At 36.6% G+C, this 121,896-nt stretch overlaps 4 protein-coding genes across 4 annotated transcripts; 2 read left to right on the forward strand and 2 right to left on the reverse strand.

Moving 5' to 3' along the window:
- Positions 1 to 36,047: 36,047 nt before the first annotated feature.
- On the forward strand, positions 36,048 to 49,353 carry LOC138335030 (polycomb group RING finger protein 3-like). The gene is made up of 8 exons (XM_069283930.1): positions 36,048 to 36,197; positions 38,003 to 38,128; positions 40,577 to 40,673; positions 41,145 to 41,200; positions 43,445 to 43,504; positions 44,040 to 44,266; positions 44,870 to 44,950; positions 45,264 to 49,353. The coding sequence occupies exons 2-8, from the start codon at positions 38,020 to 38,022 to the stop codon at positions 45,309 to 45,311; spliced, it is 678 nt and encodes a 225-aa protein (XP_069140031.1). The 5' UTR covers positions 36,048 to 36,197; positions 38,003 to 38,019; the 3' UTR covers positions 45,312 to 49,353.
- A 4,301-nt stretch (positions 49,354 to 53,654) lies between these two features.
- On the reverse strand, positions 53,655 to 65,604 carry LOC138335033 (polycomb group RING finger protein 1-like). Its single transcript, XM_069283932.1, has 8 exons — positions 65,453 to 65,604; positions 64,357 to 64,459; positions 63,175 to 63,327; positions 62,675 to 62,734; positions 62,091 to 62,202; positions 61,365 to 61,506; positions 57,874 to 57,954; positions 53,655 to 57,224 (listed from the first exon to the last, which is right to left on the reverse strand). Exons 1-8 carry the CDS (start codon positions 65,471 to 65,473, stop codon positions 57,180 to 57,182), a joined length of 717 nt encoding a protein of 238 aa, XP_069140033.1. The 5' UTR covers positions 65,474 to 65,604; the 3' UTR covers positions 53,655 to 57,179.
- A 104-nt stretch (positions 65,605 to 65,708) lies between these two features.
- On the forward strand, positions 65,709 to 84,961 carry LOC138335031 (BLOC-3 complex member HPS1-like). The gene is made up of 16 exons (XM_069283931.1): positions 65,709 to 65,874; positions 67,623 to 67,772; positions 69,394 to 69,515; positions 70,157 to 70,265; positions 70,873 to 71,024; positions 75,551 to 75,797; positions 76,235 to 76,298; positions 77,137 to 77,204; positions 77,736 to 77,901; positions 78,189 to 78,388; positions 80,798 to 80,962; positions 81,237 to 81,349; positions 81,579 to 81,767; positions 82,242 to 82,383; positions 82,667 to 82,780; positions 83,379 to 84,961. The coding sequence occupies exons 1-16, from the start codon at positions 65,764 to 65,766 to the stop codon at positions 83,640 to 83,642; spliced, it is 2,376 nt and encodes a 791-aa protein (XP_069140032.1). The 5' UTR covers positions 65,709 to 65,763; the 3' UTR covers positions 83,643 to 84,961.
- A 917-nt stretch (positions 84,962 to 85,878) lies between these two features.
- Positions 85,879 to 111,259, reverse strand: LOC138335034 (protein FAM193A-like). Its single transcript, XM_069283933.1, is given in 21 exon segments — positions 85,879 to 88,141; positions 88,542 to 88,626; positions 88,878 to 88,950; positions 89,287 to 90,483; positions 91,961 to 92,203; positions 92,691 to 92,762; positions 93,076 to 94,371; positions 94,739 to 94,906; positions 94,908 to 95,106; positions 95,644 to 95,874; positions 101,184 to 101,300; positions 101,619 to 101,734; positions 102,223 to 102,370; positions 103,997 to 104,121; positions 104,396 to 104,606; positions 105,169 to 105,381; positions 105,939 to 106,060; positions 106,320 to 106,400; positions 106,798 to 106,838; positions 107,376 to 107,538; positions 110,939 to 111,259. Coding segments are annotated over 21 exon segments (5,175 nt in total). The 5' UTR covers positions 111,110 to 111,259; the 3' UTR covers positions 85,879 to 88,038.
- Positions 111,260 to 121,896: the final 10,637 nt, after the last annotated feature.

Consider the following 121,896-nt stretch of genomic DNA (forward strand, 5'->3'; position numbering starts at 1 on the left):
TTTTAAAAGGGACCCAAAGAGCCTGAATTTTTTCGTATTAATTTTCATTAATTTTCATGCCGCCGAAGACACCAAGCAACACACCCCACCCGGTCACATTATACTGACAGCGTGCAGGGTCGAGAAGTTTAACAAAGTAAAAATATTAAATACGTTTAACAACGTGTAACTGATGTAAATGCGAATCTAAATTTACCTTAAATGTAGGACGTTAGAATTGTACTTTGCATGAAAGGCGACTCGATTTAATTTTTCTCTCATTCCTACGTGACTTTCTTCTTTCTAACGTCTTCCTTGACACCTCCTCACTGTTGGCCTTCAGTATAGCGTTCGCCCCTGTGAGGAAGGATCTCGGTTATGTCCCCTGTCCGAGACACATCATAGTGTATAAAAGTTTCTGCTCCTGTGTTCAGCATTTAGGGAGTGGGACGAGTGGTACTCCCGTTGTCAGTATAATGTGACCGGGTGGGATGTGGTATGTACGATTAGCTCCAGTGAATGTACCCTACACCTTGTGCCGTTTTTGCATAGCCGTAAATGGTGACTGAATGCCTATGTATGGTTTGGGCTGTTTTGCCCCTAAAATCCGTCATTTTTAAGCCATTCTGATAAGCGTATAAAATCGTCTTACTGTTGGACCCATATCCTGTCGATGTGCGCGCATCATTTGAGATCGACCCGAAAAATAACAACACTTGGTCAGGATTGTGTCAGAATGATTTCGGGCAATATCAGCCAAATCGCACTTGTAGCACTTGAGAAGTTCAAAACTTGTTTGACGTCTGTGACGGCCATCTTGGATTTCAGATCGACTAAAAAATAACGCCACTTGGTCGGGACTATTTCATGCAAGTTTCAAATCGCACCAGTAAAACTGAAGGGTAGAAGCAAAATGACGAAGACAATGGTGAAGTTTGTTACCGATGACATGAAAGATTACTCATTGATTATTGTTAACAAACTGTCTTTCGCGGCTATTAAGCTATTAAAATGAACGATTTCCATTCCAAAACAATTTCACGAAGAAAACTATTCAAAGATTCAGTAATTGAATGGTTATTCCTATCAAAATAGATTATGTAGATATTCATGGAAAATTCGCGATAGTGAAATGCATGCGAATGGATTTTGGTTTACTGTACATGTATCTAGAAAAATGGATGTTAAAATGTTAAAGATTATTTATATATAGATCGAAATCTTATTAAGCACCATCTTCAGGTATTTTGTTAACAAATGTTACGGTTAAGATAAAAAAAAAACTTTCGGCTCCATCAAAAATTATTCCCATTTTATGCTATTTTACACAATTAAGATATATGTGAAAATATATAGAAGCGTATACGTCCTGTGTATCTTTGTATTCATTTCATTAACTTTGTCTACAGTTCGTCTAATGTACTTATCTCTCTTCGAATGTTCTCAGGAAAATTTCTTTTAACCAAGCACTCTCGTTGATTGATTTCCGTCGCCTTCTGGATTATTACCAAACATAGCGTTTAAAGTCTTTAAGTTGCTAATGGTTTCTCTAAACTTCGTCATTTTCTTTATTTATCTAATCTTCCAAATCATTGGCTCTCGGCTCAAGTACAGTACTTACGTCTAGTGTTGTTTAATCGCGTTTCAAATCCAATCGGAATACCCGCTCATACCTAATATGTTCAGGCAAGGAAGCTGTGTGTCCATATCTATACTGGTGATAATCGCGATCCTCCTTTAATATTTTCCATAAATGTGTATAGTATATTAAGTGATTATTTATTTCATCATGGTGTTTGCCTCGTTTTACACAGAATTAGCCCCGGGTTCAATATTTTTGTGATCGTTTTTAGTATTATGCATCACCTGTCAAAGAAATTGAACCGTTCCTTTTTATTAATTGAAACTAATATGCTATTTTTGTGATATTATTGTACAAATTGATTTTGTTCAGACTTTTATAGTGCTTTTTAGGTTATTATCTTGTTCTTGCTCAACCAAAACATTCTAATAATACGTTAAACAAACCATATGTTTAATAATTTTAGACATACAACATCTTTGTTATAAGTTCGCTAGCAAAAGTGATAAAAAAGCATTGTTTGGTCTGTGTATTTACAATAATTTCTGCGGGACGAATGATTATTAACTTTTAACAATAAATGACATGATTATTTTTATTTTGTTTACGCTTCAAAAACTATAGAGGCACTATTTCTCCTACTTAAACGCAAGTGGAATGTATTTATCAGGGATCTTAACTTTCAATATTTTTGCCATGTAGATTAGTTATTATAAGGTTTCCTCAGGTTGTACAAGCCTGTAGCTAATCAATTATCATGATACTACCCTATTAGCTGGGCTCTAAACACAACTATATATCAGGAGTCTAGACTTGTCCTATTTACATCCCCAATTCTTCGTTTGCGTCACCATGATAATCATACGGTTGTTATTTTCTTTAGTTCCTATGGTGTTTACAGCATGCTTCTACTGAGAGCGTGCTCAGGGAGTCTGTGGTATGTTAGCATTTTGTCTGCAAACTTGTGACAGTTTGTAGCGCTACTCAACAGACGCAAATATCGTTACCTCTGTATTGTGCATTCTTGTCTTGAACATCTTTCATGTTTTATAACATAAGTTACAGTTGTTTCACGATTGTTTGTACCACCAATATCAGGAGAAGACTAATCTAGTCTAATTATATTGACATTTTAACATCTTTTTGTCAATAAAATATTTGGAAATTGAAAGTTCGTTTCCTTTACTTTGACCAATTAAATTCATAAGATTGTATGCGTTGTTTCGAATAAAGAGGAAAAAATCCGTGTTCGAATAATACAGAGATACCTCACTTGCGGGTATGTATCCATTGTGACGTCATTATTTTGCAAGCGTAATTCACGTAGTTATCTCTCAAATATATGCTCACAAAAACACGACTGTCATAATCAATAGCTTCCCACATGGAAATATAACTTTATTAAGCAAATTCAGGCTACTTATAGGCTTTATGACCTGAACTTATAAGTTGATCAAATTATTAATAAATTCACTTTTTTCTCTGATCAATTATACAAATAAATATATATATATTATTTTTGTGAAACCTAATCATCTAAACATATTTTTTCTGTAAACGAAAATGTGTCTAATATCAACAACAAAAGTTTCACTGTTTCTATGAACAATTGCATGAAATTACAAAAAAAAACCTGGATATTACATTCAGTCATAATTTAGCTTCTAATAGTTAATAATACCTTGAAATGATCGTAAAGATGCTTAAGGAGATGATTTTGGAAATAAATAAACAAACAAATCTAATGTAATGTATTTAACATCAATATTACTTGTGATATTCTCCACATGAAATGAAATGTGAAACTCAGTAATAATTCCTTTAGATTACGACTTCTGTTGGCCGTGAGGTGGCGTGATTTGATCAGATCTGCCGCCAAATACCTCTCGCCATCTTGTGATTCCTCTAGAGATATGACCATGCTAAGTGCGTCGTTTCCTATAGCCCCGGATTCCATTAAGACGTTAGCGTTATATTGCTATATGGCTCGAGCATGAAATACAATCCTGAGCTCGATTGATCAAGAGGGGAGAAATTATCAGACCACAAGTAAATCACACAAGAAATGCCATTTACCAGTATTAATGTGATTTTGAAGGACTTCCGCCAGTAATCCGACTTTACTTCAGTAAATACCATCGGCTGCGACTCAACACAAATGCTTCACCAATGATTGTAATGGCGACAAATTGGAGTCCTTATTCAAGCCGGGTTGTTGAAATTAGCGAATCCCTTATCAAGTAGACGACTGAACAACGCCTATTTGTGAAGTTTACCAGGCATAAACTATTGATGATCATAATGGAACTTAACTATTGTTGTTGTATGGTTATTTTATTATGATAAATCCTTTTACTTCCTGTAAATAGCCATTTTGCATGTGGTACTATATTGGTAGTGGTAGAAATGGGCCTATTCCAACAGGGCAAAATATCAATATATATTCACGTAGATTCGAACTTAGAGCTGAAGGACTATACTGTATAGTTGCTTATATCCGCGGGGGTTTTAATGTCGCTAAATTCGCGGATCCATCCAAAATTGCAAAAGTTATTACCTCGTGATATTTATCAAAATCATGATAGCACTATAAAAAGGGCAACAGTTCCACTATACAAGAAGACACAACACGAATATACCGCAGTCTCCCAGTACACTCACCTCACACAACATACACGCAAAACACCGCATACATGGGAGGCCGTCCTTAGATGACCATAGCTGTTAATAGAACGATAATAAATCAAACAAACAAGGTTTCACGCAAAATAATGACGTCACAATGGATACATACCCGCAAGTGAGGTATAGTCTTTCATAAGAATTGGAGTTTAAAAAGACTAGAAAGATAATTCGCGAAAAGAAACCCCCGCGAATAAGTTCAAAACAGTATCTGCCCTGCAGGTAGGGCGTTAGAATTGTACCTGCTGCCCCTATTGCATTATCGTAAAAGGCGACTAAATTTAGGATCTTATCTTTTCTTTCTTTCTAACTGACTTTATTTTTCCTAACGTCTCCCTTGAAATCACCTCACTTTTGGCTTTTGGTTGAGCACTCGCCCCTGTGAGGAAGGCTCTGGGTTCTGTCCCCTGGCCAAGACACACCAAAGTATATAAAAGTGGTAGTTTCTGCTCCTGCTTAGCCCTCAGCATAACGGGAGTGGGACGACTGGTTCACCCGTTGTCAATATAATGTGACTGGGTGGAGTGTGTTGCTTGGTGTCTTCGGCGGTATTCTTCAGTATTATAGCACTATAAAAAGGGCAATAGTTCCACTATACAAAAAGACACAACATGAATACATGAAGTCTCCCAAAACACGCACCTCTCACAACATACACGAAACACATCGCATACATGGAAGGCCGTCCTTATATGACCATAGCTGTAAATAGGACGTTAAAATAAACAAACAAACAAATCAAAACAGTAAATCTCGAAATTTTACACCCGCGAAATTTAACATCTATACAGTCGACCAACCTTTGGGATGCAGTAACATGTTCTACCTTTGGAATGTAGTATCATGTCCTACCTTTAGGACGCAGTTGTCTTACATGATAATCGGTTTTTCTCCTTTAACTCCTATTTCAGAAAGGTCATTATCATCTTTGTAAGTAGGATTAGAATTGTACCTGTTGCCCTATTGTATGTTTACTACCTAAAGTCTCCTTTAACACCACCTCACTTTTGGCCTTAAGTTGAGCGTTCGTCACTGCGAGGTAGGCTCTGGGTTCTGCCCTTCACCGAGACACACCAAATTCTTTTAAAATGGTAGTTTCTGCTCCTGCTTTACGCTCAGCATTAAGGGAATGGGACGACTGGTTCGCCCGTTGTCAGTATAATGTGACTTGGTGGGATGTGTTGCTTGGTGTCTTCGGCGGCATGCCTTAGTGCTATAGCACTATAGCAAGAATTGCACTATACAAGAAGACACAACACAAATATACTGCTGGCTCTCAAACATGTACCACGCATTTCATACACGCAACACACCGCATACATGGGAGGCCGTCCTTGTATGACCCTGGCTTGTAATAGGACGTGAATTAATAAAGCGTTCAGCATACCGGGAGTAAGACAACTGGTTCGCGCGTTGTCCGTATAATGACCGGGTGGGATGTGTTGCTTGGTGTCTTCGGCAGCATGCTTCATTGATATAGCACTATAAAAAGGCCAAGAGTTCCACTAAACAAGACGACACAACACGAATATACCGCAGTCTCTCAAAACACCTACCCCACACTTCATACATGTAACACGAGATACATGGGAAGCCGTCCTTACATGACCATGGCTGCTGATAGGACGTTAACTGAATCAATAAACAAACAAAATCATATTTACTTAGTGTGGTAACCACGTTGTTTACACATTGCGTTGTATTGAAAAGTCAACTTCATTTTTCCAAGCGACTACTTCGCTCATGCAATAGATTTGTGTAAAGGAGGAAGACTCCGCAACAGGAATCTTACTGCATTACTTATTCCCATCCCACTATGTTATTACACGAAATAGCTTTAACAGCTTCAATACAACTCACTCCTTCCCTTTTCTATTGGCTTCGACAGAGCTACTTTAGAGAGGGTTATTTCAATCTGCTTTCGTTTTATTGTCAAGGGACTGGTGCTTTGTCCAGATTTTTATAATCTCATCGCAAGTCTACCAATCTTTGTAAAGAAATGTAAAATATGGCATTATCGCTGGATGTTCATTGGGCTTTTGTGATGTCGTCTCGTAGATATTTTAAGCATCTTTTCATCTTTTGCAACGCTTCAATTTAAAAGTAATGAGTCCATCCGTCTAGATATTAAGTGCGTAAATTTGTTGTGAGCGGGAATGGTTTCGGCTTATACCCATCGTAAATGTGTAAGCCTCGACGTACTTAATTCCATTTTCAATTCCCCCGGCACCATTACGCATGCGCCCTTTTTAAGAAATATAGAACACTCGGTACTAATGAATGGCATGCATGAATATTTAAACGTACCAAGAGAGACTTGAAACGTATGTCATATATACAGAAGGCACTAAATCGATAAAGTGCAAAAAGGAATTTATTATTTGGTAACCTTAGTCATTAAAAAGGCTAAAAGCAACCTAGATCTACCTTTGAAAGATTATATCAAAAACCTTGAGAATAATACATGTGCATGCTTTAAAGTAAGATTAAGCTTTTAGCGTTTGCTTTTAAATACTGAATTTACTTTGCTAAAACAGATAATTCAAAGGAATTTCGCAATAAAATATGTAGCAATAATATCGAAATAAAAAAACGCTCTCTTGAAAACAATACATAAAACCACTTTCTATCGTGCAGGTAGCCTGCTCTCGTTTCCGTTCTAACATACAGGCTCATTTTCTGAGTGACATTTTTATACCTACCGAAACGAAGTACCTGGCACCAGGCCCGTTTTCTCTATTAAACATCTTATAGCTGATTGCCAACCTATGTCGTTAAATGTACGTTTTTTATTGTTACCTTTTGTAAACACAACAGAGCTGGTAACACTTTCTTGTAATAAAACACTACATTTGTTTGTACATGTGTTTTTTCTTAATATGTCATATGCTTTTGTGGCATAATGTAGATTATAATAAAAACTATTCGACAAAGGGTAAATATCCTACGAAGGGAGACAACAATAAGGCAAAGATAAGGGTTTTTTTCAGAGACTTTTCTTTCTGCTTTGCCGTCAATGAATCTGACTTTGAAGATGGATTATCTTCATGGATTTTTCTTTCACATTGCACAACAGACACAATAATCTCAAAATATACAGGCATTCACATACCGTAACACAATGCACACACGAGATCGGTTTTATTTGGTTTATATTATTTACGTTCTATTAACAGCCAGGGTCATGTAAGGACGGCCTTCCGTGTATGTGGTATCTTGCGTGTGTCAAGTGCGAGGTGCGTGTTTTGGAAGACTGCGGTATATTCATGTAGTGTCTTCTTGTATACTGGAACTCTTGTCCTTTTCATAGTGCTACATCGCTGAAGCATTACCGCCGAAGACATCAAGCAACACAACCCACCAGGTCACATTATACTGACAACGGGCAAACCAGTCGTCCCCCCTTACCAAATCAATCTTAATTCATCATCAACATTGGCCCTACTGGTAGAGCGTTAGAATTGTACCTGCTGCCCATATTGCATGATCGTAAAAGGCGACTAAATTTAGGATCTTATCTTTTCTCTTTTTCCTAACTGACTTTATCTTTCCTAATGCCTCCCTTGGCACCGCCTCACTTTTGGCCTTGAGTTGACCGTTCACCCCTGTTAGGAATGCTCTGGGTTCTGTCCCCTAGTCGAGACACACCAAAGTCTAATAGTGGTAGTTTCTGCTCCTGCTTAGTGCTCAACATACAGGGAGTGGGACGACTGGTTCGCCCGTTGTCAGTATTATGTGACCGTATGGGGTGTGTTGCTTGGTGTCTTCGGCATGCTTCAGTGATATAGCATTATAAAAAGGGCAACAGTTCCACTATACAAGAAGACACAACATGAATATACCGCAGTCTCCCAAAACACGCACCTCGCACAACATACACGCAACACACAGCATACATGGGAAGCCGTCCTTACATGACCATAGCTGTTAATAGGACGTTAATTAATCAAACAAACAAACAAACAAACAAACAAATCATTAACATCTTATGTAAAGTCAATGGATTGTAATTTGGTAGATTAAGTTCTACAAATACGGTAATTGTACTTATGGCGAAATCAAATTTTAGCGAAAAAAATGATGAATCCATCATTCGAATTATTTGATATGCTACCATTATACAGAAAACACCACTAGCACAATCATATTTTGGCCCGAATCTTCCTGTACAAAAAGCGTTAAAATATGAATCATCGATAAAATGTGTATGTTTATTGTTGTTGTTGTTCAAAATATGTTTTCTTAAGACTTAAAAATAATGTCGTTATTAATTACAATAACTGCAAAAGTACATTTAACACAGTTGACAGCGAAATATTACGCATGATCTTAGCATGGGGGTTTTAGCACATTTAAATGACTATGACCTTTAAATCGCACAATCCGGCGAGCCTATTTAATTACAGGTATGATCCCTAATTAGCCTTGACATAACACGGACGATACGAATGTAATCAATTTTGTTTACCAAACATTATTTGATTTCCCTCATGTAGGTCGAGTTGTCCAAACATCGTTTGTACTGACAGAAGACGAGTATATTACAGCCTCCATATTATTGCACCTTTATCCTGATTTTTTATTAATAACCAGTACCATTTACGGAACGCTTCTCCTATATGCAAAGTGTAGAAATTTATTATTTTTTAGTTTATGTTATGGAGATAAGCCGAAAACTGTACAATATGGCCCTGCAGGTAGGGCGTTAGAATTGTACCTGCTGCCCCTATTGCATGATCGTAAAAGGCGACTAAATTTAGGATCTTATCTTTTCTCTTCTTCCTAACTGACTTTATCTTTCCTAATGCCTTCCTTGGCATCGCCTCATATTTGGCCTTGAGTTGAGCGTTCGCCCCTGTGAGGAAGGCTCTGGGTTCTGTCCCCTGGCCGAGACACACCAAAGTCTATAAAAGTGGTAGTTTCTGCTCCTGCTTAGCGCTCAGCATACAGGGAGTGGGACGACTGGTTCGCCCGTTGTCAGTATAATGTGACCGGGTGGGGTGTGTTGCTTGGTGTCTTCGGCGGCATGCTTCAGTGATATGACACTATAAAACAGGCAAGAGTTTCACTATAGGAGATTTCAGAAAAGATGGCGTGACGTCACAGAAAGTTTACATCCGGGTCCTCAAAGGTACAAACACAGTATGGCGACTAATAAAAACAATAACAGATACGTACATCCCTGCAACACAATCGATATGTTGGCAAAAGTATACACTTTCATACTTGCAAATTCTGATTTTAAAATAGTTTCTTATTGTTTCAGAGGTTACAGACATTTATATTTACAATTGTTCATTGCTAAATATATTTGTGTAGATTTAGTGTTGAAGCCAGCTTGCGAAGCGGTGCCGGGCCGTCACACGTACCCGCTTTTTGTTCACACGTAGAAATCCATGTTGTGAAAAAGTTATGAATATATAATTGATTTTAATGTATCATATTTCTGTTATACACGAAAAATCTGTTCATAACACTAATTAATATAAATATAACGAAATGTGAACCACCTGGCCAGACCACGGCCGCTCGTGCATGGCTTCGCTGGTAGATCACCTCGGGTAACAGCCAATAATTGGGAAATTAATACTATTAATACGTAATTACCAACACATATCTCAATAAGTACTTGTAAAAGATATATATTTCGTTATTTCCCATGTATATATTATTTTAAATGAATGGTATAAACCACTGTTACACATAAATGAAGATGTATGTGTACATGTACGCACACGTACAGTATGGCTGCCGATATCTCGAAAAATAAAATAGTGAAATCGTTCAATTTCATGAGTTTACTTTTTATTTTTAGCCACTTTTATTCCATGTGCCGTTATGTCCCAAATTGAGATGATATTACTTTTAAATAATTTGAATACATGTTAGATAGACTACATTTACATTTATGAATATAGCTAGATGGTAATTACTATAAATGCCGACCAGGACACATTGCGCACGGCTTCGAGAATCCTTAAATACTCGAAGTTTTGTTTTCAAATGTGATAAAAAGTAACTATAAAATGAACTAAATTCCAAAATTTCTGACGAAAAAAGTTAACCAGAACACATAATTTTGTGACTCTGAAAAATGACGAAATTCGGGATCTCGGCAGTACCGTACGTTATGGCTGCCGTGCGCTTGGGGTGATCTACGAAGGCAAATTTTGGTCATAATCACACATCGTAAGGTGTTTTAACAAGTTAGACTTAGAAAACAGTAATCGCATATTAAAATGTCAGTATAATATTTGGGGAAACTTGGAATTTAATTTGTAGTTTCTGTCAATTTTGTAACTTCTGTCAATGTATACGTCAGTCTAATGGCGACCGTGTTTTTTTCTCGCGGCGGTCGAAAATGGAGTATAAACAAAGTAAAATATATGCATACCAGATGTTTATATCTAAATATTTTTGATAAATATATTTATTTACCCTTTTTATTAATTAAAATAACGCAAGAGTTCTCGGATTGTCGTACTATTTATTGCAATAAAATGTAAACAAACATCCCAAGCGGCTGTGTTCCCTCTATGTTTATGTGTAGATATACGGAGTTGTACCTTTGAGCGCCCGGATGTACCTTTGTGTGACGTCATCGCCATCTTTTCTGAAATCTCCTATACAAGAAGACACAACATGAATATACCGCAGTCTCCCAAAACACGCACCTCGCACAACATACACGCAACACACCGCATACATGGGAGGCCGTCCTTGCATGACCATAGCTGTTAATAGGACGTTGATAAATCAAACAAAATCCGAAAACTGTACAATATGTGGAATAGAGAACTGTATCGAGGCCCGTCAGAGCCGAGATCTGTTCTCTATCCCACATGTTGTACAGTTTGAGGCTTATCTCTAACTTAAAACATAGCAAGTCTTTGTATTAATAAAGTACACTTTTATTTCTAATATAAGCCAGTTTTTTTTGCCTTTGTGAGCTAAGGTAACTCTACCAATGTGCATTCAACCATGACAAATCCGATATAGACAATTGCAACATAGAATTACCTTTGCCTGTGTTACTGTACATGTGATGAATAGCATTCATGAACGGAATGCATGAAGCGTGCTTTTGGGTTGGACAACTATCTGTAAATTCATTTTCATCATGTCCACCGACAGTGATGGTCATGTCCACCGACAGTGATGGAGGGATATTATTTTCTCAATTTTAGCGATATATTAAAGGCCCACTACCTTTCCGGAGCAAAATATATAGATTTCTTAAAAACATTAATAACCTCAGAAAATATATACCGATGGCCTAAGATGAGGTTACAACACCAAACATATGCAAGATTTCCTGCGTAATATATGATAACAATGGAGAGTCATTTCGCTGTTTTACCGTCTGTCGCAGTGATAGCCAACTACCGCGCGGTATTTAGGACGACGGGGGAAACATAAGACGACCCGCGTTATGAAAATTAACATTTCATTTATTTTAATTAAATTGTTTAGGAGGTGATAATAAGTGTAGTATTAACGTTAAGTTGATAACTTTTGCAACTCTACAAAATTATTAATTTCGTTTTACATTCCCATTTTAAAAATCAAAAACCGTTTCGGAAAGGTAGTGGGCCTTTAAGGTGGTTTATACTAAAATGACATTTCTTTCCATTGTCTGATGTGACATATGAAACAAGACTTGTAATTGAGGCGTTTGTTTGAAAGCGTCTTGCTAAAATGATCGCATATAAAAGTGATTTCCAGGCCAGTTCAAAACAATCGGTGCTCCCAGAACTTTCATTGAATTCAGGGGATTTGAAATTTCGACCTCTCTAGGGACAGTTTTGGATTTATTTATACCATGTGCAATTTCATTCAACAAGTCAATGGGATTAAGATAAAATTCTGAAATATTGTTGAAACAATATCAAAATAAGTGTAAAACTACGGTGTAGATGATTTGGATATTTAAAATCAAAAGTGGTGTACAAAAACAACATGGTTTCAGAATGTGGAAATTGGAGTTAATGTTGTAGATAAGTGTTAAATGGTGAATTCATAATAAGGAGGAAAACTCTATCTGGGATATATACAGAAATTATGTGGATGTGTTTAATTCCGCATCAATACAGGATTAAATTCTCTTCATATTCATTGTGTGGGATTTTTTCTTAATTTGGATTTAAAAATAATGGTATAATTATGGGATGATGCATGGAGACATGTACTCACCCGTATTGTGTAACTCTCCTATATACTACCTTTTACTGTCTTATAAGTAACTGTCTTATATTAGAGTCACATATAACACAGTAAAAGGTAACATATAGGACAGTTTCAGGTAATGGTCCGATAATCCGGGAGTTGAAAGTACAGAAACAACAATAGATGACATCACAACTATGTTTTAATTGTAACTAATGAGCTATAAATCAATATTCTGTATTAAAAAAATTGATTAATTTCCAAATCGTTCAAATTGTAAAAAGCAAACACAAGACAAATTAATAAAACAGAAAAGAAAAATATAAATCCTAGATAACAAAAACATCGAATATAAATAAGAATATATATCAATATTCAACTGTATTATATGAATATATTTTAGAAAATGATGCAAAGATACGATTTTTTTTGCAATTGTTTATTTCTTAAGGATTTTTTTAAGATGTAAAGATAATGAAATGTTGATAAAATAAAGATTTAATACTTTCAGTATAAATATGCACAAATATTGACGCTGTATTACCAAAAGATTCAATCTTTAAGTGCAAATGAACGGGGAAAACAAACACGAAAAATTAGTTTTCACAGATACCAAAACAAAACACATCAATTTCCATAGGGCTTTTATTGAATGTCTTGTTGACTTAATTAAAGAGTGACATTTTAAAAATCAATGAACAAATTGGAAAAGCTGTGTCGGATACAAGAGCGAGCGAATATCGTGCCAAAAGTTCCTGAAAGATTGTTAAGCATCAACAACTTCTGTGACTATCGACGGGATCTTTGACGGCTCGCGCCTCAAAATGCCAAGCAGCCAAAACTTGAGCCGACATCCTTATAACGTGTTTACACCAGCCGGATAATGGGTTACCGAATTTCCATCGCTACAAGACGATTGCCTAAATGCATTGTCTGAAAGAATCAATTCTGAATTGCTCCTCCGCAGTCGAATCGTTTCACTAATCGTCAATTCTGAAGCCGATCTCGTCAAAAACGACACTTTTGATTATTCATAATTTGTAAGTTTGAAATCGGGAATGGCATATTTCACGGCGCCTGAGCGTGTAGCAGGGTTTCCACCCTAGAGAGTATGCGTCCATCAAAAACTCAATTCGATTGACTCTGGAGAATTATCCAATATCAGGCGAATTAAAGCAAACGAATAGACTAAAGCAGACTATTAAATCTTTGATTTGGTCTTTTATAGGTCTTCACGCACTTTGCAGTCCGTGCATTAGAGCGGTGATTTCCCGTCACCCCAGAAACGCCACGGCTTGCGTGACGTAAATAACAGCGACACCAACATTGAAAGACTTCTGCTATTGCGGGAAAATGACAGAAATTGACACTCTGAAAACGTAACAAAACCCCGCGGGAGCCGCCCATTTTAGCAAGGGAGAGGGAAGCAAAGGGGTTACTATAGTGGGATGATATCTTGCCAACAGCGTAGATTCAAACAGGACTTTTTTGTATTAAGTCTGACAGAACAATATAATATTATGGATATTCCATCAATAAAAAAAACAGAAATGTTACCGAAAAAGGAGGGGGGAGGGGGTTAAAATCCGCTCCGATTTCTTTTAAATTTTGCAGTGCTAAATGTAGAGGTGCATTACTACATATGCTTTTTACCTCTTTTGCTTCTTTAAAATGGTATAAAGAACCTAAAATGCTGTTTTCAAGGGTAACCCTCCTGGTGTCCACTTTTTAGGTCATCTGACCGAAGGTCAGGATGACCTATTGTCATCGTGTTTCGTCCGTCGTCGTGCGCCTTCCGCCGTGCGTAAGACTATTTATACAAAAGCCTACTCCTCCTTAACCCTCGAGAGGATTACATCCATATTTGGTGGGAAACATCATTGGGGAAGGACAATCATATTTTATATAAATGAGCCTGGTCCGACCCCTAGGGGCTGAGGGGTGGGGCCCCAAAAGGGCAAATTATCTTACTTTTAGCTTTAAAATCCTACTCCTTCATCCTTAGATGAATTTCATCCATATTTGGTGTGAAACATCATTGGGGAAGGACAATCATATTTTATATGAATGAGCTTTGTCCGACCCTAGGGGCTGAGGGGTGGGGCCCCAAAAGGGCAAATTTTCTTGATTTAAGCTTTAAAATCCTACTACTCTTTCATCCTTGGATGGATTTCATCCATATTTGGTGTGAAACATCATTTGGGATGGACAATCAAATTTTATATCAATGTGCCTGGTCCGACCCCTAGGGGCTGAGGGGTGAGGCCCCAAGAGGGCAAATTTTCTTAATTTTAGCTTTAAAATCCTACTCCTCCTTCATCCTTGTATGGATTTCATCAATTATAGCAACAACCCAAAAGGCTACAATCATTATGTTGAGCAATTATTTCCAGGTTATTCAGCATACCTTATAATCCTATATGCTAATTTTTTACTAAAATCTGACAAAATCTAGATTTTAACTAATATGGGGCCTCCATTTCGTTCATACATTTAGCATACCGCATAACTCATATTTTGGTTTAGCTCGGGTTCGCAAAGAATACAAACAGCAAAGGTCCAAGAACCGTTCTTTGCGGGAACTAAGCACGAGCAGGAGCGGAAACTGCCGATTAACGGACTGAAAAAGCGTGTATATGCGTTTTATATGGCGTACCTCTTTGTACGATTAGACCCGTCGGTATATACATAAACTCATGGCCAAAAGTGAGGTGGTGTCTAGGCGAATTTAATGAAGAAGAAAGTATTTTATGATGAATAGTAAAAAAATCTTTTTTAGTTACCTTTTATGGGCAGCAGGTACCAATTCATGCAGGTAAGGCGTAACAATCGTACCTGCTGCCTCTGTTGCATTAATTAACGTCCTATTAACAGCTATGGTCATGTAAGGACGGCCTCCCATGTATGTGGTGTGTTGCGTGTATGTTGGGCGAGGTGCATGTTTTGGGAGACTGCGGTATATTCATGTTGTGTCTTCTTGTATAGTGGAACTGTTGCCCTTTTTATAGTGCTATATCACTGAAGCATGCCGCCGAAGACACCAAGCAACACACCCCACCCGGTCACATTATACTAAGGCGTAACAATCGTACCTGCTGCCTCTGTTGCATGATATGGTAAAGGCGACAAGTCATTTTGTCTTCTTTCTAACATCTTCCTTGATACCACCTCTTTCACTCCCACAATATACAGATCTCCCGCACATAGCAGCACATAGTATACAGGGTGACCGTCCTTAAATGACCATGACTATTAATAGGACGTTTAACCTAATACAAAATATTTTAACGACCTACCTTCAAGGCTGGGTCACTAGTATTAAGATGTATTATGTTATGGAAACAGCAGGACTGAAACCAGCTGCTGTCAAGTTTTTGTTTTTTTTTCTAACAAGGCGAACGCACATCTCAAAGTCAGAAGTGTACCGGTGGACAATGCAGTCTCGCCCAAAAAATCATAAAAACGCTATGTCTAGTTTTCGGGGATGATTGCTGACCATAATGTCCGAAAGATTAGCGTGCCAAGGAAAGGCAAACATTATAAGCAGTATGAAAATCGGTTTGATTTAGATCCTAAATTTAGTCGCCTTTCACGACATGCGATAGGTGGAAAAGACACACATATATGTCTCACATATATAGTACAGTTTTTGGCGTATCACTAACTTAAAACACATATCATTTTGTGTTAATGAAACCCTACGCTATAAACCATTATCCAGCTTAACTTATGTATGTAGGCTTGGATACAGAGTCAAGATGTCTCTGCCACTCAGCTAACGTAACGCCGGTAGACCCGTTGCTATTCACGCCGGTCCCCAAGATCGACACACTCGACAGGAATGTGTATTTCTCCCTAATATTTAGCAAACCAGGAAAAGGTCAATTTAATAACAAAAATGTAAGTAAATTGCTCGACTAGGCTCGTTTTCGTTTATTTCGAACAACCGATTCGACTGTTTGCAAAAGTAAATAATTCGAATATAAATCCTGACGGACCTGCAGTTTTTGATTCAAGGCTCGTCTGAAAGCAATATATAATCGCCAGATCCGCCTTTAATTCATAAACTAACATTTAGGTTCAACCAGTCGAACCGTATAATCCAAAACTTCCCAGGTAATAGAAACAATAGGCCTGCCAGTAGTGTGCCAAGGGAGACAATCATTATAAGGAATAAGACAATACATACAGATAGCCGCAATGGGTCTCCTTGAAAAACGCTATGCATAAAGCTGGTGTAATTTGATATTAACCATGACATATTCATGCTGTAAACAAGTTGGTATGATTAAAGATGCTCCACCACTGCCAAATAGTATTCGTTCACTATCAAAATCAGAAGCAGACGATTTAGTATTTTTCTTCAGTTACAAAAGTTACTTTACACCATTACCACCACTGAAAAGTTTGAGCTTCTAATTTTACTTCAAGTTAAAAATATGAAAAATAATTAATTGCATCCTGAAACAAGAGGCCCAAAGGGCCTTAACGGTCATCTGACTACCTTGGCAATAGTAAAATTAATTTCATATGGTGTCACTTTGTCAGGACCATGTCAGGATCATTTTCCATTTCCTTCAACAAATTTTATTTCAAACAAGAGGCCCAAGGGCCTTAACATGTAGGAAATTAATTAGATATAGTGTCATAGTAGCCTTCTTCAATTTGGGATCAACCAGAGATGTAACAATACTTTGTCGATCCATGTCAGGATCATCTCAGGCAAGTTTCAGCCAAATCACATAGGCAGAACTTGAGAAGAAGTTCAAAATGTGTTTTCAAGATGGCGGCTGTGGCGGCCATCTTGGATTTCGGATTGACCCGAAAAATAACAACACTTTGTCGGGACCATGTCAGGATCATTTCATGCAAGTTTCAGCCAAATCGCACGAGTAGAACTTGAGAAGAAGTTCAAAATGTGTTTTCAAGATGGCGGCTGTGGCGGCCATCTTGGATTTCGGATCGACCCGAAAAATAACAACACTTTGTCGGGACCATGTCAGGATCATTTCATGCAAGTTTCAGCCAAATCGCACGAGTTGAACTTGAGAATAATTTCAAAATGTGTTTTCAAGATGGCGGCTGTGGCGGCCATCTTGGATTTCGGATCGACCCGAAAAATAACAACACTTTGTCGGGACCATGTCAGGATCATTTCATGCAAGTTTCAGCCAAATCGCACGAGTTGAACTTGAGAATAATTTCAAAATGTGTTTTCAAGATGGCGGCTGTGGCGGCCATCTTGGATTTCGGATCGACCCGAAAAATAACAACACTTTGTCGGGACCATGTCAGGATCATTTCATGCAAGTTTCAGCCAAATCGCACCGGTAGAACTTGAGAAGAAGTTCAAAATGTGTTTTCAAGATGGCGGCTGTGGCGGCCATCTTGGATTTCGGATCGACCCGAAAAATAACAACACTTTGTCGGGACTATGTCAGGATCATTTCATGCAAGTTTCAGCCAAATCGCACCAGTAGAACTTGAGAAAGTTCAAAACGTGTTTTCAAGATGGCGCCTGTGGCGGCCATCTTGGATTTCGGATCGACCCGAATAATAACAACACTTTGTCGGGACCATGTCAGGATCATTTCATGCAAGTTTCAGCCAAATCGCACTGGTAGAACTTGAGAAGAAGTTCAAAATGTGTTTTCAAGATGGCGGCTGTGGCGGCCATCTTGGATTTCGGATCGACCCGAAAAATAACAACACTTTGTCGGGACCATGTCAGGATCATTTCATGCAAGTTTCAGCCAAATCGCACCGGTAGAACTTGAGAAGACGTTCAAAATGTGTTTTCATGATGGCGGCTGAAGCGGCCATCTTGGATTTCGGATCGACCCGTAAAAATAACAACACTTTGTCGGGACCATGTCAGGATCATTTCATGCAAGTTTCAGCCAAATCGCACCGGTAGAACTTGAGAAGAAGTTCAAAATGTGTTTTCAAGATGGCGCCTGTGGCGGCCATCTTGGATTTCGGATCGACCCGAAAAATAACAACACTTTGTCGGGACCATGTCAGGATCATTTCATGCAAGTTTCAGCCAAATCGCACCGGTAGAACTTGAGAAGAAGTTCAAAATGTGTTTTCAAGATGGCGGCTGTGGCGGCCATCTTGGATTTCGGATTGACCCGAAAAATAACAACACTTTGTCGGGACCATCTCAGGATCATTTCAGGTAAGTTTCAGCTCAATCCCACTGGTCAAACTTGAGAAGAAGTTCAAAATGTGAAAAGTTAACGCACGGCGGACGGCGCACGGCGCACGGCGCACGGCGCACGGCGCACGGCGGACGGCGCACGACGACGGACGAAACATGATGACTATAGGTCATCCTGACCCTTCGGGTCAGATGACCCGAAAAAATCCCGTGGCACTATATCCTACATGGAATGAAGTACTGATTTCGCATGCACCAAAGGCGAAATGAATTGTTTTAAATATTTTTTTGTGTTAATTAGGCATATATTCACGATTAGACACCAATTAATGTTCAAATGACGATAATCATTTTTGCTCTTACATGACCCTGGCTGTTAATAGGACGTTAATTAATCAAACAAAGAAACAAACAAAAAAGCTCTGTCAGCGGTGGAGCATCTTTAATCAAAACCACGATCTTTATTTCATTATTTAAATCATGTACAAAACTGATTTTCCGCTAAGTGCACACAAGGTGATTTCATAAGCAGCGGTCGTTAGGGAGCTCCTTGAATAAAACCATGTGTTTGAGTTTTACAAAATAGTTCATAATTGACATAACACTGAGTGCAAATATATTAATTAAAACAATAATTCGTAAAATTGAATACATTTTCAAATATTCATATATCAATAATAGAGTTTTCGTCATGTGTACAACAGTCGTAACGGAACTCCTTGAATAACATCATAAGTTCGGGGTTTATTAATGTCTATTGATAATATAACTGGTAGGAATTCTATTCGTTTCTTTAACAAGTCGTTTCGGTAGTCCCGAAAAGTCTCGCAGACGTTTCGGTACATATGCGAGACTTTTCGGGACTTTGATATAATGTTTCGGTACGTACGTTTTATAACGGTTTGATGGTATTTTCGTACCATTTTTTTTGCCAATTACGCTTAATATTAACTACAGGTATCATTGAAGGACCAATATTCGTCAGGGTAACCATACAGGTTCTGGGATTCTGTTCCCTGGCCAAGACACACCAAGGTCTACAAAAGTGTTGTAGTTTCTGCTCCCGATTCGCTTTCAGCATCCATGGAGAAGAACGACTAATTCGTCCGTTGTAATATAATGTGGGCTGGTAGGGTGTGCTGCTTGGTGTCTTAGCCGGCATGCTTCAGTGATATAGCCCTATCAAAAGGCGAGAGTTCCACTATACAAGAAGACACAACACAAACATACCGCAGTCTCAAAGAACATGTTTTTTTGTTTGATTAATTAACGTCCTATTAACAGCCAGGGTCATCCCCTCGCAATTCACACACGGTACACATACATGGCAGGCCGTCCTTACATGACCCTGGTTGTTGATATTTGTTTAGAAAATAATTCAACAAACATACCCCATACAACCACATACTACTACCTACTACCACATACATACGCAAAATGAACACGTTATTAAATTATATTCAATTTTGTGATTTAATGAAGATAAAATTATTTATATAACATTTGGTTTAAAGTGAGGCCCTGCAGGTAGGGCGTTAGAATTGTACTTGCTGCCCCAATAACATGATCGTATAAGGCGACTTAATTTAGGATCTGATCTTTTATCTTCTTCCTAACTGACTTTATCTTTCCTAATGCCTCCCTTGGCACCGCCTCACTTTTGGCCTTGAGTTGAGCGTTCGCCCCTGTGAGGAAGGCTTTGGGTTTTATCCCCGGGCGGAGAAACACCAAAGTCTATAAAAGTGGTAGTTTCTGCTCCTGCTTAGCGCTCAGCATACAGGAAGAGGGACGACTGGTTCGCCTGTTGTCAGTATGTGACCGTGTGGGGTGTGTTGCTTGGTATCTTCGGCGGCATGTTTCAGTGATATAACACTTTAAAAAGGGCAACAGTACCACTACAAGAAGTCACAACATGAATATACCAGCCTCTCAAAACACGCACCTCGCACGACATATACGCAGCACACGGCTTACATGACCATAGCTGTTAATAGGACGTTAATCAATCAAACAAACAAAGGTTTTAAATGAAATGTCATTCTATCGATGCAAATCTGAACTTTATGTAATAAATGATATCTTAATGGCCTTGAAAAGAGCCGTTTGGTGTGTATTTTCGAGCTTATAAATTTCTGTAATAAAAATAGTTTAATTGCCCTGAAAAGGGTCGTTTGGTGCGTATTTTCGAGCGTTTTATGTGTTTTTAGATTATTTGTGGCTTTAAAATTGGCCTTTGCAGTAAGTGATGTGGGGTGACCGGGTCTTCAGGACAGGCTCTTGATAATTCTGAGGATGATCTACATGTACTTTTCATAGCTTGTCCAGCTGGTCGAAATGATAATTTCGGGGACATTTGATGTCTTCCTCAAACTTCACAAACTGCGGGCGAAATCTTTTCTCGAGTAGTTGATTAATTATTTTTCTTTGGTGGTGGAACTGGTCTTGGTAAGGCCTGGAACTTGGGAAAAATCTTCTCTTGTCATGATTTGAGATATGTAGACTCCTTGAACGCCGGCGTTGTCATGTGATACTATTGTAAATGACCAGGGATGAAGTTGGGAGATGGCATTGCCGCCAAGATGTATAACGACATACTCTCTTCTGCATCCATAGCTCTCGGGAAGGGCGTTAGAATTGTACCTGCTGCCCCTATTGATCGTAAAAGGTGACTAAATTTAGGATCTCATCTTTTCTCTTCTTCCTAACTGACTTTGTTTCCTAATGCCTTCCTTTGTACCGCCTCACTTTTGGCCTTGAGTTGAGCGTTCGCCCCTGTGAGGAAGGCTCTGGGTTTTGTCCCCTGTCCGAGATACACCAAAGTCTTTAATAGTGATAGTTTCTGCTCATGCTTAGCGCTCAGCAAACAGGGAGTGGGACGACTGGTCCACCCGTTGTCAGCCCTATAAAAAGGGCAACAGTTCCACTATACAGGAAGACAGATGAATATACCGCAGTCTCCAAAAACAAGCACCTCGCACAACATACACTCAACACACCACATACACGGGAGGCCGTCCTTACATGACCATAGCTGTTAAAAGGACGTTAATGAATTGAACAAACAAACACGCACGCCGTACACACTGCATGCCTAGAAGGACGTCCTCTAGCTCTTAATAGGACGTTAATTACTCAATCAGACACAGTCGTCCTTTCCCGCGAACATACCGCAGTCTCCCAAAACACGCACACTGTACACACTGCATGCATGGAAGGCCGTCCTTGCATGAACCTGGCTGTTAATAGGACGTCAATTAATTAAGCAACGTCCTCCTTTGTCCGTCCTCGATATAGCTGCTGCCGAAGAAAAGAATTGTCAAAGTCCTGTTGAAAACTTGTAACTGCTGCCCCTATTGCATGATCGTAAAAGGCGACTAAATTTATTATCTTACTTTTTCTCTTCTTCCTAACTGACTTTATCTTTCCTAGTGCCTCACTTGGCACCGCCTCACTGTTGGCCTTGAGTTGAGCGTTCGCCCCCAAGAAAAGATCACAGGAAAAATATAAATAATAAAATTGTCAACTTAGTGACAATTTAGGGGCTTATCCAGGACTCGAACCTCGGACCTCTCACAAATTGTGATGTTGACAATAGTGGAGGTTGTATTGATAGTTTCATGCTTTGAACATGCTTATTCAAACGTTTCTTCATCTCGGAACCTTTCATCACACCTATATATACATTTATGTTTTAGTTTCACCAGCATAAACGAATATAACATGAATATAATTGAATTGTGTGTTAATATTGTAATCAAATGATGGCTTCAAGAAGGTTTGCATGACGTTTATACTTAATCTTTTCATTACTTACGTGTAACAATCTAAATCTATTGCACCAATTGCTATCTTAACTGGATTGTAAAGATTACTAAACACTACTTACCATCTTCAACTGAAGTGTGGATGTGATGAATTAAGTTCTTTTGGCGTCTGTTGCTGACTGGTTCGTCCGTTGTCAGTATAATGCCAAGTGTGTTGCTTGGTGTCTTCGGCGGCATGCTTCAGTGATCTATTGCACTATAAAAAGGACAACAATTCCACTATACAAGAAAACACTACATGAATATACCGCTGGCTCCCAAAACATGCACCTCGCACAACATACATGCAAACCACTGCACACATGGGAGGAAGTCCTTGCATTACCATGGCTGTTTATAGGACGTTAATTAATCAAACAAACAAACCAGGATAATTTCCGCAGACTGTAAATAAAAATATAACCAGCAATCAAAATTAATCACGATCTGAATTGTCATAAATCCAATAGAGATATATCGTATAACTTTAATATTATTGTAAACCTTGGTTTACAACGTTACATATTCATCTACAGTGCATGTCATCTACAACAATAATCAACAACCACAGTGATTGACTCACCGAAAAAAATATACGTCCGTTCGGTTCGACAGCAAGGTAAGAAGAGAGCACGCACATGCCACACGTGACCCTTGTCCGCAGGACTCGCTGACGTCACAGGTTTTGTGGTTCACAACCTCCTCCTCGTTTTATGGAGCTCCCCTCCTAAGATTGTTGAGTGGGCTGGTGTCTCCGTTGGGAATCATCCGTTGACGTTGATGGGCGTCCGGCGGAGGGATGTTAAGGAGAGGGGACTGTGACTTGGGTAACCCCCCTTTACAACCGCTTTGTCTTAAAAAATGTTGTAATTTGTAAACTTGATTTATGTACATATGGCCCTGTCCTACTGAGGGGAGGATGGGCTTCCTAAGAACTGTCTGTTCTGATTGAAACAAAACTAAGTCGCCTCCCTTTTCTATTGGGTTGATCATGACCCTATCTAGCTTGATGGGTCAGACCTGACTATTTACATTCTTAAATGATACCAACTTACTGTTTTCTACCTCTTATACTTGGGCGGCTAGCAGAATGCCTTTGCGTAGACCAGCCCTGTATATACAGAAACCCTATTCTGGAGCTTATTTTACTAGTTTATAATTTTTGATAATAGTTTATCTTACCCTGGTAGCAACTTATTATGGGCGGTCCACCAGCCTGACTGCTGTATGGTCCAGCCCTCCCCTCCCTGTTACTTAAAGGACTCATAACGGGATATTGTTCCTGGCCGGATTTTTTTCCCAGGTTCTTCCTGGGCTTACCTAAGGGGGTAGACCCTCCTGGCGTTGGCATTTAGCTGTGCCGCCAACGCCGGTGGCTCCACTCCCCTGAGGGAGGCCAGATCTCGGAAGGTGGGCCCGAGATCCCAGGGAGTACTCCCGGGACTCGTTCCCGCCCCCGCATTGGTCGTAAGGTTTGGTTTGTTTAGTTTTACGTCCTAGTAACAGCCAGGGTCATGTAAGGACGTGCCAGGTTTGTTGGTGGAGGAAAGCCGGAGTACCCCGAGATAAACCAGCGGTCAGTACCTGGCAACTGCCCCACATGGGATTCGAACCCGCATCCCAGAGGTGGAGGGCTTGTGGTAATATGTCGGGACATCTTAACCACTCGGCCACCGCGGCCCCGTGGTCGTAAGGTAGGATGCGTCCGATTCTAGTAGGAGGCGCCCGGGGTCGGCCTGTCTAAGAACCGATCTCGGTCGCTAGGGAGCGATCGGTGACCCCCAGATACAGCCCAGGGACGGCCACCCTCCAAGACATGTAGGTTGCCTGTGATCCGGTGAAGCAATGTAGATGCACCACCAGATCACAGGCACCCCTGTGCCGTGATGTAGGCACGCTCATTCCCCCCACTGTGTAGGACGCGGGGAAGTGAACTGGTTTAGAGGCATACCTACTGGTTGGACGGGCAACGACTGTTGACCCTGTCACCCTTGTTCAGGGTTATTCCCAATAGTGTTATTAGTATGCAGAGCCTGCCCCTCCAGCTGATTACCAGTGTTACCTTCTTTTGACGTCTGTTGCTGACTGGTTCGTCCGTTGTTAGTATAATGCGACCGAGTGAAGTGTGTTGCTTGGTGTCTTCGGTGGTATGTTCAGTGATATATAGCACGATAAGGGGAGGCCGTCCTTACATGACCATAGCTGTTAATAGAACGTTAATCAATCAAACAAACAAACAAGGCTAATTTCCGCAGTCTGTAAATAAAAATATAACCAGCAATCAAAGTTAATCACGATCTGAGTTGTCATAAATCCAATAGAGATATATGGTATAACTTGAATATCACTGCAATTACTGTAAAATGCTTCAAAACGCACATGATTTAACTACTTGGAGTGTCAGTGATAATAAACACACTATTCAGTATTAGTGATAATGCATCATTAATACACTAACACGATATCGTCAGACATTGAAACTTTATCAATTTACTCATGAAAAACTCATGATTATGTTAATTCAAATATCAATAATGGTAATATATAGTTTACCTTTTCAAACTGATGCTGGGTATGGCTGGATCCTTCTTCAGATAGGATAAAATGCCTGGTTGTATTTCCCAGATCACTTTCTCGTTTTATCTCCTTTGAAATTTCTGTTCGGGATTTCCTGCTGTTGTCCTAACAGAAGTTTAAGTTTCACAGTTGACATACATAGTGTTTTCACAGTTGACATACATAGTTGCTGTTAAGTAAATATCAAATCATATCGAATAATTGATTAACGTTAGTTATTTTAGGTTGGCAAGGATTATTATGTTTCGATAGTAACATTCATTGAAATTGTTTTTGCTATCGGATCGATTTTACAAATAAATTAAGGCTTACAATTCAGAGCACTCTATAATGTATACTATTTTCAATTTATTTTACATACAAATATGTGATAGCAACAGAAACATTCAATGACCATTGATATTTCTTATTAATTGCAATTTTTTAATAAACGTCCGTCGCATATCAACAGCAATATTTTTACGAGCAGTCATATTGCAATACCGTTAATTGAAGACAATAGCTACGTATAAAAGCATGTACGACATCTCGTTTTAAAATTTGTATACTTGCCTCCTTTTGCCCTTTTGATTTTCTGGGAGTGCATACGAAAGCAAATTTTAAATGGATTTGGAGATGATGAGAAATGGCGAATGCGGAGATAAATCAACTGGAATTCCATTAATTCCGCAACTTTCGCTGTACCACAGTCTCTTTACACGATCAGGATAGTTTGGATTTTGGTTTGGTTTGTTTATTTTTACGTCCTATTAACAGCCAGGGTCACGTAAGGACGTGCCAGGTTTGTTGGTGGAGGAAAGCCGGAGTACCCGGAGAAAAACCACCGACCAGCGGTCAGTACCTGGCAACTACCTCACATGGGATTCGAACCCGCTTCCCAGAGGTGGAGGGTTTGTGGCAATATGTCAGGACATCTTAACCACTCGGCCACCGCGGCCCCTGATCAGGATAGTCTGCATTAAAAGTATAAGTAAGTTTAAATAAATGAAAATAACAGAAAGAATCAACAATATAACAATACAAACGAAAACAACGATACAAACGGCATTTTAATTTGTGTAAGTCAAAGTTTATGCTGCCCGTATTGCTTGATCGTAAAGGCGACTAAATTTAGGATCCTATCTCTTTTCTTCCTAACTGACTATCTTTCCTAATGCCTCCCTTAGCTTTTCTCTTTTTCCTAATAACTTTATCTTCCCTAATGCCTCCCTTGACATCGCCTAACTTTTGGCCTTGAGTTGAGCGTTCCCCCCTATGAGGAAGGCTCTGGGTTCTGTTCCCTGGCCGAGACATGCCAAAGTCTATAAAAGTGGTAGTTTCTGCTCCTGCTTAACGCTCGGTAAACAGGGAGTGGGACGACTGGTTCGCCCGTTGTCAGTATAATGTGACCGGGTGGTGTGTGTTGCTTGGTGTCTTCGGCGGCATGCTTCAGTGATATAGCACTATAAAAAGGGCATCAGTTCCACTATACAAGAAGACACAACATGAATATACCGCAGTCTCCCAAAACACGCACCTCGCACAACATACACGCAACACACCGCATACATGGGAGGCCGTCCTTACATGACCATAGTTGTTGATAAACAAATCTGTCTAGTGTCTCCCTTGACACCAAAGGCTCAGGGTTTTGTCCCCTGGTCGAGACGCACCATAGTCTAAGTGGTAGTTATGTCCCCCAAACGAAGTGGGGGGCATATTGTCTTTGCTCCGTTTCTTCTTCTTATTATTCTTATTATTTTTATTACAAGCTAACCGATACTTACATTATATTATTGGCTTCTTAGGTAAAATATGTGTTCTCGTTTAAATATCACATACAGTGTATATAACAATAATGACAATAAAAAAGCTAACATAATTCTATAACAGATATGTATAATTCATTTTTCACAAAAAAATAATATGGGCAGCCACTTGAAATATAATGATACACACGTGCATATCAAAAGGTCTCCAATACTTTAAAATGACATTCGTATCAAATTACTAGTAAACGTTTCTGTCATAATTTGCGTGACCCTGTGTTTTGGCTGAGGTGACCAAGATTGCATTTTACGAATTCGGAATAGCAGTTGAAACTGCTTGTTTTACACATGTTCATAGAAATTTAACTGCCAAAAACAGATATATATAGATTTAATATCCCATGAAAAGTTACATAATATAAGACCACGATCAAGAGCATCGTGGGTAGCGTTAGGCCAAGGACGTCTCCTTGTAGGCGGTGTATGGAATTTGCAAATTATGTAGTCTAGATGAAATAAATGATAATTCTTGGTACTGGTGTATGTAAATAATGAATGTACTTGCAATATTTCCAACGTTGGACATTTTTATTTTGCTATAATTAATATCGATGCCGCCACCGTTTGTGCGTTGAGATGAGGAGTTGTTGCCGAGTCATCTTGGTTTTCACTGTCGACACCAAAATACCACTTGTATTGTAAGATAGTGACTGTGTATTCTGTTTATCCTGCAACTTTTTCATTATATATACAAAAGATGGTATTCAAAACGAAAGCAAATTTCTTGTTATTTACACGATTTCATTCAAAGCGAAACGCTTCTTTGATGATCAAGAAAAGATGCATTCACTAAACCGAATGAGTGTGTACTCCTTTTGACTACCGTGGGAAATATGTAAGCGACGTCATTCTGGTGATTGTGACGTCACTGTTTGGCGGGACTGACTGCCGATTTATTCACTCCTACTAAAAGTGACGTCACTGGAATGTTCGGGATCAAGTCATCAAATTTAGAAATTGAATCAAACGAAAGAAATTAAACATTTATTTACTGACATCATAAGATTTTCCTATTGCATATATTACAGGAAATTCTTATTATCCGGTATCGAGTTCTATGCCCGACTAATGTCGATATTAGTGCTGAAAATGCATTGTTTCTTGATATTGTTCCGCTTCTTTTGTTGACTTTAAATTCGTAAAATGAACTTAACCCGAGAAGGGCGTCAGAACGCTTGTTTTCAACGGGAATAAACACCGTAGTGATAAAGACCTTCCAAGTATGGCAAAAGTGAATATCTGGATCGGGGAAATAGGGACACAAAAAGTCGATTTTCTCCAAAAGTAAGTAAGTTACACTACATTAAATTTGCTGGAACACTTAAAAAATCGTTCTAATTTCAGAACAATTGGAATTATGAAGAAACCTCTTACAGTATTTTTATTATTATTATTATATATAATGTTTATTAATTATTACAAGCTAACCGATACTTACATTATATATATCATTGACTTCTTAGGTAAAATATGTGTTTTCGTTTAAATATCACATACAGTGTATAACAATAATGACAATAAAAAAGCTATTTGCTATAATTAATATCGATGCTGCTATCGTTTATGCGAGGAGATGAGATGAAGAGGTTTTGCCGAGTCATCTCGGTTTTCCCTGTCGACACCAAAATAAGACTTGTATTGTAAGATAGTGACCGTGTATTCTGTTTATCCTGCAACTTTTTCATAATATATACAGAAGATGGTATTCAAAACGAAAGCAAATTGCCTGTTATTTACACGATTTCACTCAAAGCGAAACGCTTCTTTGATGATCAAGAAAAGATGCATTCACTAAACCGAATGAGTGTGTACTCCTTTTGACTACCGTGGGAAATATTTAAGCGACGTCATTCCGGTGATTGTGACGTCACTGTTTGGCGGGACTGACTGCTGTTTCATTCACTCCTACTTAAAATGACGTCACTGGAATGTTCGAGATCAAGTCATCAAATTTAGAACTTGAATCAAACGAAAGAAATTAAACATTTATTTACTAACATCGAAATATTTTCCTATTGCAACTATTTCAGGAAATTCTTATTATCCGGTATCGAGTTCTGTGCCCGACTATTGTCGATATTAATGCTGAAAATGCATTGTCTTTTTGTTATTGTTCTGCTTCTTTTGTTGACATTAAATTCGTAAAATGAACTTAACCCGCGAAGGGCGTCAGAACGCTTGTTTTCAACGGGAATAAACACCGTAGTGATAAAGACCGTCCAAGTATGGCAAAAGTGAATATCTGCATCAGGGAAATAGGGACACAAAAAGTCGATTTTCTCCAAAAGTAAGTAAGTTACACTACATTAATTTTGCTTGGAACACTTAAAAAATCGTTCTGATTTCAGAACAATTGCAATTATGAAGAAACCTCTTACAGTATTATTATTATTTATTATTATTATTATATAATTATAATTTAATTAGATGGAAATTTTTATTTTTATAAATTAATTTGCTGACTATGTGTCATCAACACTATCCCACCCACTTGTAAATGATTTAATTACCAATTTTCCACCACTTGCAAAAACATCCGTTATGATTTCAGATCCCTATGACTGTCAATGCTTCAACCCCAACCATTATTTGTCCTAGAAAAATGAACGAAAGTGGAACACCCCAACACACTCTGAACAAAGAAAAAAAACGACTCTTTGTATCTTTCCTTATTTTTTTTTTATTATTAGGTTTTGTAGAGTCTTATAGGTTATTATATATAAATTTAGAAAAATTTGAACAAGCTAACGATACTTTTCATTTTGAACATAACATTCAGTTCACATCACGTTTTCAGTAAGCGATGTTGGACATGACGTATTTTTTCCCTACCATGTACATAGCAGTTTGTTTTGGTACTTATATAACATTTCACATTTCAGTTGAGATGTGCAGTTTTTTTATCTTGTACACACGTTCCTTCCACATATTCATGATTTTAAATATAACTGTCGAAGACAGGTACATGTATATCTGGATCAAATTATCGATGAAAAGTTACATAATGATAAGACCACGATCGAGTGCATTGTGGGTAGCGATAGGCCCAGGATTATATATTTTGTAGTAATAGCTACATGTACATGAAGCCCTCACCAGATTTTGTAAATAGTTTGAATAGGCATGTTTGCATGAAAAAAAAAGAAAAAATTGCCGCCGGTGGTGAGAATCGAAAGATCAGAAGATCTGCACGTTCACACTAAGACATATTCCTGCTTAGTTATATATACAGTGATTTTTTTATAAGAAGCGGATAACACTGTTATTTTAATCTCCTATCTTTTATAGCAAATATTTGATGATGCATGATTTAGTATTTCCTAATAGGAAAAAAACTTTTGTAAATGCAATGTGCATGTAGCTGTTGTTTCAACACGAAGAAATGTGAAAAATGATAATAACACATTGATCACAAATCACAAAGTTTTTTTATTGTTCTTTAATATACCTGGTATACGATAATCTTTGTTTGTTTGTTATTTTATTGTTTTTTTTTTTCTAAATGCTCGAACGTCGGTGAAGGCACCTCTGAGAGGAATGAGTTAGATTTCGCCGAGACAAGCACGGGCTCGTGATACGGAGGGCTCTATGTTCTGTCCCCTGGCCGAGACACACCAAAGTCTATAAAAGTGGTAGTTTCTGCTCCTGCTTAGCGCTCAGCATACAGGGAGTGGGACGACTGGTTCGCCCGTTGTCAGTATAATGTGACCGGGTGGGGTGTGTTGCTTGGTGTCTTCGGCGGCATGCTTCAGTGATATAGCACTATAAAAAGGGCAAAAGTTCCACTATACAAGAAGACACTACATGAATATACCGCAGTCTCTCAAAACACCTACCCCACACTTCATACATGTAACACGAGATACATGGGAGACCGTCCTTACATGACCCAGGCTGTTAATAGGACGTTAACTAATCAAACAAATAAACAAATTTTCCTTTTATAATATTACCACGGAATATCACAGATATATGCAGTGAGAAACTGTACAATACTATCTTTTTAAGATTATATCTTTCGATCTAGCCTACTGCGTATGCATCGTAAAATTCTACTAAGTTGCATGAAAAATAACGATAACTGCATGGTAGGCCTACCGTCGATGTCGGGAACAGGTCCGAGATGATGCATTCAACTCAAGTATAAAAAATGAATGCTATTTCCGGAACTTTTTGGACTAAAGATAGTCCATGTGTCTTCAAAGATCGCTTTTTTTAATGAATAAGAAAAAAAAACACGAAAAAATCACGATAACTGCTCGCGACCCAGTAGGTACCGCGGTTTCATCAGTTTTCGACGGCGAAAAACCAAAATAGATTTAGATTTTTTACACACAATGTCAAACATATTCAATGAATTTCAAATCATTAATTATATGTTGCAGAAGCATGTTAATGATGTTTTTGTGCAATATTTCATGAATTTCATCTACCAAACAAAGCATTGTATCCACAAACGCTTTAAGATAGCCTAGGCCTACTGTTTCCTTTTCTTTTTGTCAAAGTGACGTTTAAATGATAAAATGGTTCAAGATAAACTAACACTATTATTTTAAACTATGTTATGCCGTATATGAGTGCAAATTGCCACTATAATACCACAAATGAATGCTTATTCCTTCAAAACGCCAGTTTGCAATGTTGAATCACCCGGGCTCATAGGACTAAAAAGTGACGTCACTGGAATGTTCGGGATCAAATCATCAAATTTAGAAATAGTAATCAAAATAAAGAAATTAAACATTTATTTACTCACATCGCAATACTTTCCAATCGCAACTGTTACAGAAAATTCTTATTACCTGGCATCGAGTTCTGTGCCTGATTAATCTCAATATTTGTGCTGAAAATATATTGTTTATTGATATTGTTCCGCAACTTTTGTTGAGCTTGAATTTGCTAATTTGAAGGGTGTCAAAACGCTTGTTTTCAACCGGAATCAACACCGTAGTAATAAAGACCTTCTAAGTGAATATTTGCATCGTGGGAACAGGGCCATAAAAAGTTAATTTTCTCAAAAAGTAAGAAAAATAAAATGCATTAATTTTGCCGGAACACTAAAAAATCATTCTGATTTCGGAACACTTGGAATTATGAAGATACCTCTAACAGTATTTTTATTATTATTATTTTATATTATGTAAGTTAATTATTATTATTTTTATTCTTATTTCTTCCACTTTCTTCCGCCGCGCGGATTTCCGCAGCTTTTCTCAGAAACTACTGGGCCGATTATCACGAAACTTCACATACATACTCAGTAGGGTGTGGGATTGTGCATAAAGGTTTTTTCCCCAACCGGAAGTTCAAGATGGCCGCCAGGGCCCATTTCCTGTTTTCAGGTTTCAGTCTCCGATCTTAATGAAAATTGGTCTATGGGGGTTTTAAGGGATGGCGAACATCATGAAAACATTTTCGTGAAGATTTTTGGTATTCCAAAATGGCTGCTGGCCCACTTCCTGTTTTCAGGTTTCGGTCTCCGATCTCAAAGAAAATTGGTATGTAGGGGTTTTAAGGGATGGCGAACAGCATGCAAACATTTTCGTAAAGATTGTAGTATTCCAAGATGGCCGCTGGCCCACTTTCTGTTTTCAGTTTTCGGTCTTCTATCTCAATGAAAATTGGTATATAGGGGTTTTAAGGGATGGTGAACAACATGCAAAGATTTTGGTATTCCAAGATGGCCGCTGTCCCACTTCCTGTTTTCAGGTTTCGGTCCCCGATGTCAATGAAAATTGGTCTATAGGATTATTTAGGGATAGCGAACAACTTGCAAACGTTTTCATAAAGATTTTGCTATTCCATGATGGCCACTGGCTCACTTCCTGTTCATCAGGTTTCGATCTCCGATCTCAATGAAAATTGGTCAACAGGGGTTTTAAGGGATGGCGATCAACATAAAAACATTTTCGTAAATATTTTTGATATTCCAAGATGGCCGCTGGGCTAACTTCCTGTTTTTATATTTTGGTCTGATTTCAATAAAAATAGAATATAGGGGTATTAAGGGATAGTGATCAATATGATAAAAAATTTAAAATATTGTCGCTGGGCCAACTTCCTGTTTTCAATTTTTCGTTAGCAATTCATTGAAAATTGGTAAATGGGGGTTTTAACTTAAAATTTTAAGGGATGCCATACAGTCACGATAACTGCCAAATCAATTCCTCTGAAAATAGCCTTGTATTACCGTATTTTTGCGCGTATAGTGCGCACTTTTTTTCCATAAATTATTAAGTGAAAAGTTGGGGTGCGCAATATACGCAGGTACAAGGCATGGCCAGGTCCTGGGTCATGCTCACCGGGTTATGTAGTTATGTACATTTTAGGAGAACCTGAATTCCTATACAAAAGTACATCAAAATTCTCCCAAGATGTTCATATACACTGTGCAACTGCATTCTTGATTTGTTGCAATTCATGATGCGTTTGGGGGACTATGTAATGGTGTCCATTACAATGAGTACTTGTTTATGTTGGTATTTAGCTTCCAGCATAAAGGCAGTTAGACGACTGGTTCGACCATTGTTAGTGTAATGTGATGGGGTGTACTTGTTCGATGCTTCTGTGAGATAGCACTATAAAAAGGACGAGTGCAGATGTCAAAGACACTTATGTAAACCTATTACATTTTAATTTACAGCAAATAGTAACTGCACATGATAACACTAAATCTTACACAATCACTCACTAGCATGTACATTTAGTATTGAGCAATGATTAACAGAAAAATAATCAACAAAAATTTAAATATTTAAAGGGTGAAGTATACATTTCATAATAAGTAAATTGAAGAAAATTTGCGAATTATAATAACATAAGCACTAGTATAATTTAACAAAAATCACAAAAATGGCGTTAGTGCTGCGCATAGAAATTCAGAAAAGATCAACAGTACAAGAGTTTAAAACAGACAATATGGTAATTACAAAAGAAAAGTTACAAATATGAGCATCTGTATATATCGCACAGACCTTGCACTGTACACATAAAAAGGTGACATAACATTTTTGCAAATAAATGACTATTCAATGGTCTACACTCCATTCGTAATCGTACATTATATATATGTTGTCCTTGTGTCTGCTAAAAATCGATATGCATGCGTTTTCCGTGAGTGTTGATGAAGATATGTTTTTAAGCAGAAGAAGTATTTGAAAAACACATTATTTTTCAAAGTTAAAGTAAAATTGCTGAGTGAATTTGCGACCCGCATTTTGTTCTTATTCTTATTACAAATTGAACTGAATATATTCTCATTAATGAAAAGATATTCAGCGAAATGTGTAGCAAGAATAGCACCGAAATTTGGGTCGCAAATTCACTCAGTAATTTTACATAGACAGGATAATTTACTTTTATGTGTGTATGAGCTAATACTTTGTGGTAGACTATTCCATTGGTGTTTAACAGAAGGAAGAAAAAGTTGCTTATAAAAGGAAGTTTTAAATAATATATGTGTATAGAAATTATGGTCCAAGTTTCTGGTTTCACAGGGATGACCTTCAGATACGGTATCTAGAATCGGGCTATAAATATATATCGGATGTATAACGATAGAACATTTTATGGAACAGTATAATTCTGTTGCGCCTGTAATCATTCTAGTTATATAATATCTAAATGAGGGGTATAATTTCTACTCCTAATTTTAGTTAATTAGGACTTGAACAATGGAAACATCAATTTTCATCCTTTGACATTTGAATATACTAGTGTGGAAAAAGGGGACGTTCTGAATAGCAAACAATATGAATATGTTAATCATTCTTTGGTGGGCGCCAAGATCCCTTTGAGATCTCTTGTTATGTTTTCTGTATGTCTTTTAGATCACTATTGCGTTGTCCCATTATAATCCGTACAAAACCTTAATCTGGCGCACATTCAATACCACGTATATCGAGGACAATATAGTCATGAATTTGTCTCTTAAAAGAAGGAGTGGTATGACGCTGTGTCAAAATATGTCTTATGGTGTCCGTTCGTCCTTTACCACATTTGGTACACAATTCATGGCTAATCTGAGGTGAATAGGTCAACATCCAAGCGCGCACATGCTAGATCTGATGGGGGTTTTCTGCGCTTATATGTAAAAGGCCAATCATACTCTCAGATACGTTCGACCGTGTGCGTGCTGTGAAATCTTGAATTTTCCGAACCGCTAAATGTTGAAGCTGTCACATATTTTGATATTGTTCTCCATTTCGCAGCCGTTTAATACAGATGGTAACGTAGCTTTCTTGTATAATCAAATGAATGTAAGGGGTGTTCGTATTAAGTTTGATATCCATAAATCGCATAAGGTTTGGGGAGACTTTAGAAATAATGTAGTTGACATGATCTGCCTAACTACCATGTGGCCTAACTACCATTAATATAACAAAAATAATAGACACCGAAGTGCTGATGCTAAGTATATGGTTCATGAGAAGGATGGGTAATTTTGGGGATTTCGTTTCCTACTTTATACAGTTTCAGATTGAATTGGATTAAAAGTTACAAGCCATTTGCTTGCCCATGTATAATTTTTTCCAGATCCGATTGTAATATATAAGATTTTCTATATGTACCAAGAAAAGCAGAGGACCTAAAACAGAACCCTAGAATACCCCAGCATCAAAAGATACAGAAATTTACTTTCTGTTTCCTGCCCAATAGATAAAGCGGTACGAAAGTTAAAGGTGTTTTTTTTTATTTATTTTTAAAAACTTGAGCAGCCCTGCAGACTTTAACAATTCTGCTTTTAAACACGTCACTATCAACAAAAAGTCAAGTTAGATTCGACCCCGATATTGTTAGTATTTGTAGATGTACACTGTACATGTAGTTAAAATTAAGTTATACCAAAGAATATTTATAATGAATTCTTACTAAATCTGGTACAGTAGTTGTTGAAAGCGGATACATGTAAACATGCCTTCATTTCAAATTGGTCGCCATAGAAGTTACAATTCTTCGACTCCACCATCATTATCATTATCGCTCATCTTTGCTTGACTTCGATTTAGTCTTGCCTCTGCAAGATTTACAACAACCTGGATATTTTTCAACATTCTTCTAAATCACGAAGAAAAATAAGACAAATTCGGATATTGGGACTATACGTCCTTGGATTTAACAATGAAGAGCCGATAAATCTAACAATTTGTTGAATTGGGCCGTTAGCTTGTGTGAAATATTTATCATAATTTGTGTAAGTAGATCACTTTCCTAACTTTTGGGTGGGTTCGATCTTTGAAGTATTCTCAACGTTCATTGGTCAGTTTTGACCAATCCGAACTCTCGTTGTATCTCTCATTTAGGAAACGGTCCAAGATGGCGTCGATTGCTACGAGGCTTCAGAGAAAATATTTAATTTTCCTGAATCCTTCTAACATGAGGAACTTAAAGTATTAACAACTTCACTGAAGATATATTTTTATTTCATTGTTAAAAAGGTAAATATTTGCTGCAGCTTAAGGTTATATTTACGCGAAAACTGGCCTTTACGTGTGTATTGCTTTGTTCGGCGACGACTTCAAAGGCGACATACGGATGACATGTATTTCAGGAATGCCTGGTATGCGGAGCTTCTGCTACCACTAGTCACCAATTCTATGTCGAACTATCATGTGAAATATTGAAAATGGCACCGATCTAACTGTTGTAACAAAATATTGCGATTTATAGTGTTGAATTAGGAGTAGTATCACTTTTCTCACCCCGATTTACACATCTTCAAACAAATCACCAAACAATAATTCTAGTTTTAAATTGGTTGGTATACATAAGGATGTTCCCAATTTGATTTATAGGTGTAGGAAAATTGGAAAGAAAAAAAACTCTACCCAGTAGTTTGTGTTTACATTGCCACTGTCTTATATTAATTACAATACATAAATGTAAATCAATATGGGGGTTTGTTGTAAAATACATGGTCATTTAACCACTCAGCCCATCGAATGAAAACATCATATAGACTTATATGACTAGGCAAGACTATAAAGGGTGCAGCCAGATAAATCAATAAGTCAAGTTAAAGAAATGTGTCTCTTCCAAATCACTTGTTTGTTTGTGAATTAGAGCGATATAACATTGAGCTTCTGTCCGATAAAGATTATATTCGTCAGAAAAACCAGAGCGTTTCACCGCTTGGTATTATAATGAGCCTTTTTCAAAGCATCCGAAAACTTCAGTTGTCAGTGTGTAGGCCTGAATGTTGAAGATAATGCATTTTCTTCTATTTTCGCGTTTGTGTTGCCTAAGAAGTGCTTTGGGCACAAAGGACAGTGCCCTTGTAACTGTAATTAACAGGAGATGAGAAAATATAACGGCCAGACCCAGATTTGAACTTGGGACCTCCAACCATGTACATGTATATACTAGCTGGATATTCTACCACTTGAACTACCAAGCCAATCCTGCTACACTATAACTACCATTGTGCAAAAATATATTTGTTAACTTGAATCAACAGTTAAATTGTTAAATAAAAACAAACTAGATAGAAGTTGCCTCTTTCTTATAAAACCTTGTATTTAAAATTATCATTATACAGAGGTACAAAAACAATGAAGTGAAATGTAAGTTTATATACTTGTAATATGTGGATGTGTAAGGAAGTTAACAATATAATAACAGTAGATATGTATTCTAATTCTTAAAACCTTATACAGTATAGACAGATGTAACAAGAGTTGAGATATACACAATACTATAATTATTATAATGGCAGGTGTACACTTTCAATATTGTACATTTATACTCATTGACAAATAATTTTACTATTTCTCTGTTTGCCATTATGATCATTACCGGTAGATGAAAAAAAACTTACCTTAGTATGGATTAGTCACATTCAATATAACTGCACAGTCATGTGAAAAGATGTACGCTACATACCTATATCATACATATAACAAATTCTATCTGTAAAATATTGAAAAGTCATTTGCTAGTTCTTACGCATACTCATGCAGTACTTGCAAACCATACTAGTTCCAGTAAACACTTTTTGTCTATTAATTTTTGTATCAATTCATTTTATCTTTAAATATACTATCAATTAATTGTATAAGATCATTTTATCTTTAAAATCTGTTTTTTGTTTTCAGTACTTAAAACCAGTCAGATATTAATAATGGACACCCTATAACCATATTGATACAGAAAATTTTCCTACCCGCGTATATTTCTCTATAACCATTTTATGAAGCTTTGAGCCTCTCCAGATTTTAATATCAATTCTTACTTTTAACCACAGAAAAATTCTAATTCATCATGATGGAAAAGAAGGTAAAGCTGAGGACAGTGAACTCTTGTATCACATGTACATTGTGTCGAGGATATCTGATAGAGGCCACAACTATCACTGAATGTTTACACACATGTAAGTATCTTATAGAGGCCACAACTATCACTGAATGTTTACACACATGTAAGTATCTTATAGAGGCCACAACTATCACTGAATGTTTACACACATGTAAGTATCTTATAGAGGCCACAACTATCACTGAATGTTTATCACACATGTAAGTATCTTATAGAGGCCACAACTATCACTGAATGTTTACACACATGTAAGTATCTTATAGAGGCCACAACTATCACTGAATGTTTACACACATGTAAGTATCTTATAGAGGCCACAACTATCACTGAATGTTTACACACATGTAAGTATCTTATAGAGGCCACAACTATCACTGAATGTTTACACACATGTAAGTATCTTATAGAGGCCACAACTATCACTGAATGTTTACACACATGTAAGTATCTTATAGAGGCCACAACTATCACTGAATGTTTATATACATGTAAGTATCTCATAGAGGCCACAACTACCACTGAATGTTTACACAAATGTAAGTATCTTATAGAGGCCACAACTTTCACTGAATGTTTACACACATGTAAGTATCTAATAGAGGCCACAACTATCACTGAATGTTTACACACATGTAAGTATCTTATAGAGGCCACAACTATCACTGAATGTTTACACACATGTAAGTATCTTATAGAGGCCACAACTATCACTGAATGTTTATATACATGTAAGTATCTTATAGAGGCCACAACTACCACTGAATGTTTACACACATGTAAGTATCTTATAGGGCCACAACTATCACTGAATGTTTACACAAATGTAAGTATCTTATAGAGGCCACAACTATCACTGAATGTTTACACACATGTAAGTATCTTATAGAGGCACAACTATCAAGGCCACAACTATCACTGAATGTTTATATACATGTAAGTATCTCATAGAGGCCACAACTACCACTGAATGTTTACACAAATGTAAGTATCTTATAGAGGCCACAACTTTCACTGAATGTTTACACACATGTAAGTATCTAATAGAGGCCACAACTATCACTGAATGTTTATATACATGTAAGTATCTTATAGAGATAGAGACTATAACCTTAGCCATCACTGATCAATAAACGTTTACACACATCTAAATATTTCATATAGATGCCATGGGATATAAAGACAAAGCATATATATATGAAACCCACAAAAGTTTGATGAGTTTCAATACACTGAAAGATATTATATATATAGTAGAGATTTCTATTAGTCTGGCATAAAAACCTAAGTCAATAATTCACTGTACAGGATATAGTTTACAACATGATAGAATATGTAATGTATGATATAGAATATACCATGTATGAGAGAATATATAATGTATGATAGATATACAATGTAAGATAAGATATACAATGTATGATAGAATATACATTGTATGAATAGAATATACAATGTGTGATAGAATATGCAATGTATGATAAAGAATATGCAATGTATGATAGAATATACAATGTGTGATAGAATATGCAATGTATGATAGAATATACAATGTAAGATAAGATATACAATGTATGATATAATATACAATGTATGATAGAATATACAATGTATGATAGAATATACATTGTATGATATAATATACAATGCATGATAGAATATGCAATGTATGATAGAATATACATTGTTATGATAGAATCTGCATTGTATGATAGAATATGCAATGTATGATAGAATATACAAGGTATGATAGAATATACAATGTATGATATGATATAATATGCAATGTATGATAGAATAGAATATACAATGTATGATAGACTTAGTTATGTAAAATAGAATATACAATGTATGATAGAACATACAATGTATATATAGAATATACATTGTATCATTCAGTGTACATTCTATATAATACATTGTTCAATCTATAGCCTTTGATACTGATTACTGTCGATTACTTGAGAAAATGTAATTAATTACAATTGATTATGATTACACAATTACGATTGCCCTGCCTGATTGTATGATATATATGCAATGTATGATAGAATAAACAATGTATGATATAGAATATGCAATGTATGATAGAATATGCAATATATGATAGAATAAACAATGTATGACAGAATATGCAATGTATGATATAGAAATATGCAATGTATGCAATAAGATAGAATATGCAATGTAAGATGAATATACATGTAAGATAGAATATACAATGTAAGATAGAATATACAATGTAAGATAGAATATACAATGTTTGATATAGAATATACAAGGTATGCTAGAATATTCAACATATGATAAGATATACAATGAATGTATGATAAAATATACAATGTGATAGAATATACAATGTAAGATAGAATATGCAATGTAAGATAGAATATGCAATGTAAGATAGAATATGCAATATTATATATGATAGAATATACAATGTATGATGAGTTCTAATGTTTGCAAAATGGATAATTTAACTTTTGTTTAAATGGTTCTGTTCTAGTCTGTAAGAGCTGCCTTGTAAGGTACTTAGAGGACCACAATTCCTGTCCAAAATGCCAAACACTTATTCACCAAAGTCATCCAATGAACTATATCAGGTAAATAATTTATAGTTCCTACAATATTAATTACAAAAACTGGTGAGATGTACCAATTTGTACACTTTAAATTTTTGTGAATTATTTGCGTGATTAAATTGATACTGACCAACTTATTATGTTGTCTACATACAATGTAACCTTCCTAAATTAGTGGCCACCTCTATATAAAGACCACCTGATTATTTAGACCTCTTTCTCGGGCAGTCTGGGTGTCAAGTGGCATACAGAATTAAACCTATGCATACAGGCCACTTGTATATAAAGACAAAGTCACATTTATTTTATTTTTCACTTGCTTTGGGTGGTCTTTATAGACAGGTTTGTCAGAATGTATAACCAGATGTTATATTGTTAAATGTTACAATAATGAATATTCCTTCTTTTTGACTGAAAGAGTAATCAATCAGATACTAAACCAATTAAGAAAGTGCTGATTAATTTATGTTTGACTTTTCTGTTACATTACAGCCATGACAGGACTATGCAGGATATAGTGTATAAACTGGTGCCAAACCTCCAGCAAAGTAAGTCTGTGGGGATATAAATATGTGACAAACAATTAAACAGGCTAAGCAGAAGATTGAAGGATATTTTAAAAATTGTACATAGTATTGACTTTGAGATATATATTGTATATTGACTTACGAAAGTTTAAATTTGTCATTGGTAGTTCTCTATGCTAATTATCTTAATCAGATTGCCCTTTAATTTTTAGGTCACCTGAGACGAAGTCTCAAGTGACCAATTCTAATCGCCTTTTGTCCGTCGTCGTGCGGTGTGCGTCGTCCGCCGTGTGTTCGTAAACAATTTACATTTTCGACTTCTTCTCAAAAACAGCTGAAGCAATTTCAATGAAATTTTGCACAAACCTTCTAAGGCATAAGGCCAATCAAAATTGTGAATTATATGACCCCCACCACCCAGGGGGCTGTGGTAGGGGCCAAAAGGGGTAAAATTGACTAAAATTTCAAAAATCTTCTCCTCCACTCACAGATGTGGTAGAATCAAATACTCTTCATAGATAGAAAGGTCTCAAGTCCCTCTACAAAAATTGTGAATTATATGACCCTGGGGTCTCAGGTTTCCCCCTGGGGAGGGGGTTAAGTTTACTATAGTTTATATAGTGAAAACACATTTTGGAGCATTACTTGGTCATTTTTTATAATAGAAAATTAGTCAAATGTTGTCAGAATTATCCCTATGAAATGGCCATTGAATTCTATTAACAAATTTTCCATGACTGACTCCCAGGGGCCTTAGAGGCGGGGCCAAAAGGGGTCAAATAGGCTAAAACTTCAAAAATCTTCTTATAAAATTCTGGAACTGGTAGAATCAAATACTCTTCATAGATGGAAAGGTCTTAGGTCCTTTACAAAAATTGTGAATTATATGACCCTGGGGTCTCATGTTTCTCCCTGGGGAGGGGGTCAAGTTAACTATAGTTTATATAGGAAAAACACATATATGAATGTTTTTTGCTTATTTTTCATAGGAAATTAGTCAAACAGGGTAAGAATGTTTAGCCTGAGATAGCATTTTATCGCCATAACGATATTGGTCCTGGTTGACCTCCAGGGGCCTTAGGGGCGGGCCAAAAAAGGGTCAAATAGGCTAAAACTTGACAAAAATCTTCTTCTGAATTTACAGATTTAATGGAACCTGATACTCTTCAGAGATTGGAAGGTCTTAAGGCCCTTTACAAAAATTGTGAATTTCATCGCCCTGGGATATCAGATTTTCCCCTGGGTAGGGCGTCAAATTTACTATAGTTTATATAGGAAAAACACATTTACGATAACATTATTTGCTTTGTTTTCATAGGAAATTAGTCAAACTGGGTTAGAATTATTAGCCTGAAATAGAATTTAACACCATATCCATATTTGTCCAGGCCTGGCTGACCCCCAGGGGCCAGAGGGGCGGGGCCAAAAGGGGTCAAATAGGCTAAAACTTCAAAAAACTTATTCTGAATTCACAGATTTGATGGAACCAAATAATCTTCATAGATTAAAAAGTGAAATTTATGAAATCACTGACATTGACTGACTTCTTGTTTGGTTTTGTTGTTTAACATTGGCAAAGCAAATTGTGATTTTAAGCATAAGGTTTGGTAATATAATACACTATCAAAATGAAAACAAAAAATAAAAATTCTAAAAGGTTCAACTTTAAAGTTTATTCTGATTCGTTAATACTTTTTACAGATTTGAACCAACTTTGCAATGCTTTTCTGTAGCAGCACACAGGTGACCGTCAAGGCCTCTTGGGCCTCTTGTTTTTTTTAATTTTCTTTTTTGTTGGAGTGGGGATAAAGCATTCATTAGAAGACATTAACATGACTTTTGTCAGCAGGCTGTAAATATGGCCTGAACTGGCAGGCGACAAATTCTCACCAAGTACCAATTGACGCCATTACATGTGTATTTGTATGATTACACACAAATTTTCAAACAATCTTTTATAAAAATCTGCATACCAGCATCTTCTATCAGACAATTAAATCATTAAACTTCATGGGTAATCATACAAATACATATAAGATGGTGAGAATAGATACTTGGTAAGAATTGGTCACCCGCCAGTAATATCTTTGGTTCCATATTGATTATGATATGCCCTTGCCAATTATGACAGTATGGCTAATTGATGAGAATATGACATATATAATTATTACATACTTGTAATGAATATAGATAGGGTTGATGATAGGGTCCCAGAAATAATATATTTTAAGATAAATTTGAATGAATTTCTGTTTTACTTTTCAGAGGAATTGAGACGCCAGCAAGAATTTTACAGGAAACATGCTTCACAGGGAATTAAACCAGGTACATCAGTTGTATTATGCACAAATAATGTTTAATATAAATTGATAAAATCTCTCTGGTTTTCATACAACCATAGATCTCAAAACTCATCTTTTGATATTAGAAATCTGTGCTTGCCTGACAAGTATGACAAATTATCTTTTATACTGGGTATTCTATCCTTCAATGTAATAATTAAATGGTAACTACCATATTTAAAGCTAGTGTGATAATTTCACTATTAAAAGTACAGTAAACATGTTTATAACAAAAATGCATCAAATTCATGGTTACAGTATACTGTTTAATACTTTTTATTCCTCGACAAGTTTAACATAAAGTATTTGTAATATGTGTTTAAGAAACTACTTTGTGACAAAAGTGATTTCTTTTTCTCCGAGTTTTGTCATAACCATGTTTTAGTGTACTATGATGTCTATGTTGAAAGAAATATTACATTTGTAGTCTTATATCTCCCAATAACAATTATTAAATTTTATTTCATCTGTATTTACTTTATTTAGTCATCACCTCCCATGTTATTGTCCACTTTCAGAATGTGAGGATTTGAACGATAACCACACAGAGAATGCTGTGGCAGCGAAGGACGAGAACAAGGACTTTCATCGTAATGATGAACAGCTTAATGTGTGTTTAGAGTGTCAAGGAACAATGAAAAATTTAAAACGAAAATTCCTACGAATCTCATCACAGGCAACTGTCAGTCATCTCAAGAAGTTTGTGGCATTAAAGTTATATAGTGATCAAACAAAGTATACAAATGTAAGTAAAAGGTCGAAAATATCTGAGGACACCATTCATAGCTCCAACTTTATGTTTATGGAAAGACTAGTATAGGCCTAGTTTGTTGCCTAAATCAATACGAGAGTTTCGAGATCCCAAAACAATGTGAGTAAAGTACAATTTACGGTCGATTAGCCCCACATTTTGGTGATTGTGACATCACAAAATTCACGTCAAAATATGGCATCACATTCACTAATCAACGGTAAATTGTACTTTACCCAAGTTGTTTATTGATATCGAAACCCCAGTATTGTTAATATATACATGTATCGACATTTTTGTGCAAAACTTAATGTATTATTATTTATATTTACAATGTTATCGTCTACATACATCTGTCTCCCCAAGTATATCAAATATCACTGATAGCAATTTTTGGCAGAGAAATAAAAAAAAATGAATATTTTTGTCTATTGATAATTTGGAGAAAAAAAATCAGATTTAATTCTTTCTGTTCTATTTATCTTATTAAACCTTAACATATTAAAATATTTCATTTGTTTTAAAATCTCTATAGCCAGATTTTGATTTGATTGCTATATTCTCATGCATTTAAATGCAAATTGATTTTCTTTCCAGATTGAAATTTTGTGCAATGATGAACTACTAGGCAAACACCATACTTTAAAGTTTGTGGCTGTTACGAGATGGCGAGTTAAGGTTAGTTACTTGACATTTTCTTGTTGGTTTGTTTACGCACACACATGTTAATTTATTCTGAAATAATGATGTCTCAATATCATATTTATCTATAGATGAAGTAAGGGTTATAAAATTCTTGTAACCTGAAAAAGTATTCTGATGAATTGTTAAAATGTGATACATTTTCATAAAAACCTTTAAAAATGTAAAATATAATTATTTTCCAGTAAATCATTTATTGAAAATAAGTGGTGTTTTATGACCTATCCTTCCTTTAGTTAATGTATTGAAGACATTATCTTGCTTTAATTGACATTTCATTGTTTTACAGGATGGTCCATTACTACTTCATTATCGACAGAAAACGCTGGATTTTTAACTTAAAGTGCATTATTTCCTCCACACCGAAGACTTACGCAGATAGTGAAATCCATATCCTCACAAAGTTTTAATTTGATACCTGCAGAGCTCTAAAGAAAGCAATTCAAGCATTCGATGTCATATCATCAGAATCTATATACAAAGCACTGGTAAACAGAAAGTAGAAATTGGACATCTGAAATTGTCTATTTTTCTTCAAAAAAAATTTTTTCATCCAAGGATGTTACAAGTTATATTTGTCAGTGGTGACAGTCTTAGACTTTATGATGATATGACACCATAAAACAGGATATTCTCAATGGTCTTAAAATTAAGATAACTAGAGAGACTAACAATTGAAAATGTACAGAAAATGGGTTTCTTTATGTACATCCTCATCCATCATTCCTGCCAGTAATGTTTATTAGACTCGCTAACATGCTTTCACAGATACCTGATTTGGGGTCACTTGGTGTAACGACCTTTATAACCCCTGTTTATACAGCAAAGTTTCCTCCTGAAAGAAGAGAGGCCATTATCATATCTCTACATTAGATTCTATATTTTTGATCTCTTCATTTAAAAAAAAAAATACAATATATTGATGTGGCCAGCAAAAGGCCCAGTATATCTCTAGAAATGCATTTAAAGCATAATCAAATCAGACTGTCAATTTACATTTGAATGGATACCTTTAGACTTCCAGATGGCATGACAAACAGGTCAGCACTGCCCGATAAATACCAGGTTATTGACTGATTAATTTCATGTGATTTAGAAATAAATTTGTCATGTGATTAACTGTAAAATGTCATGTGATTAAATCTACAATATCATATTATTGACAAACATTGTCATGATCCTTAATTTTGTGTTGATGTCCCATGTCATAATATTAACAAGTATTGGTTAAAGTAATGTGATTGTGGTTGGCTGTATAATATCATGTGATTGATTTTACAATTTCATATGGTTGGCTGTACAATATCATGTGATTGATTTTACAATATCATGTGGTTGGCTGTACAATGTCATGTGATTGATTTTACAATATCATGTGGTTGGCTGTACAATGTCATGTGATTGATTTTACAATATCATGTGGTTGGCTGTACAATACAATATGATTGATTGTACATTGTCATGTGATTGACTGTACAATACCATGTGATTAATTGTACATTATTATGAGTCTATGGCTTACTATGTAATACAGTGTAGATCAAGCTGACACAAGTTATAGTCATAGAAGATAAATTAAAGATAAATCTTGGTAATTATATTATAATTTGATAACTATGATTCAGTTTTCAAATGCATGAAAATTTAAGACTTATTTTTAATTTGATATTGGGATATCTAACATTATTTCTCTGGAGTGTTCCACATATTTCTGGGGGAAGGATTATAATATTTATATTTTGATTCATATCCACATTAAAATTAAAGCTCTCCTCATTTTCTATAGAGTGCAATGTTTGATAAAATGATAATGTATGGTTTAGATGTTGATTTAAATATGACTGATTGCCAAAACTCAATAGGTTATTAAGGCAAACACTTCTATTGCTTTCAACACTAGCACAATAACGATATTAGGTTCAACCTTAACTCATAATACATGTACAATGTATAAGCATATTGAAGGGGAAAAATCATAAAGAAACAAAACTACACGATCATTGAATTGATCGTGTCATTATTATCGATAACCATGAATATAGATTGCAATAGGTTAAACATTCTATGGTTGTTTCTCTGCAAACCCTGAGTGAAATTTCATCAGTTTTATACATAATTATCATCTTTCCTAAAGTAAAAACCCCTGGCATATTTTTTTTTCAGTTACCATATACAAGTAATTGTAATGAATGCAGGATTTAAATTTCATATAAATTAAATCACTGCTTGTGCTAGGGATCAAGCTCATGTCTGATGCTCAACCAATAAGTTCTCTCTATAGCTTAATACTGTACTGTTCATTTGTTGAAGATATTTAAATTGGGTAATTAATTACTGGGTATTTTTGGTTTTTCATTCTATGTAAATTGGCTGTTATGATATACACAAATGTTCAGTACATACTCATTGTTAGATTGTACTTATTTAGTAGTTATCACATGTAGTGCTAAATCATTATCGGTATTTCTGATAATAAATTAAGGTCTTTTACCAGATATTTGATTTACTATATAACAGGTTTCTAGAACCTAATTTGTTTTTTGAGTATTATTATTATTGTTTAAAGATTTAGAACACATGAATTAAATTGTAGCTACAGTGTACTATAAACCAACTTTCTTTCGCGGCTACTAAATTTCGCGATTATCATTTCAAAACAAGTTTGCTAAGGTAATTATTCACGGATTTAACAGTTGAATAATGATTTCTATCAATATAGATGTTCAGATATTAATTTGGTGAGATGAACTTTTGCGAAGGTACTTGGAATCGTGAAATAAGCGAAAGCAAGCTGCACATGAATAAAAGATGGTTTACAGTGTATTGTATAATGAAATAATTCTAAAGATATTTGTTTGATCCTCAAAACATGAAATGGAAAATTGGGTTCTATGACAGTAGTGGTTAAGATTTGATATGGAATGTGAAAGCAATATAACTAAGGTGAGGTTTTCTATGCACAAATCCTCATTACTGATTTCTCACAATAAGACTCTCTGTCTTAGCTTGTAATTATGCAAAAGTTGTGGATGCAAATGTCTTTTTTTTTCTTCTTTTCACATTACTGCAAATATAAAGTATTTGCATCAAATGTGGAACATTTATAAACTTAAGGGAATACCAACTTTTAGAGTATAATTGCTGTATCTCAGTCTATATGCTTGTGTTTAATGTGTATACCCTTGGAGACTAGATGTATTCACATTTTAATTTATCGTCAGATAAAACAGTCAACTACAGGTAAATTGTTGTCTGAGGGTTTCATACAATATCATGGGATAATTAATATGGTTATCATCTGAAGACTTTAAAACAGTAAATAGATGTATGCTAGCTCAATGTTATTTTTCATATAGTTTTGTGGAAAGAAGCAATGCAAAATTATTCACAATTTTTCTATAATGTTCTATAGATGCAGCTTTTAAACTATACTCTGTAATTTTTTCATACATTGTTTTGTTATGTATTCTTTATCTAGAAAAGCAGCTATATAGCAGAATTTACATTTTCATTGCTGAGTTTTACAGGAAAGTGAAAGTGAAGGTATGAGGTAGTTTGTATTAACAGAGTGTAAATTTAACCAAAGTCTTTGGTAATCAACAGATCTTAATTATCGTGAAAGAATTTGATCTGTTCGCAATACAGAATTCAATATAGAATGTTCTAAGGGTATGATTTTGCATGTCATAATAGTTTTGAACTTCCATTTATGATTTCACATCATTGATATTCTTTTAAGGAATCCTACCATTATATTCCATCTTTGCATATTACAGAGCTACCTTTCTTGCAGGTAGTTATCTATTGAAACGTTATTTTTTAGTGAGAGGTAGTTACATTGGATTCTCCTAAAATATTACGTTACCCAATTACATGATGTCACAATCAATACTACAAGGGCAGATAACTCTATAATATACAAATACGGCCTCGAGAAGTATTTGTTGGGTTTGAGTATTAGGAGCTCTTGCACTGGGATAGTAATGTAACCTTACACACAAGCTTTCACTAAATATAAACCAATGAGAAATCTTGCTTTTTAAGAATGTCATCTGTGATTGGTCAAGTTTGTTTGTTTGTTTTTTGTTTTTTTTTTCAAATCCAGGATCATGAAACAAACTTACCTGGTAGTTTTGAGAAGCCAATAGAGAAAATGATGTTACTTTTTCCTAACACATTCTGTGATTGGCTACCGGTATTTGAAACCTTGATGTAGTTATACACCTTGGGTACTGGTTGAAATCAGGTTCATGTTTTCCATTATTACACTGGTATTGTTATAATACTTAAAATGACTTGGAAGATTAAACAAGTTATTTGTTGTTCATTTTTTTTCATGAAAAACTTGTATTTGTAGAACAAATAAAAGTTATATTTAGTCTCATTGTTCAGAACTTGTGGTTTTTTAGCCCACCATCATCAGATGGTGGGCTTTTCAAATCGCCTTTCGTCCGTGGTCTGTCGTCCGTCCGTCCGTCCGTTAACAATTCTTGTTACCGCTATTTCTCAGAAAGTACTGAAAGGATCATTCTCAAATTTTATATGTTGGTTCCCCTAGGACCCTAGTTGTGCATATTGCATTTTGGGACCGATCGCTCAACAAGATGGCTGACCAGCGGCCATCTTGGATTTTGATAGTTAAAGTTTGTTACCGCTATTTCTCAGAAAGTACTGAAGCAATCTTTCTCAAATTTCGTATGTAGGTTCCCCTAGGACCCTTGTTGTGCATATTGCATTTTTGGACCGATCGCTCAACAAGATGGGGGACTGGTGGCCATCTTGGATTTTGATAGTTAAAGTTTGTTACCGCTATTTCTCAGAAAGTACTGAAGGGATCTTTATCAAGTTTCATATGTAGGTTCCCCTAGGACCCAAGTTGTGCATTTTACATTTTGAGAAAGATCGGTCAACAAGATAGCCGACTGGCGGCCATCTTGGATTTTGATAGTTAAAGTTTGTTGCCGCTATTTCTCAGAAAGTACTAAAGGGATGTTTCTCAAATGGCATATGTAGATTCCCCTAGGACCCTAGTTGTGCATATTGCATTTTGGGACCGATCAGTGAATAAGATGGCCGACTGGCGTCCATCTTGGATTTTGATAGTTAAAGTTTGTTACCACTATATCTCAGAAAGTACTGAAGGGTTGTTTCTCAAATGTCATATGTATGTTCCCCTATGACCCTAGTTGTGCATATTGCATTTTTTAGACTGATCGGTCAACACGATGGCCGCCAGGCAGCCATCTTGTATTTGGATAGTTATCGCTATTTGTCTGCAATTACTGAAAGGATATCTCTCATATTTCATGCATTAGTTTCCCCTTGGGCTTTAGTTGTGCATAGTACCTTTGGAACTGATTGGTCAACAAGATGGCCAACCTGTCGCCATCTTGGATTTCACAGCTGATTCTCAGAGAACAATAAAGCGATTTGTCTTAAATATCATATGTTGTATATTTGAAAAAGTTTGAAAAGCAGGGAAAAGATCCTTCTTTCCATTGTCAGACATAGATCATTCTATGGTGGGCGCCAAGATCCCTCTGGGATCTCTTGTTTATTGATTAACAGAGTTGGGCTCTCATTTGTTCTATTATGGCAATCCAGGGCTGTCAGTCTGAAATGATTTACATTTTGAACTTCTCAAAAAAACCATAGGTCCAGCATCAACTCATGATACCAAAGAAACAGTTGAGTTGGTTACAACAATTAAAATGACACTGATCATGGTCTTCATTCAAGGTAAAAGATGGATTCCTGCATTGCTCTTTTTGCTTAATTTTTAATCTCCGCAAACATACGGTATTTCCTTTTTAGCTCACCTGCCCTAAAGGCCGTTGCATATCATAGCCTATCTTTCTGGTCCACTTTTCACATCGAACAACTTCTTAAACAAGAGATCCCAGAGGGATCTTGGCGCCCACCAAAGAATGATCTATATCTGACAAAGGAAAGAACGATCTTTTCTCTACTTTTTAAACTTTTTCAAACATACTACATATAAAATTTGAGACAGATCGCTTCAGTACCTTTTGAGAAATAGCGGTAACAAACTTCAACTTTCAAATCCAAGATGACTCCTTGGCGGCCATCTTGTTAATCAATCGGTCCCAAATCACAATATGCACAACTAGGGTCCTAGGGGAATTTAACCTACATGTGAAATTTGAGGAAAGATCCATTCAATACTTTCTGAGAAATAGCGATAACAAACTTTGAATATAAAATCCAAGATGGCTGCCTGGCAGCAATTTTGTTGACCGATCGGTCCCAAATCACAATATGCACAACTAGGGCCCTAGGGGAACCTACATATGAATTTTGAGACGGATCCCTTCTGTACTTTCTGAGAAATAGCGATAACAAAATCCAAGATGGATGCCTGGCGGCCATCTTGTTGACCGATCGGTCCCAAATTGCAATATGCACAATTAGGTCCCTAGGGGAACCTACATATGACATATGAGACAGATCTCTTCAGTACTATCTGAGAAATAGCCATAACAAACTTTAACTATCAAAATCCAAGATGGCTGCCTGGCGGCCATCTTGTTCACCGATTGGTCCAAAAATGCAATATGCACAACAAGGGCGCTAGGGGAACACATATATTAAATTAGAGAAAGATCCCTTCAGCACTTTTTGAGAAAAAGGGATATCAAACCTTAACTATCAAAATCTGTATGGCACAGCCTCAAAATATAGGGACCAAGGGACCAAGTAGGGACCCTCAAAATCTGTATGGCACAACCATGTGAAGTTTGAACAAAATCCCATCAGTAGCCTTCTCAAGAAATAGTGATGAACAAAACAAGCATTGTTTACGGACGGACGACAGACATATGGACGGACGACGGACCACGGACGGACGCAGGTCGATTTGAATAGCCCACCATCTGATGATGGAGGGCTAAAAATATAAAGAGGCCTAAAAACCTTATATTTGGCCAACCTAGATCAGGCTTGGATGAGTGATTCAAAGTTTGTTCAAGTGAATGACCTTGACCTTCATTCAAGTTCACAGCAGTTAAAATCTTTGGAATGACCTTGAGCTTTATTCGTTCAGTAGCAGGTGAGCGATGTGGGCCTTTATCTAAATAAATCCAGGTTGGTTTTGTGGTAACACTAAATTTGTAAAGAACTTGCAGTAATTTATTATTTTGAATTTATTATGGGTTTACAGTAATTCTGAAAAGATATAAATCTTTGAAACGTGTCATTCGAGTAACTTGACAAATTTGGTAATAACACAAAATTTATTCCAACAAAATAGAATGAAATTGAATGAGAAGATACATTCTTATGCAGAACTCTGAGGTCGTCATTTAAATTCAAATGTCATTAACTTGAGCATCTACATTTACTCTATAAAGAATCACAATTCATGGTTCCTGAGCATGATGTAGACAAGGCATGTTTGCCTTGCAGTTGAGGGTTTTATGAAAAAAATACCAAACAAGAACACTTGAAGAAATATTTTATGATAATAAACAATAGCTACTTATAACAGGTATACATTAATGTTTACAAAACATAACAGTACAAAACAATATGTAAATAACATTCTGATTAAACAATGTCTGCCTTAAGAATACCTTATTCTGTAATTGCATATTACAGAGTTATCTGCCATTGCGGGTAGGTATCGATTGTTACGTGACTACGTCATGTGTTTACGAGTGTAACGTCATACTTTTCGGAGAAAACGACGCAAATTGTGCTCACAAAATAATGATGTATCAATTGATACCTACCCACAAGGGAGCTTACTCTGTAATATGCAAAGACAGAATATTAACCTCGTTAACCATTTATCCCCAATGATAGTGATTGGTTAGAAGACAATTTAGATTGTGTATTTGTAGTAGGGTCATATTTTATGTGGATTTATGTAATAAATAAAAATGGTATAAAAGTGTATTTGAAAGGTGTTTCAATATTTGCAAATATATAATTTGCAGTGAATAGTAATAGTAATATGTATCTATGCCGTGCCGTGTTTTACTCGCGTGCGTAATATATCGTATATATTCGCGAGCGCTGCGTTTGTCTATATGTGTATGTACGTATATGTTTGTGTACCCGTTAGTAGTGTTCACTGACGGACTTTTATGACGGACAGGACATGTGACTGTTACGGACATTTACGAAGTTGTTTGATTGGTCAGTGTGGTCAGTTTAACGTATTTGATATATATCTTTTTGTATTTCGGGATATTTGAATTTCGTCCCTGTGCTTGGTTGGACGTTTGGTTTGATCGGTCGAGAAATTCATTAATTTGGGTAAGTCTTGCTTTTCGGTTGTTCTATTATTTGTTCTTTATCTTGGTTAATACATTATTCTATTCTCCCAGTATGAAAATGGTTTGAATGTGATTATTATAATTTAGATATTTTTAAAATATGAAATATATACGGATAAACATGTATTGTATACATGTGATCCGATTATTGTAATTGTACAGTGTGTAATGTCTGAGTTATATATTTCTGGAATGAAGTAAGAATTGTGTGTTCTTTTATATTGTAGTTCAATCTGTTGTGATTGCATGGTCGTACTCATGACGTGCGTACGGAGCTAGTATACTTTGTAGTGTATACATCAATTGCATTGATAACCATGTTTAACATACCACAAATACTGTACTGTGTTTGTGAAACTGAAGACTTATTGACTCTGTGTTTGTGAAACTGAAGACTTATTGGTGGACTAATTCATAGATAAATTATACAGAGCAGACAACTTAATTGAGGATAATTACTTTCTTGATACACTATTCAACCCTTCTGTATCAAAAAGCGCTGTCTAGTTGTAAGACTCCTAGTAACTGCTAGATTCACATATCCTTTACGACCAATGCAAGAAAAGTTAATTATCATTATGTAACTGTGTTAGCTGCGATATATCTCTGCTAGAGAGAATTTCTTTTTAGCTTGATCAGATGACCATAAGGCTAGTAATCCAGAGGTGCTTAGTTCGATCCCTGGTGAAGGCATATAAAGTCCTGAACTCTGTTACAAATAAATTAATTTCTGATGAATTTCTAACAGATGTATTACTTGATTACTAGTGTACATATTTTGTATTCATTAAGTTTTTGTACAGCTTCCTTATCTCTGTGAACTAATAGAGGAAATTGTCTCTTTCATGCAGGCCAAAAAATAGGTCACAGAAATCTATGATCCTTTTACTTGAGGTATTGCAGTAGTAACTAGCAAATTAGATTTAAAAGGTTTGAATTCTATTTAACCTTTATATTGTCTTAACCCCCCGGGTTGTGGAAGTTATATTTATAAACACTGCTTTCCTTCCACACAGGATGTTTTTGAGCCTGAAATTCAAATATTACCGCATAAGCTCCTCTTTGCACAAAATGAGCAAAAAATCATAGTTGAAAATAAATAAATGGCTCACCACTCATTTTTCATCATCTTTACATCATAAAAATCTACAAATACAATAAAATTTTAATACACATTTCCTATATGACTTTTAAAAAAAAGTGTTTTAAGTAATGTAAATAATGTACATATTTTTTTAAATTGCACATATAACTAACTGGACAAGGTATAAAAATATATCAGTCTTCTTTATCCTGTAAAATCTACACATCAACTGAATCACATATCACATACTGTAGATAGCTGGTTATTTATGTGGGGAGGATATTTTGGAAATTTTGCAAGACATCGATAAAAAAGGCTCCACAAAATATTTCAAAATGAGAGACTCATATAGATCCTAAAATGAAGATTGTGAAAACTTGGAAAATTTAATTTTCTCGTAGTTTAACAAAATTTTGAGCCGCATCAATAACCAGATATTCAGTAGAATAACATAAAATAAAGGGTATCATTATATAGCATGTATATACATATTCTTATCATAGGCAAAGATCTATATATGTCATATGTATGAAACTAACAATGCATTTTATATATCACTTGTAGCCCTAAAACAGTCATATACAGGTATATTTACATTTACAGTTAAAACTTGTTAACTTAAAAGTCAATAGGATAAGGGTAACACTTCATGTAATTTTCAGAGTACTGTTTTGACATGTGCAATTGCGATTAAATTTCAGATTTTTTTTCGAAAATGAATCTGCTTCAAGCAAAGATTCAACTAGAAGTATAAAAAAGCGTTTAAAACAAAAAATTACAAAACAAGATGGTTATGAAAAAGCTGTTAGCAAAATTAAGTTGCCTCGAAAATGAGATTATTTACAATATTCAAGTTGCGCTTACATCTGGTCAGGATGAACAAAATACTTCAAAAGTAAACAAAGTTATACATAACATGAGTTTGACTTTGATAAAGTTATACTTGGATAACCTTAATCTAAAGTCCTTTTGATCTCATAACAAAAAGTTCCAGCTTTCTATGCCATTATCCAATGTCATACATATAAATAAAACAGGTATTCAAATAAGAGACATCCTTCGTTTGTAAAAGTTTTAAGGTAACCCAAAATCAAACTAAATGGGAAATATATATTTTTCTCAAACTGTGAGAACCCGCAAAATTTGTTAAGCTAAAGCTTAACATCCATTTCCCATACAGGTTGCTTTAGTATTGAATGATTCTTTTATTCCATCATTGCATTTTAGAGAGTTACTTCCCTTGCTGGTAGGTATCCATTGTGATGTCATTATTTTGTGAGTGAATTTCATGACATTACGCTAGAAAAGACATGACGACACAATCAATACCAACCCACAAGGGCAGAAAACTCTGTAATAAGCAATAGATAAGTATTTCAACCTGTATAACCTATTAATTTTACATTAAGAATTTCAATATTTTTCTGATATGTCAGACAAAGATATGTCCCTTTAATGAAGCAAAAAAGTTCTTCAATAAAATTTAAGTTTGTTTGTTTGTTTATTTTTATGTCCTATAATTAACAGCCAGGGTCATGTAAGGACGTGCCAGGTTTGTTGGTGGAGGAAAGCCGGAGTACCCGGAGAAAAACCACCGGCCAACGGTCAGTACCTGGCAACTGCCCCACATGGGATTCGAACCCGCTTCCCAGAGGTGGAGGGCTTGTGGTAATATGTCGGGACATCTTAACCACTCGGCCACCGCGGCCCCCAAAAATTTAAGTAAATCACAACAGAAAAGACATCCTAAAAAGTTAGTTAACGCTGCAGACATATTTCTTAAATGCTACTTTTAAAAACACAGAAAATCTCAAAGAGATTAAATAACAGCACCGCCATGAAAAATACATCAGAAATTAGAAATACATCAGAAATTAAACAACAAAAAGGAATAACTTGATTCTTAAGACAATATAATCAAAGTAATAGATTGTGTACTAAGTATTTTATTCAGACTTAGTGACAGTTGCAAGGACGTATATGAGAAGGATAAGTCACACTGGGTTTTGGGGAAATACAAGGCAGGAGCTTTTGTGTTTGGGCACTGACCGTGACGTTGGGCGACGATTGATTTTCCTTTGATATCCGCCGGCGCAGCCTTTGATGTAGCATGCGGGTGCGAGGGTTACAGTCTTACTTTCTAAAGAGGGCCGTCATTTCATGAACCGTCTATTTTTTTAAAGCAAATTTAAGACATATCCTCTAGATATTCCGTTCTTAAAGCATGTAATAAACGTTGTGAAATTTAATAAACTTTACATCTGTGTTTTGTTTGACCCGATAAGACAAGTATTTGTTGAGAAAATGGTTTTTATTCCCGGTTCATAGGCCTCTCGCGTGATGTTTAGTAATGTAAAGAGACAGTTACGAATCCTTCTCACTTATAAATCCTTGCAGTTGAAAGAGAAAACACAATTACAAGAATAAAATAGCTTTCACCAAACAAATACATGTACAGTATTACATTTTTTTTTCAAAAGATGTCTAATGATATGAGTTTTGACCAAATGATATACAATGATGCTTTGGCACACATGTACGTAATTGATGATGTGTAATATCTTGGCTTTTAATTATAACTGTATATCTTTTTTGAAGTATGTTTGAACTTATCATCGGCAGTTAATACCTAAAAAATACATGCTAAAAAGAACATATAATAATTCAATTTTTTAAAGTTTAAATAAAAGCTAATAAAATATAAAAGAATTTTAATAATGTAAAGTTAGATAATTTGTTAGTCTAAATTTAAAATCTGTAACAAACACTTAGAAATACTATTTAAGGGGAAACAACTCCTGATTTTACAATGCCAATTTTCTCATCCAGGTTCCCTCAGGCGATAATACAGGATCATTGGGGAGCCCTAACAAAAAATAGAAAAAAACGTTGATGGATAAATTCCTTGATTCCTTTTTTATCAACAATAATAAATCTACAGCATATATTCTGGATTATGTAAATATTAAAAAAAAAAAAAAAAAAAAAACTCTTGTAATTATACTCATGAAATTAATTACCATTTATTCTAGAAATACTTTGAGCATAAGTTTTTCCATTCAATTCTTTCTCTCAAAATCAAACCTTTTAATTAAAGTGGATAAATGAGACTAATTCATGTACTCTGTGATACCAGATAACATTTGTGTGGCACTAGTATCGCCAGTGGTGATGGAACGTAACTCTTTGTAATCTTCCTGCTGAAATGGCATTATCATCTTTAAGCATCATTCCATCACCAATAGAACAATAATCCCACACAAACACTATCAGGTATCACATGATATATGAATTAGTCCCTTGTCCTAATTGTTCTTAACCAGCAACATACAATGTACATATATATTTATACCTACTGGTACAAGATTGAAATGATTTCAAGCAAATATAAAACTGCATGCATGAATATAAAGTACAATTTTTATTATTTTATTTTATATATACATCATGTAAAAAGAGAACAATAAACAAAAAAAAACCAGCTGTATGAGGTTTAAAGAACTAAAAATACAAACCCGAGGACTCCAGTACACAAGGTTGACTTGTTTCATAGACATTTCATCCAGTAACTCATCATTATCACACATCATCTCCACCTAAAACAACGATTGCCAGCATTGTTACCATGGCTGTACAGATTTAAACATGGATGGACAGATGTTACCATGGCTGCACAGATGTTTTCATGGCTGTACAGATGTTACCATGGCTGTACAGATGTTACCATGGCTGTACAGATGTTACCATGGCTGTACAGATGTTACCATGGCTGTACAGATTTTAACATGGATGTACAGATGTTACCATGGCTGTACAGATGTTACCATGGCTGTACAGATGTTACCATGGCTGTACAGATGTTACCATGGCTGTACAGATTTTAACATGGATGTACAGATGTTACCATGGCTGTACAGATGTTTTCATGGCTGTACAGATGTTACCATGGCTGTACAGATGTTACCATGGCTGTACAGATGTTACCATGGCTGTACAGATGTTACCATGGCTGTACAGATGTTACCATGGCTGTACAGATGTTACCATGGCTGTACAGATTTTAACATGGATGTACAGATGTTACCATGGCTGCACAGATGTTTTCATGGCTGTACAGATGTTACCATGGCTGTACAGATGTTACCATGGCTGTACAGATGTTACCATGGCTGCACAGATGTTTTCATGGCTGTACAGATGTTACCATGGCTGTACAGATGTTACCATGGCTGTACAGATGTTACCATGGCTGCACAGATGTTTTCATGGCTGTACAGATGTTACCATGGCTGTACAGATGTTTTCATGGCTGTACAGATGTTACCATGGCTGTACAGATGTTACCATGGCTGTACAGATGTTACCATGGCTGCACAGATGTTTTCATGGCTGTACAGATGTTACCATGGCTGTACAGATGTTACCATGGCTGTACAGATGTTACCATGGCTGTACAGATATCAACATGGCTGTACAGATGTTACCATGGCTGCACAGATGTTTTCATGGCTGTACAGATGTTACCATGGCTGTACAGATGTTACCATGGCTGTACAGATGTAACCATGGCTGTACAGATTTTAACATGGATGTACAGATGTTACCATGGCTGCACAGATATTTTCATGGCTGTACAGATGTTACCATGGCTGTACAGATGTTACCATGGCTAGATGTACCATGGCTGTACGATGTTACCATGGCTGTACAGATGTTACCATGGCTGTACAGATGTTACCATGGCTGTACAGATGTTACCATGGCTGTACAGATGTTACCATGGCTGTACAGATGTTACCATGGCTGTACAGATGTTACCATGGCTGTACAGATGTTACCATGGCTGTACAGATTTTAACATGGATGTACAGATGTTACCATGGCTGTACAGATGTTACCATGGCTGTACAGATGTTACCATGGCTGTACAGATGTTACCATGGCTGTACAGATGTTACCATGGCTGTACAGATGTTACCATGGCTGTACAGATGTTACCATGGCTGTACAGATTTTAACATGGCTGTACAGATGTTACCATGGCTGTACAGATGTTACCATGGCTGTACAGATGTTACCATGGCTGTACAGATTTTAACATGGCTGTACAGATGTTACCATGGCTGTACAGATGTTTTCATGGCTGTACAGATGTTACCATGGCTGTACAGATGTTACCATGGCTGTACCGATGTTACCATGGCTATACAGATATCAACATGGCTGTACAGATGTTACCATGGCTGTAACGATGTTACCATGGCTGTACAGATGTTACCATGGCTGTACAGATGTTACCATGGCTGTACAGATGTTACCATGGCTGTACAGATTTTAACATGGCTGTACAGATGTTACCATGGCTGTACAGATGTTACCATGGCTGTACAGATTTTAACATGGCTGTACAGATGTTACCATGGCTGTACAGATGTTACCATGGCTGTACAGATGTTACCATGGCTGTACAGATGTTACCATGGCTGTACAGATGTTACCATGGCTGTACAGATGTTACCATGGCTGTACAGATGTTACCATGGCTGTACAGATGTTACCATGGCTGTACAGATGTTACCATGGCTGTACAGATGTTACCATGGCTGTACAGATGTTACCATGGCTGTACAGATGTTAACATGGCTGTACAGATGTTACCATGGCTGTACAGATGTTACCATGGCTGTACAGATGTTACCATGGCTGTACAGATGTTACCATGGCTGTACAGATGTTACCATGGCTGTACAGATATTTACATGGCTGTACAGATGTTACCATGGCTGTACAGATGTTACCATGGCTGTACAGATGTTACCATGGCTGTACAGATTTTAACATGGCTGTACAGATGTTACCATGGCTGTACCGATGTTACCATGGCTATACAGATATCAACATGGCTGTACAGATGTTACCATGGCTGTACAGATGTTACCATGGCTGTACCGATGTTACCATGGCTATACAGATATCAACATGGCTGTACAGATGTTACCATGGCTGTAACGATTTGATCATGGCTGTACAGATGTTACCATGGCTGTACAGATGTTACCATGGCTGTACAGAGGTTACCATGGCTGTACAGATGTAACCATGGCTGTACAGATGTTACATGGCTGTACAGATGTAACCATGGCTGTACAGATTTTAACATGGCTGTACAGATGTTACAATGGCTGTACATATGTTACCATGGCTGTACAGATGTTACCATGGCTGTACAGATGTTACCATGGCTGTACAGATGTTACCATGGCTGTACAGATGTAACCATGGCTGTACAGATGTTACCATGGCTGTACAGATGTTACCATGGCTGTACAGATGTTACCATGGCTGTACAGATGTTACCATGGCTGTACAGATGTTACCATGGCTGTACAGATGTTACCATGGCTGTACAGATTTTATCATAGCTGTACAGATGTTATCATAGCTGTACAGATGTTATCCGGGCTAAACAGATGTTACCATGGCTGTATTCGGTATAATCCAGGAAAAAAAATCCTGGTGGCACCATAGCGCCTTGTCACTTTACCGAAATATCAAAAAGCACATTGTCCTTGAAATTGGAAATTTTGCGAAACTTTATATTTTATTCTTTTTGTTTTCAAAAGTGTTACTTTCATATTTTACAATGTCATTTTATTTCAAATTTAATTATTAAAGGCTTGATCTAAGTACAAAGACAATTATTTTTTTGAGTCCTAACTAAAATATTTTATGGCAAAGTCTTCACTGTCTGTTGCAAATCAAGTTGGTTTCCATTAATTCCAGACATTCTACCATGACATCTAAACATGTTGCAAGATAGTTCAAAACCCACATGGAGAGTTGCCCAGTACTGACTGTGGGTTGATGCTTTTTCCCTGGATATTCTGGCTTTCCTTGACCTCCTAAACCAGGCACATCCTTAAATGACCCTGACTGTGATTGGGGACATTAAGATGACAGAGACTTAACTTAAAAACAATGCTTTTGTGTTTGTTTGAATCCTTACCTCAACCCCTGGAGGAATGTTGAGTTTTTTGGTAATGATCCTCTTCAAATGAGCAATAAGTACACGTATAGAGCACCTAATAAACTTCTTCTCCAGGACTTTCAGATCAAACACTTCCTCATTCACCTGAACAGACTGAATACTACAAAAAAAGGCAATCACTAAAACAAACAAGGACATAGTCATTCAGATCCCCTGCCAATGGAGATAACAAAGCTGAAGTAAGTTTGATTGTGAAGACTTATGTGTATGAAAAAAAACAGGAAAAAGGAAGTTGAGCTAAAGAAAGATGGAGTATAATTCAAGTAGAGCAGGGCTGCAATTGTTGAATCAGGTATACAGCCTTGACATTTATATTAGACTATATACACAAAGATGGGTGGAGTTTTGCAAAGTAACATTTACCATTTACCATGATATTTTCAGCAATGTTTCCATGGTAACGGAAAAAGTGCAAAAAATGAAAACCTAAAAATAGCAAAAGGCAAATAGACGGACGGACGGAACCCTTTTGTATATCCCCCGCCAACTTCGTTGGGCGGGGGATAATTAACATGTTATACGTTATGGTGTGATATACAGAATGTGCATTGTACATTATTAATATTAAACTTTACACAGCTGTTTTTGTAGCAACTTCATGTTTTCATGCCTAATAATTTATGTTTTCAATCAAACTGAGAATTGAAGATTTTTGTGGTGAATTACTTTATTTCATTTGATTACCTGTATCTCTCCAGACAAAGTCCAATCTGCTCGTCATATTTATATTGATGTGCATTGGGGTTGTTCAGGATACAAGACAGTTTTGGAGCGGCCTTCTTTTCCACAACAATTCCTGTCAAAAACAATTGGTCACAAATGAAAGCCAAATAATGTAAATAAACCACAAATGGCTGATCTAAAGGTGTTAAATGATTTATAACAAACCATGGAAAAAATCTGCAATGAAAGAGAATCCATATGATGGTAATACCATAATGCATCAGTACTAAGTACATGTATATGGTTGTTTTCCCAGGTAAATAATTTTAAACAAATTGTTTTTGTTATGGTTATTTGTTATTTAGTGATTTACTTGGATCACATTTATTAAATTGACTTGATTAATTTTCATATTTCTCTTCAAAAATCATATCAATAGTAATGAACTTTCTTTGAAGAATATAATTAATGCCCTAACAATAAATGTTTGATGTGGATTTGCAAAATAATGAACATTTGAGCATCAATTAAAGTCAGAATATGGAGAACACTTCCATAGAATAATTCAAATGAAAACATCTTTTTTTCTATTTCTAAGGTCCTACCTTTCTTTTGCTTTGCAAATCCTCTGGATTTGTAGAAATCTTCTCTCCTTTTTTCTTCATCTAGTAAATAAAACATTGATGAAGATATAACTTGTATTTTGATAAAATCTTAACTGGTGAAAATATTTGTTTGTAAAAGGTCTATAATGCACATGGGTCAATTTCACCAACACTCCAAAATTTGAGGAAAATCCTTAACTTCAAAATCTCCATATAAAACATCATAAAGTTAAAGAGGCATTGTCTTCTAATATATAATGAAATGTTTAAGTAAAGATTTCCTTAACTATTTGAAAATTGAAGAAACTGGGTCCAAGAATAGCACTGTATACTGTCAAACCTATTTATAAAGATAAGTCACGGTACAATAGAAAAATAGCTAAATGGTTTCCGTACACTTGTTAAAATTGGCAATTTTGGAATTCAAAATGGTTGTCATATTAAGCAAGTGATCTTTATACAGAGATGGTAGCTAAGGCAGGTCTAACTGAGGTACTTACTTTCAAACAAGTTTGGAACTAGTTTGTAGACTATGTCTTGCATGGTGCGGTCAGCCCGTAGGTGGATCAGTGGCTGGGATTCATGGACTTTGTTTCCACATTGTGGACAGCTCTTACTTGTTTGGAGGTATTTAACAATACAACTTTTGCAAACTATCAAGAAACAAAAGGTATAACACCATAATCAATGGACAATCACTTGCATAACAAAAATAGAGAAAGCTACAGTAAGTTCAGACATGTATCATATTCCTTGGTTCAAATTGATCCTACAACAGCCTTATAGAACAAAGCTAAAATTCCCTTTTTTAAGTTGATAAATCTGTCTTACACCTCCACAATTTTACACAACCATTAGGCCAAATACATAATGCCCACAAGATTGCCCTGATAATTTAGCCATATATCCCCACTTCTAACATAATGCCCACAAGATTGCCCTGATAATTTAGCCGTATATCCCCACTTCTAACATAATGCCCACAAGATTGCCCTGATAATTTAGCCGTATATCCCCACTTCTAACATAATGCCCACAAGATTGCCCTGATAATTTAGCCGTATATCCCCACTTCTAACATAATGCCCACAAGATTGCCCTGATAATTTAGCCGTATATCCCCACTTCTAACATAATGCCCACAAGATTGCCCTGATAATTTAGCCGTATATCCCCACTTCTAACATAATGCCCACAAGATTGCCCTGATAATTTATCTGTATATCTCCACTTCTAACATAATGCCCACGAGATTGCCCTGATAATTTAGCTGTATATCCCCACTTCTAACATAATGCCCACAAGATTGCCCTGATAATTTAGTCGTATATCCCCACTTCTAACATAATGCCCGCAAGATTGCCCTGATAATTTATCCGTATATCTCCACTTCTAACATAATGCCCACAAGATTGCCCTGATAATTTAGCTGTATATCCCCACTTCTAACATAATGCCCACAAGATTGCCCTGATAATTTAGCCGTATATCCCCACTTCTAACATAATGCCCACAAGATTGCCCTGATAATTTAGCCGTATATCCCCACTTCTAACATAATGCCCACAAGATTGCCCTGATAATTTAGCTGTATATCCCCACTTCTAACACAACCACTAAAGGCTTTACAGGTAAATCTTACTGAGCAGGTGATCTTTATACAGAGGTTTTATTGTACTTACAGGTATGAAGACACTCAGTCGTGGTCGTAGCATCAATAAAGTAGCCGCCACACAGCGAACAAACAATGTGTTCATTTACATCATAAACACGAATCTTCAGCAACTGTCAACAGAGGTGTCATCAAATTAGGTTAGAAAGACATGTATACATATCTCTTATCCTCTTGCATTTCATTGTGATAAATATATAACGACCCCGATATATATCTAGTTTAGTTCTTTAATTTTTACAAGCTAGTTTTCACACACTTTATCCATTCAAGACCTTTTTTCAACTGATCCAGATATAATGTTACTTCTTAGTTTGCAATCATGACCTGAAGCTCATTTGGTAGAACATCTTGCTAGTGTTCAGAGGTTCCAGGTTCAAACCTGTCATGTATTTTTACACTCATCTTACAATTATACTTGGTACCTAAACCCGACACTTTTTGTTTAAAATGTACTTGACAATGAGGGGATATATATGTAACAGGGTGCTAAATTTATGATTTGAATTTAATCACTGCCTCTGCCAGGGATCGAACTCGGGACCTCTGGGTTACTAGTCTGACGCTAAACCAATCAAGCTATTAAAAGAGAAGTTCTCTCTAGCAGAGATACATATACACATATCTGGGTTGTGTGATGATCGAGGTCTTCACAAAAAGGGATCTCAAAGGAAGAATGCTCTAGATTCGATCAGTGACCGAGTAGCTCAATCCATTGAGTATCCTACTAGTGGTTGGAGGTCCATTACTAAGATTTGTAACAATGTTATAAGCCTAAATGTTACACAAACAATATTTTGATGGCAAAAGTTCATTAACTAAACAGCACATATGAAGACATAAGTGATCAAATACTGCTCACTCTTGACCTTTGACAAGTTTCCTATAACTTTGTACATTTTGTACATTATTACGGTATAGCCGGATATTGCATGCAGTTGTAGACTCGGAAGTATATGGCCAATATCAAAAACAGAATCCTTCGGATTACATCAATTGTTCCCAAAGCTCCGATGTAGTAAACGAATTTAACAGTCATAAAATATATAAAGTATGTACACCACTGAAATATATTTAACGACATATGTATAAACTATTCTGTTTACCTCGTCCATGGAAGCGTCCATCTTGGATAGCGTTTGACAGGTGCTTGTATTTCCGGTAAGATGATTTTAGGATGCATTGGTTATTTTCTCTTGATAACATTGATAACAATATCACTTTAGTATATGATATGAAATAAGATTTCCTCAAAAATCAGCAAAATCAATTTTGACTAATTTAGTTCTACTTTCTGTTTCATTTACGAAAATAATCTTACTGAATTGATCGTTTGTGCGCTTACATTAAACAGTGTAGGATATTAAGCGTCTATATGACGCGGAGAGCGAGCAATGACAGGTGACCCGAACCCAACATGAAGGGGTTTCTCATAATAAACAGAATTAACGACATATTGTTTACCGACTGTGATAAAGAATTTATACAGAACGTCAACAATCAAGCCATAGAGGAAGGCCTACTTCAGGTAAAGTAATAGGCCTAACAATTTCTTACTTGTTTTTCCCTTGTAGTTTAGTCCCAAAGTTACATGATCCTTGCTACAAAATGTAAATATGTTTTTACATTATTATAGCTCTGTCAATAGTTTCTTACATACAACAGATTACTATGGATATTGGTAGCTGATTTTGGCATTGTTACATTCGGCATTCCAGCCATATGAAGAGCGACGCAGTGAGAGTGTCACAATTGCAAGCAATATTTAGTAACGATTAATGCCCCTTGCTAGGAGTGAGTGCACAGTGCACATAGTAACAGTGCTCAAGATGAAGGCATGAAGAGCAACATTAAAAGTGCGCTAGTTTAATTAATGCACAAAGTGAATGGTGATAATGCGCTAATTGAAAAGACATGTGCAGTGAGGGTGTCGATCAATACAACAATGTGCTATTTAAGCAATTAGGAGCATTTTATAAGTTTAACGTCCTATTAACAGCCAGGGCCATGTAAGGACATGCCAGGTTTGATGGTGGAGGAAAGCCAGAGTACCCGTAAAAAAACCCAATGACCAGCGGTCAGTACCTGGCAACTGCCACATATGGGATTCAAATTCGTGACCCATAAGTGGAAGCCGGACTTGTGGTGATATGTCGAGAAATCTTAACCACTTGGCCACTGCAACCATCCTCGATACTTCAGGGGTTCCGATCTGTTATGATCTCTACACCCCTGGACTGTCTCATAGTAAAACTGGAGGCAACTGAGCAGAACAGGTGATTTAGTCCTTTGATGTTCATCAAAAGAGCTGTGTAACAGTACATTGTGGTTGACTGTGGCTATGAAGTTTGACATTGCTCTCTCTGTCAAAGGAAATATTTGTAGGCATGTGATCGGTTCAGATATTTTCCGCTGAGCTGCCTTCAGTTTTACTATGAGATAGTCCAGGGGTGTAGAGATCTCAAGTGATCGGAACCCCTGGAGTATCGAGGATGCAATTTACCAGACAAAGGCACAAAAGATATGTGTCTATTTAATTAATGCACAAAGTGAAGGGCGACAATGAGCCAAACAAAAGGCGACAATGTCCCATGTGCACCATGGAAGAGAGACAGTGCACCATAGAAGAGAGACAGTGCACCATGGAAGAGAGACAGTGCACCATGGAAGACAGACAGTGCACCATAGAAGAGAGACAGTGCACCATGGAAGACAGACAGTGCACCATGCAAAGAGTGACTATGACCTGCTAATAGTGATAGTGCAACATTGCACCATGCGAAGAGTGTGACAGTGTGAGAAAGAGTCAGTGTGACAAAGTGCTAAGGGAAGAGCCACAATACGTCAAGCAATGAGGAATAGTGCACCATGCAACAAAATGAATGTGTCATGTAATAAAATCACCAATGCGGCAGAATGGGACAGTGCTACATGACTAAAATCTGCCACCATAGATTAATTACCCAATAAAGATTTAACTGGAAAGCTGAAGGAGAAGTTATGTAAAGCCATATAGTAGTATTGTAGACTTTGTAAATGGTTGAGTTTTATTTACATATCATTTTATAATGGCAAGAATTCATGTCAGGTTCTTCACTTTGAAAACTTAATAGCCAGTATAGACAGTGCATTCTTCCTGACCAAATAAATCATTGGATTTGTTCAGGATTTGTACATATAACTTATATATGCTTATATATATCAGATGCTGCAATGTTTAAGAATAGTGTACATTAATTGCTTGGGTAACTTTTAGTTATGAAATCTTGACTCCAGCCTGAAGACAATAATGGAACATTGGACCATAACATTTTGATGCAGCTTTTCTCCCCCCTGTTTATGTCACAGTGGTTTCTCATTGACCACAAGAGGAACCCTTGTCTTTCAATCACCTGTGAAAATGACTACCTCTTTGTCTTCAAACAGGTCAGTAACACCTTAAAATTCTGTACCATTCAGATAAAGATCCACAAAAACCCTCTAGTATATGTATGGAGTTTCTTTTATTCATTCTTTTTACTAATTGATTTGTGACTCACTGCATCCAATAATTTTGTTTAAAGTCTACATTTGGTCCCCTCAGTATTTTCATTTTTTTAGCCCACCATCATCAGATGGTGGGCTATTCAAATCGCCTTTTGTCCGTGGTCCGTCGTCCGTCCGTCCTTCCGTCCTTCCGTCCTTCCGTCCGTCCGTCCGTCCGTTAACAATTCTTGTTACCGCTATTCCTCAGAAAGTGCTGAAAGGATCTTTCTCAAATTTCATATGTAGGTTCCCCTAGGACCCTAGTTGTGCATATTGCATTTTGGGACCGATCGGTCAACAAGATGGCCGACAGTCGGCCATCTTGGATTTTGATAGTTGAAGTTTGTTACCGCTATTTCTCAAAAAGTGCACAAGGGATTTCTCTCAAATTCCATATACAGGTTCCCCTAGGACCCTAATTGTGCATATTGCATTTTGGGACCAATCGGTGAACAAGATGGTCGACAGGCGGCCATCTTGGATTTTGATAGTTAAAGTTTGTTACCGCTATTTCTCAAAATGTGTAGAAGGGATCTTTCTCAAATTTCATATATAGGTTCCCCTAGGGTCCTTGTTTTGCATATTGCATTTTGGGACTGATCGGTCAACAAGATGGCCGACAGGCGGCCATCTTGGATTTTGATAGTTGAAGTTTGTTACCGCTATTTCTCAAAAAGTGCTGAAGGGATCTTTCTCAAATTTCATATACAGGTTCCCCTAGGACTCTTGTTGTGCATATTGCATTTTGGGACCAATCGGTCAACAAGATGGCCGACAGGCAGCCATCTTGGATTTTGATAGTTGAAGTTTGTTACCGCTATTTCTCAAAAAGTACTGAAGGGATCTTTCTCAAATTTCATATACAGGTTCCCCTAGGACCCTTGTTGTGCATATTGCATTTTGGGACCGGTCCGTGAACAAGATGGCCGACAGCTGGCCATCTTGGATTTTGATACTTAAAGTTTGTTATCGCTATTTCTTAGAAAGTACTATAGCGATCTGTCTCAAATTTTATATATAGTGTGTTTGAAAAAGTTTGAAAAGCAGGGAAAAGATCCCTCTTTCCATTGTCAGACCCAGATCATTCTTTGGTGGGCGCCAAGATTCCTCTGGGATCTCTTGTTAAGAGTGATGGTTGCTTATTGTGTTCAACAATTAATTGAATATAATAAATAATAATTTAAATAAATAAATATTCATTAGTGTTGGGAATTCTTGCAAAATCACAATCGACGATTGGTTGAGAACAACTTACTAATTAATTATCAATATTATAACTGTTTACCATTTACTTTCCTTTAATCATAGATTAATAAAAGTTAATTTTGAAATGTGGTTTTGGCATAAATTTTACATGATAAAAATTCAGAACAGTGTAAGAAAAAAACATCAGTTTTGTCTCATTTAATAATTGATTATTACCTTTTATAATCGACAGTCTTCAGTAAGATCATGATCAATCAATTATCAATAAAAACCGAAAACTGATCCAACACTAATATTTATCATTTCCTGTTTACAGTTTGATGACTTGCTGTTAATTGTGATCAATGGCGACCAGACTGAGAGTGAAGAGTTCCTACACAGGAAGGTCTGTGCCTTCGTCAGACTCATGGAGTTCCTGTTTGGGCCAGCCACAGAGGAGTAAGACCATATGTACCCAGAATTCCATACCAGGCTTTCCCTTAAATTCCTTAGTTTTGTATATGATAAAAGATGGCCCTTTAATTTATGTATTTATAACACACATGATTTCTGACAATTCTGCATAATTATGAAATAAATGATAACAGATTTTCTTAAAAATTGATTGTGAAGGTTTAAAATAGTCAAATATTGAAAAGGAAAAATTATTTGATAGAGTTGTCCCCTTTTTATATCACTGGTATTGGTAAATGTGCTGACCTCATTATTCCAATCTGAAAAAATGATTATAAGTAAACCTACAAACTCCAAAGGAATGGCAGCAATGCAATAAACCAACAAATAAAGTACATAACCTCTTAGGATAATTAAAGTCATGAATGTCACAATTGTTAATTAATGGAGTGATGTAATTTTTCAAAAAAGTGCTGGTTTTGGTTTATTAGTTAAATATTCTATTAACAGCCAGGGTCTTTTAAGGACATGACAAGTTTGTTTGTTTAGGAAATCCAGAGTATCTGCTGGAGAAAAACTACTGACTAGCAGATTAAAAAAAGCACATTTAAATAGCAGAACCCTGGCTGATCTTAGTTTGACATATCAAAGCCTTGTTCCTAAATAAAACCTCTCCTTGTTTTTAGACTGGGACACAGTAAGTTTACAGACAGGAGTGATAGGTGGGACTTTGTGAGAGGTGTGCTTTCTACGTACAACCAACTCGTCAAGGAAGAACAGTCTTTTCTTGTTGAGGTAAAAAATTTACAACATTGAAGACATGCTATTTCTGTATTTTCTTTTCTGTTCTATTTTTCTCTTTCTCTGTTTAAAAAAAAATTGAGAAAATTATTAACAAGTGTATTTGCACTGGTACTTTAAGGTAATTTTACAGTTAGAAAAATTAAACAATGCAACTATTGAATACCTTGACCTTTAATCGTGTTTTTCAAATCTTTAAAGAATAGAATTTTCAGGTAATTTTTGTGAGTCTCTGTATAATTTAGTATCAAAATATATTCAAACTTTGTAGCTCAAAGTTGACAGGAAAATACTGTATTCGACCCAATAAGTGTCCCAGATATAAATTGCCCTAGGCGCTTATTGGGTTGAATACGGTTGTAACACTGGAAGTTCCAAGTAGTTATTAGAGTTAATTTGACTAGAAAACTTTAGTCCAGACCAAAACGCTGCTTCGAATTAAGCCTGGTTGTCAATTGTTACAGTTTACATGATTCAAGTTTCAAGTCTTGTCTTTAAGTGCCATGTTGAAGCAAGATAATTTACAAGAAAAAAATGAAAAAGTTTGAAGTGAAGTGTCTTGAAATTATTAAAAGTTAAACATTTTCCCTCTTTAATGTAGGCTATAGAGAGACTACAGGTAAACCAAACAGTCAATGTAAAATGTATGGAGCTGTTGGAGGCTGCTATAAACAAGATACAGAAGTCAGGAGAGAAGACCACACATCACTCTCTTCTGATCGTCAACAGCAAACTACTGTCACTGTATTCAGAGTAAGTCACACCAACAACAAACTACTGTCACTGTATTCAGAGTAAGTCACACCAACTGCAAACTACTGTCACTGTATTCAGAGTAAGTCTCATCAACTGCAAACTTCTGTCACTGTATTCAGAGTAAGTCACATCAACAACAAACTTCTGTCATTGTATTCAGAGTAAGTCACACCAACTGCAAACTTCTGTCACTGTATTCAGAGTAAGTCACATCAACAACAAACTACTGTCACTGTATTCAGATCTAGAGTAAGTCACACCAACTGCAAACTACTGTCACATCAACAACAAACTACTGTCACTGTATTCAGAGTAAGTTTCATCAACTGCAAACTACTGTCACTGTATTCAGATCTAGAGTAAGTCACACCAACTGCAAACTACTGTCACATCAACAACAAACACTGTCATGTATCAGAGTAATCACACACTGCAAACTACTGTCACTGTATTCAAGTAATCCACCAACTGCACTACTGTCACTGTATTCAGAGTAAGTCACACCAACTGCAAACTACTGTCACTGTATTCAGAGTAAGTCACACCAAAAACTACTGTCACTGTATTCAGAGTAAGTCACACCAACTGCAAACTACTGTCACTGTATTCAGAGTAAGTCACACCAACTGCAAACTACTGTCACTGTATTCAGAGTAAGTCACACCAACAACAAAACTACTGTCACTGTATTCAGAGTAAGTCACACCAACTGCAAACTACTGTCACTGTATTCAGAGTAAGTCACACCAACAACAAACTACTGTCACTGTATTCAGAGTAAGTCACACCAACTGCAAACTACTGTCACTGTATTCAGAGTAAGTCACACCAACAACAAACTACTGTCACTGTATTCAGAGTAAGTCACACCAATTGCAAACTACTGTCACTGTATTCAGAGTAAGTCACACCAACAACAAACTACTGTCACTGTATTCAGAGTAAGTCACATCTACTGCAAACTTCTGTCGTCCCTGTATTCAGAGAGTAAGTCACATCAACAGCAAACTACTGTCACTGTATTCAGAGTAAGTCACACCAATTGCAAACTACTGTCACTGTATTCAGAGTAAGTCACACCGACAAAAAACTTCTGTCACTGTATTCAGAGTAAGTCACATCAACAAACTTCTGTCGTCCCTGTATTCAGACTAGAGTAAGTCACATCAACAGCAAACTACTGTCACTGTATTCAGTAAGTAAGTCACACCAACTGCAAACTACTGTCACTGTATTCAGAGTAAGTCACACCAACAACAAACTACTGTCACTGTATTCAGAGTAAGTCACACCAACAGCAAACTTCTGTCACTGTATTCAGAGTAAGTCACACCAATAACAAACTACTGTCACTGTATTCAGAGTAAGTCACACCAACTGCAAACTACTGTCACTGTATTCAGAGTAAGTCACACCAACAACAAACTACTGTCACTGTATTCAGAGTAAGTCACACCTACTGCAAACTACTGTCACTGTATTCAGAGTAAGTCACACCAACAACAAACTTCTGTCACTGTATTCAGAGTAAGTCACACCAACAACAAACTTCTGTCACTGTATTCAGAGTAAGTCACATCAACTGCAAACTTCTGTCCCTGTATTCAGATCTAGAGTAAGTCAAACCAATAACAAACTACTGTCACTGTATTCAGAGTAAGTCACACCAACTGCAAACTACTGTCACTGTATTCAGAGTAAGTCACACCAACTGCAAACTACTGTCACTGTATTCAGAGTAAGTCACACCAACAACAAACTTCTGTCACTGTATTCAGAGTAAGTCACACCAACAACAAACTTCTGTCACTGTATTCAGAGTAAGTCACACCAAATGCAAACTTCTGTCCCTGTATTCAGATCAAGAATAAGTCACATCAACAGCAAACTTCTGTCACTGTATTCAGAGTAAGTCACATCAACAACAAACTTCTGTCACTGTATTCAGATCTAGAGTAAGTCACACCAACAACAAACTTCTGTCACTGTATTCAGAGTAAGTCACACCAACTGCAAACTACTGTCACTGTATTCAGAGTAAGTCACACCAACTGCAAACTTCTGTCACTGTATTCAGAGTAAGTCACACCAACTGCAAACTACTGTCACTGTATTCAGAGTAAGTCACACCAACAACAAACTTCTGTCACTGTATTTCAGAGTAAGTCACACCAACTGCAAACTTCTGTCACTGTATTCAGAGTAAGTCACACCAACAACAAACTTCTGTCACTGTATTCAGAGTAAGTCACACCAACAACAAACTTCTGTCACTGTATTCAGAGTAAGTCACATCAACTGCAAACTTCTGTCCCTGTATTCAGATCTAGAGTAAGTCACACCAATAACAAACTACTGTCACTGTATTCAGAGTAAGTCACACCAACTGCAAACTACTGTCACTGTATTCAGAGTAAGTCACACCAACTGCAAACCACTGTCACTGTATTCAGAGTAAGTCACACCAACAACAAACTTCTGTCACTGTATTCAGAGTAAGTCACACCAACAACAAACTTCTGTCACTGTATTCAGAGTAAGTCACACCAACAACAAACTTCTGTCACTGTATTCAGAGTAAGTCACACCAAATGCAAACTTCTGTCCCTGTATTCAGATCAAGAATAAGTCACATCAACAGCAAACTTCTGTCACTGTATTCAGAGTAAGTCACATCAACAACAAACTTCTGTCACTGTATTCAGATCTAGAGTAAGTCACACCAACAACAAACTTCTGTCACTGTATTCAGAGTAAGTCACACCAACTGCAAACTACTGTCACTGTGTTCAGAGTAAGTCACATCAACTGCAAACTTCTGTCACTGTATTCAGAGTAAGTCACACCAACTGCAAACTTCTGTCACTGTATTCAGAGTAAGTCACACCAACTGCAAACTTCTGTCACTGTATTCAGAGTAAGTCACACCAACAACAAACTTCTGTCACTGTATTCAGAGTAAGTCACATCAACTGCAAACTTCTGTCACTGTATTCAGAGTAAGTCACATCAACAACAAACTTCTGTCACTGTATTCAGGGTAAGTCACACAAACTGCAAACTTCTGTCACTGTATTCAGAGAAATTCACACCAACTGCAAACTACTGTCACTGTATTCAGAGTAAGTCACACCAACAACAAACTACTGTCACTGTATTCAGAGTAAGTCACACCAACAACAAACTTCTGTCATTGTTTTCAGAGTAAGTCACACCAACTGCAAACTACTGTCACTGTATTCAGATCTAGAGTAAGTCACACCAACTGCAAACTTCTGTCACTATATTCAGAGTAAGTCACACCAACTGCAAACTACTGTCACTGTATTCAGAGTAAGTCACATCAATACATAATTTTGTCTGTTGAAAGCACATATATAAGAACTCCTTAGAATATGCTGATCTTGCACTTGTTTATTCCAGTGTGATACTTATGTAATAAAACCTGCCATTTAACCTGCCATAGTGACCACCTCTATGAAAAAACTACCTGCTTTATTAAGATAATTTCTTTTGATCCCAAATAATCAATTTCAACCCATTTTCGTTTCATCTGTGTATATTGGCCACTTTGCTTTAGAGACCATACTTTCTTTGTCCTTAGGCTGGTCTGCATAGACAGGTTTGACTTCAAATTATGAATTAAAATGAAAAATAAATTATGGTAATCAAATTAGTGAGTGACATTGATATCTAATCTTAATTTGAAACATTTGAATAATCATAAAATACTCACTGTTTGTAGCTTTCTTAAGTTTAAAACTGCAATTTTGTGTGAATTTATTAGCTCGCCTATTCGAAGAATAACGGGAGCTAATGTTGTCACCCCGGCGTCAGCGTCGGCGTCGGCGTCAGCGTTGGCGTCCCATTTCACGTTAAAGTTTTTGAGCAAGTTTCTGTTTCGTCAATTGTTTAAACTTAACTCATCATAAATGTTTATGATTTTATTTTCCTAATGTGTATGGATGCTGAACGTGATTATACAACCAATTTTGGGCCCTTTAGGGGTTTTTTGAGTCTGTTAATTTGTCATATTTCCATGTTAAAGTTTTTGAGCAAGTTTCTATTTTGTCTATTGTTTCAGCTTAATTCATCATAAATGTTTATGATTTTATTTTCCTAATGTGTATGGATGCTGAACGTGATAATAAAACCAATTTGGGGCCTTAAGGGGGTTTTTGAGTCTGTTAATTTGTCATTTTTTCCATGTTAAAGTTTTTGAGCAAGTTTCTATTTTGTCAATTGTTTAAGCATAAGTCATCATAAATGTTTATAATTTTATTTTCCTAATGTGTATGGATGCTGAGCGTGATAATAAAACCAATTTGGGGTCCTTTAGGGGGTTTTTGTGTCTGTTAATTTGTCATATTTCCATGTTTAAATAGTAAATACTTGAACATCAACTTCTTCTGAATAGGCGAGCTTTGCTGTTCTCCAACAGCTCTTGTCTTAAATATACTTTAACAACTATCATTTCAAAATTTCTAATGAAAAAATCATAAAATGTCATTTTCACATTTCAGTCGTAATTCAGCCGAGCTACAGGCTGCAGACATTCTTTCCATTATATTACTGGTACAGCAGATGTTTCCTAACGATGAGAAACTAGAGGATTTCTTTGCCTTCTCTTACCGTAAACCTGACCCAGCGAACCCGATGGAAGAGGTAAAGAGCCCAGCTTTGGCGCGGACCAATCCTCCCAGTCGAGATCGGTACGAGAGCGCCGTGGAGGGGGACGATGAAGATTCCGTGGAGGATGCAGATGACCAGGTAATACATTGGGTATACAGTTATATTTAAAAGTACATCATATTTTTATATGTAGGTAGGGGGTTTAGAAAATTATCTTTATTTTACGCTTAAAGTTTTATTGAAACCAAGCTGATAAAGAGATTAAACACTTAGAGTTAACAAAAAATGTGCATGGAAAAAACATTTGTTACCGCCTACAAAGTATTTTTTCATAATTTGAGTAAGAGTCAAGCCTTATTGTGTTTATGAAATTGCTTGGTCAGGGGTGCACCAAGATACAAGATAAGGCAGTCTGTCATGTAGCAAAAGAATCTAAGGTCAACATTTTAAATGTTTTGCATACATTAAGGAAGAAGCGTGTGCGGTATGTCTCACTCTCCCAATACATGTACCGAGTACTACCATTGGGTACTGAATTATCATCATATACTTTTAAGAACATCATTGTTTTTCAGTATCAGAGTGCCAGCGACACCCCAACACAGAAAAATAGGAAGGAGTCTTTCACTACAGCTCCAGGTAAGTGTACTTAATTCTTTTTAATCAATGGACAAAAAACATCAGACAAGAGAACTCTTTGACATTGAATATCAAAGCAGATTGTTCTACAAGATTTACGTTTTCTCTGGGTTTGGAAGTAGATGTTTGAGTATGTAACCAAACACAATATGAGCATTAATATTGTAAATTATATACCATATTTAAAAATATTATTGAAATAATATTTTTAAAGATGGTTATTTTTAAAAGAGATGAAGACATGACTGTATAGTTGAACATTCCCGACATTCCAACATAAGAGCTTCACCTTTGAATTACTTGTTCAAGAAGAACTTTGGAATTTCCCATCCTCAATACTCCAGGGGTTACTATCACTGTCATTACATCCACCCCTGAAATATATCATTAAAAGTTAAGGCAGTTCAGGAGAAAAAAATTGAGCAATCAAAGGCATGCAGAGACTTCCTTTGAAGATAACAGAGAGCATCCAATTTCAAAGCCACACAATCAACCACAGTGTATCGTTATTCAATTCTTTTGATGTTCATCAAAGGACCAAATCATAGATGCTTATCTGTTGTTGCACATAGAGCCTTCAGATTTGGTGTGGCATATTCCTGACGAAGATATTATGACATTGATAGTAACCCCTGGAATATCAAGGATTGTGTTTACAAGATATAAGCTGTAATTTTCTGGCTTTTCTTAAGGCAGTTGTAATATGTGTATAACAAACTATACTTATAACGAAGTCATTTGGTGGTTCCAAGTGGTTTGATATAACCATGTTATACTGTACATCAAACAACACAAAGTAACTTGTTAATTACTCCTGACTGAATGTTTTATTTGATAGGTAGTCCTTACCCCCAGGTGTCTGAGATGGGAGAGGTTTTTACAACAACTACTGATGATGATACAAAGGTACGTGTTTAGGGAGTGAGGGGGTTGGGTTAGGGGGTGAGGGGTTGGGTTAGGGAGGGGGCTTTGTAATGTTACTATTTCATACAACTTTCTCAGTCATTTCTAATGAAACTTCACAGCAATATTGAGGACCAGCTAAAGATGTGCATGCAAGTTTTCATTTGCTAAAATTTTAGTTGCCATGGTAACAATGTCGCTAATGGCCAAAAACTAATTTAACTTTTTGATTAATTTTGGACAGACTTGGTCAATTGTTGTAACATAGGAATGCCTATAATTTGACACATTACATGCCGCAATAACAGTTACCATGGAAACACTATGGAGGATCATTTAGTTACCATGGTCTCAGATAAGGGTTAGTAGGGAGGTCAAGGTAATTATATATTTAGCCATTAAGGCTTACAGTTCAAATATGTTTGATATCATAAAAATAAAACAAAAGAAAAGATCCAAATGGAATTTTGTGAATTTTTATCCATCTGTTTTATGACAGTTTTCCTAATTTATCATTTTTGGGTATCCTTGTAGCTGTGGCAACAAGGAGAACATGAACTTCCTGTTCCAACGTCGCGAGGTCGAAGTCGTACCAGTGAAGATGTGCACACGGGTATGTCGTCATGGAGAAACTTGTTAGGTGCAGGGAGAGCTAGGAGTGCTAGTATGATGGATCATGTGTCATCAACGTCACGATCAGGTAATTTCAACCATGTCAAACTTTCAGTACGTTACAAGACCTTCTGTTACTGTTAACTTGGATATTTTTGTGTGTGATTAATTTTGAGATTTGCACAGGTAAAATTTTTTACTATATTACCAATTTCTCAATAAATACACCTGGTAACTTTTCTTTTTTCACAACATAGTTTCAAACGTATACCGTATTATTGATTGGAAATTTTTGGGATAAAACATCCTCAGCGTAATTCTTTAAATTGAGCTTCATTTAGTCTCCCATTTGACATTCAGTGTTTATTGTCCCAGGTGACGGCTCAAAGTCAGACAGCATGAAGTCTCTAGTGGAAGATACGCCACCTCCTATACTGACAGCTCCACAGAGAACGGAGAACGAGAGCTACGTCAGACAGACCGTGTTTCTCTGTACAGACACCTGTGCATTCTCTCCACATCAGTTACACTGTCTACAGATCTACCCAGGGATGGTGTTGGTCCTCGTTAGTCAGGTAAGTCTGTCCTCACCTCTCACACACAGATCTACCCAGGGATGGTGTTGGTCCTCGTTAGTCAGGTAAGTCTGTCCTCACCTCTCACACACAGATCTACCCAGGGATGGTGTTGGTCCTCGTTAGTCAGGTAAGTCTGTCCTCACCTCTCACACACAGATCTACCCAGGGATGGTGTTGGTCCTCGTTAGTCAGGTAAGTCTGTCCTCACCTCTCACATACAGATCTACCCAGGGATGGTGTTGGTCCTCGTTAGTCAGGTAAGTCTGTCCTCACCTCTCACATACAGATCTACCCAGGGATGGTGTTGGTCCTCGTTAGTCAGGTAAGTCTGTCCTCACCTCTCACACACAGATCTACCCAGGGATGGTGTTGGTCCTCGTTAGTCAGGTAAGTCTGTCCTCACCTCTCACATACAGATCTACCCAGGGATGGTGTTGGTCCTCGTTAGTCAGGTAAGACTGTCCTCACCTCTCACACACAAATCTACCCAGGGATGGTGTTGGTCCTCGTTAGTCAGGTAAGTCTGTCCTCACCTCTCACACACAGATCTACCCAGGGATGGTGTTGGTCCTCGTTAGTCAGGTAAGTCTACCCTCACCTCTTACACACAAATCTACCCAGGGATGGTGTTGGTCCTCGTTAGTCAGGTAAGTCTGTCCTCACCTCTCACACACAAATCTACCCAGGGATGGTGTTGGTCCTCGTTAGTCAGGTAAGTCTGTCCTCACCTCTCACATACAGATCTACCCAGGGATGGTATTGGTCCTCATTAGTCAGGTAAGTCTACCCTCACCTCTCACACACAGATCTACCCAGGGATGGTGTTGGTCCTCGTTAGTCAGGTAAGTCTGTCCTCACACCTCTCACACACAGATCTACCCAGGGATGGTGTTGGTCCTCGTTAGTCAGGTAAGTCTGTCCTCACCTCTCACACACAGATCTACCCAGGGATGGTGTTGGTCCTTGTTAGTCAGGTAAGTCTGTCCTCACCTCTCACACACAGATCTACCCAGGGTGGTGTTGGTCCTCGTTAGTCAGGTAAGTCTGTCCTCACCTCTCACACACAGATCTACCCAGGGATGGTGTTGGTCCTCGTTAGTCAGGTCAGGTAAGTCTACCCTCACCTCTCACACACAGATCTACCCAGGGATGGTGTTGGTCCTCGTTAGTCAGGTAAGTCTGTCCTCACCTCTCACACACAGATCTACCCAGGGATGGTGTTGGTCCTCGTTAGTCAGGTAAGTCTGTCCTCACCTCTCACACACAGATCTACCCAGGGATGGTGTTGGTCCTCGTTAGTCAGGTAAGTCTGTCCTCACCTCTCACACACAGATCTACCCAGGGATGGTGTTGGTCCTCGTTAGTCAGATTAGCGATGAGATGATCTGTTATGGATTGTGTTTGCCTGGAAACTAAAAACCAGCCTGGTATATGCTATCAAATATATGTGTCCTTGTCCAAGACACAATTATCTGCATCCTCAATACTCCAGGAGTTATTATCACTGTCATAATATCCACTTTCGGACTATGTCATAGCAAAACTGGAAGCTCTGTTTGTGACAACAGATAAATGAGGTAGTTTGGTCCTTTAATGTTAATAAAAAAATGAATAACAATACATTGTGGTTGACTGTTTTGCTTTGAAGTTGGATGTCACTCTCAACATAATCTTCAAAGTAAGACTTTGTAGACCTGTTATTGGTCAGTTAATTTCCCATGAAAAGTCTTCAGTTTTACTATGACATAGTCCAGAGGTGACTATTACGACAGTGATAGTAACCCCTGAAATATCGTGGATGAATTGCTCAGTAATGGAGATGGTCTATGATAGGTCTTTCTGTTAACAGATCACCATATACGAATGAGCTACCTGACATAACCTATGGCTGTTTCATGGCAGTAAGCTATGCAAAGTAAAGTCAGTAATGAAATTACAGAGGAATATTTACATATTAGTCCAACTATAAGTCAAAGTGTTTTTGTTGGCAAACTGGATATTATCTAAACATAATTCTCTTGCTGTTCATCAAAAGTGTAGTTTTATGATCAACAGAATATTTGAAGCAATTTAATTTGCATATGATATACTAATGTATTAGGTTATATTTGAGATTTTGCCTTTATACAGTCATAACCCCCCTAGCTTTATACTAGTTCATAGGGTACAGTTTTACCTCAACATATTACCGCAAGCTCTCAGTGGTATAGTGGTGCATTTGCCAGGTACTGACTGCTGGTCGATGGTTTTGTCTCTGGATACTATGGCTTTCCTTCACTATCAAACTAAACCTGATGTATCTTTAAATGACCATGACAACAAAATAACACATTAAACTAATCAAATCAAACAATTAAAGTGAAACACAATCATTATATCAACCGATAACTTCCCTCTCTTATACAGGTACCCTTAGGAAGTCATGCCGACAAACTCTGTCAGTTACTGTTACTGTTAAAGGATCTGTTGTCAGGACGACGGACTCGGGTCCATCGTACTCAAGGACAGGAATTGTTTGACATGATCACTTCTCTCCTCAATAAACTTCTTCCTGCCATGAAAAGGATCAAGGTATTTAGTTTTTATTTACATTTCACCTATAGCTATAAACACTTGTCTACCAATTATATTTTAAGGACCTCAATATTCCTTAATTGCAAAAAATTCCTTAATGTAAAATTGTCTTTAGGAAAGCATTACAGCAGTTAAGGAAAGAGAAAAAAAACGATTTTTATTCTTTTAAAGCTGTGCATGACTTTCAGTAATGTGCTTACACTTTTGTTTTGTTTTGACCAGTAAATGAATATGTGGATTATAACTTAGACATAAATTGATTTGTTTAAAGGGAAACATTGCTGTGATTTTCAACAGAATACGAACAGGTTGGGACAAACCTGAGTTTAAGAATACACTGTTGGAATATTTGGAAAACACCTCCTATGGAGAAATCCCACCTAGGTATGCTTGACTTTGATAGCTGACAAGATACTTGTGACCACGCTTACAGATTTCATTTTTTTTTAGTAGATGTTTACAATGAATGATAGAATTATTTGATTTGAAAATCAAAGGTATTAGAAACATGAAGACCTTTCATCATGAAAATGCCTACAAATGTATTACTGGTACTGTTTATAAATTTTTGGCTTCAGGTAAGATAAATCAAATCTTTGCATCAACATTTCAGTGTGGAACGTTCCTTGAATTTATTACTGAAGGGCGTAAAGGAGCTCTTCTTGTATATGTACCTCCTCCCTAGAGATATTCCAGTGGCCATTCTAGACGCTGTACGATTCATCCATGAGAAGGCCAAGGTCAAACTTCGGGACTACAAAGACTACCTCGCTGTCAAGGCCCAGCGCAACATCACCATGACAACATATCCTTTAAATCATACCAAATTGCTACAAAAAAAATGTTTGATAATGGCAATACATTGTGCCACAATCTATTAAATTCAAATAAAGATTAAATAAAGATTTGTCATTTAACGAAAAAGGTCTTTCTATCAATATTTGATATTTTTTTAGCTTAAAAATTTTCATGTATAAAGGTAGTTGAAGAGCCAGGGTTATTTAAAGAGGCGGCAGGTTTAGAAGGTCCTAAAGCAGGACCACTGCTAAAAACTATTATCATTACCTGGGTTTTAAACTACTACTCAGTACCATCGAGAGTTGGGGTTTTAGTCATAAGTTGGAGGTAAGGGTCTTGTGTTAGGACTCTTTAACCACTTGGCAACTGCTGTCCCTATTAGGTAGTAAACTGTGTAAACGATTGATCTAAAATAATACACTAACAGGTGCTATACCATCATCACTTAATTAGTACAGAGAAATGACCTTGACAAACAAACGTACCTAGATATGTTCCCTGGCCTGGTACACTTTATCTACATAGACAGGAAGACAAACCAGGTGATGGCCCCGTCTCTCAACATCACCACCAGTGAGGATGGTACAAGCTCCGACGCCACCCAGCTCCTCAAGGAAAAGGTGATTCTCAAACCCTTTATCATCTTATCTCCTATCTCATAATGCAATTTACAGTCGTTGTACTTCTTAATCTGGTTGGCTAATAGCATTGGTTATGTACACCTTTCTTCAGGCCATTTCATCAAGAACAATGTTTATTTGAGTTTGCAAGTCACCACTAAATTACATCCCAAGTGAAAATTAAACATGTCTGAAGATAACAGGTAGGTAAGCTGTACTCCCAAACTGATGTAGGACTCAAGTCATGTGAATGGGCTGAGTATTAGGGATGTTTTTGTTTTAGATTTGGAAGATGATTGAATGGGTCCAACTGAAGCTGAAGAATGGTGTCACCATGGTTACAACACGAGATGGCGACTACCACTTCTCCTACTTCCTGTGGTTTGAAGACTGCAATGTAAGACATCTATTCTTATTCTTCTCTATACGTAGCTATATAGCTACTGTTATACCATTCTCACCATTTCTACAATAGCACTAGGGACTGTAATAGGGTTAAGTCATGCTTTTATCAGAAGTGTGTTGAGAATGATTCAGAACCAATGTGAATGTTATAATTAAGTCCCAAAATCATTTTTGTCCTATATTGCCTCTTATGCTACCTATGTACATGTCCTTATACCTTTTGACTAGTTAAAGTAATAATGTATGCATGAAACCATAAACCCTAATAAAGGTTAAATAGATTCTTATGAGTATCGCACTCTGAATTGACTGACTATTGTCCAGTAAGTACACTGTTATTTCAAACGCTGGTCTTTCTGCATATGCCATCTAGACAACTTCGCTAGCCAAGGGTATTTAGCCATTTCTCTGCTAGTAGCAGAGAATCGGCTAAATACCCTTGCCTAGCGAAGTTGGCCATCTAGAGTACAAGTACAATTATCAATGAAAAATTTCATGTACTATCTCCTTTCACTCTGACAAAGTCATGTCAATATTAAACTTACCTTACTATACCATATTGCCACCTTGTATTTACCTTTTTATCCTAGGGTGCCCAGATGCCAGTCCAGCGACAGTACCAGGCCTCGCTCGCTCAGTCTCCACCCGGTATCCTCTCCGGTAATTTCTACCGCAACTTGACGCGCGAGTCATTTCCTAATGTGGTACCAGGCTCTGTGAACTGTTACGAACTCATGATGATGCATATTGGCCTGGTACACACCCAGTACATAGTGAACCACTGTCAGAAGCTCACTCGAATGATGTGGGAAATATCTGGTGATCCATATTCTCCCATGAGTTTAGTATGGTGAATGTCAATATTCTCCCATGAGTTTAGTATGGTGAATGTCAATATTCTCCCATGAGTTTAGTATGGTGAATGTCAATATTCTCCCATGAGTTTAGTATGGTGAATGTCCATATTCTTCCATGAGTTTAGTATGGTGAATGTCAATATTCTCCCATGAGTTTAGTATGGTGAATGTCCATATTCTCCAATGAGTTTAGTATGGTGAATGTCCATATTCTCCCATGAGTTTAGTATGGTGAATGTCTATATTCTCCCATGCGTTTAGTATGGTGAATGTCAATATTCTCCCATGAGTTTAGTATGGTGAATGTCCATATTCTCCCATGAGTTTAGTATGGTGAATGTCAATAATCTCTCTTGAATTTAATATGGTGAATGTCAATATTCTCCCACGAGTTTAGTATGGTGAATGCCAATATTCTTCCATGAGTTTAGTATGTTGAACGAATGGACAAGCGTTATTGAAGTTTGCTTTAAATGGTGCCTGAAGGTATAATCAGAGCCTAACTCAACTTGTCCTCTTCTGCTTCTAGAATATAACTTCCGATCTTTCAATTAGTAGCTCTACCATCAATGAGCTGAAAGATCTTCTGAGAAGATATTTCTTATTACAAGAGCGCAAATTGAGTTAAGCTCGATCTGTTTAAACATGATGAGTGATATCAAAGAATTTATATATTCTATATTTTTGGTGCTATTTATAAGTTTGTATGCAAGATATTTGCCTGGAACAAATTTAACAAAATATGTAAAATATTACTTTGAATTTTATTTCTTTTGTGCAATAAAAACTTAAGAGATTTAATTAACATGTTAGAATGTCCATACAATTCTATTTTAGCTATTTGTATTTTGTTAATTAATTTGTTCATGTATGTTTATCATTAATGGTTTACAATTGTTCATTTTATTCATGAGAAATCCAAAGGTTGTGCTTATTTTAACTAGCAATAAGAAGAATACATATTCTTTCCAGAAATCAAAGGAAACAGGGTACAATTATTTTTAGTGCAGTAACTGTTAGTATCAAGTTTTAGCGTAAAAGTGATTCTTACATAATGTATCAGATGTGCGCAGTGATGAATTAGGGCTTTGTCTGCTTTACTATTATGATTAATTAGCTGTAACAAGAGCAAATATATACCATAAAATATGTCCATTTACAGTATTTGTTAGTGTCCAGAAAATATTTGCAGATCATGAGATGGTGTATACTCCACATTCCTTAAGACATTTTGATGGTTATTGTGACCGTTTGTTAAAACAACTTGTTATTTTTGCTATACATTGAATTAAAATAACTTTGATATAAAAAAAAAATTCTGAGTATTTTGTGTCTCTGTCATTAGTTTATATGCAAGTACTTTTTGAGGAATTCAATATAATAGCAAAACAGCAATTTACGAAGAATTTTTTAAAGCGAGTTCAGAACACTACCGGTTCTTTTAAAATGTTGAGGAGTCCCATTACAAAGAAATAAAGAGAGATCTCAAAGTTTTGTTGAGTCCAACAGAAAAATCGTGAATCCAGAACTCGTCTAGGCGAGTCCCATTAATCACTGCCTAAAACGAGACATGTATAAATTGTATTTGATGATGATGAACAAATCCAATACCCATGGGTACAGGCTTTATGGAATAATTTATACATCATTTGGAATTGTCAAGAAACAATGGACATGGAATTATTGAAGAACACGAGATGTGGAATTATCGAAGAACACTAAAAGATAATACTCCTAAATCGAAGACAGCAGGATTTGTTAATATTTTTTAGTTTTCAAAGTTTAATTTTCTAGAAGATTTTTGGAAAGCTTTATTATACCAACAAACATATTCAAATTAAACATTCTAGGTAAATGGCTCAACAAGATTCAGTTTATTGTAAATCAACTTAAATTTCACGATTTCCATTTCAAAAAAAAGTTTGCAAAGATTAATATTTATGGATTTCATCATTTGAAAATTGTGGGATACAACTGTGATTCCTTTCAATATAGATATGTAGGTACATAATTAATTTTATGTATTAATTTGTGGAGATAAATTTTTTTCAAATTTACTTGTATCAGGAAATTCACGAAAGTAAATGTCACACGATGACAATTGGTTTACAATATTTTGAATCAGTATTTGTTTGTTTGTTTAATTATTTTAAGGTCCTATTAACGGCCAGAGTCATGAGTGAACCAAAATAAGAATTTGTGTGACTCATAAGAAACAACACCAGACATTGGGTAAAAGTATTTTTGTCATTTATTCCTCACTGTAATGTTCAGGTCAGCATACACAGGATATAGGCTAACAAAAACAAGTCCATTCAAAGTTGCATGTCACAAATGGCATCACAATGGGGCTTCCCTCCCAGTAATATCATAACACAAACAAAATGGAGGACAATAAAATAAATGGAAGGTACAGCAGTTTCATCAGGGTCGGCACAGACTTGTGTCGTCTGTTCACCCTTATACACACTACCAACCCCGTATGGAAGGTATCAAAATAACAGTCATACTCTCCAATAGCGGAGACAGCGCCACAAATCACAATGGCCCGAGTCATACATTGTGCAAGGCATTCCGTAAAAATTAAACATACAATTAAATGTTTGTCATAATTGAAATGTAACATGTATGTAAATATCAAATGTCTTAGGGGGAAGGGGGATCATGCAATCATTTTAAAACATCTTTTAAAATGTTGCGTTTCTACAATCAATTAAATGAACAATAAACTATCTTTAGTGGTTTGTATTGCTACCCATATCACTGCATGCAAATTTGAATATCGCGTATTACCCTTGAGCTAATGTCTTGGTAAAACTGAAACATTTAAGTGTTTAGCAGTGAACACAGTGTAAGCAGCACTAAACAATCTGCTGAACACTGCATTACCAACCTATAAAGCAGATTTATAGGTAACATGTACAGCAACGTGATCGAATTGCATAGAAATGCTGGACTTATAGAACCACATTGATCAAAAGCACTCAACGAAGACCTCATAATAAATACTACTTATCAGCAACAGAAAATTCTAGACAGAGACCATGCATTGGAAGCAAAAATCACAGCAGTCCTACAATAAACTGCAGTTCCTACTCCACGTATAACTTAGGTGCACATTAAAATTTACTGTGACTAAAATGTGCATATCAAGTATCTATAAATAGCTCTATATTCTCATTTAAAATGAGATTTGTTTCACTTGTAAAATGATTGGTAATTAAAACTTACCTTCATTATATAAAATTCTTATTTCGGATTAAATCTATAATTAATTTTAATAATAAGTTGGGGAGAAAAGCGAAAATATTGGATCTAATTTATTTAGAATTGGGTTCACTTATCCTGACTATTTTAATGGCTGAGTTGACTAGCTTAAAATGACTTTTTATGTCTTGTCAATCACTGTTATATACTACTGTATAGTATTTTAAATTCACAGGCTTCACATTTCGTGATTTCGTAAACAGAACTTATTAGTCGGGGGGGTTAATTCTGCGGTACATTCCTCTAAATGTAATAATCATATTGTAAAATTTTAATGGTGTTAATGGGATTTATATTTTTTTGCAATTAATTTTAAGTATAATCCCTTAAAAGTGGTGCCGTTTGGATTGGGTACAGTTATCAAAGCCCCGACGGTGGTATGGTAATGTAGCATGTATTTTGCTTGTGTTTTTATTTCATCAAAACTATGAATATAGCCAAAATAAACCATCCGCCAAATTGTTTAACTGCTATACAATATCGTTCTTGATTGTTTTAGTTCTTATAAAAGACATACCTGTAACTACCATACTAAATGACTACTTGGCCTCTATGTTATGTTTTAGTTTTTCTAGTTTTCCTAGAAACTGTAAGTTCAGATATAATCATATATTAAGGAAAACCTGATCTTCAAAGAAACAAATAGTAAGTAGTGATATCTCATGGTAACCAGACGGACCCAACATAAAAAATTCTCTAGGCTCTATAAACAAAGTTAAAGTGTAGAAGATACCGAGAAGATTCATCTTTTAAAATATGTTTGATATAGAAATACATGTAAATGCAACTGCAACTGTCTTTTTTGCTAAAAAAAAAAAGTTCAATGGTGGAATATTCTATTTGACGGAGTTGGCTGTCCTTATCTTGAGAAGTCAGTCTTGGTTTTAAAGATGTTGCCATGATCACACACAAGTCATTGTTCAAATCTCTCCCAATTCGGAGCTGATCAGCCTTTTCTGGTTGACAGTTATTTACATCAAAACCAATGTGTAAACACACAGGTATCAGTTTATTTCTTGGTCACAGATCAGATCAAAATCAGCCAACCATCTAATCTACAAATCATCAGCCAAGCATGTAATCTGTAAATCATTATCTGTCAGCCAGTCTGTTTATCCTCTCTAGTTTAGGTGCATCCCAGTCCAGACTTCTTCTTCACAAAAATGTCCTTTAGATTCATATTCACTTGTAGTTTTTCTCTCTTTACTGGAGTTGAGCCAAGACAAAACCTGAAAACAAATTAATTTACACTATTAACTAGGTAAATACTTCAATATCCTTCAGTATTAAAACTATCCCACATCCATTAATTATATGGGACCTTTAAATTTTGTGAATATGAGACTGAACTTTCAACTGTTACTGTAATGAAAATATTAAAGAAAAACATTTTAGTGTTACTGTAATGAAAATATTAAAGAAAAACATTTTAGTAAACATAATACTCAACCATAATTCATAAGTCATGGACACTAATACAGCAGGTTAAAGATTCAAAATAAGACAAGTAAGTATAAAGTAGATTTAAAATGAGTCAAGTAAGTTTATCAAGGATATAGACCTCGTTCAGTCTATAGTGAATGATAACTGCAAGTTAATGTAATTACACGTATTACATATATTACAAACCTTTTAAATTCTTCTAGTTCTTTTTCCACTTCATCCATGTCCCCACCTTCCAGATCAGACTCCGACTTAGGCATGAATATCTCGTCTGTAATATAACATACTTGTACTGTAATCTGTTTCTATATGATACTCCTCAAATCAAATTAACTTTAGACCTATCAAACTGGCTACAGAATCAAACATGTTTCTATTTGTGAAAAAATGTAGGTCACAAGACAGGATCTTTTTAAGTTTCAGTTTCATGACTGAATCATGTATATATAGCAAGGATATTCCATATTTTGTTTTGTAGTAATTTATTAACTAGGTATTGTAAAAGATTAAACAATTTCTCACCAATCATACTAAGATCTTCACTCCCACGGTTCTTTTTCTTGTTCTTTTTATTCTTTCCACTACTGTTTTTGTTCTGTGAAAAAAAATAATTTTTTACAAACATTTTAATGATGAACTAATCTTATTACATATAACAACAATAATTCAACATTGATATTCGTGAATACCATTATTACATTGACACAATTTCAGATTATTCCATGAAATCATCAATGTATGTTTCTCGATGTTATCTAACTATTTTAAAATTAAATTCATGAGTTAGTAACTACATAACAGTATTAACCTATATACTTATTAATATGAAATTCTTTGTTTTTATTGGATGGGTTAAATTTATGAATTTGTGATTCTGTAAAATCATGTTACCAACAGGGCAAATATCTCCTACATCAGATTCAGATTATACCTGTTCACTATTGGGAGAGGTTTCCTCTTGTCTCTCCACTGGAGATGCAGGCTTGCCAGGCTTTTTGTCGTTACTTGTTGCTTGTTTCCCCGTCATATTGGATGTGAATGTCTGGTGATTATCTGTGGTTACAACTCTCCTGGTGGCTGGACTGACAATAACGCCATTCTGTAGGGGACCTTTAGGAGGAGTCATGACCTGCTGCTGACCTTTCCGATGCTGATCGTGACCTTGGCGGGCACCAGGTTGTTTGGTGTTCACTTGCTGTGAGTGTGGTAGACTGTTGACTGATTGCCCTGACTGTTTGCTGGTTGGTTGTTGTGGGTGAGATTGACTGTTGACTTGTGGACCTGAATGCTTCACAGATGACTGTTTGGAGTTTTGACTTGGGTGAGCTGGCTGTTTAGTTATCATGTGATGTGTACTAGGGTGTTGACTGTGGAGAGGATGCCCAGAAGGACCTGTTGAGTTAGCTAATCCTGTTTGTTTCTTGCCCTTTCTGTTGGTTCCATTCTGTTGAAGATCTTCAAATTTGATCTGGACACATGTACCATTACGAGGTTGGCCGTCGTGGATCTTTGTACTCTCCTTGCCCAGTGTTGTTCGACCACCTGGAGCCGTGGAGGGGATGTTTCCATTAAGTTGGTGTTTGGAAGCTTGGGAGATCTGAGGTACAGAGTTTTTACTTAACACTGGTTTAGAAACAATAGGAGATGACTTAGAAGTCTGGGAGGATTGACTGGAATTTTTCACAGACTTTTTATCTACCTTAGAATCTTGCTGGACCTGTGTTGGTTGCTTGTCATTGGTTCTGGGAGATTTCGTCCTTCCTTTCATTGGTTTGGTTCCTGCTGAACTTTCCTCAAAAACTTTCCCATTTGACTGACTAATGGGATTCTGTTCCCCTGACGTGCAACCTTTAGACTTAGTTAGTTTAGCACTTGAATGCCGTTCGTCTTCCCGACCTGCTGGGGGTATACGAATGAGGTTCAGATTTATATTACCATCTTCACTACATGCCAAGTTGGTATCTTCTGGAACCACTTTGTGTTTTTTCTTTTTCTTCTTTTGAGATTTCTCTTGCTCCAACTTTGCAGCGTTTAATTTATTTTTCTTGAGGCGTTCTTGTTCCTCCTGAAGAAGTCTCTGCTGTTCTTGGTGTTTCTTTTCTGCTTCTATTCGAGCTTTTTCTTCAATCTAAGAAAAAATTCAAAATATATCCACTTCATGATTTTAAAGATTCTTAACATTTATTCCCATTTTTTCATAGTAATAACACAAACATAAAATTGACATTTCAGTAAATCAAATTCAAGCTTCAAGTAGCACCATTTTTGACACATTTCCAAAAAACTTTAATGCTCAATTTTTCAATAAGTGAAAGTTACTTGTTTGAAGACAAACGTTTATATACAGCAAAAAGCCTTAATTTTCAAAGGTAAATTTTTATACACAGGAAAAAAAGAGTATATTTTAAAAACAAATGTGAAAATCACTTCCTCAATAAACATTTCACATTAAAAGTTTCAGAGAGAAATAGTGTTCAATGAATCATAAAAGTATCCCTGAACTTAATGAGAGAACTACAGTTTAACTCATTCACCACTAAAAGTCAACCATGGATTGTTCCAACCATGGAATTAAGAGGAATTAAGAGAATTCAAATGAGTCTGCTGTTGTGAATGACATAAAGATGCTCCATCGCCGGCACAGCATTAATGATATTCATCATTTGAACAATAATTGGTGTTAATTGTGTATATATATGTTTAATTAACACAAAAAATAATGTAAAATAATTTATTTTGCCTTTGGTGCATGTGCAATCAATACTTCATTCCATATAGGATATAGTGCCACAGAATTTTTTCGGGAGGCAATTAATTATTTTTCATATTTTTAACTTGAAGTAAAATTAGAAGCTCAAACTTTTCAATGCTGGTAATGGTGTTAAGTAAGTAACTTTTGTAACTGAAGAAAAATACAAAATTGTCTGCTCCTATTTTTGATAGTGAAAAAATACCATTTGTCAGCAGTGGAGCATCTTTAACAAAGGAGAAGGTACGTTAAGACTCAAAAATGGCCGCAAAATTAATTCTCCAGTAAAGAACAACATATTTTGCCAAATAACAGTTGAATACATTTGCTAACACATTATATCCCGAAAATATCCCGCATGTGCCAATTATGTTCACTATGACGTCATCAACATGCAGTTTCCCGCCGTTTTTCACAAAAATCCTTGAAAAATCATACTTTTTGAGTGGTTTTCTCTAAAAATGAATGTGGCCGCCTTCGTGGAGCAGAAAGAGATTTTCACACGTTGTGTATCGTGTATTTACGCATATCCATGCAAACTATAAAGTTGCTCCAAGGTGGCGGCCAAATCCATTTCAAGCCTTTTCTAACCTAATGATGACGAATTTCTAGCAAAATTTCGCGAGAAGAGGCAAATCATCAATTTGATGACGTCATAGGTGGAGCACATCGTGTACATGGTTATAAACAGTTATGTTTTGATGAATGGCAAGTATGAGAGTATTTATTGATGTGAAATTGATGTGGATCAGATAGAGTTAATATTTTTCGGCCTGAAAAATTAAGGCCAAATACTGGTCCTATCATATCTACTCCTTTTTTATATTTCTTTTTTTTTTTTAATAGTTTTTTTTACCTTTCGCTGCTTCTGCCTCGCCCTCTTTGCAGCCTTAGCTGTCACCGACTTGTCAGCACCAAGTTTTTGTTCCTCTGTCCCGTTGATGAACCGTATTAACTCATCAAGTCCTTTCAACTCCATTGGATCTTTGGAGTCTTCTTCGTGATTTGTTACAAAACTTGTACAAGCGTCTGGTTCTAATTTTGGAATTTCTCGTTTGTTAGCACATGTTTCTTTGTGACATTCTTGTTTAGCTTCATTCTGTGGATGCAAGAAGAGAGTTTTGTATCTCTAGATGACCAAATAAGAAATGTGAAACATCTTTTGATCACATTGCTCAATCTTAAGTTTGTTATATCATTTCAGACATCACCCCCCACCCCCCATCCCCCAATGCACGGCACTTTTAACAATTCTATTGTAAATGAACTATTAAGGATCCCAATGCATGGCACTTTTTTAACAGTTATATTCTAAATGAAATCAAACTATTAAGAATTCCAATGCATGGCACTTTAAACAATTCTATTACTAGCTACTAAATGAACTATTAAGAATCCCAATGCATGGCACTTTTAACAATGCTATTCTAAATAAACTATTAAGAATCCCAATGTATGGCACTTTTAATAATTCTATTCTAAATGCACTATTAAGAAACCAGATATTGATTCCCAAAATGTTCAAACAAATATTAGCACAAATATTATTGTTAGAACTTTCGATGTATTTTCATTTTTCTAAATACCTTTTTCTTCAGGCGCAATCGTAACCGATCCCTCATTTCTGCATAATTCTTGCTTGTTGGAGCAACAGGAGGCTGTGAAATATAACCATTAACTTCTTTTAAAAACCTGAATTTACAATTAAAATAGATCTTATCTATATTACATCGTCACACAGCTGATCAATCATTTCTTGGATTCATCAAAATGTCATATTTTGAAATATAGGAGAAGAAATTTATTTCATTAATTAAAACATAAATCAGTTCTTCAAAACATTTGAACCAAATTATCATGAAAATTTACAAGAGTTTGCAAAATCTAAGAAGAGAAGCAAAGACGATTACATTAAAATGACCCAAGGAATATAAAATGATTGTCATTGGTAAATGTTTCATTAACTCTTACATTGCCATGTCCGAAGAATTCACAATAGCAACAGTCGCAGTATTTGCCTTCTTTTTGGTTGGAACTTGAGGTGGTAGAACTCTGCTCGGAACAGCTGTCGCTAACACTATCACAGGCGTCGTCGAAATGGACATCACAGTCAGGCTCTATACACACAGTGGAGGTACCAACACTGACATTGTTCACCGAAGTGGGCATAGAAATAGAATTCTGACACGCCGTCACATGGTCCATAGTACAGTTGGCGGCGTGTGTGTGCCCACCAACATTATTACGTGAAGATGTGTGATTACACGTGTGAGTATTCACATTTGCATTCAAACTACTGGCAAACTGGCGAATCATCTGCATGCCTTCTTTGGCACCCTCGCGAATGTTTCTGGCAGCCGTCTGTATAAAATCCTGAGAGACCTTGTTGGTTGAGGAAGTGGTGGTAGCACTTGTATGGTTGTGAGACTGGGAGCTGGTGAGAGCCTTGCCGAGGATGTTGTGCCTCTTACAGTGCTGAGGGTGTGGTTTGTCTAACACAGGTCCTGGTGGTCGCGGCTGCATTTGTGGCTGTGACTGTGGTATTGATGAGGGTGGAGGAGGCTGTAACACAGGCTGATTGTTGTTACCTCCCAGTGTTGCTGGTCGCGTACAGGGTGGAGACATGGTTTTACTTGTCATAGTTGGTAGAATGGGAGAACTGTTGTAATCTTTGGACGTAGACATTTGTATTTTTGCACTTGTGCTATCCAAGAACACCTGTGCTGGTGCCGGCACATGACTATTACTCATGGACGTTTTGAAAGCACTTGTACTGGATGTGGATGTGGACACAGTATCAACACCCATGAGTGTAGCCATGGTGTAAGGCTCAGAGAGGAAGCTGGTTGCGAAATTAGTGGTGAGAGGTGGAGGAGGCAGTAAGTCACTACCTAACTCATACTTAGGGAGCAGGCCCCTTGTATCATATGTATTGTCCCATTCACCATATGCATGATAAATATGTTCGTGAATTTCGTCCGGTGAATCGAAATCCAGTTTTAGAGGAACTTTGGGTTGTATAATGGGTTTGGGCTGCCTCATGGGTAGGTGCAGATCGTACAACTGTGGCTGTAGTACTGGTCGTATGTGGGATCGACTAGATAGCCCATGAGGCAGCCCCGTTGATCCATGTATGTGAGGATATAAGTGAAACTCTCCTGGTCGCGTTGGCACACTCGGCATCTGCGTTGGCAGAGACGTTGATACGGTTTTACCTCTTTGCCGCAGACAAACATAGCACTGACAGAGACTCTCTTCAGACTTTACCTGTGAACAAACGACAACAATTTGTTAAATCCACTTATCAGGAGTATCAAATTTCATCCTATATGACAAAAGACTAAAATGGATTAGGAAATTATCTTCTAATAATAAATTTGGTACACAATATTTTCTTTTCACAGATAAATTCCTTTATGACTAATTAACTTAATTTTATAAAGATTAAAATATAAGATGATCAGTTATGCATAATTTAATTGATATGCTAAATAAATGGTTGCACATTATTTAACCATTGAATAATTGCCAGTGTAAAAAAAGAAGCTTTGAGGGACAATTGATTACACTTCAAGTCACAAACAGTACAGTTTAAAGTACAAACATGAGACAAAGTATGGGAAACTAAACTTACGATCTGTTCTGCCTGAGCCTGAGACACACAATGATAGCAGTCACAGGTCTCCGAACTGATCAGATCAGCAGCCCCATCATCAGAGTCGGTCAACCATGTCGGAGGGGACAAGTTCACAGACTCTTGGTCCATCTTAATATTATCAATGTCTATATCCTCTTCCATCTTTTTCCTCCTCCTCCTCATCCTCATCATCATCGTCACAATCCTCATCTTCTTCATCATCCTCACAATCGTCATCTTCGTCTTCGTCATACTCTTCGTCTTCCCCATCATCGTCGTCGTCATCATCATCATCAACATTATCTTCATCTACATCACCTGATTGACTGATGCCCTCAATTTCCTCTGGAATATCTTCACCATTCCTGAAATGATTGAGAACATACTTTTTATAATGGAATTGTAGTCACGTACTTTTAATAAATCTTCATAATTAATAAAATAACACATGAATATTCTAAATGAAATACCACAAGAGACAATTAATAGCTAAGGTGGAGATCTTGAGTGACAAGTGTAAAGCTTTCATTTTAATATATAGGTCTATATTTAATGTAGAGAATTGAAGCACAAAATTGGTTTTAAATAGGTTTTAAAACGCAATGATGAGTTTGAACTATCACAATAATTTCTACATTAATTCCTATGCTAGCATTATAGAAGAAAATACAATTAACACAATCTAATATCAATGCAAAATTTCTGGCACTATAAGTGCAAAAATCAGATTTTAAAACAAGACTATCACATAAAATAGTGATTTCTTGGTATTTCCTTTTTAGGTTAATGTATATATTTCAATGGGCTTCAAAAAGCATGTATGATCAATTGCAAAGTCTCATCAAGCTAAAGAGATGTTTGATCTCATTGTGTGTGTTTTTGTAACCATTTTGATGACTTACATGAAGTTCTCCTCTAAGTCAGGGAATGGCACAGGTTCCACCATGACGGGACTGGAGGAGCCACTACTGGACGTAGTACTCGACATAGAAGGTGGACTCACATCGATTCGATATCGATTAGGGTCATGGAGAAAGTTGACATGATTGGTGTTCTCAGTTGCTTCCAATGCCTCAGGATTTATAATTCCACATGTTATCATATGTGTTATTGTGCACTCGTCACAAGGGCACCTGTAAAAACCAAGGATTATAAAATCATTACATTATCCTGAAATATAACTCATAATTTTTTTTTCACTTTTGAAAACTTAATCTCAACTATATACTGATCCTTATTTTCATTCTGTTTCGTAGATAATGTGAAATGACTCATTAGGCGTGGTTCTGGTGAAGTCCTGTACATCAGTTCAAACGTTTATTCTCTATCCAATTTTTAAGAAATAATTTAGATGAAACTCTAGAAGTTTTGTTCCAGAATTTACAATAACACATGACTGCTTAGAGGGTAGAACTATTAATTGTTTTATACTCACACTTGTCTTGATACCTAACAGTAGTGGATACATCACCTTTTCCTGTTACACCTTGAGCAATGACACTCTTCAGTACCTAACAGTAGTGGATACATCACCTTTTCCTGTTACACCTTGAGAAATGACACTCTTCAGTACCTAACAGTAGTGGATACATCACCTTTCCTGTTACACCTTGAGAAATGACACTCTTCAGTACCTAACAGTAGTGGATACATCACCTTTTCCTGTTACACCTTGAGCAATGACACTCTTCAGTACCTAACAGTAGTGGATACATCACCTTTTCCTGTTACACCTTTAGCAATGACACTCTTCAGTACCTAACAGTAGTGGATACATCACCTTTTCCTGTTACACCTTTAGCAATGACACTCTTCAGTACCTAACAGTAGTGGATACATCACCTTTTCCTGTTACACCTTTTCCTGTTACACCTTGAGCAATGACACTCTTCAGTACCTAACAGTAGTGGATACATCACCTTTTCCTGTTACACCTTTAGCAATGACACTCTTCAGTACCTAACAGTAGTAGTGGATACATCACCTTTTCCTGTTACACCTTGAGCAATGACACTCTTCAGTACCTAACAGTAGTGGATACATCACCTTTTCCTGTTACACCTTTAGCAATGACACTCTTCAGTACCTAACAGTAGTGGATACATCACCTTTTCCTGTTACACCTTGAGCAATGACACTCTTCAGTACCTAACAGTAGTGGATACATCACCTTTTCCTGTTACACCTTGAGCAATGACACTCTTCAGTACCTAACAGTAGTGGATACATCACCTTTTCCTGTTACACCTTGAGCAATGACACTCTTCAGTACCTAACAGTAGTGGATACATCACCTTTTCCTGTTACACCTTGAGCAATGACACTCTTCAGTACCTAACAGTAGTGGATACATCACTTTCTGTCACCTTACAATGACACTCTTCAGTACCTAACAGTAGTGGATACATCACCTTTTCCTGTTACACCTTGAGCAATGACACTCTTCAGTACCTAACAGTAGTGGAATCACCTTTTGTACACTTACTTTTACACTGATACATCACCTTTTCCTGTTACACCTTGAGCAATGACACTCTTCAGTACCTAACAGTAGTGGATACATCACCTTTTCCTGTTACACCTTGAGCAATGACACTCTTCAGTACCTAACAGTAGTGGATACATCACCTTTTCCTGTTACACCTTGAGCAATGACACTCTTCAGTACCTAACAGTAGTGGATACATCACCTTTTCCTGTTACACCTTGAGCAATGACACTCTTCAGTACCTAACAGTAGTGGATACATCACCTTTTCCTGTTACACCTTGAGCAATGACACTCTTCAGTACCTAACAGTAGTGGATACATCACCTTTTCCTGTTACACCTTGAGCAATGACACTCTTCAGTACCTAACAGTAGTGGATACATCACCTTTTCCTGTTACACCTTGAGCAATGACACTCTTCAGTACCTAACAGTAGTGGATACATCACCTTTTCCTGTTACACCTTTTCCTGTTACACCTTGAGCAATGACACTCTTCAGTACCTAACAGTAGTGGATACATCACCTTTTCCTGTTACACCTTGAGCAATGACACTCTTCAGTACCTAACAGTAGTGGATACATCACCTTTTCCTGTTACACCTTGAGCAATGACACTCTTCAGTACCTAACAGTAGTGGATACATCACCTTTTCCTGTTACACCTTTTCCTGTTACACCTTGAGCAATGACACTCTTCAGTACCTAACAGTAGTGGATACATCACCTTTTCCTGTTACACCTTTTCCTGTTACACCTTGAGCAATGACACTCTTCAGTACCTAACAGTAGTGGATACATCACCTTTTCCTGTTACACCTTGAGCAATGACACTCTTCAGTACCTAACAGTAGTGGATACATCACCTTTTCCTGTTACACCTTGAGCAATGACACTCTTCAGTACCTAACAGTAGTGGATACATCACCTTTTCCTGTTACACCTTGAGCAATGACACTCTTCAGTACCTAACAGTAGTGGGATACATCACCTTTCCTGTTACACTCTTTCAATGTTACACCTTAGCAATGACACTCTTCAGTACCTAACAGTAGTATGGATACATCACTCTTTACCTGTTATACCTTTCCTGTTACACCTTGAGCAATGACACTCTTCAGTACCTAACAGTAGTGGACTCATACATCCTGAAACCTTTTCCTGTTACACCTTGAGCAATGACACTCTTCAGTACCTAACAGTAGTGGATACATCACCTTTTCCTGAGTTACACCTTAGTACCTACATGACACTTTCAGTACCTGTAGTGGAACATCACCTTTTCCTGTTACACCTTGAGCAATGACACTCTTCAGTACCTAACAGTAGTGGATACATCACCTTTTCCTGTTACACCTTGAGCAATGACACTCTTCAGTACCTAACAGTAGTGGATACATCACCTTTTCCTGTTACACCTTGAGCAATGACACTCTTCAGTACCTAACAGTAGTGGATACATCACCTTTTCCTGTTACACCTTGAGCAATGACACTCTTCAGTACCTAACAGTAGTGGATACATCACCTTTTCCTGTTACACCTTGAGCAATGACACTCTTCAGTACCTAACAGTAGTGGATACATCACCTTTCCTTTACCTTGACATGACACTCTTTACCTACAGTAGTGGATACACCTTTTCCTGTTACACTTGAGCAATGACACTCTTCAGTACCTAACAGTAGTGGATACATCACCTTTTCCTGTTACACTGGTGTACCCTCTTTACACTTGAGCAATGACACTCTTCAGTAACCTAACAGTAGTGGATACATCACCTTTTCCTGTTACACCTTGAGCAATGACACTCTTCAGTACCTAACAGTAGTGGATACATCACCTTTTCCTGTTACACCTTGAGCAATGACACTCTTCAGTACCTAACAGTAGTGGATACATCACCTTTTCCTGTTACACCTTGAGAAATGACACTCTTCAGTACCTAACAGTAGTGGATACATCACCTTTTCCTTTTCCTGTTACACCTTGAGCAATGACACTCTTCAGTACCTAACAGTAGTGGATACATCACCTTTTCCTGTTACACCTTGAGCAATGACACTCTTCAGTACCTAACAGTAGTGGATACATCACCTTTTCCTGTTACACCTTTTCCTGTTACACCTTGAGCAATGACACTCTTCAGTACCTAACAGTAGTGGATACATCACCTTTTCCTGTTACACCTTGAGCAATGACACTCTTCAGTACCTAACAGTAGTGGATACATCACCTTTTCCTGTTACACCTTGAGCAATGACACTCTTCAGTACCTAACAGTAGTGGATACATCACCTTTTCCTGTTACACCTTGAGCAATGACACTCTTCAGTACCTAACAGTAGTGGATACATCACCTTTTCCTGTTACACCTTGAGCAATGACACTCTTCAGTACCTAACAGTAGTGGATACATCACCTTTTCCTGTTACACCTTGAGCAATGACACTCTTCAGTACCTAACAGTAGTGGATACATCACCTTTTCCTGTTACACCTTGAGCAATGACACTCTTCAGTACCTAACAGTAGTGGATACATCACCTTTTCCTGTTACACCTTGAGCAATGACACTCTTCAGTACCTAACAGTAGTGGATACATCACCTTTTCCTGTTACACCTTTTCCTGTTACACCTTGAGCAATGACACTCTTCAGTACCTAACAGTAGTGGATACATCACCTTTTCCTGTTACACCTTTGAGCAATGACACTCTTCAGTACCTAACAGTAGTGGATACATCACCTTTTCCTGTTACACCTTGAGCAATGACACTCTTCAGTACCTAACAGTAGTGGATACATCACCTTTTCCTGTTACACCTTGAGCAATGACACTCTTCAGTACCTAACAGTAGTGGATACATCACCTGTTCCTGTTACACCTTTTCCTGTTACACCTTGAGCAATGACACTCTTCAGTACCTAACAGTAGTGGATACATCACCTTTTCCTGTTACACCTTGAGCAATGACACTCTTCAGTACCTAACAGTAGTGGATACATCACCTTTTCCTGTTACACCTTGAGCAATGACACTCTTCAGTACCTAACAGTAGTGGATACATCACCTTTTCCTGTTACACCTTGAGCAATGACACTCTTCAGTACCTAACAGTAGTGGATACATCACCTTTTCCTGTTACACCTTGAGCAATGACACTCTTCAGTACCTAACAGTAGTGGATACATCACCTTTTCCTGTTACACCTTGAGCAATGACACTCTTCAGTACCTAACAGTAGTGGATACATCACCTTTTCCTGTACACCTTGAGCAATGACACTCTTCAGTACCTAACAGTAGTGGATACATCACCTTTTCCTGTTACACCTTGAGCAATGACACTCTTCAGTACCTAACAGTAGTGGATACATCACCTTTTCCTGTTACACCTTGAGCAATGACACTCTTCAGTACCTAACAGTAGTGGATACATCACCTTTTCCTGTTACACCTTGAGCAATGACACTCTTCAGTACCTAACAGTAGTGGATACATCACCTTTTCCTGTTACACCTTGAGCAATGACACTCTTCAGTACCTAACAGTAGTGGATACATCACCTTTTCCTGTTACACCTTGAGCAATGACACTCTTCAGTACCTAACAGTAGTGGATACATCACCTTTTCCTGTTACACCTTGAGCAATGACACTCTTCAGTACCTAACAGTAGTGGATACATCACCTTTTCCTGTTACACCTTGAGCAATGACACTCTTCAGTACCTAACAGTAGTGGATACATCACCTTTTCCTGTTACACCTTGAGCAATGACACTCTTCAGTACCTAACAGTAGTGGATACATCACCTTTTCCTGTTACACCTTTTCCTGTTACACCTTGAGCAATGACACTCTTCAGTACCTAACAGTAGTGGATACATCACCTTTCCTGTTACACCTTGAGCAATGACACTCTTCAGTACCTAACAGTAGTGGATACATCACCTTTTCCTGTTACATCTTGAGCAATGACACTCCTCAGGAGCTGGTTTGGTTCCTTGTAACATTAGTCTCATGGTTTCGGTGAACTGTGCTTCGAAGCTATTAGTGTTATTGGTATTACTGGAAATAAGATAAAATAAGAAATAGAATTACGCCATCTAGGTAAATTCGCAAAAGTTTATCTTCATTTTGATATTTACCTCTTTTCGTTTTCTTTCAGTATTTATGAATTATCAGTGTGTGACTTTCCATTGAGTGTGGATACCATCAGGTACACACAGGCAGTTTTAGTAGGCTAATTATAATCTGATGGGAGAAACCAGAAGAAGACCCTGCAATGAAGTCTATGAATTGGTCAAGCTTGTTGTCGTTTCTCTCTTTACATTATGATTATAATTGTTTATAATAAGAAAATATATAAATATAGGTAATGCCTACCAATGAGTTATAGGTGTTTTGGAATTTTTAGCAACTTGTTGCTCAAGAATTTTCCTTTGTGCTTTAAAAAACTCCCAGTCCTCTTTGAGCATCTTCTGTTTTAGTTTCAGGGCAGCCTGTAAGATAAGATTAAACATAATTAGGACCCTCGATTAGGTAAAAGGTATATGTATTTATTGATTATATCTGAACTTGATAATCTTCCTTATTCCTGACTACATATATTATTTAAATATTCATCGAGTTTAACAGCCCATCAATACCCAAGGTCATTTATAAAGCAAGGGTATTATACATTCATATCTATGAAACAGAAGGGGCCGCGGTGGCCGAGTGGTTAAGATGTCCCGACATATTACCACAAGCCCTCCACCTCTGGGATGCGGGTTCGAATCCTATGTGGGGCAGTTGCCAGGTACTGACCGCTGGCCGGTGGTTTTTCTCCGGGTACTCCGGCTTTCCTCCACCAACAAACCTGGCACGTCCTTACATGACCCTGGCTGTTAATAGGACGTAAAACTAAACAAACCAAACTATGAAACAGAAGGAATGGAATAAGAGACCCTTAAACATGAAAAAGTAAATTGTACATCAGTCTACCAACCTGTTCCTCATTGTAGCGTTCTATGAGCTGATGACTATCCCTCCACACCACAGATATCACAGACATTTCATCATCAAACTTGAGATAGCGATGAAGTAGGTTCGGGTATGTGTCTTCATTGTAGGACTCTTTGGAAGCAGCTCCAAGTCTGGACACACATCAAAGGTTCAATCAATATTTTCATAATATATATATATATATTTTTATATCTATTAGATTTTCACGAGATACAAATCTTCGCATAATATCCCGAGAGAACTCAAATGCGAATTTAAATGTTTTCGGAATTGTTTTAAATGTTTATATGAATGCACGATTACCAGTAAGAGTCTTTGATAATGAATTTATGTATTCGTGAATATATTGAAAATAAGAAATGACAAGAAATATTGTTTACACAAAAGTAATGTGCTTTACAGTACAGAGGACTCCACATAATCGAATAAAGGTTATTTGAATATTTCGGTTATTTGCATAAAATTCTACGGTCCCGATTTTTTCCTTCTTTATCTTTGTTTTTCAACTCAGTGTATTTGAATAGACTTTTACATGACTGGGGTTATTCGAATAAAATATTTGGGAAATTCTGAAAATCAAATCAAATATTTTTCAATTTTGCAATATCTTTTTAACGAAATTTGCATATATATGTTTCAAGATACTTCTCTTTTACTAGAAATCATCATGCTGACAGATTAACGTTATCGTATTGCTTGTTATTTTATGCATGAATCTGCAAAGGTATTCGACGCTGTTACAATTTACATCAGCAGCGGTAGATCATTACTTTAGTATAATCACTGACTCAAACATCTAATTAAAGCATTTGCACTTTCAAATATGTTTATTTACTAACGTAACGTACTTTAGTTCGCGATCGGTTGGAGAAACCGTGCTTTCTTACAATAATCGCCATTCATGAGTAATCAGAGTCTTGTTGACTACGCCAGACGTGTGCGTATCAAGCATCTAATTGAACGAGACATTAAAGCATGCAAAGTCGGAGTGCAATGACTACCGCAAGTTTCGTATGTAATATTATGGATACAAAAGATACTTGTTACGTTGTTTCATTGCTACTTGAATATGCATTAATTTCTGAAATGTTATCAAGCTATTCGCCGTATCGATCAACAATACAGAAAGAATTCTCAAAACACATTTAGGTCCAGTGAACGCATGGCTTCATCACCCACCGCCATATTCGAATTCATACACATATGTCAAAACAACACTGCTAGTTGATCGTCACTTTGAAGTTTTATCACGATCGTAAGCTCATTTTGTCAGGCAAATGTATGTAAATTTGTTTATTATTTAGGTTCAGAATTGCAGACACAAATTAAATCCTGTTTAGTTATTGCATTTGATATCGATCATTTAGCTGTTTCTCAAAGATTCACGTGTAGATCTAACGTAAACAAGAATCTAATATTGGATTGTTTTTTGTTATCAAACAATTAAAATCGATTTATAACTTCAAAAATAATTACTTGTTGTTCGTTTTATGTGTAAAAAATTTATGAAGTAAACAAAACGATATCTAATTTGCCTGTTCACATGTGTGTGGAGGGGTCAAACGGAGGTGCAAAATGATATCTCTGCCTATTCGAATACTCCGGTTATTTGCATATTTTCTTCTGGAAAATGACTTATTCAATTAAGCAGAATCCTCTGTATATATAATGATTTTCCACAGCTTCAACATAATTGTTAATATAGGTATATATATTTTTGTGTCTCTATAAACCTGAGAAGTTGTGTTGTGTCTTACCGAAGCTGTGTGATGATCAGATGAAGACTACTTTGTATTGATGGTTCTGTGTAGGCTATGGACTGGAACAGGTGCTTGTTGTGGAGCTCCCATGTCACATTAAATTTAGCTAGGTGATCCGTTTTCTACAATACAATATATATTTATTAACTTAAAACTTTCAACTGTTTGAGACTAGTTGTAAGAATAACTTAAAACTAAGATCATTAAAGGTAATAATATACAACACAAAAATATTCTAGAATCGTCGATGTCAAATAATTTTTATATGAATACTGACCATGAGGCAATTTAAATTTGGCTTTTCATAATAAATTAATAAAGCAAGCAAGTTCACATGCTTTGCTTATGGTCTTGTTTTCAATTCTCCATGTTTTGATGTTATACTTGAAGACATACCAGTTCTGTGAGGACTTCAGCCATTTTGCGTGACACGTGACAGAGATGTCCATATTCCTCAAGTAACATTGAGATAAAGGTCTTGGCTTCTGGAGGCGTTTTGTAGCCACTATGTAGCTGTTTCAACAAGCGCACTTTCATCTCTATCACAAACTCACGCACTTGTGACTCAAGTCGTAAGAATAGCTGATGAGGATCCCTGCTACATAACCTGAATAAAATATCAATTAACATTTTCTTTCAACAAAAGTTACCTCCCTTTGTCAGATTATGACCATAGAATTATAACTTATATATCTGAAAACTATGTTTGCTACAAATAAACATAATTATAATGAGTTCCGATAGTAATAAACTTTTAATACAAGAAATTACAGACATCTTTTTTGTATTAAAGAACAAAATATTTTTTCACCACTATTTGATAATTATCTAAATTAATTCAACACTTAATATAATCTAACACTATAATACTAAGCTTGTTTATAACTCATGAGGTATAGAAGCATGCAGAAAAACTAGACACTGTAATACTTTGTTATATTAACTTTAACCCATATTATTTTGGTGCTTGTAACTTTTCAGCTTTAGATTTCCATTTCAAAATAAGTTCACAAAGATTTAGTTTTGCTTCATTAAAAATTGAATTGATTCGACAAAACTTAATCTATGTAGACCTTTCAATACAATACAGGTGGATACTTGAAGATTTACTTTGAGAATGTACTTTCACAAAACTACAGAGCACATGAAACTATGTTGGTTTACATTACCTGTGGACAAGTTCCTTGGCCTGGTCCTCGTCTGGCAGTTGAGTATCATCACAGTCATTGCTATCATATTTATTATCAGAAGGTGTATCTGTGGAACTGCTAACACTACAGTCTTCTCCTCTCTCACTGTACAGTTTACGGATAAGATTTCTCAGTACTGTCCAGCATGTCTGAAGCTCCTGTGTCTCCCGGTCATGCTCAGCCTCAATCTCCCTAAACACAAGTGATATCAATTAATTTTGATACATAACACAAATTGAGATTTTTTAAAAGAAATCTTTAATACCAGAAATAAATGTAAAACATTAATCCCCTCACCTCCATAAGAAATTTATTTAACTTGAGGTTTGGTTTTATTTGTTAACGTCCTATAAACAGACAGGGTCAACTAACGACATGCCAGGTTAATAAAGAAAATCACAGATCAGCAATAAGTACCTGGCAAATGTGCCCCACATGAGATTTAAATGTGCAAATGATTTTTTTTGTTATAAAACCTAACTGAATTATTGTATTAAATGATCTGCCCCTATTTTCAAATCTAGGTCCACTAAACACCTATAGACATCTGGTGCGTGGTGATATAAAATAGAGGTTTCAAGATACCAAAACGGTGTGGGTGTAGTAACAGTTGAATAGTCCCACACTCCATTGATTGTAAAGTCATATCTTATGTGATTTTTGTGACGTCACAATCATTGGAAGGTTTGACTTATACTTGACCCACATCGATTTGGCCTAGAACTTCCATATTAGACAGACATAGTTACCTCCTCTCGGTACAGGCCTCACAGTTACACACAGAGCCATTAGGTGTGGTAGGTTCACCCATACCAAAATTGGTATCCGACAAAAATGGTAAAGTGGCTGGTTCTGGTGGAAGGTCTTGTTCCTGTAAGAATGAACAAATTAACAAAATTTACTTATGTACCAAGTAAAACAATAGGTTTCCAAATTATATAATTTTCATACCGAAAAGCATGTTTACTGAATGTGTTTCTGACATCTGAACATTTGTTCAGGAAAAAATGACTAGTATCAAATCAAGATGTAACAGAACAGATATTGACAAACAAGTAACACTGTATTACATATATATAGATCACTACTTCAGGGCAGGAGCATAAAAAACTTCATACAAAATTATATACCATGAGGGATGCCAGGTTGACTTTCTTCTCCATTTCTTGATCTGTCGACTTTCTGCAGTCTGGACACACCCATAATGGAAGCTGAAAATCAAAACATTGTTAAACAAACTTATCAATATAAATTATGTGGATAAAACATGTGCATTTATGCATTATACAATATTAAATTATACTTAATAGCTGTTTGTTCTATTTTCTGAGGCTGGAAAACACATTGTATCACATTACTAGGAGATTCCATAGAAAAAAACATTGCACAATAATGTATTATTCGATTTATTAGAGAAAATTCACAGAAACTTGTTCATGCTACACAGGAGAAGCAAAGTCTATAAAATTCAACGTCTTAGATACTGGTGATAACGTCTTAGATACTGGTGATTTAAACGGAACAGAAGTTTGCAAAAGTTAGTATTAAAGCTAAGTATGTAATTACCAAGATTATATAAACATGAAGATGATATTGATGTTGACTTACCTGAGCTAGGGAATTAAGCTCCGTCTTTTTCTCATTGGATTCTGAGCAAACAACAGAAAATCAAATATGTAATCATATTTCAGGCAACACAACACATTGTATCTAGACCAGCACTTTGTAAATACGGAATTGTCATTTATTCTAAATATAGCTTTAAATATACATAGCTGGAATTTGTAATGGGCAAAAGACATAATATCAGGGTTAAACCAGGCTGGATGACAATCAAGTATTATGGATCCTTATTACAAACCTGTCATATGTCATATGTACATACGTACACATCTAGATAGATCTGCAGGATACAAATCATATGTACTAGAGATTATAAATATGGATCAAAGAATCTACAATGTAAAAATAAAGACTCAATTTTTCTAATTCAATTAATCCAATTATAAAGACACACTGAACAAAAAAAGAGTAATACTCATGGTATTTAAATTCTGAATCAGTTACCCATGGGAAAAAGGCAAATCTTATATATAGACATTGTTGTAAAAACATGAACTCAACAAATTGTTTTTAATAATTGTGCTGATGAACTCCAAGAAATATTGTCAATGTACTAAACATACGGGACTTGAGAACAGCAGCTTCCGGAGGATCTAAGCGCTCACAACCACACAGAAGGCAGCGCTCCTTGTCCAAGTACGGATTAGGACCCCTCGAGAGAGACAGGATCTGTGGTAATTCAGGATCATCCTTAGCATCCATTAACTTCTCTAGTTTCTTCAGAGTCTGAAACAAAAATTACAACTAGTTCATATTCTGACCAAGACATGTACAACATGCATGTATATACTATAGTTATCAAGAAAAGTAACTGAATGATATACAAATAATTAGAAAAAAAAAATTTGGTCATATTTAAGCTCTGTATAATTGGAATGAACTTCTAGAATAAATCAAGTAATGTTCTTTTTCATTTTCTGTGTTTATATAGGATAAGGGGACGGCATAAACACAAATCCTGTAGATTGTATGTGTAGTCACTACTGGAGTTAAAAAAGATTTTATTTAAAATAAATGTACCTATAATAATTTATTTTATAAGAGAGTAAAATGAAATTTCTTCAATATGCATTTGGGGCCTGACCAAAGGATCTAACCTTTTATTATCACCTGCAGATACATATCAAGCATTGCACCTAAAATATTGATTAAGAGATTATTTTGTTGTTACTTGTGAATTGAGATAAGAGATTTGATCTCCTGGGTACATATAATATACAGGTCTGATATAAATATTTTTCTCAGGATCTAAAAATCGATGAGACCAGGACCTATTGCATGTATACTGCTGATGACCTCATGTTTAAATTGACTGACTATGGTACTAGTTATCCTCTTAATCAATAATTGAAATGCCGTAAACCAGACTCCTCTATTTACCAGACTGTAGTATGCAACTTGTATATAAATAACAATGGGTCAGCTCCGTCTCAACCATATACACAATCCAGCTACATTGTTCACTATTTAGTTCCCAATATATATTATTTATAATTATTCGAGATCATAATTTCTACCTGGCATGCATTTACACAATGCTGCCTGAAAACACAATTGTACGTGCCATTCCCAGAGAATATACACTTTTTAAGCAAAGAAAATAAAAATACTTTTTGCTGGAAGTCTAATTCAACTAATCAAACAGGCCTTGGGGGGTCCAAATTTTTTTTATGAAAAGGGCTCCATTTATTATGGAACATCCAACACACACCTGCACTCTGGAGTCTCTGCTGCATATTTTGCTACACACATTGCTTCAAATACATATTTGTATTGCTAATAGCATATAGGGCAGCCATGCAGAAATTGACTCATAAACATATTCATATTGGACTTCATTAACATACATTATAGTATTACCATTAACAAGAACTTCGTTTATTTTTTATTTATACAATGGATCAGAGTGATCGCATCATTATTAATCCTTCCTACAATAGAACAATAATTGATTTCCAGTCAGATGCTATATAAAGTGTATATATATATATACCTTATTTGACCCAAAAGTGTCCCTATCCCTTTAAGTGTCCCTCCACTTAATTAACTTAAGCTTTTATAAGCCTTGATTTATGGCTTACTTGGTGCAACATATTAAAAAAAAGTCCAAATCTCATTCTATTTAATGCTCCCTTATTATTTTCAAATACGGTAACTACAATTTTGGATGCTTGATGGAAATTAAAGAGGAAAGAGGTGTACAGTGAGAAATATTGCTTACTATTGTAGGCTTACTCCTATGTGTAATAGATGCCTATCCTGATGATGATCACATTATTATTGAATGGCAGTATGTTTTTATTGATCTTTTTTTTATATAATTATATTAGAGAAGCATGCGATATAGAATTGAATATGAAGAACACTACATATACTATCCTCACTTTTAATCCTAAGATAAGAAGATGTGTCATATACAAGTGCCAACCTGCACAGACAACTTCATATTGAAACACTTTAAAAAATTTGAAAAACAAAACAGTTTATTATATACAATGTATAAATATTGAAAACACATATTTAATGACATGCATCTCCCACTTCTCTGCCCTTTCTCTCAAAAATAAACAGTACTAAAGATAGTTCTTTTTCTCAAACTGTTTAAACAAAGTGTTATCAACACTATATGTACACTAGATATATCTTGTTAACGTTATAGTAATGTAAACAGTCTATTTATAGTCTTAAAACTATAACAGAACAGAGATGATAATGGTGAATATTAATTTCTCTATTGGACTGCCTATACAAGCTAAGGCATATAAGTAGTCAATACACTCCACATAGATAACTGTTATAGCTTATATTTTATCATTGCATTCATAAGCAACAAGTTGTATGAATTGAAACAGCTTAAATGTTATAACGTTCTACTGGGAGCTCATGATCAAGTGATTGTGGAAAGTTATATAGTCTACACATAATCTGAACTAAGCAGACTTGCCAGGGCTAATATATTTATCTATTTAGAACCTTACAAATGAACAGATCCATAGAATCCATGGATACTGATGTATGAAATGAAATTAAAGAAAATCAAAATACCTTCACTCAAGTTTCCATCATCATCATATATTGATATGTAATGAATGAATTAAGGCAATTGTGGAAGTTGTTATCTTTCAACTTTTTGACAGACCAAGAAGCATTAATCTAGACATTCACATCAGAAAATCAATTTTCTGATCATTATTTATGTTTGAATTTAAAGTACAATATAATATTTTTCCTTTTATTGGTGTTAATTGATGGAGGACACATGTGTACACTTTATTGGAAACTAAAAGTAGTAGTACCAGGAACTCTCTTTTGAAGGAAGAATCATGTATGTTTGATGGTGAAATTGATGTTTTGACAGGATATTGATTTCATCCTGAATATAACTAATAGCTGGCTATTTATCCTTAAAACAATGTATCTTAAAACATATTGGTACTATCAGATACACTGACTTATACTCAAAATATAGTTGGCACACTGCCAACTTTACCAACATACTCCTTCAAATGCCATTGTTTATTGTAGCTTGAATTGAATACATTTTCTAGACAAAATTGGTCAATGTACAGTTCTCAAAACAGCTGACATGTATCCAGCCTATCCCAAATGCAGATTGCTGAATTCAAAATAAATTGTAAACAATCATTGTGTACAAATTATATTTATGTCAAAGTATGTATCCAGCCATCCACTGATAAACAAAATGCAACTTTTGTATACTGTAAGATAGCAATGTCACCAGTGTCGACCAATACATAGCAAAAGTTGATGAGGGCTATATTTGGAGTACATCTGATCTTGGACCTGGTTAGATATGTAGCTAAGCATTTGCCAGCCTATACATTTCTTTGGCCCCCTTTTTATAATAAATTCATCTTTTTCATCATATCAAACTGCTCTTATTGTATGTCTATGGTAACATGGGATTCGTAAATTGTGATTATTTGCAGATGCAACGTAAGCTTATCCACGAACCCTACCACGATGTACTAGAGTACAACAAATCCATAAACGGACATGACAGCCCTCGCCGGGCTACGGTCCGACTGCTAGCACCTGCCAAATTTATTTGAGTGCACTACAAAAGCCTTGCCTACATTTCCATTCTTCAAAAAGATCGTTTTACCTCTGAATCGATGGATGACGATAATAAGTCTCTGGTGGAAGGAACATTCAAGTCAACAGGACTTGGAATATTTTGACATGTTGCTTGAGTCAAGTTTTGTGACTTTGACTTGGCAACTGAGCTTCTCTTGTTTTTCTTCCTCTTAAGTTTCTTGTCGTCCGACGCGCTCATGATTAAGATAATAACACACTTTGACGAATCAAGATATTAATTCCTCGATCCCCTGACCAAAACAAAGGGTGCATATAGAGCTACCACTAAAATATTTTGATGGGGCTCTCATCGCAGAAAACCAACATGGCGAATACATTGAGCAACATACCCAGAATTCCACTGGGCTGTCTTCTCCATTCAGGGGAGGTAAGCACTACTGGAAATTACTATAAACTTAGTCGGTGCTCCCATATCTGTTTCTGCTTTTACTAACAACGGATTTGCATTTATGTTATCGATTGACTAAAGCGAACTAACTGATTTTGTTTTTTTTATTTGTAATTCAATTAATCCATATTTTAATTGCAGAGATTTGTGTCATAAAATTCAATATGACTTTTTACGTACATATGTACCTAAATCTTTGGGAAGATGCAACACCGAGAAAATGGATACTTATCGAAAATGAATCTATTCGCTTAGATCACTTTCACCGTTTTTTGGTTTTTTTTATACTTAAGTAAATGCGGTCCTCGAATAGGTTTCAATTAAAAATATAAAATCACTAGATACGATAATCTCTATGTAGATCTAGCTTTATATTGATAGAGCTTTCCTTGTGGTAAAATTTGTTGAAAAAGAAAAACATGATGGTAATATTATTACATTATGTATTATATCACATATATATATATATATGTTTTCCTCTAAAACAAAATTAGAGTTCTTTATCAGTATGAATTTTTATGCTGAGAATGAAGTTGTTTGCAAGACACTGTAGGATAAACTAAGTATACATTTGTATATCTGCACATAAATCTTTCATTCATGATGGCTTATGATAGATAAAGTCGGAAAATATTTATAACCACTCCCATTTGATATCAATATTTCTCCAAATGTTGCTTATGGTTGTTCAACTCTACATACTTTTAGACTAAAATGTAAACAGCACGTACAGCACATGAGAGCTTTATAGGTCATCAGCTTTTTCTGCATGGATGACAATCCAGCTACTTTTGTAGCCATCTGGTATACTCGGGATCATACTCGTCACAGTCGTGGTTAAAATACTTCACACCAGTGACATGTTAATTAATTGACAACATTAAGGCTTTGTTTTATAGATGTATAGTATTCAGCTACATCATCGCGTTACTTTACAATAAAAGGCTATAGTTGTGTTTTACGTCTTTTTGATTTTTTTGACATTAAAAAAAAGCAAAACAAAAAACTATTAATTCCCTGTTACACATAAGTGTTCATGCAGTTCATTAAAAACATGTTTGTTTTTTCACTCATGACACTTGCCCTAGATACTCTGGTCCTGACACCAGACTTCATAGGAGGGAGTCGGATTAGGGTAACCAGTTACCCGTATCCAACACGGCGACCGGACGGTACAAAAATACGAGGAAATCACAATCCCTATAGCATACCTATCTAGAGTTATAAATGGATCTATCAATAGCTATTCTCATTTGAAATCACCGAGTTGTGCATCAGAGATATTTTTAATGCAAAAATAAATTGAATCCACATTGTTTCAACCCTGGCTACGCCCCTGATGGTATTTCGTAAATCAAAGTATATGAAAATGTCCAAATATAATCAATGTTATTTAGAGATACACGGTTCATTCCAGTCTGGCCAACTTTCCTGTTTTCACACCTTGGTCAGACTTGGTCATACCCGAGTGACCATCAGGTAATTAATTATGTTCTAGGTTAAAAGTAGTCACTTACCTATATGTATTGTAAGATTTGATTCTTCTGTTGACAATACTGTATTTACATAATGTACTTATTTTCCCCTTTTACAACTTATTGGAATGATGAAACAAACATCACGTAAATACATGCACAGCAATGACGCGTCGCCAACCTTTTACCCTACATGTTTCTCACATAAAAACCCAAAAGTTGGCTAGACTGGAAGATATTGCTATCATCCTGGAATGGTAACAATGTATAATCGGTTGTTTTGCCTGCCATGTTGTTGTGATTCCATCTGATTACAAAAAATCTGTTACTTTTTGACATACTTGTATGTAGGATACTGGAATCGGCCGAGGTTTACCAAATGATATAATTTCTACGAATGTAGCCAATCTTAGTAGGGCTTAGTCCGCTAAACCTGACTTTATTATTAGTTTGTTTTTTGCCTAATATATTAGGCGAAAAAAAATTAAAAAGCCTAATGATATAGGCAGGGCTAGCGGACTATGTAGGGCTAGATTAGACGGTTAGCCTGATAGAATTGGTCAATTTTTATTATATAATTTATAGATAAAAAGTGAAAATGACAGTTTCATGACTCATTTCAGTCCATAGTTTATAGAAAAACAGTACATACGTGCAAGTCAAACTAATATGCTTGCAATGTTGATAAGACTTTGACGTCTAAATATTTTAAAATAAATAAGTATGCAAAAAAAAATTAAAAAAATAGAAGCAAACTATTGCACTGATCTTGGACGTTTGATGGAGATATTATTTTCTGTGTTGTATTTTTCTATCCCTATTACATATGTGTTGTTTTAACGCCGTTGTACTCAGGTGTGTTATACACAGAAATTATGAAAATAGGGGAATTACCTGTACGTAGACATGTTCAGCTGACATTTCTATCATAGTTTGTGTATGGTTTTTGTCGGTTTTTTTTTATCAACATGCTAAATTTCCATGAATATAAGGATATATCAAAATGGAATAAGCTAATAATGCATGGCCCCTGTGAAGTTGCACCACCTCGTTTTTATGTTGTTCATGTATCGAAATTTCTTTGGGGCAAACTTCCACAAATAATTTTTTTATATCATTAATAACACTGAAGACCAAATTTCTGGCCACGACATAAGTAAAAGAATTCGTGTAAAGATGTTCTTATATCTGTTCAAGACAATCTTGTTTAAAATATACCATTTATTAACCAAACTTTGTTTGATTATATATAAGGAGCTGCTAGGTTATGTAGAGATTTCCGTCCGATGTAATCATATTCATCATTTTTCGATAGTAAAACTTTGCTTTTGTCTTCATCGACCTTCAGCTTTCGAACCCCCGATGATCTCCCTCATCAGTTGCAACATATTTGTCACGAACCCTGGAATAGCAGATCGATATACATGTAAACTAGATTCAGATTCTTTATTTTGCTTAAGTTTTACAACTTATCGCAATACATACACAATAATACATAATGAGACATAAGGGCATTGTTCACATTACAAAACCATATACACTTTCACACATATTCACACCCACCCATACTTGTAAGTTTGATACCCCCCCCCCCCATAAAATTCTATATATTGTAATGCTCGCATTTGATGTTTTCTTACGTAGATATCCGCCTCGGTGATTGATTTGTCGGTAGACTGTAGCCAGTTAGCGAGGCGTGGAACGAGCACGAGCGTGCGATCTTATTGGTCGGTTTTAGCTTGATTCACATACCTGTACATTACCAGATATCGCTTTCTATTCTGTTTGGACGACGTATTCTAGGTAACCGGCTATTTCATGTATACATTGTGTTTATTTAAGGATTAACTTGAATAGATTTTTTATGTTATGGAGATATAACACAAAAATCTGAGTGTACTCTAAATAAACCGCGAAGCGGTTTATGATGAGAGTACACTCAGATTTTTGTGTTATATCTCCATAACATAAAAAATCTATTCAAATTAATCCTTATAATTCAATTTACTAAAGATAATCTCTTCAATATTCAAAATTCATTTTTATACTCTTTTGTCTATGAAATCATTACGCCGTCATCTCAGCCAATCAGAAGCAACGTTACAAACGGCGTTGCCATTTTTTACTTTATGGGCTGATAAAGTAAATTTTTAAGCCAATAAAAATGCTCGTAACAAGCAAAATTGAATTATACACTAATTATAATATACTGATAGTAATTGATATTGACATGAGTGTGGTGTTAGACACAGTAACATGTTAACATATCTCTGATTACATTTATTGAACACGCTACCATGTGTTTCTGTTATTGAACTCGGCATTACATTGGTGGCAGCGGTTATTGTGGTTTTTCTAACTATCGTATTCTAGTATATGTGAATATTTGGCAATTATGGACAAGACTAACGTCACTGTTAGAAAGAAAATAAGGTCGTATCCATCAACTGGTCATGGCGACCAAAGGGACCTGGCACGATTTATTAAAATAGCAGTATAGGTATATATATTATAGTATCAAGGGTATGAACTCGGCGGTCGAGCAAAACGGACCTATTTTTTTTAAAGCCGTGATTATTTTAATAAATGGGTTCTATACAACATTGACGGATATCTTACCTTAAAGAGAAATAATTTATCTTTTCATTGAGTGCTTGATGAACAAAATTGACCAAGTATTGACGAAGTTATGGCTTGATGAATCGGGAAATTTACGAAATATATGCTAGGTAGACATTTCCCTGTCCGGTCGAAATGTCGTCTCGGCTCTAATGGGTACCTAAAAACCAAGCCAAAATCACAAAATCTACGCTTGTGGTGGTAAACAGTACCCATAACCGTGTTGATCCACAATCTCCTTTGGAGGTGTCATGACCCTTACTTTGTAGAAACTCCATTTAAACATCGTGTAGCTCACTTACTTTAACCGTCACCGCCATGTTTATTTGTTCTTCGGGATGCTTCTCGAGTTTACATATCGTGACTACATTATGCAAATAATGTAGTGCTGTGCTTGTGGTTAAACTCGAGAAGCGTTCCGAAGAACAAATGAACATGGCGGTGACGGTTAAAGTAAGTGAGCTACATATGAAAGTGAGCTATATATTTATACTATTGGTTAAAAATGTCCGTGCCAGGTCCCTGTGATGGCGACGATATTGAATCTTTGGCAATCGGGGGTATAAAAGGTCATACTTCCCGAACTCTGCCGTTATCAAGTCATCATGAGACAAGTATGCAGAGCCGTATTGATGCCGAGATCCGAGAGCTACGGAGCGAGCTGGCCAGAGAAGCAGAGAAGGCGAGGAGACAAACCCGCAGGAGCGAATCTCAAATCCAGGGATGGATATCGGAGCAGCTCTCTGAAAAGGACGACGAATCCTGTTTTGGCGAGGCAAAAGCCACAACCTACCACGAGTTCGATGAAATCGGATATAAAACCAACGGACCTTTCATTGCCGGAGCCGTTACAGAAGCTAGAGAGGGATAAGATCCGTGGCCGGGTGAAATCTTATGAACCTGAGATGAAGATTTGGAAGAATTCCGAGCGGCCTCAAAAAGAATCTTACAGTGGCGGTCGGGGATCAAGTGAACACTCTGCAGATGATGAAGATTTTGAACAGATTATGGGTACCCAAAATCTTAATAGGACACGGAAAGAAGACGGATCGAATGTACGGATTGGATCCGGAAGTAGACGGGTTGATTCCGATACTGTTCAGCAGACGTAGCCAACGCCCAATCAAAGAAGGCCGTGAGTGTTTCCGAGACTTTCAACGGATCAACCCCCTTGCCAGATTACCTCAAGTACTTTGCGATGTGTGCCCGGATCAACAGATGGAGCGATTCCAAGAAAGCCGAGTACCTATGTATTAGTCTCAGAGGGCAAGCTCAGCAGACGATCGGCGTTTTGTCCAGTCATGAACTACGGGATTTCGGGAAGATTGTTGCCGCTTTGAACAGACGAATTTCATCCGCAGAAACGAGGAGAGTTATATCGAGCACAGTTGAAAGCAAGGAGGCAGGGGGAAGGTGTATCCGTCATGGAGCTTAGTCAATCTGTCAAAAGATTTGCTCTGGAGGCTTATCCGGGAATTGAGTACAAACTTCTAGATGTTTTGGCACTGGGTCCAGATCCGATAAATTGGCGTACAAAAAGGGTTACCGGACATCATTTGAAAACAGAGGACATGATCACTCTAGAACTGACGATGAATGGCGTTAAATTTAAGCATCCGTTTCTAGTAGCCGACATTAATTATGACGGATTGTTGGGGTTTGATTTCTTCAAGGCTCACCGTTGCAACGTTGTCATCAGATCATCGGTACTCCGAGTTCCTCCAGACTCGGGAGGGCTGCAAAGAAATTCGGGTTGCTCAGATGTTAAAATAAATATGGACATCAGGCAGGTTAAGATTAGAATCGCGGAGGGCGTTGTCTTCCAACCGGGTCATGAAATGATTCTCCCTGTTCAGCCAGATCACGCATATTCAGGGTCTTTGATTGTTGAACCGACGGAAAACTTCGTTCAGAGTCGAGACTTGTTAGTTTGTAAGGTTATCATAGATGGATTGAAAAATCAGAGTCCACTAAGAGTAATGAATCTTGGGTCGGAACCCAAATTCACCCGATGGGAACCGTCGCGGCCGAGGCGGAACCGATCGATGAAATCCGGATGGCCGATGATGTTCGATTACGATCAGTTGGGAAAGAGTATGCAACCGCCGGATCTGGGTCAATCGCATCCGAAGACTTTGATAAAAATTCGCACTTACTGCCGATACTAGAAAGGTGTTCCAATACGTTGCCAGAGGTTCAGATGGAAAATTTAAGAAATTGCTGACTGATTACTCAGACGTGTTTTCGAAGAGCAGCACGGATATTGGAAAAGCCGGGATCGTGAAACATCGGATAGAAACTGGAAATCAGAGACCAATTAAACAATCTTTCCGGAGATCCCCTGTACATCTTCAATCGGAAGCAGATAGTCAAGTAGAGTCGATGTTAAAGCATAAAATTATCGAGCCTTCAGACAGTCCGTGGACGTCTCCGATAGTACTAGTGAAGAAGAAAGACGGCACAATGCGATTTTGTGTTGATTATAGAAAGCTAAACGCCGCGAAAATTAAGGATGCGTATCCGCTCCCGAGAATAGATCAGACACTAGACAGTCTTTCTGGTTCCAAATGGTTTACCATTCTCGACCTCACCAGTGGCTATTGGCAGGTTGAGATGGAGGAAGCCGACAAGAAAAAAACAGCCTTTGTTACCAGAAAGGGTCTGTTCCATTTCAATGTCATGCCTTTCGGTCCGTCAAATAGTGGAAGCACGTTCGAACGTCTTATGGAAAAGGTTTTAGCAGGGTTACACTGGGAAGTGTGACTTGTTTACCTTGACGATATAATCGTGTTCGGCTAAACATTTGATCAGCATCTCAGCAGACTTCGACAAGTATTCGAAAGACTTCGAGCCGCTAATATAAAGTTAAAACCGATGAAGTGCGAATTCCTAGCAAAGTCCGTGAAGTATCTTGGTCATTTCGTGTCCGAGGACGATGTGAGTGCTGATCCAGACAAAACCAAAGCCGTATCCGACTGGTAGACAACGAAAAATGTCAAAGAACTACGTAGTTTCCTCGGTCTTGACTTCTATTATCGGCGTTTAGTGAAAGGGTTTTCATCCATTGCCGGATGTTTGTTTCAACTTACGGAAAAGAATCGACCGTTTGTTTTGACAGCCGATCATGACTTAGCATTTATGAAGTTGAAGAACAAACTCACAAGCTCCGAAACTCTGAGGTATCCGGAGTACATTCATACCCGATACGGACGCAAGTAACTCAGCCATAGGCTCGGTTTTATCACAGAAGCAGATGTATAACGAAAAGTAGTGGAAAGGCCAATTGCGTACGCCAGTCGGACGTTGACAAAGTCTGAGCGTAAATATTATTGCGTTGCTAGAAGGGAATTGCTTGCCGCCGTCTCCTTCATAAAACAGTCCCGTCACTATCTATACGGACGAAAGTTTAAGCTTAGGGTCGACCATGCAGCGCTTCGATGGCTTCTTTCTACGCGCGTGCCAGAAGGTCAGATCGCCCGTTGGATCGAAACTTTAGATACGTACCAGTTTGAGATCGAACATAGAGCCGGAAAGAGACATTCAAATGCGGATGCACTATCACGCCGACCGTGTAATCAGTGTGGGCTCGATGAGAACAGTTATTCCGACTTAGAGGTAGACAGATCAGCAAATATGGTTTTGGTAGACGATGAAACCAGAAAGAACATTAGAGACCACCAGGCTGATGATGATGAGCTTAGTTTTCTCGTGAAAAGTTTGGAAAAAGGGGTAAAACCAGCACTCGACTGTTTTCCAGCAGCATCATCGGAGTTGAAAGCGTACATGGCACAGTGGGAACAGCTTGAGGTAAAGGATGGGATCTTGTTCCGTCGATGAGAGTGAAAGCGGATCAAATCACTAGTATCTTCTGACTGTACCTTACACGCTCCGCAAGGAGATTCTCCAGGAACCGCATGATGCTAAAACAGCAGGACATCTGGGTTAAAAGAAGACAGTCCGTAAGCTAAGAGACAGGTTCTTCTGGAGGGGCCTATCATCCGATGTCAGGAGATGGATCGAATCCTGTCCAGCATGTGCCGCCAAGAAGAATCCTATTCCGAAACGAAAGGCGCCGATGAACATCTATTTGAGTGGCGAGCCTATGGGGAGAGTAGCAGCTGACATTCTTGGACCTTTGCCAATCTCTGAGAGGGGACATCGTTACATATTGGTCGTTACGGATTGCTAAACCAAATGGATGGAGGCGTTCCCTATTCCGGATCAAGAAGCTAAGACCGTACCTCGTGTTCTGGTAGAGGAATTTTTCTGTGGATTCGGAATGCCACAGGAATTCCACTCGGAGCAGGGGAGAAACTTTGATTCTGCCCTAATGAAAGAGGTGTGCGGAATGCTTAGGATTCATAAGACGAGAACGACACCGTTTCACCCTCAGACGGATGGACTAGTTGAGCGGTTTGGTCTTAACCTGACAGCAATTTTCTTCTTTCTAAAGCCAAAGAAATGTATTTACACATATTATTCAATTCCTTTAGATTTGTGTATTTATTAATTGAATTTACGTTAACGTGCTAGGATTTCTGACATGGTATGGTTTTATAAATTTTAATCTTAGAATTTCATACACCTTACATTTTATAACGAAATGGAATTCATCTTCAATATCATCATTACAAAATGAACATATTCTCTGATTCCTAGGTATATTCCTGTATCTCCCCCTCTCTATATTCAAATCATGGGCAGATAACCGAAATTTAGACATTGTTTTGTTTCTCTTAACTTTAATGTCTGAAGATTTCATTATGCAAACATATTACACAGATTATATGTTGTGAATGGTTAATTACACTTGAGGTCCAAAAAGTATTAGTAATTACTATACACGGTGTCCTTTAGATGGTTTTCCAGCGGTTTTCTGTGTTCACGACCGATTCTGGCAAGCCGTTCCAGACATTACCAACCACATTTCATCGTACCAATCCATGTTGTTGGTGGATATTGGTGTGTTCACGACGATTTGATGTATTATTTTAATTGTTTTTATCATCTTGGTTTATTAGTTGATTTATATTTCACTAAATTCAGACTTCTATGTGATGCAATGCTTTTTGGTGTATATACATTTATGTGTAAGGATTCGTACATGTATCTCGTAGATACTTTTTCGATATTTTTTTCTCTTGAAACAGTTACATGATACATGTAAATGAAGGTTTTGAGTTTACTCTCCATGCATCATAAGACGGGGGGGGGGGGCAAACATGTCTTTTTGCCCCCCCCCCCCCCCCCATTTTCGCCGACTGAAATGTTCTAAAAATGCATATTTGAAAGAAAAAAGAGTCCTCCTGCACAATTTTTGTACTTCATTCTAAAAAAATTTCCGCTGCGCGGCGCATTTCCTAAAACGTTCAAGCACATAATGTTCAAACCTTTAATAGTAGTAATTCAATACACATGAACTACACTAAAAATATCCATTGAGGGATTCTACGTACTGCATTTGTATTTCAAAAATGTCTCTTAAAAGATTACTTTGTTTATATGTCTTAGCAAGACAATTAATTCATTATTATTTTGAGTTACAAAACAATGTGCCGATGGTGTGAAGCCGGTATGTTCAGATCGAGCAGGGCTGCACAATGATATGACGACACAATTATCACAATTATCATTTTCAAATGCAGGTTACTTTAAATCGAAAAATTACCATGGTAAGAACGCTTTAATATCATTAAAATACATCGTTAAACATTCTAAAATCGTATTTTTTTTTCCCGGGGGAGACCCCCGGACCCCCCAAACTCCAAAATCTCGCGCCTTCGGACGCTCGCAAATTCATCAAAATGCGTTGTAAAACTCATCTTAGCCATTCTAAATCGTAATATTTTTTCCCGGGAAAGACCCCCGAACTCCCATAACACCAAAATCTCGCGCTTTCGGGCGCTCGCAAAATCATCAAAATACACTGTAAAATTCATCTAAGCCATTCTAAATCGTAATATTTTTCCCGGGGTCGACCCCCAGACCCCAAAATCTCGCGCCTTCGGCGCTCACACGCTAATTTGGCCAGTTTTCGTTAATTTCCTTTTTAAAGTATATATGGTTGTGTGTTGAATTAATCTCCTCCTGTAGGTGCGGCGGGGGTTACAAAATATTGAGGACCTTTGCCCCCCCCCCCCCCCCCCCCATTACGTTTCATCTTCCTATGCCACTGATTGGTCATTTAATTGCTTTTGGAAATGAAAAGTGTAGTTGATGTATACATGTGTATGTATTCCATTCCTTATATACTTACTTTGAATGGATATTTTACCAAGTTTTTTAGCTAAGAAATAGTTAATTTAACAGCTTAAAGTGCCCAAATGCCACACAGAAGCGTCTAGAATATCAAAATTTTCTGATCCCTCAGACGAGAAGGAAACTGCGGACCTTTTTTCCATCCTCGATATTCCAGAGGTTACTCTACACCCCTGGACTATCACATAATAAAATATGGAGGCAGTTCAGGAGAAAAAACCCTGA

This window comes from Argopecten irradians, chromosome 11, assembly GCF_041381155.1.
Source record: "Argopecten irradians isolate NY chromosome 11, Ai_NY, whole genome shotgun sequence".
Taxonomy (NCBI): Eukaryota; Metazoa; Mollusca; class Bivalvia; order Pectinida; family Pectinidae; genus Argopecten; species Argopecten irradians.

Coding starts and splice junctions, on each gene's coding strand:
- LOC138335030 (XM_069283930.1), top strand. CDS start 38,020: ATGATGGAAAAGAAGGTAAAGCTGAGGACAGTGAACTCTTGTATCACA. Junction 41,201..43,444: donor GGTGCCAAACCTCCAGCAAA/GTAAGTCTGTGG, acceptor TTTACTTTTCAG/AGGAATTGAGACGCCAGCAA. Junction 43,505..44,039: donor TTCACAGGGAATTAAACCAG/GTACATCAGTTG, acceptor GTCCACTTTCAG/AATGTGAGGATTTGAACGAT.
- LOC138335033 (XM_069283932.1), bottom strand. CDS start 65,473: ATGGACGCTTCCATGGACGAG. Junction 62,735..63,174: donor AGTTCCAAACTTGTTTGAAA/GTAAGTACCTCA, acceptor TTTATTTACTAG/ATGAAGAAAAAAGGAGAGAA. Junction 57,955..61,364: donor ACATTCCTCCAGGGGTTGAG/GTAAGGATTCAA, acceptor TCGTTGTTTTAG/GTGGAGATGATGTGTGATAA.
- LOC138335031 (XM_069283931.1), top strand. CDS start 65,764: ATGAAGGGGTTTCTCATAATAAACAGAATTAACGACATATTGTTTACC. Junction 77,902..78,188: donor GTCATCAACGTCACGATCAG/GTAATTTCAACC, acceptor TTATTGTCCCAG/GTGACGGCTCAAAGTCAGAC. Junction 82,781..83,378: donor TGTGGTTTGAAGACTGCAAT/GTAAGACATCTA, acceptor TTTTTATCCTAG/GGTGCCCAGATGCCAGTCCA.